The sequence below is a fragment of the Anomaloglossus baeobatrachus genome, chromosome 2 (assembly GCF_048569485.1).
Source record: "Anomaloglossus baeobatrachus isolate aAnoBae1 chromosome 2, aAnoBae1.hap1, whole genome shotgun sequence".
NCBI lineage: Eukaryota > Metazoa > Chordata > Amphibia > Anura > Aromobatidae > Anomaloglossus > Anomaloglossus baeobatrachus.
Genome location: NC_134354.1, coordinates 260,996,095 through 261,117,990, shown reverse-complemented (window position 1 = coordinate 261,117,990; position 121,896 = coordinate 260,996,095). Strand labels below are relative to the sequence as shown.

Sequence of the window (121,896 nt, the reverse complement as noted above, 5' to 3'; positions counted from 1 at the left end):
TAGAACGGCGCCGGCCGCTCTATGCAATATCAAAGCAGTGCGCGGTGACGGGAGCGCGGTGACGGGAGCGAGGTGAGTGACGGGAGAGCGGTGACGGTAGCGCGGTGAGTGACGGGAGCGCGGTGAGTGATGGGAGCGCGGTGATGCCACTGCTGACACCAGGCAGGGGGATCCGGTGTCAGCGGCGGCAACCCGGTCATATAGCAGCCGCCGCGCCGCGTGGTCTGTGGCAGAACAGCGCAACTCCTCTCACAGAAAGGAGCTGGCTGCTGATCTGCTGGGCGGCCGCGGGCCCCTAACCTCCCGGGCCCGATCGCAATCGTGACCACTGCAACCGCGGTAGTTACGCCCCTGCTTCCCAATCAAAAATACGGGGAAGCTAGTAAAGGCAGCAAGATCCACTATGGGCATCCCGGATGAGAAGACTATTCAAGATCGTATGTTTAGTGGCCTGGAGCAAAGAAAACGACTCACCTTCCCTTTCATAGACATAATACAGGCCCTGATTACAAGAGAATGGAAGATTCTGGTTAAAAAGGGTTCCATTCCAGGAGCCTTTAGGAGGAAATATCCCTTTGAGGATGCCTCCTGTTCAACCTGGGATAAAGCCCCTAAACTAGATGTAGCAGTCGCCAATGAGTCTAAGAAATTTGCTCTGCCTTTTGAAGATATGGGGTCTTTAAAAGACCCACTAGACAAGAAAGCGGATCACTTTCTGAAGAATGCCTGGGAAGCTTCTGCCGGGGGATTGAGACCTGCCATTGCAGCCACCTGTACGGCTAGGTCTCTAGCAGTGTGGATTGATCAGCTAAGAGCAAAAACCCCAAGAGAGGAGATGTTATCATCACTTTCCCAGTTGCGTGTAGCAGCGGCCTTCCTTGCAGACGCCTCGGCAGATTCTACTAAGTTAGCAGCTAAGTCAGCGTCACTATCCAATGCAGCCAGAAGAGCCCTTTGGTTGAAATTCTGGCCAAGGGATATGCAGACAAAGTCAAAACTCTGCACCATCCCATGTAAGGGACAATATTTATTCGGCCCGGTCTTAGATGATATCCTAGAGAAAGCAAGTGAAACGCCTGCCTGGATCCACAGACTCAGACGGACTGTAATGGACAGGCTAGAGGGAAGCCACTCACCAAGCAGGCCCCCTAGAACCTTGAAACCCTTTAACCCCTATACAGGGATTTGGAATTACACAAGGCCCTGGAGATCACTACCTGTGGAAGGCTGCAGTCAGAGAGTAGTCGTCAGGCAGGGTCAAACCAGGAATTGCAGAACGGACAGAATCGGCAGGCAAGGACGTAATCAGAAATAAGCAGAGGTCAAAACCGGATCGGGCAGCGAGGTACAAAAACAGGCAGGAGATGTAGTCAGGAAACAAGCGGTAATCAGGGAACATTTTTGTATGCTAGCCAGGTACAGCAGGCAGGTACGGGCTGCCCCCAACCCCCAACTGCCTATTTGTACCCGGCTGGGAACCAAAAATATAGGGAAGCCATTTTTTTTTTTTTATTTCATAAATTTTATGAAATAATTAAAAAAAAATTACGTGGGCTTCGCCCAATTTTTGAGTCCAGCCAGGTACAACTAGGCAGCTGAGGATTGGAATCCACAGTGCAGGGTGCCCATGCTTTCTGGGCACCCCCGCTGCGAATTGCAGTTCACAGCCACCCCAGAAAATGGCGCTTTCATAGAAGCGCCATCTTCTGGCACTGTATCCAACTCTTCCAACTGCCCTGGTGACGGGTAGCTCTCTGGGTAATAATGGAGTTAGAATTCATTCTTTATTGAAATAAAGAACCCCCCTCCGCAGTAATCCTGGGTCAAGAGTCCCGCGCTGTCCAACCCGGATCCAATATCATCTGATCGGTTTGCTGGAAGGCAAAGCGATCAGATGCTGTGTCAGGTTCTAGGATGTGAATCACATCACACATCAGCTGATTGTATAAAAGCCGTTTATACAATCAGATGATGCATCAGTGCAAAAAAAATAAAATAAAAATACTCACTTATGTGCTGATTACCGGTAGCTCCTGGAGCGGAGTTTGATCCCGTCCGATCGCTGCAGGAGCTGCCGGTAATCAGGGATGAAGTCTCCTGACGGCATCCGCTGACAGGTTAAGCCGGCCGTGCGCCGGCGTCACCGCGAGACTTACGATCAGCTGATGCGTCAGGTGACCGCATCAGGTGATCAGCGCTAGGTCCTGCAGCTATCGGAGGTGTCCCGGCCGTCTGCACACAGCCGGAGCGGGAGAGGAGCTGGGAGCGGACATGGCACTGGGAGTCTGCAGACAGGTGAGTATGACATTTTTTTTTATACTGTTCACTTTTGTTTTCGCAGCTGCCTCCACCTCCCGCCCAGACATGGCGCCGCACGGGAGCTGACATGCACAGGACTGGAGGTGGACGCAGCGGTGACGGTTCCGGGAGGATTCACGCTTCTGTATTTACTGACAGAAGGAAACCTCTTCCTGTACATGTCACTTTACTGCCCACCCCTTGCATTTATAGCTGCGTTTTTAGTCAAAGAAAAGCACTAAACGCAGCTATATTTGCAATTTCCTGTTTTCATTGCGTTTTTGAACATCTCATTGAACTCAATGGGTGGAAAACGGAGTGAAAAACGCAAAAATAATTGACATGCTGCGTTTCTGTGGGCACCACAAAAACGCAGCTAAAAAAACGCTGTGTGCAGACAGCAAAAATGAAAACTTATAGACTTTGCTGGGGAAGCAAAGTCATGCAGTTTTCTGAGCAAAAACGCACCCGAAAAACGCGCAAAAACGCCGCGAAAAACGCACTGTGTGAACTTACCCCTATATGTGTTTTATATACTAACAAGTGCTTTCTCCGGCTAGTAAAGTAGATTTTATTTAATCCTTAAGCCCACTTTACACGCTTCAATATATCTCACAATCCGTCTTTGGGGTCAAGTTGTAAGTGACGCACATCCGGCATCGTTTGTGAGGTATCTGCGTGTGACATCTACGTGCGATCAGGATTGAACGCAAAACCGTTGATCGCAAACACATCGTATCTTTGTCTAGAATTGAGCGTTTTGTTGCACGAACCTAGTCAATTGTAACGTGTGACATCCCTCATACGATTTTGGTGTCTGATGCTATGTGCGCAGGTGTGCGCTCTGCACCGCAGCTTAAAAAAGGTCCGCTTCAGAGCGCAGCTGAAAAGCTGCGTTCTGAAGCGCCTCACAATGTCTGTCATTCACTAATCTCTGTCAGTCGGTCACTATCTCTGTCCCTCACTCTCTGTCCATGTCAGTCTATCCCCCTCTCTCATACTCACCGATCCCCGGCGCGGCGCTGCACGGCATTCACACTGCTCCGGCGGCTTTTACTATTTTGAAAAAGCCGGCCGCCCATTAAACAATCTCGTATTCCCTGCTTTCCCCGCCCACCGGCGCCTATGATTGGTTACAGTGAGACACGCCCCCACGCTGAGTGACAGGTGTCACACTGCACCCAATCACAGCAGCCGGTGGGCGTGTCTATACTGTGCAGTGAAATAAATAATTAAATAATTAAAAAAAAACGGCGTGCGGTCCCCCCCAATTTTAAAACCAGCCAGATAAAGCCATACGGCTGAAGGCTGGTATTCTCAGGATGGGGAGCTCCACGTTATGGGGAGCCCCCCAGCCTAACAATATCAGCCAACAGCCGCCCAGAATTGCCGCATACATTAGATGCGACAGTTCTGGGACTGTACCCGGCTCTTCCCGATTTGCCCTGGTGCGTTGGCAAATCGGGGTAATAAGGAGTTATTGGCAGTCCATAGCTGCCAATAAGTCCTAGATTAATCATGTCAGGCGTCTATGAGACACCTTCCATGATTAATCTGTAAATTACAGTAAATAAACACACACACCCAAAAAAATCCTTTAATTTACAGATTAATCATGGAAGGTGTCTCATAGACGCCTGACATGATTAATCTAGGACTTATTGGCAGCTATGGGCTGCCAATAACTCCTTATTACCCCGATTTGCCAACGCACCAGGGCAAATCGGGAAGAGCCGGGTACAGTCCCAGAACTGTCGCATCTAATGTATGCGGCAATTCTGGGCGGCTGTTGGCTGATATTGTTAGGCTGGGGGGCTCCCCATAACGTGGAGCTCCCCATCCTGAGAATACCAGCCTTCAGCCGTATGGCTTTATCTGGCTGGTTTTAAAATTGGGGGGGACCGCACGCCTTTTTTTTAATTATTTAATTATTTATTTCACTGCACAGTATAGACACGCCCACCGGCTGCTGTGATTGGGTGCAATGTGACACCGGTCACTCAGCGTGGGGGCGTGTCTCACTGTAACCAATCATAGGCGCCGGTGGGTGGGGAAAGCAGGGAATACGAGATTGTTTAATGGGCGGCCGGCTTTTTCAAAATAGTAAAAGCCGCCGGAGCAGTGCGAATGCTGTGCAGCGCCGGAGATCGGGGATCGGTGAGTATATGAGAGAGGGCTGCTCAATTCAGTTACTCAGGAGTTTAGCGGTCACCGGTGAGCCCTTCACGGGTGACCGCTAATCAGGGCGCGACACAGACAGAGCCGCAGCATGACCATGAGGTCGGGTGAAGTTCACCCGAGTTCATTCTGATATTGCGGCTCTTTCTGTGTCTGCTGTCATCTGCCATTCAGCTCTGCTACATGGCTTTCTGTGTCTGCTGTCAGCGGCCATGTAGCAGAGCTGAATGGCAGATGACATAGTAAAAACGCATCCCTACACATTACACACGCTTGTCAAGTCAATAAATAAAAAAAAAAAAAAGGTGCCCAATGCATACGTCACAGAACACATGATCTAAAGGATCGCACACAAAATTGATCAATTTAACATAGACTACGAACGCTCGTGTGACAGCAAATGACCGACCTATGTGCAATCTCATAAGATCCCGTATGCAACCTGGACGTGTCACATCGCAATTGCGATTGTACAACTAATTGCAACGTGTAAAGCAGGCTTTAGAGTTCAAAATTTGACAGGAGATTATCAATAGTATTCTACTAATATCTAAAATAATTAAATTAATTTTGCAGGGGAAAGTATATTTCTTGAAATATACAAATTAGGTTTTTTGTTTTTATGGTTATGTTTTTGTTTTGTATTATTTTTGCATACAAACTGCCAATTTTGATTACTTTCCTTTCTTTTGTAGATACAGAATATCTATGAACCGTGTTGTAAGGTTTCAAAATTCCCCAGTAAAGTATAGGTTATATTTATCAGTTGTTTAATTATAGTGTCTGCTGTTATAAACCTATAAATTTTGCCAAAATAGTATATAAAAACAAAACACAAAAAGGGGGGAAAAGTAGATATCTATTATATTTTTTTCCAGCAGTAAAAGGCACAGCAGACATATTGGATAGGCTTTAAAGTTGGCCTTTCTTTTGCAACAGTTATGTCATGTTTATTGGAGTACTATGAAACATTTCTGTTATAAAAATGATCTAATGCATATTTCTTTTAGTTTTTATTTTTATAGATGAAACCAGATGGTGGTCGATTCTGCACTGGATTTGCTACGGTTTGCACAACATGAGGTAGTCTAAATTTAGGCCACTCCCTCCCCTCCTATCGGTACAGGAGGAAGTGACGTAAGTGCCTCTCTAGATGGGTGGAGCAGAGGTAGGTAAGATAGTCAAAATGTATGTAGGATATAGATCTTTCCTGTTGTCAAATAAGCTAGGTACGCCGAAAAGAAAGTCTAGATCTGAGCTGATAGACTCGGATGGAGATCCCTGCACAGGTGCAGCTGACCAAGAAGCAGTGAACGGGCCTAGAGTTGAGGAGTCCTTTACCATGCATAAAGACCATGCCTCGATGACACCGGTCACGTCAGTGACGTCTGTCACTCCTTGTGTTCTTAAATCCCTACAGGAACAAGCGAACCAATAAGGAGTGGAGTGCAAGACGCGGGGAGCCGGCTGACTGAGAAAGGTCTGTGGATGAAGGGTGGTAAGCTTTCTCTGCCATAAGATCTCTTCTTAATGATGGCCCAAGTAACATGGACTAACATCTGTGAAAGTTGGAGATCAGTGTGCGCTTTGGTGACGCCAGGGTTCAGTACCCAGGTAGGCAAACTCACCCGGTCTTGTGAAGCACGTTCTTAAAACAATGAGGAAAAACTGTAAAGAGTCAGAGAAACACCCTGCACCTGCTCTACCCATTCTTAGAGACTGCAAACTGATTATAGATGTATATCATGAGCACATTGTATGCAAATCTGTGCGTGTTGTGTAGATTTCTTTCCAGGTCTGGTCAGAGGCTTTCCAGTGCAGAAAACGACGTCATTGCTGAAAATCCACATAATGCAAGTGGTATGTAAAAAAAACAAACTAATAAGTTGTAAACCAATGCGTGTTTTGTTTCTCTTTAGTAATAAACAGGTTCCAATGTAAAATGTTTTTTTTTGGTCTAGCGCAAAGCACGTATAATTTTCATGATTGACTGTCACAAACCACCGGGGGGGTCACTCAGAAATCCCCCGCGCTGGCTACCAGTACGTCACAATCGGGGGGTAACAAGTGGGGTCACCCCTCCTTTATACCTCCCGACCGACAGACAGAGCACATGACGCGCTCTCTAGCGCCCCTCTTATAGTCAGGCCAATTATGGAATTGCCCGACAATAAGCAAGGAGGCCGCTATACTACTTATGCCGATTATTGAAGGGTCCCCGGTGAGAGTAGGGTATATATTCCCCCGACCTCCGCGGGCGGAATATATAAAATCTCCCCGAATCTCACTGGCCTCCCCACAATAATCCTTGGCACAATTCGCTGCCACCAACCGATTTACGGTAACTATTAGCCGAACACACAGACGTGGGATTCTAGATCGAGATAACAGAACAGCCCAAGATTAATTATATAATTTAATCAGCCTAAAGCACACTAGAAACTACAATATATACAATAGGGAATCTACAGAATATACATATGTCAGAGTACAGTTACAATCAAAGCATGGGTTACAAACAGGCATACACAGTTCCAGCAGTTACCTTGTTGCGTCTGGCCACAGGGGGGCGCTGTAGACCAGGTTTCCAGGAACTCTCTCACAGGTCTTTCCCAACCAGGCCCCCGAGCAGAAGAACACTGGAAAATGGCCGAAGTAGGGTTATCAACCTGGGCAGATCCAGGTCCCCTCCTACCTTAGTGACCTCACAGGGAAGCACTGCCACTCCCCCTGCATGGATCAGAATTATCCAGCAAAGGGGATATTGGCCATAACTTTGCCTGGGAGCGTCGTAGGCGGACGCCAATGCTCTCATTGTGACAGTTATGAATTTAGCTACAGAACGAGGGGACTCATGACCTGTCTGCCAGTTCCCCATTGGCTGATATCACGCCTGGGGCATTTCCCAATGTCCTGCTCCCATAAAAAGGGGGTGCCGGCATCGTCCACATGCGGAGACACCATTTTTATGGTTGCCATATTTATCGGAAATATGGCTTGCGAGATATGAACCATTTTTTACTGGAGTCGTTCTGTCTGGCTATTTCCATAGCCTTGCTAACTAGCTAGCAGCTCCTACTACAGGGTGACGGCAGGGAGTCATCCTGTGTCCATTGTCCTAAAGCCACCTAATTTCCATATCACAGGACATGGCCATGGGATTTGTTGCTAAACCAGTTGTGTGAAGGAAAGGGGGGGTGACACCAGGAGAGGGCTTCCTGACATACTTGAATATCATGATTTATCGTCATATCTCCGGATTTACCTCACATTGACTAATTAGAGAGATAAACAAGTGTATTTTCTAATTCCAGATCCTAAATCAAAGTTAGTAGTATACGGTTTTCGGTCAGGAGACTGATTAATCCTAAAAGGACACAGAAATTTCGATAAAGCTCAACGGCAGGACAACATGGATTCACGTCCCGCATTGCAGAAAGGTCGATCCACCGGAGCTGCACTGAGCGTCCTGCTCATATTTATCCTTTACAAAAAGACCTGTACAGTCCCAAACCATCATTGCCGAAACAGTTAGCAGAGAGGACTTAGAGAGCCTTGAGACATGGGAAAGTCCAACTACAAAGGGTGAGGACTCGCCTAGGGTTCCTTGGTCTCAAACCGGTGAAAAAATCCCATTCCCCCTCCACCCATGCCTCAACGTTCAGTCAGGCAGCATTTCCCTACAGATCTTTCTTCCTCTTTTCCTAAGGGAACACAGTACCCTTAGTATTTGGAAATGGCAGAAGTGAGTCAAGGGGGGACTGTTGAGGGTTCGAATTGAGTAGTCAAAAATACTTAATTCAGCGATTTCATAGACCCAAAAATGTGGTTTGGTTAATGTAATCTAACCATTTACAAATGTTTTTGTCTCCTACTAACTCATATGAATATATTCAGTGATTTTACTTAATATAAAATGCTAGCTATGGATTCTCTCATCTCGGGAAAAGTTTTGGAAGAGCCTATCCCATCAGGCTGATGTCTCTCCGGCCTAGTCTGCTGAGCACTGGCAGTGACACGCGAGTTGACGTCACATCTCAGAAACCAACCGAAGCAGAAAGCGACCGCTAGTCTACCCATTATCCCAGAAGGTTTTTCCAAGTCTGCACCACAAACTGTATAAATGAAGCCTCATCATGTTTTGTTGTTTGTTTTTTTTAACAAGACCAGATTATCCAGGTTCACAAAGTGGCCCTAAGTGGACTTGCACTGACCAAGCATCTTCCTTTTTGTTTCATATCCGGAAAGAAGAACCATGGACAATTTGTAGCAAATGTTCTTTTGTTTTTTGTTTTTTAATTATGTGCTAATTTTTAAATAAGGTCTAGATTCAATCTTTCTTAATCACGATAATGTGCCCTAATGAGTGTAATAGCGCCAATCCTAATAGCCCCTATAAATCATAGAGTTATGTTTAATAGATAAAAATGAGTACTTAAGGGGGAGTTAAAGTCTGTAGTGTTAAATTAACCAACAATCCCATAGAAAGCCCACATATATAGATATGGATATAATTAAAGTCCCAAGGTCACAAATAAGTCCCAAATAATAAAATATATCTAAATGGACAAAATTTTAAAATTTAACGTTAATAATATTCACAGATATTTTATTAAGGGGGGACTGTGGAGGTGGCACTAAGCTATATCTTGTTTGTTCAAGCGTAATGAAAATATCTGTGTATATAAATAATCAAAATGTAGATGTAGATGCATAATTATCTGTCTGTCTATGTAGCCATCGCATGGACCCATAGTATAATTCTAAGCTGTATATTGGAAAAAGTTAGCCAAAGTATAAATGAACAAAATGACATTTTTGTGTACTCGCCGTAAAATGTCTTCCTTGGAGCCTTTCATTGGGGGACACAGACAGTGGGTATTAAGGTGTCTCCAGGTAGGCGTGACACTAGATTTGCAAAAGTGTTAGCTCCTCCCCCCACAGCATATACCCCAGCTAGGCAGGAAACTAGCTCAGTTTGGTGTAAAAGCAGCAGGAGAAGGACAACCAAAACCACAAGGGTGGGAGCTGTGTCCCCCAATGAAAGGCTCCAAGGAAGACATTTTACGGTGAGTACACAAAAATGTAATTTCTTTTCTTGCCTTTTCATTGGGGGACACAGACAGTGGGACGTCCCAAAGCAGTCCCTGGGTGGGAACTGAACCATTAACAGTGTATAAAATGAGACTAAGAGCTGACTAACGACTGCAACTGCAGTGAACATATATCAAAACACTGTAAAAAAAAAACGAGCAGTGGCCACTGCCGCCTGAAGGACTTGTCTTCCAAGAGCAGCATCCGCGGAAGCATGCGTATGCACTCTGTAGAATTTTGTAAACGTGTACACACTGGACCAGGTAGCGGCCTTGCAACGTTTGGCCGCCGAAGCCTGATGGCGGATAGCCCAGGAAGCACCCACTGCTCGCGTAGAGTGGGCCCGCACAGATTGAGGAGGAACAACACCTCGTGTTTTGTATGCCTCACAGATGGCAGTCCTAATCCATCGAGAAATCGTGGATTTAGAAGCCGGATTGCCCTTTTTGTGTCCTTGTGAGAGGACGAAGAGGGCATCGGACTTGCGCAACGGCTCAAGTTCTGGAGATCCGCAGAGCCCTGACGAGATCTGGAGTGTGAAGGGCTTTTTCAAAAGAGTGGACCGGGACCGGGCAGAATGACGGCAACACAATGTTCTCGTTTAAGTGGAAAGAAGATACGACCTTCGGGAGAAAAGCGGGGGAAGGCCGAAGGACCACCTTATCATGATGGAAATTCATGGTAAGGTGAGCGACAGGAAAGGGCCGCCAGTTCGGACACTCGCCTGATAGAGGTAATGGCGACTAAAAAGGCAACATTCCAAGACAGTCGTTGAAGAGAGATTTCTCTCATAGGTTCGAAACGAGGAAGCTGAAGAGCTCCGAGAACCAGATTCAGATTCCAGGGATCTAAGGTACGGACCTGAGGGCGAGAAGCCAGCCGCTTCTGGAAAAATACTGACAATGCAGAAACTTGTCCTTTAAGGGTACTGAGAGCTAGTCCCAAGTCCAGACCGTCTTGCAGAAAGGTAAGAACATTAGGGATTGAAAAGTTAAGGGGCGACCGATTATGACGGTCACACCAGGAAAGATAGGTCTTCCAGGTCTGGTGGTAGATACTGGCGGAGGAGGGCTTCCGAGCATTAAGCATGGTATGAACTACCTTAGAAGAAAGACCTGATTTTGCTAGAATCAAGGATTCAAGCGCCACGCCGTCAAATGCAGCTGTGCTGTATTCTGGTGGAATATTGGACCTTGCGACAGAAGATCCGGGCGGTCGGGAAGACGCCAGGGAGTGTCGTCGAGCAGTTGGAGAAGCTCTGGGTACCAGGCTCTCCTGGGCCAGTCCGGGGCCACGAGGATCACCGGGATTCCCTCCGCTTTGATTTTCTTGATTACTCTCGGAATGAGAGGAAACGGAGGGAAGATGTAGGGTAGGCGAAACTGCAACCACGGAAAGATTAGAGCGTCGGAGCCGAGCGCTAGCGGGTCTCTCGACCGGGATATGAAGGGATGTATTTTGGCGTTCATCCGAGAAGCCATGAGGTCCACATCTGGGAGTCCCCAACGAAGAGTGATCTGATGGAACACTTCGTCGTGGAGGGACCATTCCCCTGTCGCTAGACCTTGCCTGCTGAGAAAGTCTGCGGCCCAGTTGTCTACCCCCGGAATATGGACAGCTGAAATAATGGGAATGTGCATCTCTGCCCAAAGAAGAATCCTGGATACTTCTTTCATCGCTGCCCTGCTGCGAGTTCCTCCCTGACGGTTGATGTAAGCCACGGCCGTGGCATTGTCTGACTGGATCCGAACAGGGAGGCCCAATAGTAAGGGTTGAAAATTCTGAAGGGCCAAAAATATGGCTCTGATCTCCAGAACATTGATGTGCAGGGAGCGCTTGGAAGGAGACCAGCGTCCGTGAACAGTGTGGTGGAGAAACACCGCCCCCCAGCCTATCAGGCTGGCATCCGTTGTGACTACTTGCCAGTGGACCGGGCGGAAGGACTTCCCTTGAGATAGGGATGAGGCTTGAGTCTACCAGACGAGGGAGCTGAGCGCAGACCGAGATAGGCGGACTGACCGGTCTAGGGAAGCTGCATGACCAGGATGCCTCTGGGGTGTAAAATGGACATGACGGCCGCCATGACCTTTGTGAAGACCCGAGGCGCAGTGGCCAGCCCAAAGGGGAGGGCCCTGAATTGGAAATGACGGTGTCCTACGGCAAAGCGAAGGAACCGTTGATGAGAGACACATATGGAAATGTGTAAATAAGCATCTTGAACGTCTATGGAAGCTAGGAGTTCTCCAGGATCCATGGCGGCTAGCACTGCTCTCAATGATTCCATTCGGAAAGTTCAAATCCATACGAATTTGTTCAGCCGTTTGAGGTCCAAGATAGGGCGGACAGAGCCATCTTTTTTGGGAATGACAAAAAGGTTTGAATAGAAACCTTTGCCCCGCTGTTCCAGGGGCACTGGAATGATAACATTTGCTTTCTGTAAAGAGGCTATGGCCTGAAATAAGGCCTGGCTTTGCGTTTTGGACTTTGGAAGACGAGAACGCAGAAACCTGTTGGCCGGCAGAGAATGGAAATCGATCTTGTAACCTGAGGTGACGATTTATCGAACCCAAGCATCGTGAGTGTGGTCTAGCCAGATATCCTGAAAAAGCAAAAGCCGCCCTCCAACAGGAGTCGGATCTGAGGGATACCAGGCGTCATGCTGAGGGGGCCTGCACAGAGCGAGGTCCTTTGGGTTTAGGTTGCTTGGAGTGGGAACGCCAAGAAGAGCCCCTTGAGGGACCGGATCCTTGATCTGAGCGTTGGGACGATCCTTGGGCTGATGGTTTTGGGGGGCAGGCCGAAAGGACTGCCTGCGCCAAGGAGATTTTTTAAAATTCCTGGATACAGGCTGCTTTTGAGCTAGAATGGTACTTTTACCACCCGTTGTCTCAGATATGAGTTTGTCCAGGGATTCTCCAAACAGACGCAGGCCATGGATGGGGAGTGTGGACAGAGATTTCTTGGAGACACTGTCCGCATTCCATATTTTTAGCCAAAGGACTCTGCGGGCAAAGACAGCATTGGCCGCCAATAGGGCTGACAAACTAGCTGAATCTAGGGAGCCGTGAAGAGCGAAGCATTCTGCGTAGGTTCTTGCTCCACACACCCATAGCTCTCGCGACCCATGTTAAGGCAAACAGGGCGAAGAGAGGACCCCGAAGCCTGGAAAATAGATTTTACCGCAGCATCAACTGCGCGGTTGGACGAGTCCTTGGGAGACGCGTTGTCTGAAACAGACATGACCGTGTGTTTAGCCAGTCTGGATACTGGCGCATCCACAACGGGGGGTACTGACCAGGGCTTAACCATTTCAGAGGGAAAGGGATAAGCGAATGAAGAGAAGGGTTTTTTATTAAACCTTCTATCAGGGTGATCCCACCGTTTAGATATAATTTGCCGAAAAAACGGATCCTGAGCAAAGGATTTAGGAGGCTTCTTGGCCCGCTTGATTGTCGACTGGGAAGTCGGGTCAGGAGGCTGATCAGAGATCGACAGAGAGTGATTGACAGCCAAAATTAGTGTGTTTTCTATATGCCTAGACTCAGAAAGGACATCTGAATCAGAGTCAGAGTCTTGAGAATCGTGACTACTAAAGGTCACGGAACCTCGGTCATACTGACTATCGTCCGAGTCGGATGAGGTGTAGAGTTCGCAATGGCGCCTTTTGGAAACAGCCTTTTTACGTTCTGGGGAAGAGGGACCAGACAAAGCAGGCGGGTTCCTCTCAGGGAGCTGGGCCGGGGGAAGGCTGTGGGAGCCTGAGGACAGCTGGGATATCTGAGCGGCAAGGTCATTAACCTTTTAGACATTAGAAGAGCCCATGCAGGCATTACGTCATCAGACGGGGGTGCTGCCTGGCCGGAGCACAATCCAGAGACTGCACGGCATCCTGGTCCGGCAACGGGTTCTGTTGTGACACGGTAGAAGGGGCATCGCAGCCCCGGCATAGTGGATAGCTTCGGCCATTAGAAAACGAGCGTCCACAGGTGGTACAAGCATAGTACAGGTCCGTAGAGGATGCCTGGGAAGCTTTATCACCCTTGCGGTTACGCATGTCAGCAATAGAGTCCTACAGCCCTATATAGGGATATGCCGCTGTTAGTATGAGTGAGGAGCCACTAGCAGTATTATAAAGTGACTGCTATGCACAGCCGGTATATACTGTAGCAAAATGGCATATACTGTCAAACAGCCGGCATATACAGTTAGGTCCAGAAATATTTGGACAGTGACACAATTTTCACGAGTTGGGCTCTGCATGCCACCACATTAGATTTGAAATGAAATCTCTACAACAGAATTCAAGTGCAGATTGTAACGTTTAATTTGAAGATTTGAACAAAAATATCTGATGGAAATTGTAGGAATTGTACACATTTCTTTACAAACACTCCACATTTTAGGAGGTCAAAAGTAATTGGACAAATAAACCAAACCCAAACAAAATATTTTTATTTTCAATATTTTGTTGCGAATCCTTTGGAGGCAATCACTGCCTTAAGTCTGGAACCCATGGACATCACCAAACGCTGGGTTTCTTCCTTCTTAATGCTTTGCCAGGCCTTTACAGCCGCAGCCTTCAGGTCTTGCTTGTTTTTGGGTCTTTCCGTCTTAAGTCTGGATTTGAGCAAGTGAAATGCATGCTCAATTGGGTTAAGATCTGGTGATTGACTTGGCCATTGCAGAATGTTCCACTTTTTTGCACTCATGAACTCCTGGGTAGCTTTGGCTGTATGCTTGGGGTCATTGTCCATCTGTACTATGAAGCGCCGTCTGATCAACTTTGCGGCATTTGGCTGAATCTGGGCTGAAAGTATATCCCGGTACACTTCAGAATTCATCCGGCTACTCTTGTCTGCTGTTATGTCATCAATAAACACAATTGATCCAGTGCCATTGAAAGCCATGCATGCCCATGCCATCACGTTGCCTCCACCATGTTTTACAGAGGATGTGGTGTGCCTTGGATCATGTGCCGTTCCCTTTCTTCTCCAAACTTTTTTCTTCCCATCATTCTGGTACAGGTTGATCTTTGTCTCATCTGTCCATAGAATACTTTTCCAGAACTGAGCTGGCTTCATGAGGTGTTTTTCAGCAAATTTAACTCTGGCCTGTCTATTTTTGGAATTGATGAATGGTTTGCATCTAGATGTGAACCCTTTGTATTTACTTTCATGGAGTCTTCTCTTTACTGTTGACTTAGAGACAGATACACCTACTTCACTGAGAGTGTTCTGGACTTCAGTTGATGTTGTGAACGGGTTCTTCTTCACCAAAGAAAGTATGCGGCGATCATCCACCACTGTTGTCATCCGTGGACGCCCAGGCCTTTTTGAGTTCCCAAGCTCACCAGTCAATTCCTTTTTTCTCAGAATGTACCCGACTGTTGATTTTGCTACTCCAAGCATGTCTGCTATCTCTCTGATGGATTGTTTCTTTTTTTCCAGCCTCAGGATGTTCTGTTTCACCTCAATTGAGAGTTCCTTAGACCGCATGTTGTCTGGTCACAGCAACAGCTTCCAAATGCAAAACCACACACCTGTAATCAACCCCAGACCTTTTAACTACTTCATTGATTACAGGTTAACGAGGGAGACGCCTTCAGAGTTAATTGCAGCCCTTAGAGTCCCTTGTCCAATTACTTTTGGTCCCTTGAAAAAGAGGAGGCTATGCATTATAGAGCTATGATTCCTAAACCCTTTCTCCGATTTGGATGTGAAAACTCTCATATTGCAGCTGGGAGTGTGCACTTTCAGCCCATATTATATACATAATTGTATTTCTGAACATGTTTTTGTAAACAGCTAAAATAACAAAACTTGTGTCACTGTCCAAATATTTCGGGACCTAACTGTACCTGCAGGCAGTATATACTGCTAATAGCTGATATACACTGCTAACCAGCAGGCACACACCGCTAGAGAGACAGCAATATACCGCTGAGCAGAGCGGTATATAGTGCTGCAGAAGTGCAGAGCCAAGGAGGCGATCTCACCCGAGTCTGCTCCCCTTGTGGAAAATGGCATCCAGTGTTCCTGGCAGCATGGAGGAGTGAGACGAACCCCGGAGGCTGATTGGTCTCAGGGCTGGGACTAAGTGTGACGGCCAATCGGAAAGGAGTTGCTCCTGAGTGAGGGAGCGGCTTCCAGAGCAGTGAGAGGGGGCGTTGGTAGAATGCAGGCCGAAGCCGGGGGCTAAATTAATGATGCTCCCCGGAATCACGGCCTGCATCAGCCCACCGGCGCCTTTCCAGGCGGCGGTTTGGATGCAGGGGACAGATGACTCGTCGTCTCCCTACCTGCTCCTGGCTCCGTCTGAAGACGCGTCGTTGATGGATGCGGGGATCTCAGGGACGCATCTTCGGCTCAAGGCTGAAGCAGGTCCTCAGCTCTGCTCAGCCCTCTGGAGCTACCTTAGTGTGAGGTGCTTCCAGGGAGCCTGGAGGGGTACGCAGACCCGACCACTTGGGCGCGAGGGAAGACTGACGGCTTGTGCACGCCAGGTTTCCTCTGCCCGTACATGGGGGGAACGGGGGTGGCAGGGCACCCTGGTATTGCCCCTATCAAAAATAGAATGAATAAGAAAAAGAAAACAAAATAAAAAGTAAAAATAAAAACAAAATAAGCTGGCCTGAGGCACCTCTGGTGGAGCTCAGTCCACACATGTCAGCCTCCCTGCTGACACTAGAAAAAAACTGGGCTAGTTTCCTGCCTAGCTGGGGTATATGCTGTGGGGGGAGGAGCTAACACTTTTGCAAATCTAGTGTCACGCCTCCCTGGAGACACCATAATACCCACTGTCTGTGTCCCCCAATGAAAAGGCGAGAAAGGAAGGAGATATTAAGTTAATTGGGAGCCTTATCAGTAAAATTCACAGGAGAAGGAATGTAGTATTTGTAGGATGAAGCGAGTGATCCCATACTCCCATGTATCATTTCGACAGAATCTCATTGTCGCTTACCGTCTTCAAAGTGTACTATTTGGGATGATGTATGATCTCATGCATTCTCCCAATGCTGCCCATATGCACTCCCCCCTAATTATTCTTTATCAGTATGTGTGAGCAAATGGAGAAGTTTTTGTAAATATCTTTCAGGCTGAAGTGATGTGTTTAATGCTTGAACAATAGAATACATGAGTTAGTTGATGATGCTGGCTGAAAGGGAGAGCACGTCTGTGTGTTCATTGTCTTATATACATTGATATATTGGCACTGATATACAGCTAATACAGCACCGTCTATGGACATCCCAAACGAAGACTCCGTTAGCAGTCTTCAACCAAATTCTTCCCTTGACAGCACTTTTCCTCCCAAAAATTTGGGAGTAAAATCAGGGGTGAGTCTTAAAAATGGATTTTTGTGTACTCACCGTAAAATCGTTTTCTCTGAGCCATCATTGGGGGACACAGGACCATGAGGACACAGGACCATGGGTGTTATGCTGCCTATCCATAGGAGGACACTAAGTGGATGCAAAAGCATAGCTCCTCCTCTGCAGTATACACCCCCTGGCTGGGCCAGGCAACCTCAGTTTTAGTACACAAGCAGTAGGAGAAAAAGCCAGTAAAAACTTACCTCAACAGAGGAACATGAGAAAAAAAAGAATCATAACCAAATAAGGTACTGAGAGAACCAAGGCCCAACAGGGCAACAGGGTGGGTGCTGTGTCCCCCAATGATGGCTAAGAGAAAACGATTTTACGGCGAGTACACAAAAATCCATTTTTCTCTGACGCTTCATTCGGGGACACAGGACCATGGGACGTCCTAAAGCAGTCCATGGGAGGGAAAAATAAAAACAAAGTAACGCAACCCAAGGACTAGGAACCAGTCCCAGACAGCCTGGAGCACCTACTGAGAGAAGCTGCTCTACTGCCGTTTGCAGAATTGTCCTACCCAGATTTGCCTCAGCTGAAACCTGGGCATGGACTCTGTAAAGCTTTGAAAACGTATGTAGGCTAGACCAGGTCGCAGCCTTACACACCTGTTCCACTGAAGCCTGATGCCGAATGGCCCACGAAGCGCCAAATTCTCGCGTGGAATGAACCCGTAGCCCACTAGGAATGGGCTTGAGTTGCAAGCGGTAGACTTCCTGGATCGCAGAGTGAATCCAGCGAGCCAGAGTCGCCTTTGACGTTGCCTGTCCCTTCTTAGGCCCCTCAGGAATGACGAACAAAGAGTCCGTTTTCCTAAAAGGGGCTGTCCTGGATATGTAATATCTGAGAGGTCTAATGAATGCAGAGACCTTTCCACCCTATGAACTGGGTGTGGACAAAAGGAAGGCAGAACAATGTCCTCGTTCAAATGAAACGGGGTGGGAACCTTTGGAAGAAAATCCAGAAGGGGGCGCAGAACCACCTTGTCCTGGTGAAAAATCAGAAAAGGCTCACGGCGAGAGAGTGCTGCTAGCTCCGAAACCTGTCTGATGAACATAATTGCCACCAGGAACCTTACCTTCCAGGACAGAAAAGCAAGGGAGGATTCCTTGAGAGGTTCAAAGGGGGACCTCTGGAGACTGTCCAGAACGAGATTGAGGTCCCATGGTTCCAGCGGCCGTTTGTACGGGGGAACTAGATGGGAAACGCCCTGGAGGAAGGTCTTGACTTGCGGTTTTTGAGCCAGGCGGCATTGGTAGAAGATTGAGAGCGCTGAGACCTGCCCTTTAAGGGAACTGAGAGCCAACCTGCAGAAAAATCGAGAATTCTGGGGATGGTCAGAGGCATAGGCTAGACGTTAGTTTCCCTGCACCATGAAAGGAAGATTTTCCACGTACAGTGGTAAATGCGGGATGAAGCAGGCTTTCGGGCGCTGATCATGGTGGAGATAACCGCGGGGGAGAATCCTGCTCTTGTTAATACCCAGGTCTCAATGGCCATGCCGTCAGCTTCAGGGCTCTGGAGTTCTGATGGGAAATGGGCCCTTGTGTCAGCAAGTCTGGGATGTCTAGAAGGCGCCACGGTACGTCTGCGAGCATTTGTACTAATTCGGCGTGCCAGGCGCGCCTGGGCCAGTCCGGTGCTATCAGTATCACCGGGACTCCCTCTGCTTTGATTTTCCTGATTACCCGCGGCAGCAAAGGTAGGGGTGGAAATATGTAAGGCAGACGGAAGTGGAGCCAGGAGCAGACTAGAGCATCCGGGCCGATAGACTGCGGATCGCGTGACCTGGCTATGAACGCGGGTACCTTTGCGTTCAACCGTGAGGCCATTAGATCCACGTCTGGTGTACCCCAGCGAGTGCAGATGTGTAGGAACACTTCTGGGTGGAGAGAGCACTCTCCGGTGGCCAGGCCTTGGCGACTTAGAATACCACAACTTGGCCCCGGTGATAACCAGCCAAGAAAGAAGTGATTCAATACAAAATTGCTATCAAATCTTAAATATTTTATTCATAATAATTTCATACAATAATTATATAAACAAGAGAGCCACCTGGGGGGCACATGGTTACAGAGTCATCAATTCAATTATAAATCCCATCCATCGTTTCAGCATATCAAAAGGTGACACCATGTTATAATAGTCAAGTCTAGCAATCCATATCGTATTGTATAAGTATACTATTATAAGTCAAGTAAAAAGGAATGTATTTGGAATGTAGCATTTGACCACCACAATATATCCCTTAAACCACAAATACAGTTAGGTCCAGAAATATTTGGACAGTGACACAAGTTTTGTTATTTTAGCTGTTTACAAAAACATGTTCAGAAATACAATTATATATATATAATATGGGCTGAAAGTGCACACTCCCAGATGCAATATGAGAGTTTTCACATCCAAATCGGAGAAAGGGTTTAGGAATCATAGCTCTGTAATGCATAGCCTCCTCTTTTTCAAGGGACCAAAAGTAATTGGACAAGGGACTCTAAGGGCTGCAATTAACTCTGAAGGCGTCTCCCTCATTAACCTGTAATCAATGAAGTAGTTAAAAGGTCTGGAGTTGATTACAGGTGTGTGGTTTTGCATTTGGAAGCTGTTGCTGTGACCAGACAACATGCGGTCTAAGGAACTCTCAATTGAGGTGAAGCAGAACATCCTGAGGCTGAAAAAAAAAGAAAAAATCCATCAGAGAGATAGCAGACATGCTTGGAGTAGAAAAATCAACAGTCGGGTACATTCTGAGAAAAAAGGAATTGACTGGTGAGCTTGGGAACTCAAAAAGGCCTGGGCGTCCACGGATGACAACAGTGGTGGATGATCGCCGCATACTTTCTTTGGTGAAGAAGAACCCGTTCACAACATCAACTGAAGTCCAGAACACTCTCAGTGAAGTAGGTGTATCTGTCTCTAAGTCAACAGTAAAGAGAAGACTCCATGAAAGTAAATACAAAGGTACCAGGTTTGCTCCTGAAGACACGCACCCCATAAATTAAGTGGTTCCTTCCCACTACAGTAATCCCATACAATTAGATCCAGAAATATTTGGACGGTGACACAAGTTTTAGCATTTTAGCTCTTTACTAATAATAAGCAAGCACAAAAATGCTCCAGTTGTCTTTTCTTGGGTTGAGCAGGTTGGACGCTCTGACTGGTTTAAGTGGAGGAACGAGTAGGTTGGAAGTCACTGTTTGAGCAGTTTGGCTCTGCCCACGTACAGCCAGCCATTTTTTTACACATAGCATCCAAGCACATTGTTTTTAACCCCAGTGAGGGCCATTCAGAGACTGCCAACGGCTTACAGCGATGTCGGCTGCCATCATTCACTGAAAGGAACTGTCCTGTGTCATGTTGGATCATTCACAAATGACACATTTGAGCACCCGTGATACTCAGCTGGGCACTCAGTGTACCCGAGCACCCAATGCTCGATCTAGTAAAGAGCAGACTCTCAGCTTTAAAGGGAACCTGTAACCAGATTTTGGTCTTCTAAACTACAATTAGCACCTTAAGCAGCGCCTGTGCTGCATTCTATATTGGTGCACGTTACCCCCTGGCCCCCTCTGTAGACCCCACAAATGCCTTTATAGAATCTCCCGCCATTTATGTAAATTGTGCGGTCTGATAGGCGTCCTGATCTGTGCCTCCGTTCGCTGTCCTCTTGTGCTGATTGACGTGGATGACGCCTTGAACGCCATCCACATAGGCAGGCAATATCTCGCGCCTGCGCAAACATGTTTATGGCTCGCACAGGCGCACTTCACTTTGCCCTATTGCGGGCAGAGCCAAAAACATTGGTCCGTCTGCATGAACCAGAAGTTCACCTCACGGGCATAAAATTTGCCCGGCAATGTGGATGACATCTACCACTTCATCCACATCATCGGCAAACTCTCGCACATGCGCCTAGAACTTGCCTGTTTGCGCAGGCAGATATATATGGCCGGAGATTTTATAAAGATATTTGTGAGGTCTACAGGGGTGGTCACGTGCACCAGTATAGAAAGCAGCCCAAGCGCTGTTTAAGGTTTTAGTTTTAGTTTAGAAGGCCAAAATCTGGTGACAGGTTTCCTTTAAATTGAGGGTATTCTCATCCTATTTGCAATAAGGGTTTAGGAATTACAGCTGTTAAATATGTAGCTACTTTTTCAAGGGACCAAATGTAATTAGACAATTATCTCAAAAGCTCCTTAATGGTCTGCATGGGCTGTTCCCTTGTTAATGCACTATTAAATAAGCAGGTAAAAGTTCTGAAGTCAATTTCAGGTGTGGCATTTGGAAGCTGTTGCTGTGAAACCATAATATGCGGTCAAAGGAACTCTTTGTGGAAATGAAACAGGCTATCATTGTGCTGAAAAAAAATTAAAAACAAAATCCATCAGTTAGCAGATCTCAACCCCATCAAGTATGCATTTCACATGCTTAAGACAAAACTTAAGGCAGAAAGACCCACAAATAAGCAACAACTGAAGTCAGCTGTACAAAATATCACATCACAAAGAAGGAAATCCAGCGTTTGGTGACGTCCATAGCTTTCAGACTTCAGGCAGTTATTGCAAAGTAAAACTAAATGAGGAGGCTTTGTAAAGGAATGATTGCAATTCCTAAACGTTTCACAGGATATTTTTGTGTAACCCTTTTAATTAAACCTGAAAGTCTACACTTAAATTGCATCTCAGTTGTTTAATTTGAAATTAAAAATAGTGACATTCGGAGCACAAATCGCCAAGATTCGCTCATTGTCCAAATATTTCTGGACCTATTAGACTTGTGGACATTAATTACTCTTTAGGCACACTGTAGGGCACAGAAGGGAGTGGGGATTTAGTTTTCGGACTGAAGACTTTTTGGAGGGGAAGGCATGTTGCTTTTACAGAGCTTTTGTGCTGCCAATAAATTGAAAACCTTCCCTTGATAGATGACAGACCTGAATGCGGAGTTTGTTGTAGGATGAGATGATTTTTTTTGTTGGTACTATTTTGGGATAAATCAAAATTTTTTTATGGCTAGTTTCAGATTTAGAGTGCAATCACATTTGCATATATAAAATCGCTGAGATTCTCAGTCAGAAACGTTGGTGAGTGTTCGGGCGCGTGTTGTGTTCTTTTTTGTTTTTTTTTTACTCACTTAGTATCCGTATGTCATGCGAGTGTGCGGTTTCTTTTTCTTTACATCAATCAACCCTTTAAAAAACATTACCCTGATTGCCAATGTACCAGGGCAAATTGGAAAGTGCCGAGGCGAAGCTCCAGAGTTGGCAAATCTAATGTCATGTGGCACTTCTGGGGTGGCTACAGCCAGGTATTTTTAGGCTGGGAAGGGCCCAGTAAGCATGCACCTTCCCAGCCTGATAATATTTGACAGCTCACAATTGTCTGCTTTATCTTTGCTGGGTATCAAAAATGGGTAGACCACATGAAGGGTCGAGACGTGTGAAGGGGCTTAATAGTGCCTCCAGATCAGAATGAAATGTTTGTTTTTTTTATTTTGCCTCTCCGTCTGACCTGTTTCCGTGATTTCCCATCTTTTTATGCATTCACATAACTGGATGATCACACTTTTATTGCTAAATAGATGCCAAATATAAAGTCCAAAGTGACTGTCATGCATGTGCCCCCCTTGGGGGGAGTTCTCTGGCGAGTCTGGGACCAGAAGGTCAGAACGCCTTATTATGCGCTGGTCTGCAGCTTGTGTTTGAGTGAATCTACTTTCTTTTGGTGCTGTAGGGGTTAAGGACTCTTTCCTATCTGGCTATCCTTTGTAGCCTTAATCTCAAGTGCAGCTCTTTGTGACCACTCCTGTTCAAAGAAGCAGCTACTGGACAATATAATTCACGTATGAAACCAGATATAGCAAAGTGAATTGAAAAATAACGCCTAGAAATTACCTTTTAATATTTCAATAATAAAATGGTCACAGGTCGTAACCAATGGTAAAAACAGACAAGGACAAACATACAAATGAAACACGGTATAGCCAATACTAACGGTAAATATCAAAACTACCAGTTGGTCATTAGTAATGACTAGAAAGCATGTCAGTCATCAAAAGACATTTCAGGATTTTGCCAACAAAGGTACTTAATGATCTGCTCAAAATGCATAAGTAGGGGAAGAGAAATTGAACAATCTCACCCATCCACTGTGATGTCCCTTTCTTCCCAATAATAGTATCATTCATTACTGGATGGTCTGGTGTTCTAGGGTTGGATAAACCTGGTCCTCATCCTCCTGACACATCTCCTTTGGGAGATTGCTGATGCTGTGAGGAGCTGGTTCATTTTAATGTGGGGATCCTGTGTCAGGACACCTGTACAAACTCCCATGGGCACATAGCCTTATGCTGTTCCCTTGGAAGGAGCCAGTCTCTGGAGAATCTGAGGAGTCGTGACAATTGCAGCTGTTTTATTCAGCTGCATTGGAGTAGCTTAGTGTTTTCTTTTTTTGTGTCCATCTGGTCTGTCTCCTTTCCCTTGTGTTAAATTATTGCAGTGATGAGATTAGTGCCAAAGTAAGTTCAGGGCAAGTGAGGGCCTAGGCATATGACCGCAATGGGATGAAGGACCCGAATAGAGACTTTAGGGAGCATAGGGTAAAGGCTCAGGTGAGTGGCAGGATGTGTCCCCTCTCCCTATCGCCAGGGTCTTACTTCTATACCACGCCTGTTGTTACCCTTCTATTGTGCCGCACACTGAGCGTCTGTATGCTCCAGCGTGACAGTGACTCAATCTGCTTCATTATAGGGAATGTGCCATAGAAGGTTTGCTCTGAATTGCATTTTGGGGGTTTAGAATGAAACCACAATGTAAGTGCTCACCATAGAGCACAACATAAATGTGATTCTAGTCTTCAGCTGATTTTTGGCAAGTGGAATGAAGAGCAGTTCAAGAATGGTTTTAATTTACTTTTTTATGCCATTCACAGTGAGGTTGGATAAATCTGCTTTATCCTCTGCGTCTGCAATTCCAGTATTACCATATTTATATAGTTTGTTTTGCTACTTTTGCACACTAAAACCATTATTTTATTGTTTTTCATCACCATAGTCTGAGAGTTATATCTTTTTGTTTTGAGCTAACAGCTGTATGAGGACTTTTTTTTTTTTTTACCAGGTTGAGTTGAAGATTTTATTGGTACTATTTTCAGGTACATAATATTTTGTAATAGCGTTTTATTCAAGTTTTGCATCTGCAGAATGAAACCCCCCCTAGCTATTCAAGATTTTTATAGGGGTGGGGGATGGGGGTTGCGTCTACACGATCATACGCAGTATAAGTGATGAGGCTGCTTTCATCTTGTAGTTAGCATGACTCAAGCGATACCAGATTTTTAATTATATTTTTTTGTATATGTTTTACTATTTTTATTGCTATTTTTATACACTAAAAATGATATTTTAAACAATATAATTATTTTTTGTCTACAGAGCCATATTTGGGCTTATCTTTGGCAGGATGACTTGATATTTTCAGTGACACAATTATTTATTATTTTTTTTTGCACATATTACTTTTTAATCCACTTTTTGCTTGTCAGTATGATGAAAAGGCTACATTTTTTGGGGAGGTATTACCATGTTCGCCATACAGAATAGGTTTTGTGATAGTTTTATAGCTAGGATGATTCCGGACGTGGCCATACAAATTTTGTGCATAGAAATTTTCTTTTTACACACAAGCTGCCGTTTTACTGGCAAAACACTTTTTCTTCTTTTTGTATAGGGTTTTTTTTAAATACATTTTACTTAGTCTCACTACAGAACTTGAATGTTTTTCACATTGCACACTGGTCGCAAACACTGCTATATGTCTATACTGTATATATTTCATATACACAGCCTGTTATACCTTGCAAATGGTAGGGCAAAATAGGTTGTTACTTGGCCAAGAAGAGCCATGGCAACTATGGGAACGCGCAGGCTGTCCCCTCTACCCCATTTTATTTGCCCTGGCTATTGAAGCATTAGCTATTAGAATACGCTATACGCCACTAATTAAAGGCATAGCTATACCTGATTGGACAGATTCTATTGGGTTATACGCTGATGACATGATCATTTTTTTATGGACCAGGTCGGAGACACTTTACCTAATGGTATCTCTACTACACATACATTTAGCAGATTTTCTGGCCTTAATATAAACTGGAACAAATCATCGTTAATGCTTCTTTTGTGTGATACCTCTATCCATTTAAATTCTTTGTAACTTTTACAAGTGGATACACATTTTAAATATTTGTGGATCAACATTTATCAAGACAGTAAATGGGAGCTCTTTTCTAACATTCTGCCACAATATGGTTATGCCAAACTGAAGTTTTAATCTCCAGGAAACTACCATTATCAGTGACTGGTTACATAAACCTAATTAAGATGATATTATTGTCGAAATTCTGTAGTGCCTATCCCTGAATCTTTCTTCACAACAAAACTATCTAATGTTTTCGTTTATGTAAGGAAGTTCTCCACCCAAACCTAAATTATTTCCCCTTCAAAGACCCAAAAAGCTCGGGGGTACAGCTTTGCTGTATTTTTAATTACATAGCAGGCCAGCTAAAGGTAATAAGCGGTTGGATGCCAAGTTCTCAACTGCCAAATTCAGAGAGTCACTTGGCGGAAGCAGCAAACACTAGCTGTCTACTAGGATTTTTTGGAGCTTGATAAGCCTGACATTTCCAAAATGTTGCCTATGCTCAAGTTGGCGCGGTTAGTCTGAAGATAGGCGAGACAAGTGTCAAATTTTACTATTTTAGTGGACATGTCTCAATGGCAGAACCCTTATTTTCCATCCCTGGTATCTCACCTATCCTCTCAATTTTGGAGCACTCAAAACTTCCTTTTACTTGGTGACATTTATGACCAGAATATAATGCTCTCTTTCGATCAATAGAGAAATAAGTGTGATGTGTCGAGATGTCACTTTTTTTTTTAGATATCTTCAATTAATGTCTGCTGTCCAATCTTAATTGCATTCACAAAACGTAATGGTGACCACATCTACCTTTTTCATTGGTATGTATTCTTAAGTCACAATGCCTTCAAGGTCTCATATCCGCTCTATACTCATACATGATGTCAATAGGTATTGGTTCTACTTCTCTGAAGGTGAAAGACAAGGGGGAGCTGCTTATTCCCACTATTAGTGAGGAGGACTGGGAGGAGATCTTGGAATCCCTCTTTATGTCTCTTTCAGTAACCAATAGAATCACTCAATTACTCAATTATACATTATTCCCAAGCCTACCTAACCCCATCAAAGTTACTCCGAATGGGTAGCTTATCCTCCTTGGAATGTCTGTAATGCCACACCTTAAACGTAGATTTCTGCCACTTGGTTTGGGCTGGTGCAATTACAGTATTCTCTCCTTCTGGCCAAGTATAGTCACCTTCCTATCCTCCCTGACATCCATTCCCGTTCCACTAGATACTAATATATGTTTATTTGGTCTACTGGAGGAGGAAATGTGGGGTCATTGTACCAAAATGTTAATTAGTGAAAGTTTATTTCTTGCCAGGAAATTGATAACTACAAGATGGATGGGTAATTCTCCTCAATTAAGGGCCTGGGTTGATTCCATAAGTACACTGTTTTCTAATATGTAATTATTGTATCATATAGAGGATGCCCTCAAAATTTTATAAGGTGTGGGACATATGGAAATCATCGGTGCAGTCTTTCAAAATTGAAGTATCCTATATACTACCAGTTAAAGGTAATATATAGTTTTGGAGATGTAGGTGGGAATCTTACAGTGGGCAGCAAAAGGTTTTATGCTTTTATTTTTATATCTGAACAGTTTAAATTCTGAGCTGTCACTTAAGATTTTATGACAAGAGTAACATGTATATTGTTTTATGCTTCTTCAACACAACATGGGTTTCAGCTGACTTGCGAATATCAAACTGTGATATGATGCAAGTACCTGGGCATCTCCTTTATGTATACAGTATATCGCAAAAGTGAATACTCCCTTCACATTTTTGTAAATATTTTATTATATCTTTTCATGAGACAACACTGAAGATATGACATTTTGATACAATGTAATGTAGTCAGTGAAAGTGTCAATATTTTATGTGGCCACCATTATTTTCATGCACTGCCTTAATTCTCTTGGACATGGAGTTCACTAGATTTTCACAGGAGCCACTTAATCCTCTTCCATGATGACATCATGTAGCTGGTGGATCTTAGAGACCTTACACTCCTCCCCCTTCCATTTCAGGATGCACAAAAGAGTTAAGGTCTGGTGATATACTTGGCCAGTCCAGCACCTTTACCCTTAGTTTCTTATGTAAGGCAGTGGTCTTCTTGGTGGTGTGCTTGGGGTGGAATAAGAATGGAGGGAATCATGCTCTGCTTCAGTATAGCACAGTACATGTTGGTATTCATGGTTCCCTTAATAAACTGTAGCTCCCCACAGCCGGCAGTAGTCATACAGTCCCAAACCATGACTCTCTCACCACCATGCTTGACTGTAGGTAAGACACACTTGTCTTTGTACTCCTCACCTGGTTGCTGCTGCATATACTTGACACCATCAGAACCAAATAAGTTTATCTTGGTCTCATCAGACTACAGGACATGGTTACAGTAATCCGTGCCATTTGTCTGCTTAACTTCAGCAAACTGTTTGGAGGTTTTCTTTTGCATCATGTTTAGAAGAGGCTTCCATCTGGGACGACAGCCATGCAGACCAATATGATGCAGTGTGCGGCATGTGGTCTGAGCACTGACAGGCTGACCCCCACCCCACTCCTTTTAACCTCTGCATTGCAGCACTTATAAGTCTATTTTGAATAGACAACCTTTGGATATGACGCATATGCACACATCGTTTTTGTTTGACTGTGTCGAGGTCTGTTCTAAGTGGAACCTGTCTTGTTAAACCGCTGTATGGTCTTCACCAATGCTTCAGCTCACTTTTAGGCTATGTGCACACGCTGCGTTTTTTTGACGCTGCGTGTTTGTGCGTTTTTGGCCGCTAAAAACGCACAAAAACGCATCCGCGGCAAAAAACGCATGCTTTTTTTACCGCGATTTGGTGAGTTTTTGGTTGCGTTTTTGATCTCTGCGTTTTTCTGCGTTTTTCCAATGCATTGCATGGGGGAAAGACGCAGAAAAACGCAGGAAAGAATTGACATGCCCATTTATTTATTTTTTAAGCTCAAAAACGCAGCTTAACAAAAAAGTTGTGTGCGGACAGCAAAAATGAAAACTCATAGACTTTGCTGGAGAAGCAAAGTCATGCAGTTTTGAGGCCAAAAATGCACCCGAAAAAGGCACAAAAACGCCGCGAAAAACGCACTGTGTGCCCATAGCCTTAATGTGTTGGCAATATTCTCATAGCCTAGGCCATCTTTATGCAGTGCAACAATTCTTTTTTCAGATCCTCAGAGAATTCTTTGTAATGAGGTGCATGTTGAACTTCTAGTGACCAGTATCAGTGAGTGATAACACCTAATTTAACACACCTGCTTCCCATTCACACCAAAACCATGTAAGTCTCTGTGCACACAGTGCGTTTTTTGCGGCGTTTTTCGGGTGTGTTTTTGGCCTCAAAACTGCATGACTTTGCTTCCCCAGCAAAGTCTGAGTTTTCATTTTTGCTGTCTGCACACAACTTTTTTTTTTAAGCTGCGTTTTTGAGCTTAAAAAAAAAATGGGCATGTCAATTCTTTCCTGCGTTTTTCTGCGTTTTCCCCCCATGCAATGTATTGGAAAAACGCAGAAAAACGCAGAGATCAAAACGCAGCCAAAAGCGCACCAAATCACGGTAAAAACGCATGCTTTTTTTGCCGCGGGTGCGTTTTTTAGCGGCCAAAAACGCAGCGTTAAAAAAACGCAGCGTTAAAAAAACACAGCGTGTGCACATAGCCTAACACTAATGAATAACATGACATCATTCATGGTTAGTTGGGAACAATTTGGCCATTTTCACCTAAGGATGTACTCACATTTGTTGCCAGCGGTTTAGACATTAATGGCTGTGTGTTGAGTTATTTAGAGGGCACCAAATTTACACTGTTATACAAGCTGTACACTGACTATTGTACATTGTAGCAAAGTGTCATATCTTCAGTGTTGTCCCATGAAAAGATATAATAACATATTGACAAAAATATGAGACGTGTACTCACTTTTGTGTTATGCTATACCTTTTTAAGAACAATGGATATTGTACTTTTGCTTCCTACTACTGAAGAAGTCTTTTGAATACATTTATTATTGTTGTGTAACAGTTTTCATTAAAACAAGTTTTAAAAAAAATCAAAACTCTGGGAATTTGCAATTGCTGTGTACTTGTTTGCGAAAGAGTGGACCCTCTGCTTCTGTTAACTATTTGGATGCCACTGATATGATTGGCAACAGCATTTAGGGGTTTAAACACGCCGCAGTCTGTACTATAAGGCTATGTGCCCACGGGGACAGTGTCCTGCGGATATATCCGCAGGACATTCCGCAGGAGCTCCCAGGAAACCGCAGCACAATTTTTGTCTGTTTCCATGCTGCGGAATGTCCTGCGGATATGGTGCAGGCATTCTGCATTGAGGATACAGTACCATGGCTTCGGCACTGCATCCTCAATGCAGAACATGCATCATGCAGCACCTCGCTTTCCGGCGGCCGGGTCACTCTGTCAGCGTCTGCAGGAGAAGATGGGCGGGCCTGAACTAGCTCCGGCTGTCACATGACCGGAGCTCGTGCAGGCCCCGCCCACCTCTTCCTTCCTATACCTGGATCCACCGCGCTGCTGTACACCGGACGGAGAAAGTGACTCCGGTGAGGCAGGTAAGTATATGGGACCCTGCGGAGAAATCTGCAGGAATAATTGACATGCTGCTGATTTTTCCGCAGGAAAATCCGCATTATTTTCGCTGTGGAAAAATCCGCAGCGTGGGCACAGCAGTTCCCAAATGCCATAGAAATGGCTGGGGAGTAGCTGTGCTGCAGATTTTTGAAAAATCCGCGGCAAATTCCGCGCATTTTCCACAGCGTGGGCACATAGCCTAATAGTACAAAGCAGATAACACACTAATTGTGTGTTTTTCTTCTAATAATTCTAATCTATCGGGGTGCACTTCTGTAAAACGTCAGTGCCGTAAAAGATCAAGACCATAAAAGGAGGTATCAGCGATCATTACCGGGCTCAATAATTACCACAGCCTTTTCCCAACTACAGCAGCAATTCTGGTCTGCGACCCAGGCTGAAATGCAGACTGCAAAAACATATCTCTCCAGTGTGAAGGAGAGGGAAGCAGGGAGGGAGTGAGAGAGAGTGAGAGTGAGAGTGAGAGTGAGAGTGAGAGAGATCCTCCTGTCCCCTGTGTAGCACTCACTTTCATGAATCACACCAGTATAGTTAATTTTAGAAAAAGAAAAAAAATCTTGTAGCTAATGTAAATAATACCCTACACATATATGTAATGTTGTCATCATTGCATCTGTAACAACCTAAATTCGAAGTCTACTTTGCCACTTATCTTTCTCGTCAACATCATTTTAAAAAGAAAAAAACAGCACTGCTGTTTTTTTGGTCCCTTAATGTAGAAAATATTTAAATAAAAGCAATCAAAGTCACAAGCCCAAAAATGTTATCAATTAAAATTAGGTTCTTCTGCAAAAAATCAAACCCACTCTCGTCACCAGAAAAAAAAATAATTATGGCTCTTCGAATATGGCGACACAGAAAAATGTTTGTTTTTATTAGGATTTTAATTGTGAGAAAGTAATGTGACAACCTGGACCCTGAACATCTTGGGGCACACGTCTGGCAGCGGGATCAAGACACACACGAGCACTTTGTCACTTAAAAATCTCGGTGATTTATTCACATCCTCATAAACCACGCAGTGTAATGGGCCACAGCCACTTTCCCGCAGGACAACGTCTCACTGTCTGTTTAAACTGCCGATTGTTCATACAGTTCATTCTCTGGTATCAGCCAGTAAAGTCCCCCTTTCTGGGGTGTTACCTGCCAGTAGGTTTGCAGGCTGTCAGTCTGCCTCCATCCAGTCCAGGGAGACTCTCACACTGGGCTCACCATCCCGGCCCTTGTACACGTTCCAATTCCTCAAAGCCTCAGTGGATTCTGCAGCTCCCTGACATTTCAGAGGCCTCGCTAGCTCTGTATGCACAGGATCTCCTGCACATGTGCTCCAACCAAGATGGCTCCCACCAGCACACAGAGATCATGTGACAAACGACAACTCCATTAAATCCCATGAGACACAAGTACGTATGGGAGGTATGTGGATGGTCAGTCCCGCCCATCACTTCTGACCATCCCATGAACCCAGCCCTGAATGTGTACAACAATCCTCATGGAACTACAAGTTCCAGAGAAACATTCCACGTTCAGATCGCAGAGGGTTTCCACCTCTGTGACACATACCGGCCATCTGCCACATTGCCGGTTGCATCCTTACAGTAATGAAGTATAGCTGTACTACGGTATATGTGGTATCACAGTGTTGATAACAGTCCACTGTATAAAATTAGCTATTTATTCCACCATGTAAATGCCCTAAAAAGAGCCAGGATTACTTATGACTTTTTAGTTGTTTGGTTATTTTTGTGGTTTTTTTTTTAATTTGTATAAGAAGCAATCAAATAGATTCATGAACTCCAAAATGGTACCAATAAATAATATATACATGTTTTGTATCATTGTATCCATAATAACCCAAAGTATAAAATGAGCATGTTAGTTATCCTACCCATTGAAGACCGTAAAGAGGCAAAACAAACAAAAAACCATCTCTGACAGTGAAAGGGTTAATTGTTTACTAAATTATGGCTTTGTATCCTATGGTGTATATAAGCAGAGATAATTCACTGTTTTGTCCATCAGGCAAAAGTGGCTATAATTTCTGTTGTACAGTTTCTGCCATGAAGTGGGGGTTAATGTGTTCATGCTGCACATTGATGCATGCAGTACAGCAGGCTGGCAATCTGTGCACATTGCCGTCTAGCAATACTCATGATCCCATTGCATTACAACTTCACTTTAGGCCTGGGATGTTAGGATTTTGTGTTTACACCTATAGAGGGTGTATATGAACCCAAAAAATGTCTCTCTCCCTTAGCGTACAATGACACTACTACCTCAATATTGGTCTCTTACAAGGCTGCACATGAGCGTCACCTGCTTTCAGTTTTCATACAGACAAGGAGGCGCCCAATTTACTCTGAAGAGATTATTGGCTTATTTTTGCTATTGTTCTGTAACTCTTTGTTGTACTATTCTCAGGTAGAGCAAGAAAAGCTGGACAAAGTTTGGCCAAGGCTTCGAGTGCTGGCACGATCATCTCCCACAGATAAGCACACACTAGTGAAAGGTAGGAAATGCAGCCGGCTTTAAAGAGAACCTCTCACCAGGATTTTCTCTTATAAGCTGCGTCCACCACCAGTGAGCTTTTACATACAGCATTCTAGAATACTGTATATAAGTGCCCGCTCTGTATAATGTAAAAAAGACCTTTATTATACTCCTCTAGGGGGTGTTCAGGTCCAGTGGGTGCTACTGCTTTCGGGTCCGGTGCCTCCTCTCTTCCGTCCATCGCCGTCCTCCTACCCAGCCCTGTTTGGATGACGCAGCCTACGTCATCCAAGCACAGAGGCCGCCTTTGTGCTCCTGCACATGCGCACTTTGATCTGCCCTGCTACCCTGGCAGATCATAGTATTGTAATGCGCAGGCGGTCTTTCAACTTTCCTTGTGCCTGCACATTACAGTACTTTGATCATCTGCCCTCAGTAGGGCAAATCAAAGTACACATGTGCAGGAGCACAATGGCGGCCTCTGTGTATATGACATAGGAAGCGTCATCCACACGGGACTGGGAAGGAGGACGGCGACTGGACAAGATAGAGGAGGCATCAGACTGAGAGCAGCGACGCCTATCAGACCCGACCGCCTTCTAGGAGAGTATAATAAAGTTCTTTTTTACATTATACAGTGCGTCCTGGGCACTTATATACAGTATTCCGGAATGGTGTGTATAAGGGTTTACTGGTAGTGGCTGCAGCTTATAAGGGAAAATCCTGGTGAGAGGTTCTCTTTAACAGTGTAGCTTCTAAAAAGACATTACACCTCTCCATTCCTATTCTGCTTGAGTTCTAATTCTCTAAAAGGTTTTCAATTGTATATCTATTCTAGGTATCATTGACAGCAAAGTGGCTGAACGGAGACAAGTGGTAGCCGTCACCGGGGATGGAACTAATGATGGACCAGCATTAAAGAAAGCAGACGTGGGATTTGCCATGGTACATATTAATAGTAAATTAAAATGCATAGATGTTATTGCTTTGCAAAAACAATTCTCTCTTCTCTGTTCCTGTAGTAGCTCAAATCATGAACGTCCACATTCTGAAAAATAATAGGTCAAGACTCGATATGTATTCTCTTTTATAGGGTATAGCTGGTACAGATGTGGCAAAGGAAGCATCAGACATTATCCTCACAGATGATAACTTTACCAGTATTGTAAAAGCAGTTATGTGGGGACGTAACGTATATGATAGCATCTCCAAGTTCCTTCAGTTCCAGCTCACTGTTAATGTGGTTGCTGTCATTGTTGCTTTCACTGGAGCCTGCATCACTCAAGTAAGAATGTGTTTATTTCTTTCATCATCAGATGTCTAAATTACTATTTCTTAATGTCAAAGTGATTTGAACTTTTTGGAACCAAAATTGTAGATCTTCTAGGTAATTAAAGGTGGAATTCCTTTTTCAGTAAAGTGGTTCCCAAAGTGTGTGAAGCTCTTCACGACACATGACGTTCTGGGTACATTATGGATCGTGTCAGGTTAATCCCCGCTGGCTGCGATGCCTGCACATGTCAGCTGATTTGAACAGCTGACATGTGTGGCTATCAGGTACGAGTGGGTCCGGGACCCTATTGCACCTGTCAACCCACTTGCCTCTCACTGTCAAAATATGACAGTGAGAGGAAAGAGCACGCCGCGATATGCATTCACTTACCTGGCGCCATCGGAAGTCATGTGACGTGATCCCGTGGATCCGATGGTTGTCATGGTAGCACATGGTCATGTGATGACTTCTGTAGCTATCATGAGTCACTTCCTCTTACACCCGGCAGAGCACCGTGTATGAGAGTAAAGCAGCTTTTCTGCAGATCTCAGCTGTGCAGCTGTGATCTACAGAAAGGAACAAGTGATCAGACTGCTGATCCTTATAGTCCCCTAAGGGGACTAGTAAAATAAAAAAAAAGTTTTAAAAAATGAAAAAATAAAAAACCTAAAAGTTCAAATCACCCCCCCATTCGGCCCATTAAAAATTAAAGGGTTAAAAAAATTAAATCTATACACACATTTGGTATCGCCGCTTTCAGAAATGCCCAATCTATCAAAATATGAAATCAGTTAATCTGATCAGTAAACGGCGTAGCGGCAAAAAAAAAAAAAATCCAAACTACAAAATTATGTTTTTGGTCTCTGCATATTTTGCACAAGATGTGATAACAGGTGATCAAAATGTAGCATCTGCGCAAAAATGGTACTGTTAAAAACATCAGCTCAAGTTGTAAAAAATAAGTGGTCATTGAGCCATACATCCCAAAAAATGACAACGCTACGGATTGTGGAAAATGACGCAAAAAGTGCACCCTTTTTTGGACAAACTTGTGAATTATTTTTAACGCCTTAGATAAAAGTAGACCTATACATGTTTGGTGTCTATGAACTCATATCGATCTGAGGCATCACAATGGCACATCAGTTTTAAGATACAGTAAACATGGTGAATAATATATCCCACAAACAATCAATCAGACTCACTTTTTTTGCTATTTTTTCTGGAATTTTGTTGCCGTTTTCCAGTACACTATATGGTAAAACTAATGTTTTCATCCAAAAGTACAACACGTCCAGCAAAAAGCAAGCCCTCATCTGGCAAGATTGACAGAAAAATATAAAAGTTATGGCTTTCGGAGGAAGGGGAGGAAAAAAAAAATGGAAAAATGGAAAATCGCCCAGGGGTGAAGGGGTTAAATAAACTTATTAGGTGCCTTACCCCCTTGAGTCCTGTGCCGGCTGCCATCCATTGCTGCGGTCCCAGTGTTGTCAATCACTGAGCTCTGTGGCTAAATTAATGGTGAGTTCAGCGGTGACACTCACTATTAATGTGACATCGCCTTTCTAGTCACAACACTGGGACTGCAGCAACAGTGGAATCTCCTTTAAGACCTTGAATTGCCCACTACTGGGGAACCCCTTTTTAATCGCTTCGTCGAGCAAAATAAAATAAACTTCATACTTGCCCTTCCTGCAGTGTCAGCACTGTGACTCCTACCCGTCACATTCTTATGTCATAAACAGCATCTCAGGATGATCTCACCTCTCCGCCGCCATCGCGTCCCAATGCTGGATTTCGGCTCAGTGCACATGACCCCAGAGTTTCGGTCATGCGCACTACTTCAGTTTGATGCCAGGACACGTACACCCGGCTTCCTAGTGCAAATGACCCAAACTCCGGGGTCATGCCCACTGAGCCGAAATTCAGCGTCTGATGCAACAGCAGTGGAGAGGTGAGTGAGATCATCCTGTGACGCTGCGTATTCATTAGCATGTTAGTACACCCACAGGGGCGTACTAAAATGCTAATGCGGGGCAACTGGCCGGGGAACTAACGCCCAGTGGACTAGTCCCCTCGCTCATTAGCATACGATATAAGATCTTTAGAAATACTTTTTCTATAGATCTCTTTATCTATGCTAGTGTATACAGGGACAGTTAGGCAGAGATTAGAAATATGTACCCAGAACTGCTCGTGGTCCTGGGTGCTCATTGCACCTGACAGGTTCCCTTTAATGTTCGTTGGCCAATTATTGGCAAGTCTTCCTCCAAAATTATAATCCTGATGTACACATTTCTATCATGCTTTCTTTTGCACACCCTAAACCCCATCCTACTCCCCTGCATTGTTCATTAGTTGCACCACATTTTTAGTCTTTCCTGGATTAACTGTTTTCAATTGCATTTTTTTTTTTTGCAGGATTCTCCATTAAAAGCTGTGCAGATGCTTTGGGTCAATTTGATCATGGATACCTTTGCCTCCCTTGCACTTGCCACCGAGCCTCCCACAGAATCACTACTTCTCCGTAAACCATATGGTCGCAACAAGCCACTCATCTCTCGTACTATGATGAAAAATATTTTGGGACATGCTGTGTATCAGTTGACTATCATCTTCACTCTGCTCTTTGCAGGTCAGGATTGTTCCCCTTTTGAATATATTGATCTATTTTTTTATGGACTTCTGTCTGTTACATTTGGCTTGTACATCTAGTCCTCCTGGCAAAGATTATATAAATAGCAGGGTAATTTATTTACTTGTTTGGTTTCCAGCCACGTGTTATTCTAGTTTGGTCACTATACATCATTCTTATATAGTTTTTGTATTGTTTCCAAGCCTTTGAATCTGAACCTTGTAGCTCTGATTGCTGCTGTTTAATGTAGATGCCAGGTGTGAAACGCATCTGCCCAGTGCGAAATAGGCTCAACTTCTGAGCCCACACCATGCACCTGCTATCTGTTCTAATAATACATCATTTAACGGGAAAAGATTTGTAAAATTTAGTGCTCGCTCTCAAACCATACAAAGACTAAAAGTCAGCTCACCCTCAGCATTTTCTGGCCATATCTCCGCTGGAAGGCAATCTGTAGGAGGAAGGGAAACATTAGATTTCAGAGAGATGAAATCTTCTAATCAAGAAGTGGTTATCTATAACCCAGGACATAACTTAAAATATTTTTGTTTCCATATTAAATATGTCATAGCAGATGGTCTGATCTCTTGGCTTGGCTTGCATGTCCTGGTAGCGGAGTATAAAAATACATGTCAACTAGAGATGGGCAAATTGATTCACAGGACTTTAGCCCTAGGTCAGATTTCTATGGCTGCTGGATGGCAGGCTGGTACAATGTCATGCCACAACGATGTCATGTCATAACAATGACTTCACACCAGCCCGGACAATCAAAAGCTACTCTAGGTATCCAGAAATGTTAGAGATTTGTGAGCCTTCTGTCCAGTGACCCATGAATCGATCTGTCCATCTCTAAGGGGTGCTTCACACACAGCGAGCTCGCTGCCGAGATCGCTGCTGAGTCACGCTTTTTGTGACGCAGCAGTGACCTCATTAGCGATCTCGCTGTGTGTGACACTGAGCAGCGATCTGGCCCCTGCTGCGAGATCGCTGCTCGTTACACACAGCCCTGGTTCGTTTTCTTCAAAGCCGCTCTCCTGCTGTGACACACAGATCGCTGTGTGTGACAGCAAGAGAGCGACAAATGAAGCGAGCAGGGAGCAGGAGCCGGCGTCTGACAGCTGAGGTAAGCTGTATCCAAGATAAACATCGGGTAACCAAGGTGGTTACCCGATATTTACCTTAGTTACCAGCATCTGCAGCTCTCACGCTGCCTGTGCTGCCGGCTCCGGCTCTCTGCACATGTAGCTGCTGTACACATCGGGTTAATTAACCCGATGTGTACAGCAGCTAGGAGAGCAAGGAGCCAGCGCTAAGCAGTGTGCGCGGCTCCCTGCTCTCTGCACATGTAGCTGCATTACACATCGGGTTAATTAACCCGATGTGTACTGTAGCTATGGTAGGAGAGCAAGGAGCCAGCGCTCAGTGTGCGCGGCTCCCTGCTCCCTGCACACACAGCTGTGCGCTGGTAACTAATGTAAACATCGGGTAACCATACCCGATGTTTACCTTAGTTACCAGTCTCCGCAGCTTCCAGACGGCAGCTCCGTGCAAGCGCAGCGTCGCTTGCACGTCGCTGCTGGCTGGGGGCTGTTCACTGGTCGCTGGTGAGATCTGCCTGTTTGACAGCTCACCAGCGACCATGTAGCGATGCAGCAGCGATCCTGACCAGGTCGGATCGCTGCTGCATCGCTAAGTGTGAAGGTACCCTAAGTCAACCACTGGAAACAGCACACAGAGTTAACATCACCCATTACAAAACATTAGGATTAAAATTCCACCAATATATCACAAAAAATAATGTACATGCATATATCTCAAGCAAATAAATTAAAAGGCACTAAATTGTAATGTTTTATAGTTTAATCCAGCTGGAAACTATAAACTTTCAAAATATATATAATTAACAAATCACAAATGTTTTTGTTTAGTGAGGTCCTCACTATAAAATTAAAATGTTGCACTGATGGATACCTGTCCTATTATGTGAGGACAGGTTCCTGTGAGCATGGGCAATAGGAAGCATCCCCCCCACACCCCCAATCTCGTCATATGTTGGAAGATTTGCTGCTCTAATACTACAGGAGATACAAGGAGTGCTGTAAGATGTGGTCACTCAGACGTCTGTCCACCTTGTCTATCTGAATGATGGTACATTACATGGTATAGGAGTCTCCTGGTCATAGGAGTGGAACACATGCTCACTGCCCCCTGTAGTAACATTCAAGGACGGGTATCTGTCAGTGTATCAGGATGGCAGCCATCGTATTTTTATAGTGGTGACCTCTATAGACAAAACAATTGTGATTTCCGGATTATAAATACATTTCTAACTACATTTATAGACATTTCCCTTTTTTTTTTTTTCTCGTGAAACTTCTTTAACCCCCATGTACTCTAGATGAATAAATAGTATGTTTTAACCTACATGAAAAAAGTAAACACCATATTTTATTTGATATAGATAATATTCAATATTCAACAATTTTTGGCCGAAATATGAATGAGTATACCTTCAAATGGCTCACAAACGTCTGGTAGGTTTAAAGGGGTTTTCCAGTCTAAAATGACAAGTCTACAGTATCTCTATGTGTCTGGAGACTTGTTAATCCTCACGCTGCATGCACAGTGCGATGTGAAGATTCTCCGGTGTCACATCCGCGAATGACAGTCACATGGCTACAAGTATGTGATGTGCATGCTCAGAGACAGAATCCGTCTTTAGGGGCGCAGCCTCACTCAGTACACTTGCATTGAGCAAGACCGTGCCCCCATAGACAGATTCTGGGTGGGAGTCTATACATCACATACTTGCAGCCATGTGACTGCCATTCCCGGATCCAACACTGGAGAATCTTCACATTGCATGCAGTGTGAGGATTAACAAGTCTGCAGTCACATAGCGATACTGTAGACTTATAAGTTTAGACAGGACAACCCTTTTATGTGACCTAAGGAGCACTTCTGCTCGTCCCTAACTCTGATAAGTGCCTCCTTCTTTTGCATATGATCTGACAATAGATTTTAGAAGCATTCCAGAGAAGGCATTTCAAAGAAAACTGTTCTCATGCTCATTGGCATTTACCTTGGTTAAAGAAGTAAAGTATTATAATTAGCTTAACCGCTTTCATTTTACTGTAATAGAGTTAAAATGATAGATTTATTAGCACTAAATGAAAATAAACACTGCAAATTTTAAGATCGGGCGGATTAGCTTGTAAAAACAGGATTTAATTGGGCAGTGGACATAACTCTTCAACTTTTTTTCTTCAAATTAATGTAAAAAATGTACAAGTTAGTCTATCTTTTAAGTTTTTAACCACCATGATTTCCCAAAAGCAGCAATTGTTAGCAGCATCCTCTGTTGGTCATATTCGTTCATGAACCAAATTGAATATATACAAATTGGGAAAGAATTGCACATTCGGTTAACTAAACATGGGAAGAATCAGACAGAATAATTCCACCACTTATTGAAAATGTACTGATGAGATTAGCCTTACTGACGCTTCATTCATTGTTGATTGTTTTATATATTTATTGGGGTATATGCATTCTCTAGTACCCAATATTATTGTAACAAACTTAGTCAATGAAATTTCCCTTTTTTTTTTTTCCCCTTTTTTACAGGAGAGACATTTTTTGACATTGACAGCGGAAGAAATTCACCTCTGCATTCCCCTCCCTCAGAACATTACACTATTGTATTCAACACATTTGTTATGATGCAACTTTTTAATGAGATCAACGCCCGAAAAATCCACGGAGAACGTAATGTTTTTGAGAATATCTTCCGAAACCCCATCTTTTGTGCAGTTGTTGTGGGGACTTTTGCAGCACAGGTATTTGAGTCTCAAATCCATTAGAACACATTTTTACACCCTTAAATTCTAATTTTGGTATTTTAAAACTTATTTATTATTCTATTTATTGTATTCTATGATCATCTTATACACTGACAGTCAAGTTAGCTTTGCTGACAGAGGGATTTTATTTTTTTTTTTGCGGGGTGGGGATGGGCAGGGGAGGGGTTTATATTTTGCACCTCTGCTAGCTAGAACATTTTATAGCATTGACCTGTATAAAGAAAATATCAAAATCACATTGCGCCTTTATACCCATATATTTTCTAAAAATGGACACCTGGCATAATGTCAAAACAGCATTTGGCACTTTATATAAGCATACATCTTTTTATGTAGTTTTTTGCATCAAATTGGGCTTCACCAGAACTATAAAGGTTAAAAGTCTGTTATAAAGATTTTATTGCACTAGAAACCTATAAAATTCAGGCATTGCAAACTTTAAAAGACAATTTACATCCTATATATTTGCTGAAACTAGGCAACCTAAGGCGGGCTTTACACGTTGCGACATCGGTAACGATATGTCGTCGGGGTCACGTCGTTACCGACATCGCAGAGTGTAAACCCTAGTAGCGACGATCACCGATCGCAAAAACGTCAAAAATCGTTGATCGGTGACACGTCGCTCCTTTTCATAATGTCGCTGCTGCTGCCGGTACAATGTTGTTCGTCGTTCCTGCGGCAGCACACATCGCTGCGTGTGAAACCGCAGGAACGACAAACCTCTCCTTACCTGCGTCCACCGACAATGCGGAAGGAAGGAGGTGGGCGGGATGTTTACGTCCCGCTCATCTCCGCCCCTCCGCTTCTATTGACCGGCCGCTTAGTGACGTCGCTGTGACGCCGAACGCACCTCCCCCTTGAAGGAGGGATTGTTTGGTGGTCACAGCGACGTCACCGACCAGGTATGTGCGTGTGAAGCTGCCGTAGCGATAATGTTCGTTACGGCAGTAATCACCAAATATCGCATCCACGACGGGGGCGGGTGCTATCGCACTCGACTTCACTAGCAATCACTAGCGATGTCGCAGCGTGTAAAGCCTGCCTAACTCTGCAGTTGACAGCCATATCCACCTTCATGTAACTTTTTGACTTACAGGAATTATTTTTATAAATGTAAAAAATATACATTGGTGTCTAAAAACTTGCCATCAAGGAATGTGATCTTTAAAACAAGACTTGGATTGCATCTCTAATTGAGATGTAACCTGAGAAACAACACTTAGAAGTCTGAACTTCAGAACAAGCCCTAGGTTGCAGATTATTTTATTGTAGAATTTTAACTTTCTTTCCAAGGTCATATCTCTTCTGTTCTTGGCTGCTAATATTCCGCCTTGCAAGGATATATAACCTGACTTCCTTAGCAGACAAAGAGTAAACGTATATTATTTTATTTTTTTTGCATATTGGAACTTATATAAAATAAATATGACCTTTTGTAATTTTAACTTTGGCCACTATGTCTTATAATATCCTGGCATCTGTTAAATCCCTTCTAAGCAGAGAATAACCCACAATAGTCACTGAAATAACATGATCTAAACAAAAGTAAATTTTAGTTTAAGTTCACTGAATATCAATTCAGACATTGCTTTTGAATTGTATTAAACAGAAAAAAAAAATGAAAATGACCTGGACAAAAATGATGGTACCCGTAGAAAAAATGTACCATAATTTGACCATGGGACATGTGATAATAAGATGTGTCCTGTAATTCACATGTGTCAACAAACTTGTAATCCGTCATTCTGCCTATTTAGAGGGTGAAAAATTATCACTGTGCTATTTAGTATCATGGTGTTTACTACAATGAACATTTACTAAAGAGAGAGTTGTCTCAGGAGGTTAGATAGAAAATTATAGAGAAACATGCTACAGATAAATGCAATAAGACCATTTCCAAAAAGCTTGATGTTCCTGTTACTACAGTTGCACACACAATTCAGAAGTTTAAAAGGAAGGTGCTGTTGAAAAATGGAAAGTATTAATGTTTTCATTTAAAAAAAATAAATCTATATTTTAATGGAGTAAAATGTGAGAAATAATTTTAAAAAAGTTTGATATTTTCCACTTTTAAACACTAGGAGAGTAGCTACTGAAATTTGCCATGAAAATCTAGTGTACTGCTAGCTCATGTTACAACTGCAGTAAATGTGGGCTAGATCTGCTCACATGTGTGTGATGTTTACAAAAGGATAAAGGAGGATGAAGTATATGATCACAGTGCGGAGCCATTTTGTTGGTGACTGCAAAGTGATACTGACAAGTAGACTGTCACAGAGGACAGCTGGCAGCATTGATTCTGTTAGTTGGTGCTGCTCGGTGTATTATAAGATGGAGATAGATATAATTAGAGTAACAAATGCTGAAATTAGATACAGGGCATTGTACTGGATATAGTACAATGGGCCCCAGATAGTGCTTCATTCAATATAAGCACCCCACATAGTGTACCTTACAGTATAATGTGCCCCACATAGTGCACCATACAGTATAATGCCCCCACATAGTGCTCAATACTTTATAATGGTTCCACCTAGTGCTGTGTACAGTATAATGACCCCTCATAGTGCTGTGTACAGTATAATGGCCCCACATTGTCACCATGATCAGCATTAGAAACATGGCTCTGAGGGTGTATCACACATGATTGGCATTAGATACATGGCTCAGGGGGATATTGCACATCATCTCCATTAGATACATGGTGTATCATTAGATACATGGTGTATACAGGGTGTATCACACATGATCAGTATTTGATACATGTCTCTGAGGGGTATCCCGCATGATGAGTATTCGATTCATGGATATGGAGGGTATCACAGATGGTGAGCATTAGCTATATGGCTCTGGAGGTATCGCTTATGATCGGCATTAGATACATGGCTCTGGGAGTATCACAGATAGTGAGCATTAGATACATGACCATAAGGTTGTGTTTCACACATTATCGGCATTATATCCATGGCTATGGGGGGTATCACAGATGGTGGGCATTGGATACTCCCCAGAGACACGTATCACATGTGAGGTGCATCCTCCTGCAGAGGCTGTACAGTGTACTGCACTCGTGATCTCAGGCTGCGATCACCACTTACCATTGCCACAGATACTCAACCCGGACCTCCGTTGCCCTCATCTTCTCCTGTCAGCCTTACACACCGTAACCTCCTCCTGTCACAATGGTGTTCCAGCTCTTCCAATCACCACACGTACTGAGCACTGGGCACGCACAGCAGAGTAGCTGCGGGCTGCACAAAAATGGTGCCAATCTCCTCCCAGAGCTGTGACCTTTTGAGGTAGGGTCAAGTGGCGACCCAAGTTTTCTGTATACAGGGGCTGCCATATTTGAGGTCTAGAAGTCTCGTTATAACCGGCAAATGGAAGCCCTCAGAGGCTGGAAAAAAAATGTAATTTAAAAAAAGACTGTTAAGTTAGTGTATTTAATTTTGTATTAAAAACAATTGATTATATATTCAATAATTTTTAATACAAAAAAAATTGCGGCACCTTCACTTTTAAGGCCTGAGACAATAGCCAACCTCAGTGGACTTTGCCACAATTAGAAAATTGCTGACAAATTCAAGAGACGAATAATACAAATGGTAAAAGAACCAAGAACAACTTCGAAAGAGATTAGAGGTGAACTTCAAGGTAAAGGTACATCAGTGTCAGACTGCACCATTCGTTGCACTTTTGTTCAAAGTGGACTTCTTGGAAGACAACCAAAGGGGAAACCACTGTTGAAAGCAAAGAGAGACTGAGAATTGTTAAAATGCATATTGACAAGACACAAAGCTTCTTAGGCTATGTGCGCACTAGAAAAGTGATTTTTCTCAAGAAAATTTCTTGAGAAACGTCTGGGAGTTGAAGATTACCGCACCTGCGGTAAAAAAACGCACCAAACCCGCAAGAAAAACGCATGCGTTTTTGCCGTGATTTTGACGCGGTTTTGCCGCAGGTTGGTCCCTGCGTTTTTTTTATGCTGAACTGCAATAAATAATATAAATAATATATAGATAATCGATAGACAGATAATGGATAGAGGGAAAGATGGATAGATGAATAGATAGATAGAGAGATGAGAAAGACCTATATAATGTCTCACCCCCCTGCATATTCTAAGCTGGCACCCTTTAGTGACTTTCATGTGGCACTAAAGGGTGCCTAGCCTTGTATTTAGCCAAAAAATAAATAATTAAAAAAAAAAGTGAGGTCCCCCCATCTTTTGTAGCCAGCTAGGGTAAAGCAGACTGCTGCAGCCTGCAGACCACAGCTGGCAGATTCACCTTGGCTGGTATTCCAAAACAGAGGGCACCCCACGCTGTTATTTTACATTAAATTAGTAATTTAAAACAAAAAACGTGGGGTCCCCCCCCAAATTGGATCACCAGCCAAGGTAAAGCGGACAGCTGGGGTCTGATATTCTCAGACTAGGGAGGTCCACTGTTATTGGACACTCCCCAGCCTAAAAATAGCAGGCTGCAGCCGCCCCAGAAGTGGCGCATCCATTAGACGTGCCAATCCTGGTGCTTCGCCCCAGCTCATCCCATGCCCTGGTGCGGTATCAAACAGGGTAATATATAGGGTTGATGCCAGATGTGTAATGTCACCTGGCATCAAGCCCTGGGGTTTGTGATGTCATGCGTCTATCAGATACCCGACATCACCAACCCAGTCAGTAATAAATAAAAAATAGACAACAAAAAAAAGTTTTATTTGAAAAAACACTCCCCACATTCCCTCTTTCACCAATTTATTGACAAGAACAATCAAATTCGGGTCTGGCGTAATCCAATAAGCGGGGGGGGTCCCAGGACGATCCATACCATAGTTACTGTCCCAGTCAATGAAGAACAGAAGGTTCCCCATTGGCTGGGAGAGTAATGCAGTAACCTGAGCTAACATCAGTAGGTCAGCCCATGTCACTGCAGGGGATGCCGAGTGCTGCCATCAGGAGGTTAGATGAGATCATTACCTGCTGTGACGATCTCCTGCAGTCCTGCCATCAGCGCTGTCACTGCCTTCTATGCCCGCCGCGTTCTCAGCAGTATCGCGAGAGCCCGTGACGTCACCGCCAGTGACAGTCTCGGGCCGCGGGCATAGACGGCAGTGACCGCGGTGACGTCAGGAGGCAGGAGATCGTCACAGCAGGTAATGATTTCATCTCACCTCCTGACAGCAGCGCCCGTTATCCCCACGGCTGCACACACTGCTGTGTGTCAGTGTCTGCCTGCGCTGCAGGGTGACAAGCTACTGATACTGCGGGCAGACACTGACACTGCAGGGCGGGCAGTCGCGGGGCCGGAGCGGGACACAGACTGCATGGGCACCTGGAGGTCACACGGAAGTGCTTCTGTGCGGCGTCCAGGGAGTGTGACATCATTTGCTACCTGCGGTATACCCCCCGGTATTTTGCGATTACATTACAGTGAATGGAGTGAAATACCGGGGGTATTCCACAGGTACCTGCGGAAAAGAAGTGACATGCTCATTTTCTCAAGAAATTTTCTCAAGAAAATCTTCACAAAGAATTTTCTTGAGAAAATAACGCAGTGTGCGCACAGCTATTTTTTTTTCCCATAGGTTTTGCTGGGAAATGTCTGCAGAAGATTTCAAACATTTCTCAAGAAATTTCCGCCGTAAATCCGCGGGTAAAAACGCCTAGTGTGCACATAGCCTTAGAGAGTGTTCTTTAGATGGAGGAGTCATAACTGGGTCTTTTTGTAAGTCACATAAGCACTATGTTCACAGATGAAAAAATGCAACCTATAAAGAAAAGAACATGGAGGAGGTTCGATTATGTTTTGCTGCATCTGGCACAGGTTATCTTGAATCTGTGCAGGGTACAATGAAATCTCAAGACTATCAAGGCATTCTGGACTGAAATGTGTTGACCAGTGTCAGAAATCTTGTCATCTGTTGGAAGTCATGGGTCCTCCCAAAGAGATAATGACTCAGAACACTGTTAAAAACATCCAAGAACGGATAAGAGCAAAGCATTGGACTATTCTGAAGTGCCCTTTTATAAGCCCTGATCTAAATCCTATTGAACATCTGTGGAATGAGCTGAAACATGCCGTCTGGGGAAAGCACCCTTCAGACTTCAGACATCTGGAGCAGTTTGCTCATGAGGAGAGGGCCAAAAATCTGTGGAGAGATGCAGAAGTCTCATTGAGAATTGCAGAAATCGTTTCTTTGCAGTAATTGCCTCACCAGGTTGTGCAACAAAATATAAAGTTATGGTTCATCATTGTTTTCCAGGACATTTTCATTATTTTTAGGATTTTTATTTCTGAATACTGTTAACCGGTGTACAGCTACCGATATGTCCCACAATATAAATATGTGATGGTAAATAGTGGGTTTCCATTGCCACGTGTACATTTTTCAGTTCATTCTAAAGTAAAATATTAAGGGTTTGTAATTGTTGCTACATAAATTAACAGTGTTTATCACATCTTAAGTAAGTCTTATCTGTACTTTTTAAGTTTGGACCTCTGTCCTCTTCGATACACTTGTGAATCTATCAGTCTCTTACCTTTCCACTAATAAGAAACATTGATGGTCGCCTGGACACCTATCCAGATAACTAACCGGTTAAATTGTCTGATGATCCAAATTAGGTTGTGAACTGATACAGTCCTTTCTCTCTATTTTTAAGATAATCAGACCTAAAAGTAAAGGCCCCGTCACACTAAGCAACATCGCTAGCAACATCGCTGGTAACGAACAACTTTTGTGACGTTGCTAGCGATGTTGCTGTGTGTGACATCCAGCAACAACCTGGCCCCTGCTGTGAGGTCGTTGGTTGTTGCTGAATGTCCTGGGCCATTTTTTAGTTGTTGCTGTCCTGCTGTGAAGCACAGATCGCTGTGTGTGACAGCGAGACAGCAACAACTAATGTGCAGTGAGCAGGGAGCCAGCTTCTGCTGAGGCTGGTAACTAATGTAAACATCGGGTAACCAAGAAGCCCTGTCCTTGGTTACCCGATATTTACCTTTGATACCAGCCTCCTCCGCTCTCACTGCCTGTGCTGCCGGCTCCAGCTCTGTGCACATGTAGCTGCAGCACACATCAGGTAATTAACCCGATGTGTGCTGTAACTAGGAGAGCAAGGAGCCAGCACTAAGCAGTGTGCGCTGCTCCCTGCTCTGTGCACATTTAGCTGCAGCACACATCGGGTTAATTAACCTGATGTGTGCTGTAACTAGGAGACTGGGGGCTGGTCACTGGTTGCTGGTGAGCTCACCAGCAACTCGTGTAGCCACGCTGCAGCGATCCCTGCCAGGTCAGGTTGCTGGTGGGATCGCTGGAGCGTCGCAGTGTGACAGCTCACCAGCAACCTCCTAGCAACTTACCAGCGATCCCTATCGTTGTTGGGATCGCTGGTAAGTTGCTTAGTGTGACTGGACCTTTAGGACTGTAAAATGTAGAGTAAAGGTCCAGTCACACTAAACAACTTACCAGCGATCTCAACAACGATCCAACCTGATAGGGATCGCTGGTAAGTTGCTAGGAGGTTGCTGGTGAGATGTCACACTGCGACGCTCCAGCGATCCCACCAGCAACCTGACCTGGCAGGGATCGCTGGAGCGTGGCTACACGAGTTGCTGGTGAGCTCACCAGCAACCAGTGACAAGCCCCCAGCCAGCAGCGTCGCGTGGAAGCGATGCTGCGCTTGGTAACTAAGGTAAATATCTGGTAACCAACCCGATATTTACCTTGGTTACCAGCGCACACCGCTTAGCGCTGGCTCCCTGCTCTCCTAGCTACAGTACACATGGGGTTAATTACCTGATGTGTACTGCAGCTACATGTGCACAGAGCAGGGAGCCGCGCACACTGCTTAGCGCTGGCTCCCTGCTCTCCTAGCTACAGTACACATGGGGTTAATTACCTGATGTGTACTGCAGCTACATGTGCACAGAGCAGGGAGCCGCGCACACTGCTTAGCGCTGGCTCCTTGCTCTCCTAGCTACAGTACACATGGGGTTAATTACCTGATGTGTACTGCAGCTACATGTGCACAGAGCAGGAGCCGGCACTGACAGCTGAGAGCAGCGGACGCTGGTAACGAAGGTAAATATCAGGTAACCAAGGTAAGGGCTTCTTGGTTACCCGATGTTTACTGTGGTTACCAGAGTCCGCAGTAGCCGGCTCCTGCTGCCTGCACATTTAGTTGTTGCTCTGTCGCTGTCACACACAGCGATGTGTGCTTCACAGCGGGAGAGCAACAACTAAAAAATGGCCCAGGACGTTCAGCAACAACCGGCGACCTCACAGCAGGGGCCGGGTTGTTGCTGGATGTCACACACAGCAACATCACTAGCAACATCGCTATTACGTCACAAAAGTTGTTCGTTAGCAGCGATGTTGCTAGCGATGTTGTTTAGTGTGACTGGGCCTTAAGATATAAAGTAATGGTGTTGGTGCTCTTTCATTAGAATGTTTCAATGTGATCTTCAGACTTTTCTACTCCCATGTTCTATTTTTAACAGAAACCTCATTTTTTTGTATTTGGGTAAAAATAAACAAGCATTGTAAAAGCAGCGCTAAAAATAGCAATACGGTGGAACCCGGTTTACGAGTATTTCGCTATACGAGCAAAGCTTGCTGTAAATTTGTAACTCAGTTTACGAGCAAGCTTTGCTGTACGAGCAAATACATACCGCACACACTTCCGGTTCCGTACTTTTATTACACTCTGACCCGCTCTTGCAGTCCGCACAAAGATACACAAACACGAACGCACACATATATTATGCTCACCTTACGCCGATGGAGGAACGTCCGCTGTCAGCCGCTACTTAAAGGCCAGTCAGAGGCAAGTGGCTCCTGTCTTTGACGTCAGCGCTCTGGCAGTAGAAGCTCTGGCATCGGTCGCGATGGTTACCCGATACACATCCTGTACCAGCGAACTACAAGAACAATGAGGCTGGCGATGGAACAGAAGGTAAAGGTACCGTCATACTAAGCGACGCTCCAGCGATCCCACCAGCAACCTGACCTGGCAGGGATCGCTGGAGCGTCGCTACACGAGTTGCTGGTGAGCTGTTACACAGGCAGATCTTACCAGTGACCAGTCCCCAACCAGCAGCGACGCGTGGAAGCATGCTGCACTTGGTAACTAAGGTAAATATCGGGTAACCAACCCGATATTTACCTTGGTTACCAGCGCACACCGCTTAGCGCTGGCTCCCTGCACACCTAGCCACAGTACACATCGGGTTAATTACCCGATGTGTACTCTGCTACGTGTGCAGGGAGCCGGCTTCTGCGGACGCTGGTAACCACGGTAAACATCGGGTAACCAAGAAGCCCTTCCCTTGGTTACCCGATATTTACCTTCGTTACCAGCGTCCGCCGCTCTCACGCTGCCAGTGCCGGCTCCCTGTTCCCTGCACTCCTAGCCACAGTACACATCGGGTTAATTACCCGATGTGTACTCCGGCTACGTGTGCAGGGAGCCGGCACTGACAGCGTGAGAGTGGCGGGCTCTGGTAACGAAGGTAAATATCGGGTAACCAAGGTAAGGGCTTCTTGGTTACCCGATGTTTACCGTGGTTACCAGCGTCCGCAGAAGCCAGCTCCTGCTGCCTGCACATTCAGTTGTTGCTCTCTCGCTGTCACACACAGCGATGTGTGCTTCACAGCGGGAGAGCAACAACTAAAAAATGTTCCAGGACATTCAGCAACAACCAGCGACCTCACAGCAGGGGCCAGGTTGTTTCTGGATGTCACACACAGCGACATCACTAGCAACATCGCTGCTACCTCACAAAAGTCGTGCCTCAGCAGCGATGTTGCTAGCGATGTTGCTTAGTGTGACGTGGCCTTAAGGTGAGCATAATATGTGTGTGTGCGTGCGTGTTTGTGTGTGTGTGTGGAATGGCACAATAGGGGACCAGGATGGGACATTGAACAAGTTGTGGAACAAATTGCCTGAGCTTGCATTATTTCCTATGGGAAATTTTGCTTTGCTACATGAGTAACTTGGTTTACAAGCACACTCTCAGAATGGATTGTTCTCGTAAACCAAGGATCCACTGTATACTGTACATAAACTGTAAGCTGCGTGCCCGGTAATGTGAACAACTTAAATATTAACCCAATGCGCAAACAATGCTTTGTCAAAATACAGTAGTGCATCTTGGAAAGTATGACTCTAACATGAAAACATTCTGACCATGGGCATCACTCACTCCTACGTCTCATATGGTCATTATATAGTGGGGAAAAAGTAAATGATGCAGAAATGCTTCATAATACGAGTAGATGGAAGAAATCTATCTATATTCTTATTCTGTTTGTTTGTTGTTGTTTTTTTAACAGATTGTGATTGTAGAATTTGGAGGCAAACCATTCAGTTGCTCTGGCCTAACTCTATCACAGTGGTTCTGGTGCATCTTCATTGGAATTGGCGAGTTGTTATGGGGCCAGGTGTGTTTCGTACATTTACTGTCATATAAATATGTTGATCTGCACCCTGCCCATGGAATGTTATGATCATCTTCTTATTGATCTGTTTAGTTAATCTGCACAGTTCCCACAAGCCGGCTTAAGTTCTTGAAAGAAGCAGGCCATGGGCCCATGAAAGAGGATATTCCCCATGAAGAACTGCCAGAGGATGCAGATGAGATTGACCATGCAGAAATGGAGCTCCGAAAAGGCCAGATCTTGTGGTTTAGAGGCTTGAACAGGATACAGACTCAGGTACTGCTGCTATTAGTTGTTCATTTAACCAGTTAAATTTTTTTTATGTACTAGGAGACACATGCATCATATACTGTACATGATGTAATTTAGATTATCTATAGCAGAGATCAGCAACTATAATTTCCAGCATTCCCTGACAGCCCACAGACTGTTAGGAAACTGTAGGACCATATTTGCAGTTGCTGAACCCTGATCAAGAATATGTATTTTTTAAGGGCTAATATACTCCACACAATTAAAGTCAAACATGGAAGAGGCTTCTGAAAAATGAGAAGACACAGTTTATTATTGCCTTTTAATATTTAATGGATTATTATGTTTCATTTAAAGAGATTTTATCATGCCTGATGAACAGAAGAATGTCTTAGTTATGGCTTCTTATTTAAAACTATATTTGCAATTTCAGGACACTCTAAAGTGATATTTGTATAGTTTACCTTTTTTGGGCTCGTCCATCTGCTGTTTGTTACCATTTTCACTCAGTCCCTTATCCCTAAGTGTGTAGAAAGGTTGGATTTTTGTATTTTATTTACTTATATAGCACCATTAGTTGTAGCGCTTTACAGATATCCTCATAACTGTCCTCATTGGGGCTCACAATGTAAATTCCCCATCACTTATCAGTATGTAGTACCTGGATGAAAGCCACACAAAGAGAAGATACAAACTCCTTTCAGATATTGTCCTTGGTGGGATTTCAACCCAGGACCCCAGCATAAGGCTATAGTGATGACTAGTGAGCCAGTGTGCTGCGCACAGTTGTCTTTTTGCCTAAAACAGTTTTCAGGTGCCTCCACTTGCTCATACTAATAATTAAGCAGCCATTGTGCTTCTTTACTTGAGGCCAGATTCATACATCTGCGTTTTGTGGTCTAACTACAGACTGCGATGCACGGACCACCTGCAAGTCTCCAGATCCAAACAACAGATTTTTTTTTTTTATGTTCAATCTATTTTTATTGAAACATTCATGAGAACATTAAAGAATCAATTGTAATGCAGCAATACAGTTGGTTCATAAGGACCATAAAAAAATTAAATAAAATACACAATTATAAAAGTGCCACTTTGACAGAGAAACAAAATTAATTTATAACCAAATGAACAAATGAGATGACATATTGGGGTAACCCAATAATAAGAAACGAACAGACTGAAGTCCAAAACTTATCCCAATATAGTAGAAAAGAAAAGATAAAAAGAGAAGAATAAAAAAAACAAAAGTGGGTGGAGTGAGGAATTACAAGAAGGGGAGGAGGGAGGGAAGAATATGGGAGAAGGTAAAGACATCTTTTTCACATTAAGACATGGAAGCCACAACACCAACCCAGGCCTGCACACAGATCCCACAGCCTATAGAAAATTTTTATGAAGATTTGGGGAATAATATCCATTCACTCCATAATCTGGTGAATTTGTCGGTGAGTCCAGAGCATTCGGCAGAAAGCTCCTCCATCCTGCAAATATTCACCATTTCAGAGTACCACTCATTAATAGAAGGGATTGCTGTCAGGCAGAAGCGGAGTATGTCCCGCTTGTGAAATTTTATTGAATGAGTCAAAATGGAGAGAAGTGCAATCTGAGGGCTGCCCTCAGTATTCTTTCCAGTAATTAAGCGATAATTCGCAAACACTCATTCTTAGAATGGTTTAAAGGGAACCTGTCAGGTGCAATGCTAGTGTATACAGGGACGGTTAGGCAGGAATTAGAAGTATGCACCCAGAACTGCACATGGTCCTGGGTGCATACTTCTAATTCCTGCCTAACCGTCCCTGTATACACTAGCATACATAAAGAGCTCTTTAGAAAAAGTATTTCTAAAGATCTTATATCGTATGCTAAGGAGCTCAGGGACTAGTCACCTGGGTGTTAGTTTCCCGGCCAGTCTGCTCCATTAGCATGGTAGCACGCCCCTGTGGGTGTACTAACATGCTAGTGAATACGTAGCATTACAGGATGATCTCACTCACCTCTCCACTGCCATCGCGTCCGACGCTGGATTTTGGCTCAGTGCGCATGACCCGGGAGTTTTGATCATGTGCACTATGAAGCCGGGTGTACGTGTCCTGGCTTCAAACTGAAGTAATGCGCATGACCGAAACTCCGGGGTCATGTGTACTGAGCCGAAATCCAGCGTCGGACGCGATGGCAGTGGAGAGGTGAGTGACACCATGCCTCTGACGCTGCATATTAATTAGCATGATATTACGCCCACAGGGATGCACTAACATGCTAATGGAGCCGACTGGCCGGGGAACTAACACTCAGGGGACTAGCCCCCGCGTTCATTAGCACACGGTAAAAGATCTTTAGAAATACTTTTTCTAAAGATCTCTTTATCTATGCTAGCGTATACAGGTACGGTTAGGCAGGGAATAGCAATATGCACACAGAACTGCTCGTGGTCCTGGGTGCATATTACACCTGACAGGTTCCCTTTAATCCTATCTTATTCCTACCAGATAGCAGACTTTTTTTTTTCCAAATGTTTCTGCAGCTTTTTCATTTTTAGTGAGCATGCTCAAAAAATGATTACGTGCATCAAATTTACTGATGTCAAACTGACAATTTTAACAAGCTGGGGCGCATCCAATAGCTTGTGCTTTTTTTTTTTTAATGAACAAAGCAGCAAAAGCACCTGAAATACTTATCGAATTACTTTTGCCATGTGATTAGATAGCTAGGTAACTAAAATGCATCACAATCCAGAAGGAGCAAGATGTCTTGTTGAAGTCGCACACAGCACAATAGTCAGAATCCAAAGAATTGCAATATGAACCGCATAGTAACACCACAGATCGGGGTCAAGGATGTTGTGCATATATTAGTGAAAAATGTAAATGACACACAGAATACAGAAATATTAATTATACCATAGCATCTGCAAAATGTAGGACACAGGACTATAAGGCAGGACTATAAGGAGTACTTTGCACGCTGCGACATCGCATGCCGATGCTGCGATGTCGAGCGCGATAGTCCCCGCCCCCGTCGCAGCAGCGATATCTTGTGATTGCTGGCGTAGCGAACATTATCGCTACGCCAGCTTCACATGCACTTACCTGCCCTGCGACGTCGCTCTGGCCGGCGATCCGCCTCCTTCCTAAGCGGGCTGGTCGTGCGGCGTCACAGCGACGTCACACGGCAGGCGGCCAATAGCAGCGGAGGGGTGGAGATGAGCAGGATGTAAACATCCCGCCCACCTCCTTCCTTCAGCATTGCAGCCGGGATGCAGGTAGGAGATGTTCCTCGCTCCTGCGGCTTCACACACAGCGATGTGTGTTGCCGCAGGAACGAGTTACTTCATCGTACCTGTCGCTGAAGCGAAATTATGGAAATCTCGGACCCTACACCGATGATACGATAACGACGCTTTTGCGCTCGTTAATCGTATCAAAAAGGATTTGCACACCGGATGTGCGTCACTTTCGATTTGACCCCACCGACATCGCACCTGCGATGTCGTAGTGTGCAAAACCCCCTTAACAGTTGCCAGTATTTTGTCCATGATCTCGCGGACACAAGATGATCTAAAATCATTTGTTTCTACTAAAAGGAAAATCATGAAAAATTTGGATCCTGCTGCTTTAGTGCTCATTAATCAGAATATTTCTACTTGTTAGGAGGAAAGACTTTCTGAAAAATAAGTATTGGGGGACTGCAGTCTAAGCGGTTACATGTCGTGGTGGTATTAAAGAAAGCCGTTTAGGAGCCATGGTCCATTTAGATCATAATATGCAAACACACATACAGTATCTCTACACGTAAGTAAAGCCCGGCTAGTATAGGCTTCCTTTGATTCCACCACACATGAGATGGAAATGCAGTTCCACAATAAAAAAAAACAAACAAATTTATGCATCTAACTTTTCAGCATATTTAGATATTTAAATGGTTTCAAGCTATCATGTCTAGGAGGTATAACTTACATTGTACTGTACATATGAAGTGTGAAAGAACTCATGAGAACAATTGAAGCCAAGTTTCTCCAACAGCCATTGGAGTACCGCATTATTCTTCATTATTCTTGCAAACTAGGTCTGCTGAAAAGAGATAAGGTCACTAAGCAGCTTAGTGTCCGCTGACTTGGGATCTTTTTCTGGCTCTTGAATCTGCTGTTGTCTTGGTAATCTCATCTCACTTATGGAATAACAGTGTTCAATTTTTCTATGTTGTGGCTATTAGTTTAAATAATGTATTGTACAAATGTCTTTCCTGTCTTTCCTGCTGATCCTTTTTACTTACTTAATCCTCTGTGACCCATTTTACTTTATTTCTTGATATTTTTTGAAGATTAAGTTGATATTTCAGTATATACCGTATAAAGAAACCTGATAAAAGGGCTATTGCACTTAAAGGGAACCGTTCAACTTCATACTGCTGCTCAGACAATGGGTAGCTTGAATCGGGGACTTCCCACTCATTGCAGACATCTGTTTTACTCAGCAGCATTTAAAGGGAATCTGCATTGTAATCTGAGAGCAACATGATGTAGGGGAAGATACCCCAATTCCAGCAATGTATCACTTTTTAGGCTGTGAGTTATTGTTTCAATAAAATCATTGTTTTTTCAGCAGGAGGTTGTCGCTAGAGGTCTAATTATCTTGTGCCATGTAGTCCTTCTGCTCAATGTAACCCCACCACCACAATTGATTTAGCTGCTTTCTGCCTATATACAGTGTACACAGATATGTATCAGTGGTGTGGGTAGGGTAATACAGAGCTCAGCATTTAGATATCTGCTAGATCGGTAACCGAGAAAACAGTGATTTTATCAAAATTGCACCAAGCAATCCAGTAAGTGACACTTGGCTGGAATGAGGATCCAAATTCCTACATTATGGTGCTGTCAGATTGCATACAAAAAATCTACTGATAGATTCCCTTTAAGAAATACATTTTGCTAAAAGTCCAACTAGGAACAAGGAGAACAATCTTTGCTTTATTTAGCAGATCTTTCACTATTTGTGTATAGGGGGTTACTCCATTGTATATGGAATAAAAACCTGTCCTGGACATATGATGGAGAGGCGGGCAGACTGATCACAGGTGTAGTACCATTATCAAAGAACCTGGGTGTCACAAGACCATGAACAGATTATTAGCCCCTGCAAGTAATCAATACAAGTGGAAACCTTGAAAACTAAGGAATCGATGAAAATATGTTTCCATTATACAAAGCGTACCTTATTTGTTGAAATTGTAATACCTCTGAAATTTTAGCCAAACAGTGCTCCCATATGCTTCTTACTGCATACCGAAGCTTTCATCTGCCCATAGGAATAAAAATCTTGACATAATCCCATGCCAGGTAATGAAGCAATTATCCTGTTGTAACAAATATTCTAGTGGTAAATAGTCGGGTATATGGTAACTGAGCAGAGGTGGACTTGTCATTGGTGCAACCTGTGCTGCCGCACACGGTCCCAAGAGATAAAGGGGCCATTTCCATCTCCAAAGAAGGTAGAATTGTGCATTATGATGGGCTATTGGACTGCAAGGGACTAAATACCATTTCTGCACAGGGGCCCTATTGTCTGTGTCTGCCAGTTCACCTGAGGGTTTATTACATGGTGGCACATGGAAACTCCTTCACTCAGCTCTGCAGTATAACTGAGAACTTGTGCACATAGCGACTCATGTACCAGAATTGTATAAAAGAAAATCCATGGCAGCTAATCGGAACTAAGCTTTTTTTTTTTTTCTCCTATATCTTCTCTTGTAAAATGAACATTGCACTGATTTTTATGGGAATAGAAAAGTCCACTTTTCTTGTCGACACGTTACGAGAAGTAACCTCTTATATACTGCCAGATCTCCACAGCGCGGTGCAGGTCTGCTCATTCTTAGGCCGGTTTCACACCTGCGTTCAGCGCAATCCACCGCTATGGAGAATAGCGCAGTCCGATAACGCACTGCGCCATTCTCCATAGACCTGTATGGACGACGCACTGTAACACAAGTGTCTGCGTTGCATCCGCTGCACGATGCAGCGTCGTTGTTTTGACACTGCGTCGGGCAGAAGGAACGCTGCATGTAGCGTTTTTTGTGTCGTTAAAATATCGCACCTTGACGGATTCCGTTAGTATCCACCAAGGTGTGTAATGATTGTCTATGGCGGCGGATTCCGCCGCAATGCGCTAAGCGGTGGAATCCGCTGATGGTTCCCATCACGTTCTACTGAGCATGCTCAGTATGTCCAGCAGAACAATCTAAATAGTTTACAATCACTCCTTGCCTCTCTCCCCCCTCCTTCCTCTTTCTCATACTCACCGATCACTGGCGCAGCGCTGCACGGCTGTCACTATGCTCCGGCGGCTTTTCCTCTTTTGAAAATGCCGGCCGCTCATTAATCCATCTCGTATTAACGGCTTTCCCCGCCCACCGGCGCCCATGATTGGTTGCAGTCAGACCCGCCCCCACGCTGAGTGACAGCTGTCTCACTGCAACCAATCACAGCCGCCGGTGGGCTGGTCTATATCGTGCAGTAAAATAAATAGTAATTTAAAAAAAAAAACGGCGTGTGGTCTCCCCCAATTTTGATACTAGCCAAGATAAAGCCACATGGCTGAAGGCTGGTATTCTCAGGATGGGGATCCCCACGTTATGGGCAGCCCACCAGCCTAACAATATCAGCCAGCAGCCACCCGGAGTTGCCGCATCCATTAGATGCGACAGTCCCAGGACTCTACCCGGCTCATCCCGAATTCCCTGGTGCGGTGGCAATCAGGGTAATAAGGAGTTAAATGGCAGCTTATAGCTGCCACTAAGTCCTAGGTTAATCATGGCAGGTGTCTCCCCGAGATACCTTCCATGATTGATTCCATGATAAGTGAAAGTAAATAAACACAAACACCTGAAAAAATCCTTTATTTGTAATAAAAGAGAAAAAAAACACCCTGTTTCCCCATTTTATTAATCCCCAAATACTCCTCCAGGTCCGGCGTAATCCACACGAGGTCCCACGACTCTTTCAGCTCTGCTACATGAAGCTGACTGGAGTGGCCGTAGAACACGACCGCTCTATCAGCTCCACGCAGCAACTGAAGTGAGCCGCGCGATCAGCTGTGCCTTCATTCAGGTGATCCGCGGCCACCGCTCTCGGGTGGAGGACTGCAGCTGTGGTCGCAGGTCACCTGAATGACGGCACAGATGATCGCGCGGCTCACTGCAGTCACTCAGGGGATTTGCGGTTACCTCTCTCTCTCCTCCCGAACGCAAATCTCCTTTCCCGGCGAAACAGTAAAAAAAAAAAAAAAAACTTTCTTTTTAAAGGAATCAGTTACCTTTATTAGCACACTATTTGCAATGCATCTGTCACATGCGTCACACAACGCAAATGTGAAACCGGCCTTAGCCAGAAGCTGAATTTTATATTCTACAATAGAGCAAAAGAAATTCTGAATGTAGTTGACCTGCCATAAAAAGTTTTTTTTGTTTGTTTTTTACATCTTAGGCTATGTGCGCATACTGCGTTTCTTTGACGCTGTGTTTTTGTGCGTTTTTGGCCTCTAAAAACGCACAAATGCAAAAAAACGCACAAAAAAACGCATCGGTAAAAACACATGGCTGCGTTTTGCTGCGTCTTTGATCTCTGCGTTTTTTTGCATTTTTCCAGTGCATTGCATGGGGTAAAACTCAAAAAAACGCAGGAAAGAATTGACATGTCCAATTCGAAAGAATTGCTCAAAAACGCAGCTTAAAAGAAAAGTTGTGTGCGGACAGCAAAAATGAAAAGTCTTAAGGGAGCTTTACACGGTAGCAATATTGGTAATGATATAGCTATCGTGCGTACCCGCCCCCATCATTTGTGCGACACGGGCATATCGCTGCCCGTCGCGCACAAAATCGTGCTCCCTCGTCACACGGCTTAGCTGCCCTGCGATGTCACTCTGGCCGACGATCCGCCTCCTTTCTAAGGGGGCTGGTCGTTCAGCGTCACAGCGACGTCACACGGCAGGCGTCCAGTAGAAGTGGAGATGAGCGGGACGTAACATTCTGCCCACCTCCTTCCTTTCGCATTGGCAGTGGAGGCAGGTAAGGAGATGTTCCTCGCTCCTGCGGTGTCACACACAGCGATGTGTGCTGCCGCAGGAACGAGGAACAACATCGCTAATGAGAGGTAAACGATTTTTTGTTTTAGGACGACCTCTCCGCAGCAAACGATTTTGACCACTTTTGCGATCGTTTTAGGTCGCATATGAGTGTCACACGTTGCGATATCGTTAATGACGCCGAATGTGCGTCACTAACGACGTGACCCCGACGATAAAACATTAACAATATCGTAGTGTGTAAAGCCCCCTATAGACTTTGCTGGGGAAGCAAAGTCATGCAGTCTTGAGCCCAAAAACACGCAAAAACGCACTTTGCGCACATAGCCTAAAAATGGCAGTTCCCTAATATTTGAAAAATGATGTAGTAATAGTAGAAGTATTCGGTAAAAACCCATGGGAATATAGAAATGTCAAATTCCATTAGCTGCCATGTGATTCAATCAACAGTTTGCCTGTGAATCCAAGCAAGGTGGAAATCTAACAGCTTTTCGACTCAGAACCAACAGAACGCTAAACATCCAGTCTTGCCCTTTCATGATTAAATTTAAAAAATATTCAATTATTAATAAAGTATGATATAATACTAGTTGATTTTAAAGTCTCAATACATAAACATAGCTAATTCCTAGGTTGTTTTAATGGCCTCTTAATGCCAACCTACTTAATTCTTACTTTGGCCACTTGATTCTGTTGTACTAGACAAGAAAACCTGAATGAAAGAATGCATTAAAAATGCGATGAAGCCCATAACGCCACCATATGTGCTAAATGGTTATTCTCAAATAATCTGGATAGGGGTAACTTGCTGATCACTAAAACCGGCGCTCGGAACCCAGAGAACCGAATGGAGTAGAGGTGTGTGTGTGCAGCCAAGTACAGTCTGTCTCCTGCAGCCTCCCCCACAATGAGTGGAGCAGAGACCAAGACCTCCAACATCCGCACCATTCAAGAAAGTGCTGCAAAGCCTCATTCTCGGGGATCCAAAGCACCGATCTTTACGGGGGGAATCCAAATGATTGGACTCTCCGCCATCGGCAAGTTTGCCCCCTGTGGAAAAACTTGATTTGGGGGAGGAGGGGTAATAATCCTATAACAAAACTTTATTTGTGTGCTTTCAGGAATCACAACCTTATATAGCATGTCTTGGGATGTTAGTTTGTTTCCCTATGTATTAAGGCTTTCAAACAACCTTTATGATTGTGTACGCATATAAGATTTATTTTTTGGTGTATATTTATGACCCTATTGTCTCTGTTGTTCTATTTAATAACTCTTTATTACTTCACATTCTAGTAATATTTGACCTTTTTCTGTTTTGTACAGAATTCTGTAATGTCTGTCTTCCTTAGTTTTCTCTTTATTTCTCATCTCTGTTTCCTCCTCTGACTTTAGTGTGTCTCCCTCTGATTCCTTACAGATGGACGTAGTTTATACATTCCAGACGGGCGGTACCTCTTTACAAGGGGCTCTGAGGCGCCAGCCTTCCACCATTAGCCAGCACCTCGATGCTAAACATGTCTCTAGTCCAACACACGTAGCTCTGTCCTCTGCTACCTCTCCCCCAGCCACCTCTGCTGCTGCTGCTTCTGTGGGCAGTGAGTTCAACACTATTACAATGCATGCTGTGCACTTGGGCTGCTGGTCACTTCTGTCTGTCTCTTAACACTATCACTATCCAGATGACTAGTCATTTAACCCAGGGTGTGATGGGGATTGCTCATTCTCACTTTTTGCCTTTCTCCCTATTTATTTTTAACTCTTCTTTGTAATGCATTTATCCTGCAGGTGACAGTGTTTTTTTGGGGTTTTTTTGTTTATTTTTTTTTTGGGGGGGGGGGCCTTGTGGGCATTGCAGGCACTATTGCTTAAGAGATTAAAATAGAATAGTTAATCATTAATTAAATGATAGATTCTTAAAAGGGAAAAAAAAATTTGAACATATGTAGGTAGGAAGAAATACCCTCAAACCTAGCCAGTGTTCATATTCGGTTCTGTTAACACCATGCTTGGGCTCTTCTATTAAAGTACAATTATAGTACTTATTTTATATAGAATTACCCTGATGGAACACCTTGGATAACCCAAAGTTCCACTCAACCACTCCTGAATCCATATAACCATAACTTTTCTTTTTTTTCCCTGCTCACACAGCGGACTATTGCTTCCTTTTAATGTAAGTCTATAAGACCCTCATTCTGAGTCTCATAGACTTACATTAACAAAGTGACTTATAGTCCACACAAACGTTGGGGGATCTGTATGCTCATAATTACATTCATATGATGGAGAGGACCTCAGCAGTGTTTAAAATGGTAGAAGACACTGGCCAGTAAATATTTTAATGCATATACTGAACATATATTACGGATGGCAAATGGATGGGACAAAAAATGCTCAAGGGTTACTTTAAGGTATTCTGAGTGTTCAAAAACGGTAATTAAATATAAAAAAAGTACTGTATACATATGTTACATGCATATCGAGTTTTTGAGGAAGTTTTTTAAGCCGATCCCTTTCAAAAATCAAATAAAAAAAAAAATGCTTAGAAAACTTTTCTTATTTATTTTTAATGAAAACAATTCTGCTGTTCACATAAAATGTGTACGGAAAGTATTCAGACTCGTTTAAATTTTTCACTGTTTCATTGCAGTCACTTGGTAAATTCAAAATTAGTTCATTTTCTTCTCATTAATGTACACTCTATATCCCATATTGTGAGAAAAAAAACAAATGTAGAAATTTTTGCAAATTTTTTTAACAAGAAAAACTAAAATATCACATGGTCATAAGTATTCAGACCTTGCTCAGTATTGAGAGTATTGAGCTAGTACAGCCATGAGTCTTCTTGGGAATGGTGCAACAAGTTTTTCACACCTAGATTTGGGTATCCCCTGCCATTTTTCCTTGCAGATCCTCTCCAGTTCTGTCAGGTTGGATGTTGAATGTTGGTGGACAGCCATTTTCAGGCCTCTCCAGAGATGTTCAATTGGGTTTAGGTCAGGGATCTGGCTGAGCCAGTCAAGAATGGTCATAGAGTTGTTCTGAAGCCACTCCTTTGTTATTTTAGCTGTGTGCTTACGGTCATTGTCTTGTTGGAAGGTGAACCTTCGGCCAAGTCTGAGGTCCAGAGCACTCTGGAAGAGGTTTTCTTCCAGGATATCTCTGTACTTGGCCGCATTCATTTTTTCTTTAATTGCAACTAGTCATCCTGTCCCTGCAGCTGAAAAACACCCCCATAGCATGATGCTGCCACCACCTTGTTTCACTGTTGGGAATGTATTGGGCAGGTGATTAGCAGTGCCTGGTTTTCTCCACACATACCGCTTAGAGCTTTTTGGTGATAATTCTATCTTCGTCTCATCAGACCAGAGAATCTTATTTCTCATAGTCTGGGAGACCTTCATGTGTTTGTTTTGTTTTTTTTTTGCAAACTCTATGCGGGCTTTCATATGTCTTGCACGAAGGAGAGGCTTCCGTCAGGCCACACTGCCATAAAGGCCTGACTGGTGTAGGACTGCAGTGATAGTTGACTTTGTGGAACTTTCTCTCATGTCCTTATTCCATCTCTGGAGTTCAGCCACAGTGATCTTGGGGTTCTTCGTTACCTCTCTCTTCTTCCACGATTGCTTAGTTTGGCTGGACGGCTAGGTCTAGGAAGAATTCTGGTGGTCCCAAACGTATTCCAGTTAAGGATTATGGAGGCCACTGTGCTCTTGGGAACCTTGACTACTGCAGAAATTATTTTGTAACCTTGGCCAAATCTGTGCCTTGCTATAATTCTCTCTCTGAGCTCCTTGGGCAGTTCCCTTGATCTCATGATTCTCATTTGGTCTGACATGCACTATGAGGTCTTATACAGACAGGTGTGTGCCTTTCCAAATCAAGTCCTATCAGTTTAACTAAACACAGCTGGACTCCAGTGAAGGAGTAGAACCATCTCAAGAAGGAGCATAAAGAAATGGACAGCATGTGACTTAAATATGAGTGTCTGAGCAAAGGGTCTGAATACTTATGACCATGTGATATTTCAGTTTTTCTTGTTTAATAATTTTTCAAAAATGTCTACATTTCTGGGGGGGGTTTCTGTCGACATGGGGTACAGAGTGTACATTAATGAGAAAAAAATGAACTTTTTTGAATTTACCAAATGGCTGCACTGAAACAAAGAGTGAAACATTTAAAGGGGTCTGAATACTTTCCGTACCCACTGTGTTTCCTGAAGCATTTTCCATTTGGAAAACTTAGTTTCAAAACACTTAAAATAAATCCTGTACCTGCAAATAGCCTGATTAGTAGTTAACATATGTAAACATTAAAACCATATATATCTAATATAAAACATACTTAATGTAATAGTTTTTAATATATATGTTTAATACCTCAATTTTTTACTTATTTTTTTTAAAGTATTCTTCCCACAAGTGCCTAGAACAATACCGTATGAGTGTATACTGTATATCCATATCTCTATAAACGTGTATATACAGTCCTGCTTACTTATTGGCACCCCTTCAATTTTTTCATAAACTGTGCAATATATTCATAAATGGAAATATACGAACTTTATATCCTCAGGATTTTTTAATTAGTGGTCCAAAGTAATACAACAATTAAAGCATTGTTTGTCAACTTACATGTTCCAATTTCAAAGTTGAAACCAAAGAAACAGCATGTGCAGTAATAAAGGCACCCTAATTAATACTTGGTTGCACACCCTTTGGCATTGATGAGAGCCTCAAATCGTTTCTTGTAGCCATCTATAAGTTTCTTGCACTTCTCAGCTGGTATTTTCTCCCAGTCTCCCTTTGCAAGTTGTTCAAGCTCTTGAATCTTTGAAGGGTTCTTTTTCCCAATGATTGAGGTCAGGACTTATTGCTGGCCATTTTAAAACAGTCCATTTTTTTCTTTTTCAACCATTCCTGTGTACTTTTGGATGTGTGCTTTTGGACATTGTCTTGCTGGAGGACCCATTATCTTCGTCTTAAACCAAGTTATCTTACACTGGGTAGGTCATTTTGCTCTAAAATCTCTTGAGAAGTCTCTGATATCATAATTCCTGTGATACGGTCAAGGGCTCCAGTACCAAATGCAGCTAAGTAACCCCACAGCATTATGGATCCTCCACCATGCATAACTGTTTATAGTGTTCTTTTCCTTATGAGCTTAATTGCACCGTTTTTAAATAAACTATTGCCTTGCACTGCCAAAAATGTCTGTTTTTGCTTCATCTATCCACAGAACATTTTCCCAGAAGGATTGTGGTTTGTCAAGGTACTCTTTGGCAAAGATCAGTCGTTCCTTTTTATGTATTTTCTTCAGCAATGGTTTCCTTCTTGGCATTCGCCCGTAAAGCTCTGCTTTGTTTAGTGTGTGGCGAATGGTACTTGTTGAAACCATGACACCAGACTGTTCCAGGTTGGCCTTCAGGTCTTTGGATGTTTTGACATGGTGTGTTTGCCACCATTCACACCAACCTTCGAAGCCCTCTCTTGTCAATTTATCTTTCCTCCACGACCAGGGAGATTCGTGATGGTTCAATGCTTGGCAGACTTCTTAATAACATTGTGGACTGTTGAAACTGGGATATCAAGGTCTTTGGAGATGGCCTTATACCCTTTGGAAGTCTTGTGTTTGTTAATAATAGCAGTTCTGATGTTCCTTTGTCTACAACCTTGTAACAAACAAACAGGGCCTACCATGTGGCTTTTTAAAACACTGAAGATATCATTCATTGGCTTATTCATGTCACATGGGCACTGACAGTTTATCACAGGTGATTCTCATTTGTGATTTACCACAGGCGAGTCAAAATGTGTTTCCATACTAATGTAATGTAAAGGGTGTCAATACCAGTGCACAGCAAGCTTTAGGTTTTTCTATTTTTCCCTTCCATTATTTTTTGTTTTAAATTGTTATCATTTGCTCTTTTGTATTTAACACGAGTGCTCAATACAAAAAAGCTGTTTCCCTTCATTCATTTTTTGGAGGAGATATTACACATTATGTACTTTAAAGTTCATGGGTGGCAACAACGATGAGCTGGACTGTACACAATGATTCTTGTGATTCTCTTTGTTCAGTCGCATCTGAGCTGGCCGTTTTCCAACGTGTCTTTAAATTGCTGTGTCATTTTTGATGATATCCAGCTAAGGGCCTTTTGTCTCCCTGTTTCCTTTTACCACTGACCTTTTCAAGTAGAACCTTTTTTTATAATGAATTTGTCCTCATCACATGTCCAAATTAGGTTAGTTTCTGTCTGCCTTCCAGGAACCATTTTGGATTTATATGATCAGGAAAATCTTTGTTGGTGATCCTTGCGTCGGATTTGTAGAAGTTTTCTCCTGCACCAGACTGATTCCTTTCTTAAGGTATGAAAACCAAGTGGCACTTGGTTTTTATACCTTGAGAAACACATTAGTATTAACAAAAGTACAATTTGGAATCCAAATGTTCTTCAGTCCCACAGCACAAGCCACCTAAATATTCAAGTTTCCATTTTTGCTATTATACATCTGGAAGAAAAATTTCCTACAGCCACGGGATAGTAGCAGTGGTTTCCACACTTTAGTGGAGCAGATGAAAGACTCACAATACTTCCCTTTGAAATCTGTTGACATCCAGCAAGTGCCATCAGCTCAGAACTGGCAGCAACCAGTGGGACTCAGCCTAAACACATCTACTCATCTGAGAAATCTGGACAGAAGTGGTCTTCTTGGAAGAATTGAGGCTAATTAGCTACATGTTCAACATGGAAACAATTCCAAGAAACTAAATTATGCACCAAGATATATAAACTGGGGCGTATAAAATGGAAGCGGAGGCTCTGGACAACTGAATCAAAATATGAAATATTTGGCTGTAACAGAAAGTAGTATGTTCAGCATAGGATTGGAGAGAGATACAATAATGAATGCCTCTAGGCAACCGTGAATCATGCAATTGCATGTTCCTTGCAATTTTGGAGCTGCATTGCAGCATCTGGAGTGGGGCATTTCATCAACATTAAGAGTGTCCCCAATGCTGAGAAATACAGGTAGATACTTATCCATCAGGCTATACCACTGCAGCACAATTACCCCAAACATACAGCCAATGTCAGTAGCTCCTTAAAAACCTTGGACTTGTTGGTATATCCAAGGTTGTGTCCCTGCCTTTGGTGCGGGCTTGCACGGCAAGCCTTCATCATTCCTTGCACATGACGGCTTATCTAATCAGTGACATGTGCCTCTAAGGCCCTGTGCCCACGCTGCGGATTTTGACGCGGATTTTCAGAAATCTGCCGCAAAATCTGCATGTTCATTGTGAAGCCAGCAAAGTCTATGAGGATTCAGAAGTGCTGTGCCCACGTTGGGTATTTTTCCCTTGCATATTTGGTGCAGATTTCTTTTTTTCTGCACCAAACACGCAAGGGAAAAATAGCAACGTATGCACAGCACTTCTGAATTCTCATAGACTTTGCTGGCTTCACAATGGACATGCAGATTTTGCTGCAGATTTCTGATAATACACGTCAACACTACACAGCGTGGGCACTGGGCCTTACAGCCGCCAGTGGATCAGAGATCCGCCCACTGCTGTTATCCAGTTAAATCCCACTGTCAATCTCTGACAGCGGGATTTAATACATGCCAGCGGGGAGCACCACATTCCCTCCTTCCATCAGTAACATTGTAACATTTCTGTACTATACTTTGCAGCATAATTGCAAAATACAATACTTTCCCTTGTCTTGTAGGTGAGGTTCATCATGTAGTGTTTACAAAAGTGATCACACGCTGAACAGCATTTCATTAGCTAAATCAATTTCTAGTTGGGCAACATGGTGAACTCCTTTTAGGGCTTATTTTAATGTCACAGAAAAGGTAAATGTTTACATTGATGAAATTGATATCATTATGCTTTGAACAGTGAGGGCCTAGAAGAAAAAAATTGAGACTCCCCTCAGAAGCATTTTTTACTTTAAAAATCTGTTAACAGATAAAGTGAAACAAATTTGTTTACAGGGAAACTTCTTTTTATACCTTTATGGATTTAATACGTTTACCTTGCACTTATCCTTTTACTTAGATTCCTATGTTGTTAACCCTAATGTTGTTGACCTAAATGGACAAAAATGTACATTTTAACAGTTGGGTTTGAAGACCGCAAAAAACAGTGTATATAATGCAAGCAACAATCATGGTGTTAATAGAACCTTGCTTTTTTACCATGTGTTTTACATTATATTGCCCGCTAGAATAGGTGTAAGATCTTTAGAATAGGACTTGCGTCTATACAGTACAGAAGGTTTTTTTTAGTCTTTTTACAATATTAATGTTCTTTATTTTCTGGCAGTGAAGATGTTTGGCTTGTAGCTTTATTCAGTCTCGCCATTAAATTACAGGAGCAGGATTGTAGTCTAGATATAGGAAAATTGAGCCCAACTCAGGGGTTTAACAAGTTATGTGATGTACTTCATGTTGGTTTAGTTATTAAACTCACATTGATATATTAATATCAATTACTAATGCTTCTTTCAGTTTTTATTTTTTCAATATCCATATTCACAGGAGTCCTGGACTTTTCTTTAAATGGGCTATAACTTGCTGTTTTTCCCACTTTCTGTGCTGCTTTGATTTTCAGCTCATTGTCTGCATGGGGGTCCTGATGCCTGCACAGAATGCATGATTGAGCATGCTAACTCCTTCCTTGGAAGATGCTGTTGTGCAGTAAGGGTTTAGATCAGTGTATTGAGTAGGTATTAAAGGTGCAGACCCTCTTGGAATACCCATCCAGATAGATTATTATAACGTAGACCGAAATGATTGAATGAAAGTCTTTCCATTGTTCAAATTAGGTTGAATATGTCTCTTTAATTTCATTGAACTTAAATAATTCAAGGAGGACACCGTATGCATTTTTTTTTCTCTGATTCTGAGTGGGACTGCAGCTTTATAAATGCTTTACTATAATGTACTGAATGCATAAGATTTGTTTTGTACCAAAGATTTCGTTAGTGTCTTGATTTTAGTAGTCTAAAGCCATTAAGATAATCAGTTGGTTTTTATATATATATATATATATATATATATATATATATATATATATATATATATATATATATATATATATTTATTTTGTCTTCTGTTGTCATGTTTTTGTCTTTTTCTATTTTCATGGAAATAATTGTCATTGTGAATTTTGCTCTTGTAAAAGTCTTACTCTGTGCACACCACGTCTCGGCACATATGCTGAACATAGCTGTATAGTGCCATAGAGTCAATGGATGCAAAGAGTGTTGTTTAGCCATCTGCCAGGCAAGTATACATTCGTATACTCCACCTCAGCATCCAATCCTATAGGTAATGTATACCTTTGCATGATTGAAAGTGGCATATATTGGATCTATGGCACATAAGCTAAGGATTTCCCAGGTGCATATACCAGACTTAGCGGTGATGTGAACAGAACCGCCTTCTTGGAATAATACAGTCACCAACTTGTATGAGACGCTAATACATTAATTCCTACAAAATGTGTTGTACAGTACATGGCCAAGATTATGATGACACACCCATCATGTTTTAGATTAATGCTAACATACACATATAGAGTACATTGTCTTGTAAACTAGTATATAGTCTCTCATATCCAGTATATGGCGATTGTCAGCCCAAAAATAGGGAATGTGCCAATAATCCTAGGTAATGATAGAATTAGTGTGCACACAGCCCGTTAAATTAAGAGGTGCTGGTAGATGGGATATAACCTCCCAAGTAGCATATAACAAAGTTCACCGCACTCTCCAATAGTTTTTCATGCAACAGTGAGATTTATTTAGAAATATGGACGGTGGACAGTAGAAGGCAAGGGGAAAAGCGACTACAAAACGTTTCGACCTGTAAGGTCTTTATCAGAAATTCGCTTGATGTAATGTGATCTGGGCGCTCCCGCGCCTGTGTCCCAGCTGACACATTGACGGATCAGCTGGGACACAGGCGCGGGAGCGCCCAGATCACATTACATCAAGCGATTTTCTGATAAAGACCTTACAGGTCGAAACGTTTTGTAGTCGCTTTTCCCCTTGCCTTCTACTGTCCACCATCCATATTTCTAAATAAATCTCACTGTTGCATGAAAAACTATTGGAGAGTGCGGTGAACTTTGTAATAATCCTAGGTGGTACACTTGTTCCCCATTGTCAGCCAGAGTAAAGAAGGCCTTAGCAGTTGAATGTATCATCATAGAGTTCAGTCATTTGGCTGCAACAAGTGACTGTGTTAGAACATAATTTGTTGAGTAGGCTGGTTCATCAAATTTTTGTCGTGCAAAGGTTTCAGTGCAGCTGTATAGTGTTTAGTTACACGAGTGCCTCAAACGTGTCTGCCACACTATTCTGCAGGTAACATTTTGGACAATTGGCCAATGTGGGATGGGCAGGAGAAGCATTGCATTTTATTCATTTGTTAAAAGAGAAAATTGCTGATGAACTGATGGTAAAAACTGACACATCAATGAAAATTGGACAGGTTTTTGCATATCTTTAAAAATCACTGACATCTGGGTTAGCCCTAAGTTCCAAAATCTACTGGAAAATCCTTTTAAAAAAAAAATAAGCTGGTCATAAAAGAAAACTGAAACCAAACCTATATATCCAAAGTTTTATCATTGTAAATAGGTACGTTTGGGTGCACATACTCTTGGCCTTGTGATGTGTAACTTATTTTAAGTAAATGAGTCTAAACTCAGTAACTAAACCCCTCTGAAGATTGTGTACTTAGAGATTCATGTTTTATACACACATTCTTTTTTGTTTATACATCAGATTTTTTTCAATGCTTTTATATTCTCATTGTATTATATATCCATTTCATATTCTGTTCTCTGATTTCCTTCTTTCTCTCATTGAATCTTTGATTACCTGATTCTCTTAAAGTATTTCTTTTTAACATTTTTTCTTTTCCATGGAACAGATTAAGGTGGTTAATGCGTTTCGCAGCTCCCTGTATGAGGGACTTGAAAAGCCACAGACCCGCAGTGCCATCCATAGCTTCATGACCCATCCGGAGTTCACGCCACAGGAGTCAAGGCCTGATCCCCAGCTAACAGACAGCGACAGCGAGGGCGAGGAATCGCAGGGTCTTCTGAAAGGACATACTGTACAGACGCACAATCACAATAACAACTCCTCTGCTGACCCACGCCCATTGGACATCACAGTATCACCGTCTGAAAGCCCAGTGCACAGTATGGAGACCTCCATTTAACACCAAAATGAAGGCCCCATTCAGCTGGGAATCTGGATGAGGTCACAGCTCCTTCCCTTGCTGTCCTGTCCTTTCACTACTCTACCCAACAAGCCCACAATAGTTTTCTTCATCACAATTCGCAAACACTACCACCCCATACTAGGTCTATTCTGCCAAAAATTCATTGTCATTACTTAAGTGGAATAGTCATAAAGCCATACCGACACTGAACATGATGTATCTTCACTATCTGAGAAAAAGTGTCTTATTTGCTCGTAGCAACCATAAAGATTCAACTTCATTTTGGTAAGAACACTTGAAAATGAAATCTAGATTCTGGATTGGTGCAACAGGCTCACTTTTTTTCTTTGAGACAGTTCAGCATGAGCCCCATTGTGTCTAGTCATGCACCAAACATGTAACTATAAAACCAGACATTTTTAGTATAGAGTCCTACACTTCAGCTATGCCAATATTCCTATAAATACATAACTGCAAAATAATTTACTTAAAGCTCTATCCCTCTATTCACTATCATGGTCTTAGTAACTATAACTGTACATTAGGCCTGTTCTTCCTATGTGCATTCATTGTGTAATCATATACCAAAAGTCTTCAACACTACACTTTATTCTAGAGCCATGAGGAAATGTATTGATTTAATACATGTAATGTCTTAAACACATACTCAAGATATTCACACATTGGAAAGCTATGTATGATTCATCGAATTACGTTTTTATGTTTCTACATAAATTTGTCATATTCAACTTCACATTTACACAGGCGCTTGGTAATGTGAGCATAAACACAGCGCATGTGAGTTTACGCTTTTAACTCCCTGTTTCCCTTTGTCTTGTGTGTTTGCATGTTTAATTACATGTTCCCTGTCCTGTTACTCCCTTATATCCCTATATACCCTGCTTGTTCTCCTACCCGATATGTTTTGTCTCTACCCGAAGGTGCCACTGAAAAAGGGAGCTGGTCCTAGGATTCTATTTCCAACCAAAGTGTGCCATCCATCCCTTTATTGCTTCACCGAGGCACAGCACCCAATGCACCTGTCTTCCACCTGTAGGACTGCATTTTCCCACAGCTTCTCTACCCCAGACTGTCTGTGAAGCTGTGAACTTTTGCAGCATGCCAACTGCCGGATATCTCCCAGTACCAAGGAGTAAAAACTGTGCCATTCTGCCAGTATAGCTGGTGTTTGTACCCCCTGAATTTCTGATCCTTAAACCTGGAAGTCCTCAAACTCTAGGTGGAGGGGTCCCAGGGTGTGTTATTGGAAGGAGGGCTACACTGCCATTGAAAAAAGCATGTGTGTGTAATAAAGATCTCTTGACATAAGTGATTACACATACACAAACACTAACATTGGTACGTTTACAATCTCTGTTCCTCAATGAGGGCTAATGAATATGTGGGGAAGTTTTGCACTGCTGCTGACCTTGTTCTGCTGCCGGGAAATGAAATTATGATGGGACACAGTATGCCAAAGGGAAAAGCTGGACTGTGTGCTATCATATTGTCACTTAGTACAGCAGGACAATGGTTTTCATGAGACTGGCACCACGCTTTTTGAGAATTGAATATGGTGGTAATTAGTCTAGAGTTGGCCACAATGTACATGCATGGATAGTATGCACTTTGGAGGTAACCATGGGCCTTGTTACCTTTACCTATGCATGTGACAGTGGTAAAATCTTCCTACTCACAAGTACTGAAAGATGGAGATGATTACTCCAGCAGTGCATACTAACCATGTGCTAAGTTGTGTCCACCTACATTTCTCCTTTTTTTTCACTGCCAGAAGGGGTTTACAACTAGCAGTTTAGGGGAAGAAAACCTTTCTCTGTATCCGTGTGAGTGGATTTCTTTTCCCTTTCTTGTGCCTTTTTATAGTTCCTGCACAACTCCTAGTATTTAAGTGTTCCTTATAAAGGGAAATGTTTTTAAGATCTCTCCCCTGCCTCCTCTGCAGCCAGTGACACTTCTGGAGTGGGTCAAAGTGACGGCTCCACCGACCTGATCAGGAATGGAATCTTTCTGGTCTTGGGACATGCATTATTTAGATTGTGGGATTGAATAGTTAATGTTTGTCTAATGCTAACCAATCATTCCAGTGAGCTGATTTTCTTCTTACAAGCACTGCACATAGTATATTTAATCAGTGATGTCCGTTGTCTTTTGCCTGGTTGAAAGCACTATCACTGAAAGCCTAAGTATTCAACTTTTGATGCTTTCTGCTCACAAAACTTTAAGATTTTAAAAATACTAAGATTTTACATATTCAGGAAAGATTGTGAACACTGGCAGCTAAAGGGGTTCACTTACATAGCGTTGTAATACACAAGCAAAGATCTGACGTTTCTCAGTGTATTGCCAGCAGGTACTGTTTTCGGAATGTGCACATTAAAAAAACACCGTAGAACTGTTAACCCCATATAACCCTTTTCTACTTTGTAAATTGCAGTTAAAATATTGAATTAGCTACTGGGTAAGTGATATAGGTAACCTCTTTGTAAGCTGCTTGGCTTAGTTGTAAAATAATTCTAAACATTGTATTGTTTATCGCATTTTTTATTTGATGTTTTTATGCTTTCAGGAGAGAAAATATGATATAATTATGCAGAAACTTGTTTTGTTAGTTTAGAGACTGAAAAAAGCTTTGGGGTTGTGTGCAAGATCCAAGGTGAATCGCAGAGGGTGCCATGCTAGTCTCATGACCAGCAGGTAGTGCAGGTGGTACAAAAGCCAATATTGTATTTTTGATTTCTCATACCACTGCCAGCTCAGTGCTCTGTAGGCATGGAGCTGTCATACAGAAATGTGTTTTTATACATGCATATATATAGATATATAAATAGATATATAAATTATGTTCATATATGGCAGGGCATTCTGCAGTGTACGCTTTTTATGTGCTGACGTTTTTTTTTTCTGTAAAATAGGTTTTTCTATTTTGTTTTGACGTTGCGTACACCACAGAAATCCTGAACTTTTATTTTATTTTTTTTGTTCTGTTGGGGAGACTGTAAAGGAATACAGTTTTGGGAGAATTTTTTCTGTTATTTTTATATAAGTCGTTAACATCATTGCCAAGGATAATTGGACATGTGCTGTTACAGAGTATACAGCAGATGTCTCTTGGCAGTGAAATGCTTAGCCATATGAAAGGTAGTCTTACAAACCTTGTGCTGTGGTGGACATGGACGAGAAGAGGAATGTGTCGTGCATATGGAGATTGCACACGGAGAGTGCTTTGCAGCTGCTGCGTATGGGGTGCAGAATTTCCACCAGAATCCTTCAACATTCCAAAAACCTCTGACTGGATTCCCATTGTCATAACATGTAAAGGGCAGAGCAAGGATTTTCTTCACATTGAAAGGGGTTTTTGAATGGCTGCTAATCCTACAGCATGAGTCCTACTATGTAAAAGATACGTAACATTTTTAGATTTTAAAAGACAACACAATCTACCATCTCTAATAGCTGCTCTCCTTTTTTTTTTTTAAACAAAAAGTATAGTGATGTGCACCATAAAGCTGAAGTTCAGGTGACCAATAAAATGCAAAGTCTGGTCCTTATACAGTATGATGAAATGGAAGTCTTATATCCACCTTCACATTTTTATTCTTTAGGCTATGTTCACACAAGACATCATCTTTTCAGACGTTTTTGAGGTCACAAAGATGCACCAAAATGCTGTATTTCCTTCCCCCAGCAAAGCCTATGAGATTTCTATTTTGCTGTCCGCAGAGTGCATCTTTCTTCATCTGCATTTTGGCTGCGTTTTTGAAGATACAGCATGTCAATTCTTTTTGAGCCTTTCCAGTCAATAGATTTGACTTAAACGCATTGGGCCAAATGCGGTAAAAACGTGACAAAAACGCATGCATTTTTTCCACGGGTGCGTTGTTTTTTGGGGACAAAAACACTGCGTCTTTGTAGTTAAAAAAAGATGTACTGTGTGAGCATAACCTAATTCTCTTACTATGAAAAATAACCAAACTTTGCAGTGTCTTAATTTCCTTCCCCGCCGCCCACAACTCCTATGCAGACTGTGTTTCTACTTTAATGGACAACAGACAAACATTAGATAGTATCATATTCCCTCTATGTGATTCAACTTGTGGCTAACCTGCTAAATGGGCATATGCAGGCCCAAAGTATGAGAGACACTACACAGAATTTATTTTATTATCACAGATTCCTAGTCTACATAGTAGATGTAAATACTAGAGAGTTTTTTATATTTAGACTAAGGTTGCGTTCACACACAATCACTTAATTTAGCTCCAACATTGCTTGAGCAATGGGAGCACTGGAATAAATGCAGCAGCACAGGGCGGCCGTGGTCCTCTGCTTCGGCACAGGGCGGCCGTGGTCCTCTGCTTCGGCACAGGGCGGCCGTGGTCCTCTGCTTCGGCACAGGGCGGCCGTGGTCCTCTGCTTCGGCACAGGGCGGCCGTGGTCCTCTGCTTCGGCACAGGGCGGCCGTGGTCCTCTGCTTCGGCACAGGGCGGCCGTGGTCCTCTGCTTCGGCACAGGGCGGCCGTGGTCCTCTGCTTCGGCACAGAGCGGCCGTGGTCCTCTGCTTCGGCACAGGGCGGCCGTGGTCCTCTGCTTCGGCACAGGGCGGCCGTGGTCCTCTGCTGCGGCACAGGGCGGCCGTGGTCCTCTGCTGCGGCACAGGGCGGCCGTGGTCCTCTGCTGCGGCACAGGGCGGCCGTGGTCCTCTGCTGCGGCACAGGGCGGCCGTGGTCCTCTGCTGCGGCACAGGGCGGCCGTGGTCCTCTGCTTCGGCACAGGGCGGCCGTGGTCCTCTGCTGCGGCACAGGGCGGCTGTGGTCCTCTGCTGCCGCACTGCTGGTGCGTGGTAATGCAACCTTATTGCAAAGTTGCTTTGTTTTTCCATTTTACCTTTATTAGGACAATGAAAGAGATTGTTGCCCAATTGATAATAGACTTTAATGGCATTTGTTGAAAAGTCTCCTGTCACTTCACACTATCCGAAGAGAATACATGTACTGCTTTCTATAATGGATGCCAAGACCTGCGCTAGTTGGTTTGATAGAGAACATCACAACAATAGTCATATGTACTAAATGGCAGAGAATGTGTCTGATGTGTCCATGTTGGAGAAATTTGCAGCTAATAGCATTTTTTATGTGTTGTCTTCTAATATCAAATCCACGAGGTCTCTTTTTCTTATTTTCCTTATCAGAAAGTACCTGATAACGGTATGACAATACTTGTAATGTACCATTATGAGATTAAAATCTGATGCAATTGTATTTATTATATATGATGGTCTCATAGAATTAAAAATGCAGCTCACACAACCCTAGGAAAGGTAAAATACACAATGTGGCCACATACACTCTATTCCCCTATATTCTCCATTGTTCTTAATATTTACATGTCCTACAAGTCTTTCACAAATCTTGTAAACATTTATCTGTCGCCCGGAAAGAGCATGCCTTATTAAACTTGGGTTTCCTTACTTGTTTTACCTTATCTTTTTTTCGTACACTAATTGGTTAAACAAGCACTGTTATTTTGTATAAAACAACTGACTGACTCTATGAGTTTTGTGTGCATGATATTAAAGAACTGGTCATCTATTTATTATTTTTCATCTGTATCAGATACCAGCAGAATCTTGATGTTGGCGGTCGCTGGATTCTGCAGTGTATTTGCATTACACAATCTAACTCCACCTTCCTCCTATAAAATCCAGCCTGTGCATGTAACGAGTGGATCCATGGAGGAGAATTTAGAATTGTTTAATACTGCCATCTTCAGGACCTAAAGAGGTTGTACGGTACATGAAGCAAAGTATGTAGACATTCTGTGAGTGTGCGATGTGCACACTGTGATAGTCTCGCTGTGCCAGATGGCAGTCACGTACCTACATGTATGCAATTTGCATGCTTGTGGTCAGATGTGAACTAATTTCTCTTGCAGTTCTCTAATAGAAAAGAATTAGGAAGAGCCAGATGAGTCTAGTTAGCGCATGACCTCAAGTATACATATCACATACATGTGGTCATGTGACCAAGTTGCATGGGTCATACTTTAGCATCACACAATGTCACACTTTGACAGTCTTCAGTCACATAGGGTTACTTAGAGATTTTGCTTCTTAGACCAGACAAGCCGATTGGAGAAGACTTGGCAATGATGTTCATAGAACACACACACAATTCATTGTGGTAGTTACATTGTAAATGTAAAAGAATACGACAAGATTTATAAGCCAAATCCTCAAGTGTGTTATGAGTTGATGTATGATGAATTTGAGGTTGATGAATGTAGTGAAAATGTATTTTCTGTAAGTGAAGAATGGTGCAAATGAGGTAAGAAATTCTAAGGTGCGCCAGACAGCAGGAGTTACCTCCTAGCAGGTATTTTTGGTAGTACTTTAGTAGCCTCCTAATGCCGCTTTTAATTATACCTATGTTACACCTAAACACAACATGTGTATGTACCCCCTTAGCGCATAAAGACATAGCGGAACGTCCATGCTGGGGACGGATAGCTGAATGGGCTCAGAGCTGAGTTGACTCCACACGGGGTAGAGGTCAACGGATTTTGCTTAGCCGGCATCAGTCTCTAAGGTGTTGCTAAGCTCTGATTACTAGGCTGAGCTTCCTAGTAGTCTGTGATTTATATTATATAGTGCTATAATGTGGCATTGTAGCAGATGACTGCAGGATAAAGGCTTAAGTTTAAATGGACTAAAAAAAAATACCATTTTTAATAATTAAATTAAAAAACCTAAGCAATATAAAAATGTTAATCGTCAGTATTTCCCACATTTTAAAAAAAAATTACTTAGTATCAAAAGTTCAAGGTATCAAGATATAAAATGAATTCACTTATAACCGTAAAGAGAAAAAAAATAAAGCCCCTGAATTGCAGTTTTTCATTCACCACTACTGATGGGTGAACCCAAACTGTGAAGTTCAGGGTCCTTACCGGACACCTAGTGTCCACGCACTGTCTCCGAACATGAAGTTCTCAGGGATCTCCGTGTAACTGTTTGAATTTGGTTACCCAGATAATTAAGAAAGAAAGTAAGGAATAAAGCAAGAGCTTTTATACTTACCGAGTCTCCCATGCGGGGCTGGGTCTGCTCATTAACCCTCATACATATTCACTGCTTTCCCCACCCACCATCAGTCCCGGCGTCTGTAATTCGTTGCAGACAGACCGCACCCCTACCCTGTGTGACCACATCTGTGATTGGTTGGAATCACACACACTGTCTACATCCCTATAGTAGTGTAAAAATAAATTCAAAATAATGGCGTAGGGTCCCCCATATTGTGATACCCAGCGCAGTTGAAACATTCTAGCGCTGTAGGCTGCAGCCCCCAGCCGTGTGCTTATCTTGACTGTGTATCAAAATGTGGCCTTTATTGAACTAATTTAAAAAAATGACCATAGTTATTAAAAACCAGCAAACCCCACCCCCGAACCTAAAAATAGCTGCTCAGAATTGTTGCATCCAAATTCCTGCACCAAATCTTCTGGCAAAAAAACGCATTGAACCGCCATTCATTTTGTCTGCCAGAAGATGCAGATTTGGTGCAGGATTTTGTAATAATACCCCTACTTCCTGGTAAATATGTCCCCCCCCCATCCTGGTATATATGCCCCCCATCCTTGTATATATGCCCCCAATCCTGGTATATACTGTGCTCACCACCCCCAGGCTGCCACGTCGTGTGGCGTCCTCTTTAGTTGGCCCGCAGCTTTCATCGGTGTCCGTGCTATGGCAACACATGACATCATTGTCATAGGGATGCAGCTAAAAGTTGCCAGTTTCCATATGGCCGTCAGCGTGTATCACATTGCAGGGATCCAACAGCTCTCTGCACCATGATGCATTTCAATCGGATGTGCGGCCTGAGAAGCACATCCAGCTGAAGCTGGGGCCAGCGGGCTCCTTGCACCCGCAATCGTTCTGCCACTAACCTTTTCTACCACTATTTTACAGCACAATGTTCGGGTCCCCATAGACTTTTATATGAGGTTCAGCGACTGAGCAGATATTTAAGTCCAGTCCTGAACTGGATTTTTTTTTTCTTTTAAAGGGAACCTGTCAGGTTCAATATGCACCCAGAACCACGAGCAGTTCTGGGTACCTATTGCTAATCCCTGCTTAACTGTCTCTGTATACACTAGCATAGATACAGATCTTTAGAAAAAGTATTTCTAAAGATCTTATACCATATGCTAATGAGTGAGGGCTAGTCCCCTGGGCGTTCGTTCCCCTGGCTAGTCGGCTTCATTAGCATGTTAGTACGCCCCTGTGGGTGTGCTAACATGCTAATGAATGTGATGCGTCAGAGGATGATCTCATTCACCTCTGTGCCGCCATCGCGTTCGACGCCGGATTTCGTCTCAGTGCGCATGACCCCGGAGGTTCGGTCATGCACACTATGAAGCCGGGTGTACACATCCTGGCTTCAAACTGTAGTAGTGCGCATGACCGAACCTCCGTGGTCGTGCACTGAGCCGAAATCCAGTGTCTGCGACGATGGTAGCGGAGAGGTGAGTGACAACATCCTGTGACGCTGCATCTTCATTAGCACAAGAGCGTACTAACATGCTAATGGAGCCGACTAGCCAGGGGAACCAACGCCCCTGGGACTAGTCCCCTCACTCATTAGCATACGATAAAAGATCTTTAGAAATACTTTTTCTAAAGATCTCTTTATCTATACTAGTGTATACAGGTACGGTTAGGCAGGGATTAGCAATATGTCCCCAGAACTACTCGTGGCTCTGGGTGCATATTGGACCTGACAAGTTCCCTTTAAAGTCTGGCTAGACCCGCCGGACCTGAACATCTGCGGGTTTGCCCATCTCTAATCATCACACCTCCTTAACAAGATGCAATAAAAATTGATTAAAAAATGTGTGCACACAAATGGTATCAATGATAACATCTTGCCACTCAAAAAACATGCAATCACACAACTCCAATAAATTAATGTTATGGGTCTCAGAAAATGGCACCAAAAACCAATTTAGTTTTCTTATAAACTTCTAAAACTATTTTCAACAATTACCATACATCGTTAGGTTTTGTTTTTTCTATAAATCTTTCATCGCTGTAATCATAATGATTTGGAGAAACATGTGTTAGGTTTTTAATTTTTTGTTTTGTTTTTTTTTTTACTTTTCAGTACACTGTATGGTAAAATTAATGAATTCATTCCAAAGTACAACTCTTCCTGCAAAAAAAAAGAAAGCTTATGGCAACAGAAAAATAAAGTTCTAGCTCTTGGAAAAATGCAAGGAAAAACCAAAAAGGAAAAAAAAAGGTGTTGAAACTGTTAAATTCTCCCTGATCTTCCTGCCTATGGACTGTAGATTAGGCAAGAACCAGGGGCGGAACGGCGGCGGTCGCAGGGGTTGCAACTGGCCCGAGTATACAGAGGGCCCACAACCTCAGCGCCTGCTTCAGCTGGATGTACGTCTGAGGGCGCACATCCAGCTGAAATGCAAGGCAGCACATAGACCCGTCGGGTCCCTGCACTAACCAACTAGACAGGTGTATATTATAACTAACTATATTATAACTAATCAGGTGTATATTATATTCTCTCTGCTTCTTAGGTGGAGAATGAATTAGGAATACATGTAGATTACAGGGAAATTAACATACAGTTAGGTCCAGAAATATTTGGACAGTGACACAATTTTCGCGAGTTGGGCTCTGCATGCCACCACATTGGATTTGAAATGAAACCTCTACAACAGAATTCAAGTGCAGATTGTAACGTTTAATTTGAAGGTTTGAACAAAAATATCTGATAGAAATTGTAGAGACAGATACACCTACTTCACTGAGAGTGTTCTGGACTTCAGTTGATGTTGTGAACAGGTTCTTCTTCACCAAAGAAAGTATGCGGCGATCATCCACCACTGTTGTCATCCGTGGACGCCAAGGCCTTTTTGAGTTCCCAAACTCACCAGTCAATTCCTTTTTTCTCAGAATGTACCCGACTGTTGATTTTGCTACTCCAAGCATGTCTGCTATCTCTCTGATGGATTTTTTCTTTTTTTTCAGCCTCAGGATGTTCTGCTTCACCTCAATTGAGAGTTCCTTAGACCGCATGTTGTCTGGTCATAGCAACAGCTTCCAAATGCAAAACCACACACCTGTAATCAACCCCAGACCTTTTAACTACTTCATTGATTACAGGTTAACGAGGGAGACGCCTTCAGAGTTAATTGCAGCCCTTAGAGACCCTTGTCCAATTACTTTTGGTCCCTTGAAAAAGAGGAGGCTATGCATTACAGAGCTATGATTCCTAAACCCTTTCTCCGATTTGGATGTGAAAACTCTCATATTGCAGCTGGGAGTGTGCACTTTCAGCCCATATTATATATATAATTGTATTTCTGAACATGTTTTTGTAAACAGCTAAAATAACAAAACTTGTGTCACTGTCCAAATATTTCTGGACCTAACTGTATATCCCATATAAACAGGTGCATATTATATTCCATTTGCTTCTTATGTTTGGAATGAACAAGGATTACAAGGGGCTGCTAAGTCTTTGGCTTTGATTTTTTTTTTGCTTCTATGGTAACGAATGTTACATCACATGAAAGCCATATGTGTCTAATATATGTTTTCAAAATGTTGTGTTTGTTGCTGATGGCAACAGTGTTCTACGCACGCAGGAAAACAAAACTGTAGAGTCTAATGGGATATTCACAGCAACTGAGCGCAGAAGAGTAATAAAATTCTTGTTTCTGCAAGGAAAGCCGCGAAGGATATTCATGGTGATATGTCGCAGACACTGGGGGTTCAATGCCCTTCATATTCCACAGTTAAGAACAGGGTTGCCAAATTTAAAACGGGCCACTTCAGCACCAATGATGAGGAACGTCCTGGACGAAGGAGAGTGATGATTGTTCCGGAAATCGTCGATGCTGTGCACAACTTCATACTGGAGAATTGACGAATTGCAGCTAAAGCAATAGCATACATCATGGGGATTTCCCGTGAATGTGTTTGTGTTATTATCCATGAACATATGGACATGAGGAAGCGATCTGCAAAGTGGGTCCCCAAATGTTTGACAACAGATCAGAGAAGCATGTGAGTGACAACTTCACAATACATTTGTCAGCATTTCCGTGCTGATAAGAACTTCCTGGATAGACTCGTCACTATGGATGAGACTTGGATTTATTTGTATCAACCTGAAAACAAGGAGCAGTCAAGAGTTGGAGGTACAGTGGTTTTCCTCGTCCAAAGACGTTCAGGGTGCAAAAATTAGCCACTAAGGTGATGGCGTCTTTGTTCTGGAGGAGGGCGTGCTGCTAGTGGACTACCTTCAAAAGGGTTCCACCATCAATGCAAGGTATTACATTGAACTTTTGGACCAAATGAAGGCAGCTCTGAAGGTCAAAAGGTGTGGCATGCTGTCCAACGCCTCCGCTCACACTGCACAAGCGACCACGGCAAAACTGGCAGAGCTGGGCTTCCAACTGGTTGACCACCCACCTTATTCACCATATTTATCTCCCTCCGGCTATTATCTGTTTCCAAACCTGAAGAAACACCTTAAGGGTACCAAATTTCACACCATTTCTGATGCCATGCTGTTATGGATGCCTGGTTTGAGGCACAACCAAAATCCTTCTTTTTGCTAGGCTTACAGAACTTTGAATACTGATGTAAGAAGGGTGTTGACATCAGTGGAGAATATGTGAACTAAATGTAAAGTTTCATCATCCTATCTCGTTTCTTTCTGGGTAAAGCCAAAGACCTGTGCTTCTTAGGTGGTGAATGGAGAAGGAATAAATGTAAATTATAGGGAAATTAATATTTATCCCATATAAATAGGTGTGTATTATAATTCTTGTACTTTATGTGGGCAATGAACTTGAAGTATGTACAAAATAGTTAATAAGTTTTACATTTATATTATATTGTGTACTTACTGATCTCAGTTTGTGAAAGTCTGTCTAGAGAGGAAGACGGCAAAAAGTAGTGATCAGTCTGTAACACAGGAAACCGAGAAAAGAACAAATCGGGGCTCCTCCCGATAATCCGATTTCAAGGAAAGTAAGACACATCCTTAGAACCGCTTTCCAAATACAGCAGAGTGGCAACACAACATAATACCACGTGGAAAAGGATCCACATTGTCCAACAGCCCAAGTAGTGGCAGATCTGAACGCTTCCAAGACACAGCACCAACATCCCCTAAAAATGTGTATTTTCCTTTCCACCTGCCTCTAGGGGTCAGACACTTTGTTGGGTAGAGGAGATTACTCCCCCCTATTTAAACAACTATAACATTCAATTCAAAGTGTGGAGAACTCCAGACTGTCTGTAACATTGTGTAACATTAAGGCCTCCTGTAGAGAGAGGAATAAAGGCCCACATTCCCCCCACTAGATAGGACAGGGAATTCTAATTATATGGCTATGTGCACACACTGCATTTTTTTTGACGCTGCGTTTTTGTGCGTTTTTGGCCGAGCGGCAAAAAACGTATGCGTTTTTACCGCGATTTGGTGCGTTTTTGGCTGCGTTTTGCTGCGTTTTTGATCTCTGCGTTTTTTCTGCGTTTTTCCAATGCATTGCATGAGGGGAAAACGCAGGAAAGAATTGACACGTCCATTTTTTTTTTAAGCTCAAAAACGCAGCTTAAAAAAAAAGTTGTGTGCGGACAGCAAAAATGAAAACTCATAGACTTTGCTGGGAAAGCAAAGTCATGCAGTTTTGAGGCCAAAAACGCACCCGAAAAACGCACTGTGCGCACATAGCCTATTAATGTGCTAAACTTCTCGTGGAAATACTCGAAAACATTGCTATAATGATCAATTGCAACAATAACTTTTTTTTTTATTAAATCAAGTTTAGCGTGAAGTGGTGGAAGATAAACTTAAAGTGGATTAAGGCCTTGTGCACACACTGCGTTTTTACCCGCGGTTTTGCTGCAGAAATTTCTTGAGAAATGTTTGTAACCTTTCTGCAGACATTTCCCAGCAAAACCTATGGGGGAAAACAAATAGCTGTGCGCACACTGCGTTTTTTTTCTCAAGAACATTCATTCTGCAGAATTTCCTGAGAAAATTTCTTGAGAAAATGTGCATGTCACTTCTTTTGAAGAAAAAAAAAAGTATAAAGCTATGTTCACACTAGAAAAATGATTTTTCTTAAGAAATTTCTTAAGAAATTTCTTAAGAGTGCACCTGTGTTAAAAAAAGCACCAAAAACGCACCTGCGTTTTTGCCGCGTTTTCGGTGCGTTTTTGGTGCGTTTTTACCGCTGGTTGCTCCCTGCGTTATTGTGCCAATTATATATGGCAAAAAACGCAGTTAGCTGCAGAAAAGAAGTGACATGCTCATTCTTTTTCTTAAGAAAATCTACTGAAAGAATTTTCTTAAGAAAAAAGCGCAGTGTGTGCACAGCTAATTTTTTTTGCCATAGGTTTTGCTGGGGAATGTCTGCAGAAAGGTTACAAGAATTTCTCAAGAAATTTCTGCAGCAAAAACGGACCAAAAACGCAGGTGAAAAACGCAGTGTGTGAACATAGCCTAAGACAGTGTCTTATTTTTGGAAAAACACAGTAGTTGAGTGATACACAACACCGTAAGATTTGAAAAATGTGTATAAACCACACACAAAGGAGTGCTATTTCCATAAAATATAACAATCTTTATTGAAAAAAGAAGAACATACATATATAAATTTAAAATATCATTATTCATCAATAAACAAGAAGTTTGGAGGTATAAGGAGGACTTCTTACCAACAATCCCCCCCCACACATAAGTGTGTGTATGGATCCCAATCAATAAATGCAAACCTGCATAATCAATACTGGCAGCAAAAAAATCTGCTTCAATGAAAAGTGTATCATCCCTAATGGGCCAGATTAAGTCAAAAGACCGCTGCACATATATATGGAAAGATAAAACCTAAAGACTATCCCAGGGTGATCGCCCAACTCTATATAACGGTCAAAGTAGAGTTTATGAAAGTATCAAGGCTTACCCATGTACAGGACAGAAAAAAGGAAGGCAGGAGATCCAAACTGTGGGGGGAAGACAAGCAGCTCCCAGTCCTGAACGCGTATCGCTCTCGCTTCCTCAGCAGGCTGGAGGCGGGGGTGGAAGTGCGTTCATTCCCTGATCACAGCGTTAAATACACCTGATCCATTCATTAGTCGGCCGGTGATGTGCGCTCGTCATTATCGGCGCACGCGCAATGCGCAGCCCCCGGTTGTTGTGGCAACATGATGCAGCGCTCCAGCCACAGTGCGCATGCCCGGGGAGAAATCTCCCGATGACGTCAATGCGCATGCGCATCGGGCATAAGGAGGCCACAACACCGTAAGAGATGTATTATCAACTGATATATGCAGGGATCAGACAAAAAGAGTGTGTTTGTTCTGCGCTGCTGTAAAAGATCATCTGTGAGGACAAATTCCAGGGCACACAAGTGGAAAACATGCAGTTTATTCTACATGTTTTTAGATTTCAGCACCTCCTGGCAGAAAACCGCACCCAAACGGCGTAAACAGTTTTTGTGCATTTTTTTGCCAAGAGATGCAGATTGGGTGGTGAAATTTTTACGCCATATTGCTGCACCATATCTACACCTCCTGGCAAAAAAGTTGCATCACTATCACATCAAAACCATATGGTATTTTGATGCATTTTTTTTTCGCAGATGGTGTAGATTGGATGCAGGAATATGCTGTAGAAATGTCAGCACCGAATCTGCAAAAAAAGGTTTTTCTGCAAGGAGATGCAGGTCTCTGAATGCAGTGACCTCACTTGAGGTGAGATCACTGAGTTTACCGAGGTCACCTGAGGTCAGGTTACCTGCGATTACTGGTGCGATACCATGGGAAGCTCCAGCTGTGACCTCAAATAACCTGAGTGACGTCACCGATCATTGCTGCATCTCATTCCCTGCCTGAAGTCCCCAGCGGGTGGTCATGTTGTGTGTCCGTTCGCTGTCACTTAAGATGTATCAGAGAGGGAATTGTTGTGGGACCTTAGTATTTTAAATAAAGGATTTTTTCGTTGTTTGTTTATTTCTTTTCACTTACAGATTAGTAATGGGGGAGTCTCAGACTGCTACCAGAGATGCCGGGACTGCCGTTGGGCGGGGAATTAGTGACTACATATTAATGAGTGGACCTGCGCGGGAGACTCTTTCAGACTCAGGCTCAGTAAGGCTATGTGCACACAGTGCGTTTTTCTCGGCGTTTTTGCGCGTTTTTCGGGTGCGTTTTTGGCCTCAAAACTGCATGAATTTGCTTCCCCAGCAAAGTCTATGAGTTTTCATTTTTGCTGTCACCACACAGCGTTTTTTTCCAGCTGCGTTTTTGTGGAGACCACAAAAACGCAGCATGTCAATTATTCCCGCGTTTTTCACTGCGCTTTTCATCCATTGAGTTCAATGGGATGTTGAAAGACGCAATGAGAAACGCAAATAGCTGCGTTTTGGTGCGTTTCTAAGACCAAAAACGCAGCTATAAACGCAGGAGGTGGGTAGTAAAGTGACGTGTACAGGAAGAGGATTCCTTCTGTCAGTATATACAGAAGCGTGAATCCTCCCAGTACCGTCACCGCCGCGTCCACCTCCCGTCCTGTGCATGTATGCTGCCGTGCGGCGCCATGTCTGGGCGGGAGATGGAAGCGGCTGCGAAAACAAAAGTTAACAGTAGAAAAAAAAAAAAAAGTTATACTCACCTGTCTGCAGAGTCCCGGTGCCATGCCCGCTCCCAGATCCTCTCACGGTATCGCCACCCCCGCTCCGGCTGTGTGCAGAGGGCCGGGAAACCTCCGATGGATGCAGGACCTGGCGATGGATCACCTGATGCAGTCACCTGACGCATCAGCTGATCGTAAGTATCGCGGTGACACGGGCGCCCGGCCGGTATCAGCGGATGCGTCAGGAGACTTCATCCCTGATTACCGACAGCTGCTGCAGCGATCGGACAGGATCAGACTCCCGCCCCATCGCTGCAGGAGCTGCCGGTAATCAGTACATAAGTGAGTATTATTATTTTTTTTTTTTTTTTTGCACCGATGCATCAGCTGATTGTATAAAAGCCGATTATACAATCAGCTGATGTGTGATGGGATTCAGCCCCTGGAACCTGACACATCATCTGATCGCTTTGCCTTCCAGCAAACCTATCAGATGATATTGGATCCGGATTGGACGGCGCGGGACCCTAACCCAGGATTACTGCGGAGGAGGGGGGTTCTTTATTTCAATAAAGATGGAGTCACTAATTGTGTTGTGTTTTATTTCTAATAAAAATATATTTTTCTGTGTGTTGTGTTTTTTTTTTATCTTTACTAGAAATTCATGGTGGCTATGTCTAATATTGGCGTGACACCATGAATTTCGGGCTTAGGGCCAGCTATACAGCTAGCACTCACCCCATTATTACCCGGCGAGCCACTCGGCATCAGGGCAGCTGGAAGAGTTGGATACAGCGCCAGAAGATGGCGCTTCTATGAAAGCGCCATTTTCTGGGGTGGCTGCGGGACTGCAATTCACAGCGGGGGTGCCCAGAAAGCATGGGCACCCTGCACTGTGGATTCCAATCCCCAGCTGCCTAGTTGTACCCGGCTGGACTCAAAAATTGGGCGAAGCTCACGTCATTTTTTTTTTTAAATTATTTCATGAAATTCATGAAATAATTTAAAAAAAAAGGGCTTCCCTATAGTTTTGGTTCCCAGCCGGGTACAAATAGGCAGCTGGAGGTTGGGGGCAGCCCGTACCTGCCTGCTGTACCCAGCTAGCATGCAAAAATATGGCGAAGCCCACGTCATTTTCTTTGTTTGGGGGGGGGCAAAGAAATCCTGCAAGGAGGATGCATGCTGAGCCTTGTAGTTCGACAGCTGTTGTCTGCTCTCCTGCATACACTATTGGATGGAGGATGCTGAGCCTTGTAGGTCTGCAGCTGTCTGCTCTTCTGCATACACTAGTGGAGAATGAAGAACACATTGAAGAAGGAAATGACATCAGACTTTTTTTTTTTTTGTTCACTGATAAAAAATGCATAAGGACGCAGTGAGCAAAAACGCAGCAAAACGCAGCAAAAAAACGCACCAAAACGCGTGCGTTTTTTGCCGCGCTTTTTCGACGCAGGTGCATTTTTGTGCGTTTTTAGCGGCCAAAAATGCACAAAAACGCAGCGTCAAAAAGACGCAGTGTGTGCACATAGCCTAAAGCTCTTGCTTTATTCCTTATTTTCTTTCTTTTTCCTTTATTTTTTTTTTTATTATATGGATGGCTGAATCTAAACCGTTAAAATCAGTTCCCTGAGAACTCCGTGTTCAGGGTCCATGCATGGACACTAGGTGTCCGGTACAGGCACCGAACCTTACAGTTTGGGTTCGCCCATCATTAGTGGTAACTGACAAACTGCAATTCAGGGATTTTGGGTTTTTTTTCCTCTTTACAGCATTTACGGTTATAAGTAAATTACTAATTAAATTTCATACATTGGACTTTTTTTTTGTAAATCAAATTTTATTCATTTGAAAAAGGCATCTCCAAATCATGAAAGATTTATGAACAATTAGTAAGGAGAAAAACAATACTTCCCCTTATTATATAAAAATTTTAACAAATGTCTCTATTATTCGCACAAAACTCATTCAAAGAGTTTTCTTTATTTTCATGACTGAAAATTCTAGATTCACATTGAAGGCATCAAAACTATGAATTAAAACATGTGGAATGAAATACTTAACAAAAAAGTGTGAAACAACTGACAATATGTCATATTCTAGGTTCTTCAAAGTAGCCACCTTTTGCTTTGATTACTGCTTTGCACACTCTTAGCATTCTCTTGATGAGCTTCAAGACGTAGTCACCGGAAATGGTCTTCCAACAGTCTTGAAGGAGTTCCCAGAGATGCTTAGCACTTGGTGGCCCTTTTGCCTTCACTCTGCGGTCCAGCTCACCTCAAACCATCTTGATTAGGTTCAGGTCTGGTGACTGACTGTGGAGGCCAGGTCATCTGGAGTAGCACCCCATCACTCTCCTTCTTAGTCAAATAGCCCTTACACAGCCTGGAGGTGTGTTTGAGGTCATTGTCCTTTTGGGGAAAAAAAATGGTGGTCCAACTAAACGCAAACCGCATGGAATAGCATGCCGCTGCAAGATGCTGTGGTAGCCATGCTGGTTCAGTATGCCTTCAATTTTGAATAAATCCCCAACAGTGTCACCAGCAAAGCACCCCCACACCATCACACCTCCTCCTCCATGCTTCACGGTGGGAACCAGGCATGTAGAGTCCATCTGTTCACCTTTTCTGCATCACACAAAGACACGGTTGGATCCAAAGATCTCAAATTTGGACTCATCAGACCAAAGCACAGATTTCTACTGGTCTAATGTCAATTATAATATAGGAGAAACTCCAGCTTACTATATAGTTCTGTGCAACAGGGCTAGGCGTGCTCGTGATCCTTCAGGAGGCCAGGCTGTAGTCAGTCATGATTGAAGAAAGGTTGGATCCAGCATCAAAATCCATGGTTTAAAAAGATTCCACTTTATTGAAAAATAAGTATAAAAATATACAAGAGACGTACATATTGACAGAGGGATGGGGCAAAGTGCATGAAACACCTTACGCATTTCGGACGGTGAATTTAAAAGTAGACCTATGAGTAAGGACTACTTTTAAATTCACTGTCCGAAATGCGTAAGGTGTTTCATGCACTTTGCCCCATCCCTCTGCCAATATATACGTCTCTTGTATATTTTTATACTTATTTTTCAATAAAGTGGAATCTAATGTCCATTCCCTGTGTTCTTTAGCCCAAACAAGTCTCTTCTTCTTGTTGCCTGTACTTAGCAGTGGTTTCCTAGCAGCTATTTTACCATGAAGGGCTGCTGCACAAAGTCTCCTCTTAACAGTTGTTCTAGAGATGTCTGCTGCTAGAACTGTGTGTGGCATTGACCTGGTCTCTAATCTGAGCTGCTGTTAACCTGCGATTTCTGAGGCTGGTGACTCGGATAAACTTATCCTCTGCAGCAGAGGTGACTCTTAGTCTTCCTTTCCTGGGGCGGGCCTCATGTGAGCCAGTTTCTTTGTAGAGTATGATAGTTTTTGTCACTGCATTTGGGGACACTTTCAAAGTTTTCCCAATTTTTCGGACTGACTGACCTTCATATCTTAAAGTAATGATGGCCACTCGTTTTTCTTTACTTAGCTGCTTTTTTTCTTGCCATAATACAAATTCTAACAGTCTATTCAGTAGGACTATCATCTGTGTATCCACCAGACTTCTGCACAACACAACTGATGGTCACAACCCCATTTATAATGCAAGAAATCCCACTTCTGAAACCTGACAAAGCACACCTGTGAAGTGAAAACCATTTCCGGTGACTACCTCTTGAAGCTCATCAAGAAAATGGCAAGAGTGCAAAGTAGTAATCAAAACAAGAGGTCGTTACTTTGAAGAACCTAGAATATAAGACATATTTTCAGTTGTTTCACACTTTTTCGTTAAGTATTTCATTCCACATGTGTTAATTCATAGTTTTGATGCCTTCAATGTGAATCTACAATTTTCAGAGTCATGAAAATAAAGAAAACTCTTTGAATGAGAAGGTGTGTCCAAACTTTTGGTCTGCACTGTATATAAAAGAATATGATCAGAGAACAACACCAGTTTGTGCTCCCTGCCTCCCAGCCTAATACCACTAATAGATGGGTTGATTCTGATGGCAGTCACCATGTATTCCATTGTCAGAATGTACAGTATTTGATAGCGGGCACCGTTACATATTGGGTCAGAGAAAGAGCCATTAACTCTTACCTGCGCCAATGGACAGGCATATAATGCTGATATCCTTCCTTCAGAGCATACCTTCACGCAACCACAGCCCCCCGAGCGCCTGCAGCATGAACTCTCAGTGCACCCTGTCAAATGTTTTTTCAGCATATATTGACAGGATGCACATGGGAATCGCTCTCCTCCTGGCCCTGTCCTGTAGAGAAACTAATGATATTTTCCCTTGCTTCCCTACCAGGGACAAACCCCCCCCTGCTCCATATGTATGATTATTGAGATACAAGGGCGTAGACGGTTCGCAAATAATTTAGCATATACTTTAATATCAAGAGAAATCTGGCGATAGCCGCTACAGAGGGCCGGCTCCTTCATGGGATTAGGAATGACTATAATATGCGTCATTAGAGCCTGCAGGGGGAACGCTCCTCCCGATGAAATGTAATTACAGACTGGTAGAAAGATTGGACACAACAGGTCAGAGAATCTCTATAAAAAAAACCAAAAAAACAAAAAAACGCTGTGAAGCCATTCGGGCCTGGGCCCTTCCTCCGTTTTCATATCTTTTACCAACCCCTCCACCTCTTCAAGTATAAAGTCTTCTTCCAGATTAGATAGGATATCTTCCGAGAATCTGGGCAACCTATATCAATGGATATACATTTTAATTTTGTCCTGTAATTGGGGCAAGGGTAGGGCATTCTAGTGTCCTTTAATAATGGTATAGAGATGTGTAATAATCACTAAAACCCTCAAGTATAGGCCGCTTTACACGCAACGACATCGCTAATGAGATGTCATTGGGGTCACGGAATTCATGACGCTCATACGGCCTCGTTAGTGACGTTGTTGCGTGTGAAACGCAGGAACGACCGTTAATGATTAAAATTACTCATCGTTGATCGTTGACGCGTTGTTCCTTTCCCGAATATTGTTGCTGTTGCAGGACGCAGGTTGTTCGTTGTTCCTGCGGCAGCACACATCGCTATGTGTGACACCGCAGGAACGAGGAACCACATCGTAGCTGCGGCAGCCGGCAATGAGAAAGGAAGGAGGTGGGCGGGATATTCCGCCCGCTCATCTCCGCCCCTCCGCTTCTATTGGACGGCTGTCGTGTGAAGTTGCTGTGACGCCGTACGAACTGCCCCCTTAGAAAGGAGGCAGTTCGCCGGCCACAACGACGTCGCAGGGAAGATAAGTCCGTGTGAAGGGTGTAAGCGATGTTGTGCGCCATGGGCAGCGATTTGCCCGTGACGCACAACCGACGGGGGCGGGTATGCTCGCTAGCAATATCGATACCGATATCGCAGCGTGTAAAGTGGCCTTATGTCTTGTGTGATATGATCTTTCTTACCGTCCGTAGTAGTTATGAAGGCAATGTAAATATTTGCGGCTCGCGGATGAGGCACTCTGAAGAGTAATTTACCACTCTTATTACCCAATAGATAAAACCGACTCCCAGGGGGGCGGAGCTGGACATGGCCGAGTGAGGAAGCTGCTTGTTAGAGCTCCTCTAAATATCCCTCCATAGGGCCGGTTTAATATATATATAATGGGCAAATCCACCAAGAAAAACAAGCCCAACACCTCAGGGCAACTTTCTGCATCTCAGGGCACGATTGGGGTGTACCTCACCCGTTCCCGGGAGCCTGGGACTGCCTCTCAGCCTGGGAGAGAACTACAGCCTGAAGGGGCTCCTGCACCGGTGTCCGCTGGGGCGATGGGCCCGAAGATCCAGGGAAGGAGTGAGGCGGCAGGGTCCCCACATGACAAGGAAGGACCCTCCAAAGAACACGCGGGGACGGCAGGAATCAGTGGACCCCCTGCGGTGGAGGAAGCGGCACCATCTGCGGCGCCATTCCAAGATGGCGGCCGCGCTACAGAGACGCCGTCCAGCAGACCGGGAATGGAGGATGGGTCGGCCGCAGCAGGCGTCTTACCTGCTTCACGCCCCGCGGTATCTCTGCTGGAGCCGGGTAATCCTGATGACCCACCGGCAGCCGGCATTAGGGGAACGGAGAATAATGCGGCGTGTGGGCACGGAGTGCACGTGTGCTCAGGCCCAGAAGATGCATCACCGTGGAAGGCCCGGGCACGGAAGAGGCAGGCGCTGCACGGGGAAGCCGCGCTGCAGGCACCGCCGCCCCTGTCTGCGTACACAGGCCCGGCAACTAGAGGAAAGGAGGGAGCAGCGAATTGCCCAGAAGGACTGCTGGGAGAAAGGACCCAGGTACGGGGACCGCGGGAGGGCCTGGGGAGCGGGACTCCAACCAGAGAGGGGGGTAAAGCAACCAGCCAGGCGTCTGCACCAGGGGTTAAAAGTCCTTCAGGGGATGCTGGAAATACAGGAGAGCCACCTGAATCCTGGGTAGCTGCCAGCGAATCCTGGGGGATACTTCAGAGGGAAGCTACCCCCCCCTCCCCAGATCGATGGTCCACTGGCTCTTCCTGGGCTGAGAACCCGACAGCCACAGACAGAGAAAAGGGCATTTTGATTCCCAGGGATGGAGGGCCCAGGGTATTGGGAACACCCCCAATGCGCCACACGTCCATGCCACTGATATGGGATGATATGAAGAACCCCCAAAGCACGCAACCCCAAACACTAATATACGGTCCAGCTATACAGGACTCTTTCTATTCATATCCCAATATGTCTTACGCTACCACCTCGATGGGCGAGGACCGCCCGGCCTCCCTGGCAGACCTACGGTCACTGTTGCAAGCGATCCCCACCAAGAACGACATTGCAGCACTGGCTAATCAAGTGGTGGCGGAGTGTAAACAAGAGTTTATCCAACTACGGCAAGATCTCTCCTCACTTACTCACAGGGTCGATACCCTGACCGAGCAACAATCAAATTCTAAGGCGTCTATTCAATCTATTCAAGAGACTGTAGAAAACCAATCCAAGCAACTATTTGCCCTTCAACAACATGTAGACGACTTAGAGAACAGAAACAGACGGAATAATTTACGTGTTAGAGGTATCCCGGAATCTATTGCCGCTCCTGATATACCTGCTGCTCTCCGTTCTATCTTTAACAATCTGCTGAAGAGGCCACCAGGGGCCCCCCTCGAGCTCGATAGAGCCCATAGGGCTCTACGTCCCCCGGATCCAGATGACCCCCGTCCGAGGGATATCGTGTGCAGAGTGCATTTTTTCGCTGTAAAAGAGGCCATCCTACAAGCAGCCAGGAGGAAGCAGAACTTGTCATATAATGGCTCTACCATACGCATCATGCCAGATCTCTCACGGCACACACTGGCCCAACGTGCGACTCTCAAGCCTCTTTTCGATGCTTTGAAAGAGAGGGGTCTACCGTTCCGATGGGGATTCCCATTTTCCTTATCGGTGCAGAAGGACTCCAGATGGATGGTCCTACGTTCGCCAGAGGACCTGCCGGCGTTTATTGAGAGTCTGAATCTGCCTACAATCCATATTGCTAACTGGCCGACTACTCTACTCCAGCAATGGGTGCCCAGGGGACGGCTTGCTTCTTCCAGACCAACGCTACCCCCTGGGTCTAACACGGGGCTACCTCCGAGAGGAGAATGGGGCCGTAGGGCAGGTCGTCCTCGATAACCGAGATGGAGAGGCTTAGGAGCGGGACACGCTCCGATGACTTATACCGCTTGCAGTTATTGGAGTTACTTGACTCTCGCATGTTGCCTCTCTGTTTATCCAACGCCCGTATTATATATACACTCGATACCTTTGCCGGAACCTTTGGTTATCCTAAATATGTTTAGTATATACAGAGCTCTACTTGGTCGTGTCTGACATCCTTACTCCCCAAATAGGTTGGGTTCCTCTGTCCTGCTCTGAGGAGGCGGATATGTTCCCTAGGAACGTTTGTTCGGTTATAGTTTACTGTGTAAGGTTTTTTTTGCCTGATGTTATCCCTGTTTTCTTCTCTCTCTTCCTCTTTTTCCAGCCTCATCCTACTCATCTCCAATCTTCTCTTCTTTTTATCTTCGGCGGCCGGGCTGATCGTGTTCGATCCCCTCTATTATATATTTCTAATGTCTTATTCTCTTATAGATGGCGGATCTAACCATCGCTTCCTTTAATGCCAGGGGCCTCAATGTTCCGGAGAAAAGGTCACAGATACTGTACCATCTTCATAAACGGAAGGTGAGCATAGTGTGTCTCCAGGAGACACACTTTAAACAAGGACATGCCCCTATTCTTAAAAATAAATATTACCAGACATGGGTATCCTCGGACAACCCAGACTCCCGCTCTAAAGGAGTGGCGATAGCCATCCATAAATCCCTCCCACACCAAATCATAAAGTGCATGACAGATAGTCTTGGAAGATATCTTATTCTCTCACTGAGGGTGGGGACTCACATTTTCACAATAATTAATGCATACGCCCCAAATCAAAAACAGGACAGTTTTGTTTCCCGCCTGATCGATACCGCAATCCCCTTGATACAGGGTACGGTGTTTTTATGTGGCGATCTTAATGTCACTCTTGACCCCAAACTAGATAACTCTAAGGGGAAATCCAGTATTGCATACACCACCATTAAACGCATTAAAAAAGCTCTACTGCGTATTCAATTGTTTGATACCTGGAGAATACAACATCCATCGGATAGAGACTATAGTTTCTACTCCCACACTCAGGACTCATATAGTCGTCTTGATTACATACTAATTCAACATAGCGCGCTGCCATGGATTCAACACACGGGAATGGATAACATTCTGTGGTCGGACCATGCCCCAGTGTATTGCACGATTGAGATCCCCTCTCTTGCGGCCCCCAGAGGGTCGTGGCGGCTGAATGAGTCGTTGCTGCTGGATGAGCTTTGTGTTACAGATATTCAGACCTCCATTGCACGGTTCATGGAGGACCACTCAGTAGATGACACAGCCCCCACTTATAAGTGGGAAGCATTGAAATGTGTCCTGCGAGGTATTTTTATTAAGCACGGGTCCCGAGTCAAAAAAGAAAAGACCCAGGACATAGTAAAAGCTCTGCGCAAGGTTTCTGGACTGGAGCTCATCCATAAGCGAGCCTTATCAGCCGAAAATTTACAAGCCCTCTTACAAGCTAGGTTTGAGGTAAAAAAATTGCTTGACTCCTCATACCAGCGTCTACTACAGGTGGGAAAGGGGAGGTTCTATGAATTTGGGGATAAACCGGGTAGGTTGTTGGCTAACGCGCTGAGGGAAGAAAGAGCTCATACCCTCATATCCTGCATCAAGAACCCACGCGATGAAATACTCTATGCCACCCCAGACATTTCAAATACCTTCCATGACTATTATTCCAGGCTGTATAATTTACCTGTCGAGCCCCCCAGGTCGAGTGACGAATGTCCTTTAATGTCCTCACCTTTTAGATGTCTCGACAGCTCTGTAATTGATAGTCTGGAAAGCCCATTTTTACTGGAGGACTTATTAGCAGTGATCCGCGACACTCCTGGTAATAAAAGTCCAGGCCCCGATGGATTCCCCGCCAAATTTTATAAATTCTTCTCAGACCAATTAGCGCCCCTAATGCTCCTTTCCTTTAATTCAATCTCAGATTCTGTACCCTTCCCACCCCACTCCACCACGGCGCACATTTCACTACTCCGTAAAGCCGGAAAAGACCCCATGGCGTGCAGTAGTTTTAGACCAATATCACTTCTTAATGTAGATTTAAAAATTTATGCCAAGCTTTTGGCAAATAGATTGGGCCCTTTGCTCCCTGACTTGATCCACTTTGATCAGGTCGGATTTGTCCCGGGTAGAGAGGCGAGGGACAATACCATAAAAACCCTGGATTTAATTCAACATGCACATACTAAAAAACTTCCTTTAATGTTGCTGTCTTTGGACGCTGAGAAGGCTTTTGACAGAGTCTCCTGGCAGTCACTCTCACAGACCCTAGACCATATAGGCCTGGGACCAGTCTTCTCGTCTAAAATTATGGCTTTATACCATTCCCCGACTGCTCACCTTAAGATTAATGGCACTCTGTCGAAACCCTTCTCCATTCGAAACGGGACCCGGCAGGGTTGCCCCTTGTCACCTTTACTGTATGTCCTAGTCATGGAACATTTATTGTCGGCCATTCGAGCCAACCCGGACATTCGGGGAATCAGGATCGCCAATCGGGAGCATAAATGCGCCGCCTTTGCCGACGATCTCCTTATATATCTGTGTAATCCCATCACATCCCTCCCGTCCTTAATGCTAGAGCTAAACCGTTTTAGTAAGTGGTCCAATTTTAAAATTAATTTCGATAAATCAGAGGCTCTAAATATCTCCCTACCCCAAGCAACTGTGAATGTTATAAAACCAAACTTCCCTTTTAAATGGCCACCCCAAGGCAATATTGGATATCTGGGCATTAAGATCCCATCTGACCTGTCCAGACTTTTTCAATTAAACTACCAAAGCTTCCTGTCACGGCTCGAGGGGGATTTGGCTCTGTGGCATAGGGGCACCCTTTCATGGTTTGGCAGGATCAACGCACTCAGGATGACGGCTCTGCCGAGATTGCTGTATTTAATACAGACGGTTCCGGTCTATGTTCCAGCAATCTTTTGGGCCAAGATGCAGCGCATATTCGGTCGATTTGTTCGGTCTGGAAGACGTGCTCGTATAGGGAGTAGCGTCCTAACTAGGACCAAGGGTGCGGGAGGGACGGGATTGCCTGACTGCAGGCGGTACTATTTAGCGGCCGCTCACGCCAGGGTCCTGGATTTTTTGCATAATTCTGGTTCTAAGCTTTGGGTTTGCCTGGCTCAAGATTTGTGCCCCTTATCTTTACTGACTCTGCCATGGACCTGGCCGCTCCTCACCAAACATAAGATCGAGATGTCCTATAGCACCAAACAAACATTGAAAACGATTCACTCTGTGTCATCGGGCAATCTCATGATCCAGCCTAGGGGGCCCCTTATGCCACTAACCGATAACCCGGAGTTCTTACCGGGAGCATCATCTAACAATTTTCTGGGAAGCACGAAACTGAATCCCTTGAGATTAAATCGGGTAGCCCCAGGGGGGTCCCTTGTCCCACTCCTGGAGATGGTAGAGAGCCGTAATTTCAAACTGAGATTCCATTTTGAATATGCCCAACTCAAACATTTTCTGATCTCCCAAGACATTGTCACGGCTCATCCCTTGCCCCCGACTCCTTTTGAAACCCTTTGCACTGGGTCCTCTGATACGCGTCATGCAATATCAAGGGTGTACAAGCTTATGACTAGTGCAGTGGAGGTACCGCCTCCTCGTTTCTGTACAGCATGGGAGTTGGAGCTCAATCAAACGATCCCCGGGAATCAATGGGAGCGTTGTTTCCGTCTGACCCACAGGTCCGTGGTTGCCACTAGGATGCAGGAAACCAGCTATAAGATTCTTTCCAGGTGGTACAGGGTCCCGGCGTCCCTCCATATGTGGTGCCCCGAAATACCGGACACTTGCTGGCGTTGTGGAGCCCAAGGGGGCACCATGTCCCACATCTGGTGGCACTGCCCGAGCCTGTCGGTCTTTTGGAGCAAAGTACTAGCAGCCATACAAGGGGTCACAGGGATTGTAGTCCCCAGTCGCCCGGAGGCAGTTTTACTGTATATCTTCAACGTATCGGAGAAGGTTTTTAAGAAAACTGTCCTGGGCCATCTTCTTCAGGCCGCTAAGACAGTGATCCCGCGGCGCTGGAAAGACTCTACCCCCCCCCAACGGTGGATGAGTGGGTAACAGAGGTAAATGTGATCCACCGTATGGAAATGGTGATGGCCCAGTCACGAGGGCAGACGGTAGCGACAGCCACTAAGTGGTTCCAGTGGGAGTCTTTTCTGTCCAGTAAAAAATTTCTTGAACTAATTTAATCTCCGAAATGGGGGCACCTGGCTTTTTCTCTTTCAGACAGCATACACCACCCTTTCGACAACTCTTAGCTTTCCGGACAGTGTATCAGTCCCGGTCGCCTTACCCTGCTTTTACCCTGCTTTCTCTCTCCCTTCTCCTTCCTTTGAAACACCTTTCCTCTTTGGATTCTGTGATTACCACTCGTCTTAACCTCTTCTTCTTGTTTTACTATTATCTAAGGTTTTAAATGATTATCCATGTATTATTGCTACCATCTATATAATATTACGAAGCCTGTGAATCGCATAATTTGCTATAGCATGGATGTATGTTCTCATATTGTATTTCTTTGAAAACTCAATAAAATCTTAAATTGGAAAAAAAAAACCGACTCCCAATCTTTTCCCTGAAATATCTCAGTTTCTAGTCCAAAATAGATCGTAATTTATGACAGAGCGTCGAGAGCTGTACGAGTGTGTCCGGGAGGAGATTTGTTTTATGTTGAGAGTCTAATAAGGGGATCTGGTTATAAAGTGAAACTATCTCTGCTGCTCTTTCCTTCTTGAGACACGCGCCATGAGCTATCAATACTCCCCTTAGTATGCCCTTCAAAGCCTCCCATTTAAATTGAGGACCCGTAGGGTCTCGAGCATGATCCAAGGCAAAATCTTGAATTGTATGTTTTATAGCCACCACGCATGTGGGATCCTGTAGTAAGTTATCATTTAAGCACCATGAATAACCTAGTCTCGACTGTTGATCTAATTGCATAGTGCAGTATATGGGGGAATGATCTGACCATAAAATCATGTCAATGTGCGCTACCTGGAGATCCAGTAGACTATGGGAGATGAGGAAATAATCAATTCTGCTGTATAGTGAGTGAACATGGGAGTAAAATGTGTATTCCCTAGTCTTCCGGGTGCAGGACCCTCCAGGCATCCACCAGTCTCAGATCATATAACTGTTTTTTGAAATATTGCAAAGATGAAAGCGGGAATGATGACTTACTTGTGGAGACGTCAGCCCCCAGGTTCAGGGCAAAATTAAAGTATCCCCCCCAAGACCACAGAAAAGGCACCGGCCAACTCCTTCAGAAGCCTCTTGCACATAGACCCAAATCTCCTCTGGCCCTTGCTGGGAAAATAGACATTAGCGATCACAAAGGTACATGTCTTCCACAATACCTGTAAGAACACATATCTGCCCAAGGGGTCTATCAAAGATTTGAGAACTATAAGTGTGAGGTTCTTATGGAAAGCCACTGAGACCCCCTTAGATTTAGCCTCGGGGTTTGTACTATGAAACTATGTTGGATAATACGACATAGCACACCCCTGAGTAGAGCCGGTTGTGAAGTGGGTTTCCTGTAGCATCAATGCCGACACCCTCTTTTTATGGCTTCAATATTTGATTTGTCCCTCTTTTTCCATTGATTAAACCCCTTCACATTGAAGGAGCAAAATTTTAGCTTATCCATATACCCGTATTTTGGAATTAATTATAGAACTACAAGGTGACAGCCACCGCGGACGAGAGACAAGAAGAATGAAAGTGAGACTGGCAAAAAAAGAAAACTATGTTAAAACCACTTGAAGGACTCCTCCCTCCTGCTCCTCAATCCCAAGCAGCGGACATGAGAGGAGCCCCCACACACACACACACACACACACACACACACACACACACACACACACACACACACACACACTAGACATCCAACTGGAACATTGAACACCAATAAAGTCCTCAGGGTAGGATGTCCTGCACAGGAACAGAAAGCATCTAATACTGTAATAGCAAAACACCAACAGACAAGCAAGCATGGATCATAGCAGTAATACCATGCTCAGCATCAGATCTGAACCATGCCATCACGGCCGTAGGCACAATACAGCTCAAGTATGTCCCTTTGGGCTATCGTGAATCATGAGGCTTTACGCTGTTGGGCTCCAGACTGCTTAAATTTCTTTGCTTTCTGGGCCCCTTGACATCCAGGTGGAGACACCGGCAGACAGGGACGTATTTGGCCTTCATGCTGCCCTAGGCACTTTAAGTGGTCGCGCCCGTTACTGACCACTCACACATTACTAGAGTTGAGCGATGTTCGAGTCGAATGGTTCGCCAATTTCAAATTCGAGTGATTTTGGGCGGTGTTCGACGAACTCGAACGATTTGCTTCAATTTCGGCTGTTCAATTTAGCGTTCGATAAGGGCTCGATCACCAAAAAGCGTAGCTAGTTACTAGCTGGCTTTTCACTGTAATACTTTGAGTCACTGTGAATCATGATATTATCAAAATTCGGCATATAGTGTGCGGGGGGACGGGGTTTAGATCAGTGCTGCTTCAGAGTGCTGAAAGACTGGCGATCGCCATTTTTTTTTTCCTAACCGCGTGTACAGTGGAGCGGGCCAGGCTGTCACCCAATCACAGACACACAGCAAAGTGGATTTTTGCCAGACAAGCAAGGGCATGTGTCATAGGCTGTGCATGTCACGTGTCTTTGCTCTATAAGACCCGGCCATTTTCCCCGTCGCCGCCATTATCTCTCTGCTGCGGGTGGGTGACAGTCACCGCTCTCGCTCCCGCTGCTGCTGCTGCTGTGTGTGCTATAGACATATAGTGCAATCTCCACATGGCTTTAGGGATTAGGGACTACTTGTAATTTCAGCCCTTTTTATGGCTACATTACAGCTGTTCATAGCCATTTTTGCTACGCAGGTCTGTGCCAGCGCTGTGCAGGGGTTTATATCGCAGCGTCTGGCTAAATCAGCTCAGGCAATTCCTTGGGCATTGTTTCATTGGCAGAGATAGAACGTGAAGCTTCCTCTCCTGTCAAGCAAACTACAGCACCTGTGCATTCTACACATCTCTCCATTTATTATTATTATTATTATTGTTTATTTATAGAGCACCATTGATTCCATGGTGCTGTACATGAGGGGGTTACATACAGAATACATGTACACGTTACAATAGACAGACTAGCACAGGGGGAAGAGGGCCCTGCCCTTGCGGGCTTACATCCTAAAGGATTTTGGGGAGGAGACAGTAGGTGGGGTGTAGGTGGGGCGGCAGCTCCGCACGGTGGTGGGGCGGCAGCTCCGCACGGTGGTGGGGCGGCAGCTCCGCACGGTGGTGGGGCGGCAGCTCCGCACGGTGGTGGGGCGGCAGCTCCGCACGGTGGTGGGGCGGCAGCTCCGCACGGTGGTGGGGCGGCAGCTCCGCACGGTGGTGGGGCGGCAGCTCCGCACGGTGGTGGGGCGGTGAGGTCATTGTAGATTATAGGCATTTCTGAACAGATGAGTTTTCAGGGTCCGTTTGAAGTTTGCAAGTGTAGTAGATAGTCTGACGTGTTGAGGCAGTGAGTTCCAGGAGACTGGGGATGCTCGGGAGAAGTCTTGGAGTCGGTTGCATGAGGAGCGAATGAGAGAGGAGGATAGAAGGAGATCTTGGGAGGACCGGAGGTTACGTTTTTGAGTGTAGCGAGAGATTAGTTCAGAGATATATGGAGGAGACAGATTATGGATAGCTTTGTAGGTCAGTGTTAGTAATTTGAATTGGATACGGTGGAAGATTGGGAGCCAGTGGAGGGACTTGCAGAGAGGAGAAGCGGGGTGGTATTGAGGAGAGAGGTGGATCAGTCGGGCAGCAGAGTTAAGGATGGACTGGAGAGGGGCGAGTGTGTTAGCAGGGAGACCACAGAGGAGGATGTTGCAGTAGTCGATGCGGGAGATTATGAGGGCGTGCACTAGAATTTTTGTAGATTGGGGATTGAGAAAAGGGCGGATTCTGGAGATATTTTTGAGTTGAAAACGGCAGGAGGTGGTGAGGGATTGGATGTGCGGTATGAAGGACAGGGCAGAGTCAAAGGTCACTCCGAGGCACCGAACTTTGGGTGCTGGGGAGAGCGTGATGTTATTAATTGTAATGGATAGATCAGGTGGAGAGTGCAGGGGAGATGGAGGAAAGATGATCAGTTCAGTTTTGGCCATATTGAGCTTTAGGAAGCGAGAGGAAAAGAAGGAAGATATAGCAGATAGGCACTCTGGGATTCTGGACAGCAGAGATGTGACATCTGGACCAGAGAGGTAGATCTGAGTGTCATCGGCATATAGGTGGTACTGGAAGCCATGGGACTTTATGAGTTGTCCCAGGCCAAATGTATAGATAGAAAAAAGTAAGGGTCCCATGCTGACACTTTTAGGGCCATACTAAAATTGGCTGGGATACTAACTTAGGGTTCCTTTCCTGTCAAGCTAGCTACAGCACCTGTGCATTCTACACACCTGTCCATTTTTGCTATGTAATTTTAATTGCAAACAGTGCTGACACTCTTAGGGGCATACTAAAATTGTCTGGGATACTAACGTAGGGTTCCTCTCCTGTCAAGCAAGGTACACCAACTGTGCATTCTACACACCTCTCCATTTTTGCTACGCAATTTTAATTTCCAAAAGTGCTGACACTTTTAGGGGCATACTAAAATTGTCTGGGATACTAACTTAGGGTTCCTCTCCTGTCAAGGTGACGAAGGTGCAGGCGTGGATATAATGTTGCCTTCATCCAAAGGTGGTTCTCTCGATGTCTGAGAGAGCTCAACACCAGCACCTGTTTCCACTTCAAAAACAACTGACGACCTGCCAATCACACTGCCTGTTGCAGGTAAAGGGGTGGAAGGTCAGCGTCAAAAAGCATGTGTGACTGCTGTCCCCACAGTCACAGCGGATGAAGAGCACGCAGATGCCATTGATGGGGCAGACGGTGATTGCACAGCCCTGCTAGGTCGCATTGTAGCACAGTGAACTTCCCATTGCGACTTATGCTTCATTTAAAAATGTGTACAGGGTGGGCTCCCCAGTATACAGCAAAACCATGCACTAGGAAAAGGACTCTAGGCAGTTGGGTTGATAAATGATTGTTTAACTTTACCAAAACAAACAATAACAACCATGCATAAAACTGAAAGAATACAACAATCTATTCACAAGTCCAAAAGCCTACACCCCTAGGCTGCGACACTTGTAATGACGATTTATATCCCCTTCTCACCAATCTTTGCCTAACCAAGGGACTATCTAAACAGTTGACTACTACCTGGTAATCCCTCTGCGTAGCATTAGTAATTGTGTGTGTCTGTGTGTGTGCGAACACGATTTACCAGTGGTGCATCACAAGAGCTTACAACTTATCTACCTAAACATAGACAAAACCCATTAACCCTCCTGAATACCCTTGTTAAGCTGGGTTCACACATAGCGACAGCGACAACGACGTCGCTGTTACGTCACCATTTTCTGTGACGTAACAGCGACCTTGTATGTCGCTGTTATGATCGCTACTTAGCTGTCAAACACAGCGACGCAGCAGCGATCATAACGTCGCTACATGTGCAGAGAGCAGGGAGCCGCGCACACTGCTTAGCGCTGGCTCCCTGCTCTCCTAGGTACAGTACACATCGGGTTAATTAACCCGATGTGTACTGCAGCTACATGTGCAGAGAGCAGGAGCCGGCAGCACAGGCAGCGTGAGAGCGGCGGAGGCTGGTAACGAAGGTAAATATCGGGTAACCACCTTGGTTACCCAATGTTTACCCTGGTTACAGCTTACCGCAGCTGCCAGATGCCAGCTCCTGCTCCCTGCTCGCTTCATTTCGTCGCTCTCTCGCTGTCACACACAGCGATCTGTGCGTCACAGCGGGAGAGCAACAATAAAAAAACGAACCAGAGCTGTGTGTAACGAGCAGCGATCTCACAGCAGGGGCCAGATCGCTGCTTAGTGTCACATACAGCGAGATCGCTAATGAGGTCACTGCTGCATCACAAAAACCGTGACTCAGCAGCGATCTCGCTGTGTGTGAAGCACCCCTTAGCTGAAGCCTCACAGATAAGGCAGATGATAACAGTAGTAAGTCAAACCACACAGCTCAGCAACACAGTTCTGGAAATCTTGTAAAGCAACAGTCAATGCAAACATGTGTCGCTGTCCCTCTATGATTTTAACTGTAACTGACAAATTGACAGAGCAGAGGCAGCAAGTCTTATTGTCTATATAGTCGGCCTAAGCAGAACAGATATGTATCATAGTATCATCATAGTATCATAGTTTTTAAGGTTGAAGGGAGACTCTAAGTCCATCTAGTTCAACCCGTAGCCTAACATGTTGATCCAGAGGAAGGCAAAAAAAAACCCCAATGTGGCAAACAAGCTCCAATAGGGAAAAAAATTCCTTCCCGACTCCACATACAGCAATCAGACTAGTTCCATGGATCAACACCCTGTCATAAAATCTAATATACATTACTGGTAATATTAAATTTTTCAAGAAAGGCGTCCAGGCTCTGCTTAAATGTTAGTAGGGAATCACTCATTACAACATCATGCGGCAGAGAGTTCCATAGTCTCACTGCTCATACAGTAAAGAATCTTCGTCTGTGATTATGATTAAACCTTCTTTCCTCAAGACGTAGCGGATGCCCCCGTGTTCCAGTCGCAGGCCTAGGTGTAAAAAGATCTTTGGAAAGGTCTCTGTACTGTCCCCTCATATATTTATACAATGTGATTAGATACCCCCTAAGCCTTCGTTTTTACAAACTAAATAACCCCAAGTTTAATAACCTGTCTTGGTATTGCAGCCCACCCATTCCTCTAATAATCTTGGTCGCTCTTCTCTGCACCCTCTCCAGTTCAGCTATGTCCTTCTTATATATCGGAGAACAGAATTGTACACAGTATTCTAAGTGCGGTCGCACTAGTGACTTGTACAGAGGTAGAACTATATTTTTTTCATGAACACTTTCACCTCTTTTAATACATCCCATTATTTTATTAGCCCTGGCAGCAGTTGCCTGACACTGTGCACTAAAGTTAAGTTTACCATCCACCCATACACCCAAGTCTTTTTCTGTGTCTGTTTTACCCAGTGTTCTACAATTAAGTACATAATTATAAATTTTATTTCCTCTACCCAAGTGCATGACCTTACATTTATCTACATTAAACTTCAATTGCCACTTCTCAGCCCAATCCTCCAATTTACATAAATCTCCCTATAATATAAAATTATCCTCCTCTGTATTGATTACCCTGCAGAGTTTAGTATCATCTGCAAATATTGAAATTCTACTCCGCATGCCCCCAACAAGGTCATTAATAAATATGTTGAAAAGAAGCGGGCCCAATACTGACCCCTGTGGTACCCCACTATGAACTGAGACCCAGTCTGAGTACGTACCATTAATAACCACCCTTTGTTTCCTATCACTGAGCCAGTTTTTAACCCAGTTACACATTTTCCCCTATCCCCATTATTTTCATTTTATGTACCAACCTTTTGTATGGCACCGTATCAAAAGCTTCTGAAAAGTCCATATACACAACATCCACTGCATTTCCCTGGTCCAGGCTTGAACTTACCTCTTCATAGAAGCTGATTAAATTAGTTTGACAGGATCGATCCCTCATAAACCCATGTTGATACTCTGTCATAAGGTTATTTTTCTTGAGATACTCCAGTATAGCATCTCTCAAGAAACCCTCAAGGATTTTACCAACCGTAGAGGTTAAACTTACCGGCCTATAATTTCCCGGCTCAGTTTTTGTCCCCTTTTTTGAATATTGGCACCACATTTGCTATGCGCCAGTCCTGCGGTACCGACCCTGTTATTAAGGAATCTGTGAAGATTAAAAATAATGGTCTATCTATCACAGAACTCAATTCCTGTAGTACTCTGGGGTGTATGCCATCCGGGTCCGGAGATTTGTCAACCTTAGTGATTTCAAGGCGGCGGCGTACTTCCTGCTGGGTTAAGCAGGTAATACTCAAGGGTGAATTTATGGTATCACTGGTCATGTCATCTGCCATGGCATTTTCTTGTATAAAAACCGTAGAAAAAAAGTCATTCAGCAGGTTGGCTTTACCCTCATCCCCCTCCACCATTTCACCAAGACTATTTTTAAGGGGGCCAACACTATCGCTTTTCAGTTTTTTACTGTTTATGTAGTTAAAGAATATTTTAGGATTATTTTTACTTTCTCTCGCAATGAGTCTCTCTGTCTCAAACTTAGCTAGCTTAATTTGCTTTTTACATATTTTATTTAATTTTCTATAATTATATAATGCCTCATCACTACCTACCCTCTTTAATTCTTTTAAGGCTTTCTGTTTTTTTTTTTATTGCTTCCCTTACAGCTCTATTTAGCCATAGGGGTTTCCTCCTATTTCTATCATGTTTGTTCCCATAGGGTATATTTTCTGCGCAAGCCATATTCAGGATGCTCATAAAAGTCTCCCATTTGCTTTGTGTACTTTTATTACTTAGTACATCATCCCAGTTTATTGCACTAAGATCATCTCTCAACCGTTTAAAATTTGCTTTCCTGAAGTTTAGTGTCCTTGTAGCCCCTCTACTAGACATCTTACTAAAGAATACATGAAAACTTATTATTTTGTGATCACTATTCCCCAAGTAACCCCCATTTGTATATTTGATGTGCGGTCTGGCCTATTGGTTAGTACAAGGTCTAGTAGTGCTCCCCCTCTTGTGGGGTCCTGTACCATTTGTGAAAGGTAATTTTCTTTCATTGTTATCAAAAATCCATTTCCTTTGATGGAACTGCAAGTTTATGTTCCCCAATTTATATCAGGATAGTTAAAGTCCCCCATAATAATTACCTCTCCGAGACTCGCTGCTTTATCAATTTCCTTTATGAGGAGATTCTCTACCTCTTCCATAATATTCGGCGTCTTATAACACACCCCTATCAGTATTTTATTATTCATTCTCCCCCCCTTATCTCCACCCATAGGGACTCTACATTCTCAGTACCGTCACATATGTTGTCACGCAGGATGGGTTTTAAGGATGATTTTACATGTAGACACATGCTTATTTTACATGTAGACACTCGCTTATTTGTACGGTCATTCCTGAATAGGCTATAACCTTGTAAATTAACAGCCCAGTCATAGCTCTCATCCAGCCATGTCTCTGATATCCCCACTGTATCATAATTTTTTGCCAACAAATTCATTCTAATTCCTCCACCTTATTTGTGAGGCTTCGGACATTAGTGTACATGCACGTTACGTATGACTCTGTACCTCTATTCCTGCTTACTGTATTAACTGTCCTAACCCTTCCCCCCGTACCACCCCCAATTTCATTACTTGTGCCCTGGTCACTATCTGTACTACATTCCCCTTCTATAAAGTGAATACCCTCGCCCCCCATTCCTAGTTTAAACACTCCTCCAACCTTCTAGCCATCTTCTGCCCCAGCACAGCTGCACCCTCCCCATTAAATGCAGCCCATCCCTAGCATAGAATCTGTAGCCAACTGGAAAGTCGGCCCAATTCTCCAGGAACCCAAATCCCTCTTTCCTACACCAATTCCTGAGCCACCTGTTAACCTCCCTGATCTCCATTTGCCTCTCTGGTGTGGCTCGTGGCACAGGTAGTATTTCCAAAAATACCACCTTGGAGGTTCTTGCTTTAAGCTTACAACCTAATCCCCTGAAAATATTCTTTAAGGACCTTCCACCTACCTCTAACTTTGTCATTTGTGCCAGTGTGTACAATGACCGCTGGGTCCTCCCCAGCCCCTCCCAGTAATCTGTCAACCCGATCAGCGATGTGCCGAACTCGAGCACCAGGAAGACAACACACTGTTCGGCGATCCCTGTCTTTGTGACAGATTGCCCTATCTGTCCCCCTAATACTTGAGTCCCTCACTACCAGTACCTGTCTTGCCTGCCCTGCTCTCCTATTCCCCCCCTTACTGGAGCAGACACTCCTCTGGCATTCAGAGGTCATGGCTGGCTGCAGCAATGCTACCCCTGTAATGACATCCCCCTCATCTGCCAAGTTTGCAAACCTATTGGGGTGTGTCAGTTCAGGACTAGCCTTCCTAGCACTTTTCCCTTTACCCCCCTTTCTAACTGTCACCCAGCTACCTACCTCACTGTCCTGCCGCTCCCTACTACGATCCTCCCCCACATCTGACCCAGCAAGCTGCTGCTCAGTGAGCAGCAAACTCCTTTCCATATTGTTAATGCATCTCAGAGTTGCCAGCTGCTCATTTAGATCCAGTATCTGGGCTTCTAAATGTGCAACTTGCGCACATCTCGAACAACAGTATGCACCCTCGAACGGCTTTTCAAGGACTGCATACATGAAACAAGATGTACACTGGATCGCATTAGCAATAGTGGAGCACATTTTCTAATGGAGATAGCACTAAACAAATGTTAAGTAATTAAACAACTAAATACAAACAATTCTACTCACACTTACTTTTGCTCACACTTTGTTCACTCACGCTCACAATGAAGAAGACGGTCCAAAATTCGCGCGCCGCATTACTGTCTGGGCCCAGCCTACCGTACCCGGGTACTGTGGTGTCCAGTTGCCATAAATACAGAGTTTACGATCCATTCACAGTAAACAGTATAGATAGCACCGGATGAATGTTGGTCTCTGGCACAGGATGCTGCTCACAGGCGTTACGGTCCTCCTCACCAAACTCCAACACGAGTCTCCTCACAATCCACCGAAGTGTTTCCGCGGTGGCTCCTTGCTGTAACGCACACCTTTAGCTTTTCCTTCAGTTCACAGACAGCACCTCCTCCGGTCTCCAAGTCCACAGCCGAAGACCGTTTTGCTATTGCTATAGTGACCAAACAGTCAAAGGCAGATGCAAAAAAACAGCAGCCCCTTGTGGGTAGTCTGCAACAATGCATACAATGAACGGCAAATAAGCATGTTGCATTCACAGTGGATAAAGCTCATCAATACACCCTCACGCTATTACTTCATGTCCATGTGACAGTTCATGGACGAAGTACTCAAAGTAGTGAGTTTTTGGCCTCTACTTAGAGATTGTAGATCTTGTTATCCCTTCCGCAAATGACTCATCCTGTACTTCCTCCCCTTCCTCTTGTCCCACCACCTGACTCTGAATACTGTTTACAGTGTGCTCCAGCATGTAGATGACCGGAATTGTCATGCTGATAATGGCATTGTCAGTGCTAAACATCTTCGTCGCCATTTGCAAACTGTGAAGAAGGGTGCATATGTCCTTGATCTGAGACCACTCTAGCAGCGTGATCTGCCCTACCTCTGGATCTCGTTAGTCCAGGCTATACATCATAACGTATTGCAGCAGGGCTTGCCGGTGCTGCCACAGACGCTGCAACATGTGCAGATTCAAATTCCTGCGTGTTGGCACATCGCATTTCAGGCAGTGAACCGGCAGACCGAAAGACTTCTGTAGCGATTCAAGTTGTTCACCTGCGGGGTGTGAACGGTGGAAGTGAGCACATAGCGAGTGTGCCCTCTGCAGAAGGTCATGTAGGCCGGGTTTAAAAATTGCTGGACAACCAGGTTCCACACGTGAGCCATACAAGGCACGCGTGTCACATTGCCCTGGCGAAGGGCCGCACCCAGGTTTGCATCATTGTCGCACATGGCCTTCCCTGGCTGCTGGTTGAGTGGAGACAACCATTGATGAAACTCGGTCTCTAGAGCTAACCGACCACAACTCCTCAGCGGTGTGACTCACATTTCCCATACATTTCAAAGTAAAGATTTGACCGCCTGATGGCGTTGAGCTCTGTTGCCAGCATAGTAAGGAGGTGTGCGGGATTCCTTGTGCACAGTTACAATGCGGTTACATAACAGTGGAGGCAGAGGGAAAAATGCGGGCACGAGATTATGGGCGGGTACTTGGATGACGCTGCTGACGACAATCACAGCGCCGCCCATAATCTCGCACCTGCGCAATCACCTCACCAGCGTTCACGCTTTGCACAGTGCTCAGTCCCGCGAGAGTGCCACTGGGCATGCGCGAGACCTCAGGAGGACACAGTTACATGAGGGTGGCGTCCTCATGTATGTAAATGAGCAATGGGGGATGGAGTACAGCGGCAGGGGTGCGAATAACGGACGAAATACAGCCCACCCCCGTGACCATAAAAACACATTTGCATACAAAAAGGTAAGAATTTATAAAGTGTTTATTTAGGTCTCAAAGGGGGCACAATAGCAAGAGGAACCTTTCTAGAATGCAGCCCAGGTGCTGCAGAAGGGGAATCTTTTAGTTTAATTGCGAAACTTCTGCTGACAGGTTCCCTTTAAGGGCACACAACTCCTTCTTAGGCTATGTGCCCACATTGCGTCAAGGTAGTTGCAGTTCTAAACCCACCCTTTGGCAGAAATGGTATTTGCCAAAGTTGCTTTTGACCACAAAAACACTATAAATACGCTTGCGTTTTTGCCGCATTTTAACAGCGATTTACATGCTTTTTCATTGCTTAAAGTCAGATGTGTTTTGATGACAAATACACTGCTAAATAAAGTTTTAACATTCAAACTCTTTGAAAAAAATGGAAAAAAAATGATAATATCAAGATTATAATCATAAACAAAATAGCTGATTTTATTAAAATGATAAATGTTTGTTAATATTTATGTATAAAATAACGTTAAATTAATGTTTTTCTTAATTTTAATAGTCGGACTGTGTGTGTGTGTGTGTGTGTGTGTAAAGGGACATATCATGTCTTTAATATAATGTCAAAAACTCAGGCAATTAAATTGTCAAAAACGCTTGTTTTCTGCATCCAAAAAGCATGTAAAACGCTAGAATTTTGATGTAGAATGCGTTTTGCATCTGATCATTGACTCCAATGTTATCAAAACGCAGCTCAAATGGCATAAACAATTGACATGCTGCTTCTTTAAACACTGAGTTTTTGCACAAAAATATGCAAATTAAACGCAGCATTTTGAACAGCATGGTGTGCACAAGAAATCCCTATTTCTCATAGACTTTGCTTGAAAATCAAAACGCATGCATTTTGGCATTAAAACGCTGCAGTTGAAAACACTGCGGAAACGCATGTAAAAACGCAACGTGGGCACATAGCCTAAGGCCTCTTTCAGACTTCCGTGTTTAATCAGGTACAAGCCACACATCGGTGTAATCATACGTGTGACATCTGTGTTTGCATATGTGTGGCATCAGTGTGACACATACTGGAGAAAACACGGGTCTTTGAAATAAAAAGATTTTCTATGTTCACCTGTATCCGCACACGCTGCGGTGGATGCAGGGGTACACAGAACAAGTAATCAGCCGACACTGGAGTCATCTGATCTGAACTCAGCCGAACTCCTGACCTCATAGGCAACAGAACAAGTAATCAGATCAGCTGACTCCAGTGTCGGCCGATTACTTTTTCTGTGTCCCGCTGCATCCATTGCAGAGTGCAGACCGAAGCAAAGACTACAACAACGGTGCATCGAAGCAAAGACAACACCAACAGTTCACCAAAGAAAAGACAACACCAACAGTGCACTAAAGCAAAGATTACACCAACGGAATACTGAACCAAAGATTACACCAATGGTACATTAAAGCAAAAATTACACCAATGGTACACCGAAGCAAAGACCATGCCAACGGTACACCAAAGCAAAGACCACGCCAATGGTACACCAAAGCAAAGACCACACCAACGGTGCACCAAAGCGCCCTCATTTGCATATTAAAAAGTAATTTTTCTGCAAATATTAAAGAAGAACTCCGGCAATTTTCTCCCCTAAACCTGTGTATTGTTTGAGTAGTGTAATGCCTGTGATAAGTCACTCACCGATCGCTGTTTTCTCATGTGCCTTACTCCATAATGACTTCACATCCATAGCTCACCTCTGCAGACTTCCCTCTTCTCTGGTCTTCTGCAGCACATCCCAACATGGTGCCCTGAAAAATAACAATGTTCCTAAATAAAAATAACAACCAATGCTGTGCCATAAGTAAGCCCTATGCTGTGCCCCTGAAAAAAAAATAATTGCTCCTCACTGTTCTCCCTGCAAAAAAAATATTACGCCATAAAATCCCTCTTAACGTACATGGCCTGCATGCCATCCTCTCCTATAAAATGTGATCATCACACTGCCCCTAATAAACTAAAAAGCCATACCGTCCCCGCATATATACTATGCCACCACATATATACTATGACCGCTACACCGCCCCCCCATATATACTATGCAGGCCACACCGCCCCCCCATATATACTATGCAGGCCACACCACCACCCTCATATATACTATGCAGGCCACACCGTTACCCCCATATATACTATGCAGGCCACACCGCCACCCCCATATATACTATGCAGGCCACACCGCCACACCCATATATACTATGCAGGCCACACTGCCACCCCCCCATATATACTATGCAGGCCACACCGCCCCCCCCATATATACTATGCAGGCTACACCGCCCCCCCATATATACTATGCAGGCCACACCACCACCCCCATATATACTATGCAGGCCACACTGCCTCCCCCATATATACTATGCAGGCCACACTGCCTCCCCCATATATACTATGCAGGCCACACCGCCCCCCCATATATACTATGCAGGCCACCCCCCCCCCCATATATACTATGCAGGCCACACCACCATCCCCATATATACTATGCAGGCCTCACCACCATCCCCATATATACTATGCAGGCCACACCGCCGCCCCATTTATACTTTGCAGGCCACACCGCACCCCCTTCATATATACTATGCAGGCCACACCGCCCCCCCTTCATATATACTATGCAGGCCACACCAACTCCCCATATATACTATGCAGGCCACACCAGCCCCCCCCATATATACTATGCAGGCCACATCGCCCCCCCCATATATACTATGCAGGCCACACTGCCCCCCCATATATACTATGCAGGCCACACCGCCCCCCCATATATACTATGAAGACCACACCGCCCCCCCTCATATATACTTTGCAGGCCACACCGCCCCCCCCATATATACTTTGCAGGCCACACCGCCCCCCGATATATACTATGCAGGCCACACTACCACCCCCATATATGCTATGCAGGCCACACCGCCCCCCCATTTATACTATGCAGGCCACACCGCCCTCCCCATATATACTATGCAGGCCACACCGCCCCCCATATATACTATGCAGGCCACACCGTCCCACCTTACATACTATGACCACCACACTGTCCTCCCTTATATACTATGACCGCCTCCATTATAAACTATACCCACCACACCTTCCTAAATTATGAACTATGATCTGCACACTGCTCTCACAATGTCCCATTCATGCTGCCCCTCTCCATCTGAAGTCCTCACACTGCCCCTCTCCATACTGAACATCCAAAGCTTCCTCTTAATAGCTCCCAATGCTGCCTGCCCCTCTCCATAATGAGACCTCCATGTTGCCCCACTCATCATACTGAGACCACCATTCTACCTCACGCAGAATGCTGAGACCCCCCAACACTACCTCACTTTTCATACTGAGTCCCCTACATTGCTCCACTCTATACTGAGCCCACCCATGCTGCCCCATTTCCATACTGAGTCATCACACTGCCCCTCTCCAAATTAAACCCCCATGCTGCCCCTTCTCCATAATAAGCTCCTAGTGCTGCAACCCCTCTCCATACGGAGTCCTTACACTTTTCCCCATCAATTTTGTCCCTTCCACTATCCTTTACTCTGTAAACCCCCATCTACAGGAATAGGCCCATCACCCCCCCTACTACAGCAATAGCCCGTCTAAACCATAACTAGTGTCATAGGCCCCCACAATCACCGGTCTATAGCAGTAGTCTCCCCCTCCCCCACAAATCGCCAGTCTATAGCAGTAGTCTCCCCCACAATCCCCTGTCTATAGAATTTGCCACATCCTCCTTCCCCCACATGCACAGTCTGCAGCATTAGTATGTCTCCTCCTCCCCCACATGCACAGTCTGCAGCATTAGTCTGTCTCCTCCTCCACATGCACAGTCTGCAGCATTAGTCTGTCTCCCCCTCCCCCACATGCACAGTCTGCAGCATTAGTCTGTCTCTCCCTCCCCCACATGCACAGTCTGCAACATAGATCTGTCTCCCCCTCCCCCACATGCACAGTCTGCAGCATAGCTCTGTCTCCCCCTCCTTCACAATATAATCAAAAAAGTATGGCACTCTGCTTGCAATGGTGCCTGGATAGGGTCCAAATCCTTAATATAATGCTGAGAAGAATCCGGCACTCAGACAAGAAATTGCGTAACAGAAGATATTTTAATATAGCTCAATGTGTGAATGAAAAAAATGTAGATCATTTCAATATGATTTCAATATCAATATTGACGTTTCGGTCATTAAGACCTTCATCAGAGTCACACTATATGGTAAAAGAAAAATGTAGAAAAAAATTATACACTGTGTGCAGAATTATTAGGCAAATGAGTATTTTGATCACATGATACTTTTTATACATGTTGTCCTACTCCACTTCCGGTCAGGTGATCGACAGTGACGTGTCCGGCACCATATGCCATCCAGTGCCAACCAATGATACTTCCGGTCACGTAACTGGCAGTTCGTGTGATCAAATGACATTCGATGACATTCTATTTATAGACATTACTTCCTATAATGACGTCTCTAAGCAACCGTTTGTTATCTTCCGGTCAGATGACCGCGAATAAGGTCTTCTATATTATAAGCCATCCAGTTGCCAACCAATGACAATATATCCGGTTTCTTAAACCGGATATGACAACAGACGCCGGGACATTTAAAAACCCCATTTCTGTGCACATATTTTAGCGCTCCTCCCTGGTGACGTGTTTGCACTACACAACAGCGCAGATTGCGATAAAAGCCTTTCATACCTTAAAAACTGGTAAGATGATTTATTTGTATGTTTATTTATATACACTCTCTTTTCCAGACTTAGACCCTGTAACTGGGATCGTGCCCTGCAAATGATATCTCCCTATCTCCTAATTATGGAACCTCCTCTAGTGATGCCATTCATCTCCTTGTTTAATTATTTTTTACTAAAATGTAAATTACTTGCTTATATATTATATACAAAATAGCAGATTTTCGCCCCTTATGATGCTCTGCCCAATATGTTGATTACAGTAATGTTGATAATTTTCATGTATAATTTAAACTGGATTGTTACTAGGTGAATATATTTCACATATAACTTTTTTCTATATTTTTCTTTTTTACTTTTAACATACAGTGTGACTTTGATGAAGGTCTTAATGACTGAAACGTTAATATTGATATCGAAATCATATTGAAATTATCTACATTTTTTTGTTCACACATTGAGCTATATTAAAATACTTTCTGTTACGCAATTTCTTGTCTGAGTGCCGGATTCTTCTCAGCATAACACCATAGAATAACATGGGTACGCGTGGCATCCGTGTTAAGCACAGGCGTCTGAAAGGGGCCTTATATGAACTCTCCAGCCTACAAGCAAACCCCTCCAGGTCTTTTTTAGTAGGTAAGTTTTTAATACATTTACTTGGCTCATGGAAGTCCACACCCAGAGTGTCCTGCTCATCATTGCTGCAGTCGTCCTGCTGCTGGTGAAGAAGCTGGTCCTGGGAATAATGAGCGCTCTGCATTTCCCTCGGTGGAGTCCTTGCAAGGGATGCTGCCAGTGCCATCTTGGATCTTGTGCTCCTTGCATGCAGTGGGCCTCCAGAGCTCAAAAACCGGTCCATGCTCCTCAAATCACTAGGAGAAGCGTTCCCCAGACCTTTAGTGTTCCTCCTGCCTATATGCTGCACAGGTAATTATCACAGCATAATAGTGTTTAAGGGACTCAGGTGGCCTACTCCTTCATCGGCAAGCCATGCCCCACGATTCATTGGACTTTTGATACCAAATGTTTGGGTTTTTCCCTAGTTTTTTTTTTTTAAAATGGGGAAATACCGGCGATTAACATTTTTATATTGTTTAGTGCATATGCCTGAGGGATAATGAGTGGCCCCAAAAGTTAGAGTCGCACAGGACACTGGTAAGTATATCGCACCTGGTTTTCCCATTTTTTATCTTTATTGTTCCTTTATCTTTTTTTTTTAATTACCAGGGTGGCCGCATCCCGATTGGTACCCAGAGTTCCTTGAGAACTTCGGGCCCAGGGTCGGTGCATGGGTACAGTTGAACCCGCACGGATCCGGAGTTTTACAGTCCGGGTCTGCCATAGCTAATCCTCTTAGATGATCTTTTAAAGCATCTGTAACGCTGCGTCCTACACTACTTGATGGGGGACTACAGCTGGTTCTTGCAACGGACAAATATGACAGCTCACAAGTGCAAAAAGCAGATGCCTGAAGCACTTTTACCAGTACTGGGCCTTGCTCAAGTAAGACTTTAACCCCTTAAGCACCCGGGCTTTTTGCGTTTTTCAGTTTTTTGGGTTTTTTCTCTCTTTTTTCCGAGAGCCATAACTATTTTATTTTTCCGTCAATCTTGCCATATAAGGGCTTGTTTTTTGGAGGATGAGTTGTGGTTATATATGAAACCATGAGTTTTACCATATAATGTACTGGAAAACAGCAAAAAAAATTAAAGTGTAGAAACACTGCAAAAAAAGTGTGATCGCACAATAGTTTTTGGGATATTTTATTCACCATGTTCACTATGTGGTAAAACTGATGTGTTGCTGTGATGCCTGAGGTCGGTGCGCATTTGGAGACACCAAATATGTATAGGTTTACTTGTATCTAAGGGATAAAAAAAAAAATTCACAAGTTTGTCCAAAAAGATGGCGCACGTTTTGCACCATTTTCCGAAACCCGTAGCGTTCTCATTTTTTGGGATATGAGGCTCATTGACGGCTTATTTTTTTAGTTTCAAGCTGACGTTTTTAACGGTACCATATTTATGCAGATGCTACGTTTTGATCACCTGTTATTGCATTTTGCGCAAAATTTGCGGCGACCAAAAAACGTAATTTTGGCGTTTGTCATTTTTTTGACGTTATGCCATTTACCGATCAGATTAATTGATTTTATATTTTGATAGATTGGGCATTTCTAAACGCAGCGATACCAAATAAGTGTATATGTTTTCATTTTTTTAACCCTTTAATTTTCAATGGGGCGAAAAGGGGGTAATTTGAACTTTTAGATTTTTTTTATTTTTTTAATTTTTTAAAACTTTTTTTTTAATATTTTACTAGGTCCCTTAGGAGGCTATAAGGATCAGCAGTCTGATCGCTCTTCCATATCTCCAGATCACAGCTACACAGCTGAGATCTGCAGATACGCTGCTTTACTTTCAATGCCGGCACTACTCCGGCATTGAGAGCAAGTGACTGATATTAGCTACAGGCGTCATCACATGACCCTGTGCTACCATGGCAACCACCGGAAGTCATGTGATCACGTCATGTGACTTCCGATGGGGGCGGGCTAAGTCATCATAATGGCTGCATGTATATACATCTCACTGCCAGATTTTGGCAGCGAGATGTAAGGGGTTAATAGTTGCGGGTGGAACACGATTCCACTGGCAACTAGCAGGCACACATGTCGGCTGTTGAAATCAGCTGATACGTGTGCAGATTGCCGCGGCCTGCGCACGGCAGGGGGCGGGGATCAACCTCACACAATCCACGACGTACCCAGTATGTCATGGGTCGCTAAGGGGTTAAACTGGAATACGAGACTTTTTGAAATTGTGTTATTACACTACATTTGCACATACTGTTTTCTATGAAAACTTTGATGTAGATTCGGTAATTGTTGGAGTAAAACTCGTTCTCTACAAAAAAATTCAAAGCTTTGGAAATGCTTGATTTATTAGGCCAAGCTTATGCATAACAAAAGGTCCTGATGTGTTACAACAATTTTGACTCCGGTTTTGGAATATGCACTCTCCATTTAGATGTTTTTTAACCAGTAGCAGTGGCACATTGGTGCACGGTCCGTGTGTGCCGTCGGTAAACGGTCAATGTGGTCATTTTTACCTTCAGTGTGTCATTCGTGTATGGTCCATGTGTGTGTTGTTTTTTTTTTCATTAGTGTACAGTCCATGCTCACACTCATGGGTATGACGGCTCCATGACTTTATTGTGCTGCTAGCAGGGCTGTGGAGTCGGAGTCGGTGTTCATTTTGGTGGAGTCGGAGTCTGTATAAAATGGACCAACTCCGACTCCTAAAATATATAATAAATTGGGTACAGTAGTTCAATTCAGAATGTGCTGAATATTTTGGGAATTTGGGAAAGTTATGAAATGTCCTATGAATGGCTGTTCTATTCCTGATCTAAGGCTACATTCACACACAGCGTTTTTGCGGTGTTTTTTGAGGATACATTTTTCAGCTGCAAAAGCAGATCAGCTTTTTAAAAAACCGCATCACCTGAAAGGTTTTTGAGCTCATAAATAATGCTTTCAATAGCAAAAGCAGATTAGAAAAATAACGGACAATGCTTCAAACATGATAAGTACAATTAAACTGATGAATGAGAGTAATGAACAACAGCTAGAAGAAAACTTAGGATTCAGTATGTTTGAGATGGAGCCACAGTGGTGTTCATGTAACTGAGGAAAAAACAGATATTACAACAGAAGCACAGAAAAATGATACTTTAGAATTAGATGATCTTGTTGAAGCTGCTTCAAAACACTTTCATATTCATCACATGTGTTGTGTTGTGCACACGCTGAAGCTAGCAATAAGAGATAGTCTGCTGGAAATCTGATTGGAAAAGTGAGGAAATTTGTTATTGCCGCCAGAACCTCTAAAATTGATTCCATCTTGAAGAGACATGCTGGGAAAGGGGCAATTGTTGATCAAGCCACTCGGTGGGGCAGCACTGATTTAATGATTGAGCGATTGCTTGAACTAAAACCATTTCTTATAGATATGGCGAACCCTCATAAAGGTCAATGGACACACGTGGCTGAATTGAAGGAATTGCTTTATCACCCATTTACCGTGACTAAAAAATTACAAGCTGAGGATTTAACTCCTGGCATTTTCATAAGGGAGTGGAAAAACTTGCTATTTTGCCTGTCCCAAAGAGAAGGTTTAAACGCAGATGGCATTTCTGCTTCAATAAAACAGAAAGAGACACAGCTATTGGAGAATAAAATTATTCTGGCAGCTGTTTATGTGGACCCAAGTCATCATATACTGCTTGATGATCAACAGCTTACTAAAGAAAAAGAAGCTTTGAGTGAGGTAGCAGTTAGGACGAGTGGCCTACAGGACTGCCAGGCGGAAGACGACTTGTGTCCTGACAGTGCTACTGCTGCCATATCTTTATCCTCATCAGATGAGGAGTTTAACTTTGACAAGTATTTGGATGACACGGAACAGGCAAAGCATTGCCGCAAGGAAAAAGATTTCACTCCGTCTCCTATATAAAGCAGATTGACCATATTTTAGCAAAATTTTTCACTTGCTCTCAAAGAAATAGAAAACTTCCACCATTCATCAAAACTGACTGTGCATGAGGCAATTCCTTTATACCCGGAAATTGTTAGAGATGTTGCCCATGGTTACGGCTTTGCCTCCAACCAAGTTAGTGTAGAGAGGTTGTTCTCTAGCCTTAAAATTATTAGGTCAGATTTGAGGTCATCTATGAAGGAGGATCTGATGGAGGCAATTCAATTTTTTAGAACAAATTCATAGACTGCACAAATGTTATTTAGTATGTTTTTGTTGAAAACTGTTTTTAGCCACTTACATAGTTTATTACAGTGTTATATACAGTATATACTATATATAATCTATATTACATAGTGTATTACATATTTACAATTTATTACAGTTTTTTTCGTTCTAAAGTTGTATTCTAATAAATATATTTTATGTTCTATCTAATTATCTTGATTATTGTATCATAAAAATGATTAAATGTCTGATGTTCACATTCTACTACAATACATTTTTCACTTAAATATAAGCAATATATGTGGGAGTTGGAGTTGGTGCAGGGGAAATTGAGGAGTTGGAGTCGCAGGTTTGGCTTATTGACTCCATGACTTTATTGTGCTGCTAGGGCTGAGTGCAGTTTTCAGTGCAACCTATATCTGTTGTCCTTTTCCACTTTTACTTTTGTGCACTTGATAATTCTTAACCCATTGCTGTTTGACATGGCAATTACTGTGTACTAGCATACTCATGTCTGTGAGATTTTGTGATGTTTTCACTTGTTGCATTATGTGTTTAGGGCTATTTGCAATATTTTGGGTTACATACAATTATGAAATAATATGTTTCATTATGTTTTGGTCCCATTACATTTTATAATAGCCATTTTTTGTCCTATGCACACATGCACTTTTTTGATGGTCTTGGATGCACACCTACAAGTTGTATGATGTGTGTGACCTTTATAATCCCCGCTACATTAGGCTGTATGGGTGCGTGCAATGTTTATGTGATATACATATGTTGAGGATATACATTTTTTCCACTTTCACTCTGGCACTTTATTGAATTTGTTGCCCTATATATCCTTGACATTATCGGGTTTATGTATGCGGGCTTCTCCCACTGACTGAATCATTATTAGAATTTTTTTTATTGCATGTGTGTAATTCTTGAACCATCATTTGTATTCTTTCTCACACATCGTCCATGGATCGTTCTGCCAATCTTCCTTATGTGCCATTTGTTCACAATAAATTGATTTAATTTGCACTTTAATCTGTCTTTTCTCCTGTTTATTTTTTTTTACATTTGCACATACTGTTTTCTATGAAAACTTTGATGTAGATGCGGTAATTGTTGGTGTAAAACTCGTTCTCTACAAAAAATTCAAGGCTTTCCAATGCTTGATTTATTAGGCCAAGCTTATGCATAACAAACGTTCCTGATGTGTTACAACAATTCTGACTTTGGATTTGGAATATGCACTCTCCATTTAGGGGTACTTCACACACAGCGAGATCGCTACTGAGATCGCTGCTGAGTCACGGTTTTTGTGACGCAGCAGTGACCTCATTAGCGATCTCGCTGTGTGTGACACTGAGCAGCGATCTGGCCCCTGCTGTGAGATCGCTTCTCGTTACACACAGCCCTGGTTCGTTTTTTTATTGTTGCTCTCCCGCTGATAAGCACACATCGCTGTGTGTGACAGCGAGAGAGCAACAATCCTGAATGTGCAGGGAGCAGGAGTCGGCGTCTGACAGCCTGGGGTAAGCTGTAACCAAGGTAAACATCGGGTAACCAAGGTGGTTACCCGATATTTACCTTCGTTACCAGCCTCCGCAGCTCTCACGCTGCCTGTGCCGGCTCCTGCTCCCTGCACATGCTAAGCTAAGCGGTGTGCGCTGGTAACTAAGGTAAATATCGGGTAACCATACCCGATGTTTACCTTAATTACCAGTGTCCGCAGCTTCCAGACGCCGGCTCCGTGCAAGCGCAGCGTCGCTTGGACGTCGCTGCTGGCTGGGGGCTGGTCACTGGTCGCTGGTGAGATCTGCCTGTTTGACAGCTCACCAGCGACCATGTAGCGACGCAGCAGCGATCTTGACCAGGTCAGATCGCTGGTTGGATCGCTGCTGCGTCGCTAAAGTGTGACGGTACCCTTAGAGGTTTCTTAATCAGTAGCAGTGTATACATTTCTTGAGGGTTTGTTCTTTTATTATGGATGATAATATAATTAGGCCACTATTAGAATAATTAGCATTCCCTGTCATATATAGTGGGGGGAATATGGGCCATTGTTCCTCTCTGTGCAGGAGGCCTTCATGTTACACAATGTTACATACAATCTGGAGTTCTCCACACTTTGAATTGAATGTTATAATCATCTACCCAACAAAGTGTCTGACCCCTAGAGGCAGGTAGAAAGGAAAATACACATTTTGGGGGGAATGTTGGTGTGTCTTTGCATCATTTCCTTATTATCTACATATATACCTTGTTCTTTCCCCACCTGAGAAGCACCCAGAAATTAATATTCACCTGTTTATATTGGATATGGGTTCATTCCTATGTAATCTACATTCCCCAATTATCTAACACTGGGACTAAAATCTGCAGCTGTTTATATGGGAAATTTGTTTACTTTCCTACTATCTACACATATTCAAATGTTTATTTCCTACCTAAAAAGTTCAGGAAATATAATACACAACTGCTTACAGTGCCTACAAGTAGTATTCAACCCCCTGCAGATTTAGCAGGTTTACACATTCGGAATTAACTTGGCATTGTGACATTTGGACTGTAGATCAGCCTGGAAGTGTGAAATGCACTGCAGCAAAAAAGAATGTTATTTCTTTTTTTTTTAAATTGTGAAAAGTTTATTCATAGGGTCATTTATTATTCAACCCCTCAAACCACCAGAATTCTGTTTGGTTCCCCTAAAGTATTAA

General features: G+C 43.8%; 1 protein-coding gene across 1 annotated transcript; it reads left to right on the top strand.

Moving 5' to 3' along the window:
* The first annotated feature begins 403 nt into the window (after nucleotides 1-403).
* On the top strand, nucleotides 404-69,869 carry LOC142289672 (plasma membrane calcium-transporting ATPase 3-like). Its single transcript, XM_075333609.1, has 11 exons — nucleotides 404-1,013; nucleotides 16,794-16,906; nucleotides 32,206-32,293; nucleotides 33,113-33,219; nucleotides 33,368-33,559; nucleotides 35,969-36,182; nucleotides 39,813-40,024; nucleotides 50,387-50,494; nucleotides 50,585-50,767; nucleotides 60,245-60,422; nucleotides 69,780-69,869. Exons 1-11 carry the CDS (start codon nucleotides 404-406, stop codon nucleotides 69,782-69,784), a joined length of 2,010 nt encoding a protein of 669 aa, XP_075189724.1. The 3' UTR covers nucleotides 69,785-69,869.
* The last annotated feature ends 52,027 nt before the right edge of the window (nucleotides 69,870-121,896 follow it).

Coding starts and splice junctions, on each gene's coding strand:
- LOC142289672 (XM_075333609.1), top strand. CDS start 404: ATGGGCATCCCGGATGAGAAGACTATTCAAGATCGTATGTTTAGTGGC. Junction 32,294..33,112: donor TAAGCACACACTAGTGAAAG/GTAGGAAATGCA, acceptor TATCTATTCTAG/GTATCATTGACAGCAAAGTG. Junction 36,183..39,812: donor CTTCACTCTGCTCTTTGCAG/GTCAGGATTGTT, acceptor CCTTTTTTACAG/GAGAGACATTTTTTGACATT.